This window comes from Cervus elaphus, chromosome 28 (assembly GCF_910594005.1).
Source record: "Cervus elaphus chromosome 28, mCerEla1.1, whole genome shotgun sequence".
In the NCBI taxonomy this organism is placed as follows: domain Eukaryota; kingdom Metazoa; phylum Chordata; class Mammalia; order Artiodactyla; family Cervidae; genus Cervus; species Cervus elaphus.
Window position 1 is genome coordinate 53,962,544 of NC_057842.1, and position 144,179 is coordinate 54,106,722.

Genomic DNA, 144,179 nt, shown 5'->3' on the forward strand with positions numbered 1-144,179 from the left:
ACTTTCCTGTTGATGTGTATTTGAGTTTCCAATTTTGAGCTGTTATGAATAAAGCTGATATTCACATTGGTTGTACATGTCTTGTTTTAGAACACATGCAATGATTTCTCTAGGGGTGGGATTGCTGCATAGTAGGGAGACATATGTTTCACTTTATTAGAAACTCCCTAATAGTTTTCCAAAGTGATTAGACATTTTACTGTCCCACCATTAATGAGCCTTGCAGCAGGTCCAAGGCTTCACCAGTCCTTGGTATGGCCAGTTGTCTAATCTTAAGTCTTTTGGCTGGATAAGTAATGAGGCTTTAATTTGTATCTATCTGATGAGTAATGATGTTGAACACCATAATTTGCTTATTAGCCATTTGAATCTCTTTTGCAAAATGTCTCTTCAAGTGTCATACATATTTTAGAACTGGGATTGTCTTCTTTCTTGTTAACTAATCATGTTCATTTTTGAATTCCCTGTGTTTGGTGACTGGGAATACTGACTGACATGAACAAATATTATTTAAAGATTTGTTGAATAAGGCAATGAGAGTAAATAAACCTGGCTTTATTTGCAAATTTTTCTGTCACTGGCCACAGGAAGTAAGTTGTGGAAGTAATTAGCTTCTATGGTGCATTTAAATTTGTTGGTTTTTGAAAATATCAAGACATAAATTCTAAACACAGCTGGTTATATTTGTGATAGAAGCACTTGTGATTTCATGTTAAATTTTGGTTCATTCTTGCATTTAAAGTACTCATCATCATAGTGTCTGGAAGCCCAGAAAAATTTTGGACTAGAATACAAATTGTAATTTTACTTTCTGTTCTCCTTTCATCATGTTAATAGGGTAGATTAGATATGATATCCAAAAATGCAGGTTTTATTCCACTAGTAACACTTTTATTTTATTTCTGGACTAGAAATATGCTTTCAGATTCCATGAAGATGAATTTTTTAAAATATGGAAAAAATTTAAAGTCCAGACTTAAATTTATTTTATATTTTAATAATTGGTGTAATTATCAAGTAAAGCTTTTTGTAATTATCAAAGTAAAACTCACATGATTTTGAATATTTAGAAAATATGGCAATGTAAAGGGAAAATCCATCTTTTTTATTTAAGTATAATTGATTTACAACATTGTATTAGTTTGAAGTGTACAGCAAAGTTATTTTTTTCTGACTATATTCCACTATAGTTTATTAAAAGATATTGAATATAATTCCCTGTGCTATACAGTACATTTTTGCTGCTTATTTTGTGTATAGTAGTTTGTATTTGTTAATCTCATACTCCTAATTTGTCCATCCCCTCAACTTCCTTTCCAAGAAAAAGTTCATTTTTTTAATGTCTGTGAGTCTGTTTCTATTTTATATGTAGTCATTTGTATTATTTTTTAGATTCTACATGTAAGTGCTATCATAGAGAATTTAAGTTTCTCTGACTTACTTCACTAAGTATAATATTCTTTAGGTCCATCCATGTTTCTGCAAGTGGCAATATTTCATTTTTTTTAAATGGAAAAAGTATATTCCATTGTATCATATACATTCCATCGTATCATGTCTTAAACCAGTAACCTGTCGATGGGCACTTGGATTGTTTCCATGTCTTGGCTCCTGTAAACAGTGCTGCTATGAACATTGGGGTGGATGTATCTTTTCAAATTAGAGTTTTGTTTTTTCTGGATATGTACCCAGGAGTGGGATTGCTGGATCATATGGTAGCTCTATTTTTAGCTTTTTGAGGGAACCTCCATACTGTTTTCCATAGTGGCTGCACCAGTGTACATTCCCACTGACGGTGTAGGAGGGTTCCCTGAGAAAAACAATTTTAATTTGACTAAATACAGATTCCTACTCTGAGCATCTGACCTTCTTTCTCTGTTGTGTGTGTGTGTCTGTGTGTGTGTTTATACTTAAAGTGAAAGTGACATAGCTCAGTTGTGTCCGACTCTTTGCAACCCCATGGACTGTAGCCTACCAGGCTTCTCCGTTCATGGGATTTTCCAGGCAAGAGTACTGAAGTGGGTTGCCGTTTCCTTCTCCAGGGGATCTTCCCGACCCAGGGGTCGAACCCGAGTCTCCCGCATTGCAGGCAGACGCTTTACCCTCTGAGCCACCACTTATCCCTACATATATGTGTAAATATGTGTGATGTATGTAGCTATATGTTTATTTTGTAGTTCCTCTAAACTTTCCCCTATGGGAGATTAGGGGATCGTTTGTATGTATATTTGTATAAATGAGAAATTTAGTTGTTCAATGTTTCTGGTATCTTTTGTATAGCTTTTTGCTCTTGTAGCAAAGCTGAAAGAAAATAGGTATTGATTAAACCTCTCCCACTCTCTGTACCTCTTTGGGGTAGGAAGTACGTCCATCTTGTACACCCTCTAGCCCCTAACATTGTGCCTTTGTATGCATTATTAATAATAGCAGGCACTCATCACAGGTTAGTTTAATAACAGGGAGACCTGCTGGCTCTGTTAGAGGCATCTCCGTCGTAAAGAGAGGTCAGATTCTGTGTCCTCAGTAAGAATAGGTCGTCCTGTGTGATTCCAAGTAGATGTAGGAAATTCACTGTTTGCTCCTACCATTGAGGTTTTATGGACTCAAGGAGCTCAAAGGGATCCTTAAAGTCTTCTCATTCACTTCTTTGCATCCAGGCAGATGACTTGGTGAGCCCTAGGACAGCCATGAATTCTCCTGAAGCTTTTTCCAGATGGAGACTATTGAAATATTTTATCAAATACAGTCTCCAGCAAACATTATTTCTTGAGTAAATTTAATCAGTAATTTAGTTATGTTTAAAATAGCTCAATTTCAGCTTCCACTTTTCTAACCTTAAAACATAATTATAGTCCACATTTAGGTGGTAAGAAGACAATGATAGCAGAAAGCAATATACTGAATTTACATTGAGAGTTATTCTCTAAATTTTGAATATACAAAGTTGTGGCCCTGAAAATTAATGTGACATATAGTTTTAAAATAAAAATCTCACTTATGGAGAAATAAACCCAAAGGAAAGACAGAACTATACTATAGTGATCTCTGATTATATTAATATTTATAAGGGTATCTTTTTCCTTATTTATTTTAACATTAATAAATGCTTTCACTGTATTATACCTTCAAAATTATGTTCAAACATTATTTTCTTTTAAAATAAAGTTTACAAGGATCACTCATGGAAACCTTACATAAATTTACAATGTGTGTCTTTAAAAACCTTCAATAGGTTTAACTAAGACAAATAAAAATGAGCCCCGACCCCAACTTTTCCCTCAGGTAAAAGATGATACTGGGTGTATGGACAGATACCCGCTCCTGTATCATTACCTCGCCAGAGTTTTCTACTAAAGTGGAGAAAGGATCTACAGAAATCCAGGCAAAGGTGCTCTGGGAAATAGGTGTATAACCTTTTCTATTCTACTAATTTTCTGGGTGTTATAATGTTAAAACTGTGGAATATTTTCAGCAGCTACGGTACTCAGTAGCTGACCCCAGGAATGTTGGTCCTATCTAGGTAAATGGATTCTGCTTTCTCTTTCTCTGCTCTCCTGTCTTGCATAAGGACTCACTACCCTAATAGGAAGAATTAAACTTCTGAGTATGATCCGAGTGCATCGATTTTATTTTTGCAATTGATTATGGTTAGTAAATAGACAAATATTTAATCAGTACCCAATGTGGCACTGAAGTCCTATTATAAATCTAGTTCTTCTTATATTTGAAATACCAATTTAACTGAGTCTGAGAAAAACCAAACATTGGGTAAGCTTAATGAATTTAAGTTTCTTGAGCAGTTCCACATCAAAGCACTTAGTGGGGTTAAAATAATGTCATACTATATATATTGCAACTTACTTCATACTAAGTATAGGGCATTAAAATGCAGGTTGTGCTTTTTATAAGAAATGGAATCTTTGTGTGGCTTACTCTTTTAAATTCATCCCTTTAAAATAAATAAAATAGATAAATAGACAAAACAGACACATTCTACTATGAATCCTCAATGTTCCCTTTCCCACTAGACGTCAGGTCTGTTGATCACTGCTCAGGAGACCTTGTTGGCCCCGCGTGTCTTTAAAATTGCCAATTAGCAGTCTTGCCCAGATGCAGCTTGTTACCAGTCACAAAGGAGGGATGTTGTTTAAAACCAGGCAGCTCATTTCTCCCATGATTGGGCTAAAAACATGCAAATAGGGCTACGTGAAACAAAGGATGACTTTGAAGTTGTTGAAATCATTCTGAAACTGAGAACTGCTGCTGAAAATGTTACCCTATGCTTGAGCACCTCTCCGCTGAGGGTTAGCACCCTGGAGACCGGAGGCGATGTTTTGCTTCACTCAGCGCAAACTGCTTTGAGACTCTCTGACATCATTAAGTCAAATTTTAGCCCAGACGTTTTGCTGAGACCTAAACTCTGAATGACACTTACTTGGTTGATTAAGAGGGAACTACGATATCTGGGAACTGCTGGTAATGTGATACAAATGCCGAAGAGTTCAACTTGGGATGAGATATACATATAGGCATCTGGTCCATGTTCTATATCTATATCTATATTATCTATCATCTATTTATATATGTATATATCTCAGCTCTCAATGTTTTATATCCTGCTGTGAAGATTTTAATTCTTCTCCTGACTCAAGTCATCCTGGTTAATAATTCAGGTCCATGGCACTTTTTTTTTTTGAGAAACATGCATATTCTTCTGCGTGCTCTGTCCTGCTTCAGCTTCCCATCCCCCATCTTCTAGCCCAAAGAAGTGTTTGCCTTTCCATTTGTAATCTCTTGTGTTTCATTATTTTAATACAGTGATATTAGGAACCTGTACAAAATGTCATCGCCTAAAGAAAATAATACTGGGCCAAGTTTATAAAAGGTATATGAATCTAGATAAATTCATTTAAAACAAGTATTGTATACTTAATCTTGTTGAGATAAGATCTGCCACACGCCTTTAAGTATGTTAGAAATAATATCAATAATAACAGTGTTAACGTTTATTGCAGTCTTATCTGTGGTAGACATTATATAAAGTACTCTACATGAATAATCTTTTTTAAGATAAATTTAATGGTCCCCATTTTTAAAATGAAGAAATTGAGGCCCAGAGAGTGTAAGCAACCAGCCTAAGGTCACACATGTCAAATGCGACTCAGGTAGGACAAAGATCGAGACTGAATCTGCCTGACTCAAAGCTGACATGCATGGCAGTAAGTATCTGAGCAAGGCATGGAGAGATTGAATGTTCAGAAGTATAGAAGGATAGAAAAAAAAAGTAATTTGAGACTTGGGTGGTTAGGAGAAGTTCTGTGGAAAAGTTGAATGCTCTTAGAAGTGGTAGGTTGGAAATGTGAAGAAAAGGAGCCTGGGAGATCTCTTGAGGGAAAACCCGCACCCGCTGCAAATCTGTGCAGACTGTTCCATGTTGAGTCTTTAAGTCCTCAAGGTCCCCACGTTTGTCAAAGTCGTCAGGCAGCCAACAGAGAGAGCAAAAACTGTGTCCATTCACTATGTCTCCGGTTGGCCCTCTGTATAACAAAGCTTGTGGGTTTGGTCTGCATTATACCGTTGACTCACAGATTTGGGGAAAATGTCAACATTAGCTTCAAGTAGAGACACATCATTTGTCAGAAACTTTGTGGTTTACTTATCTTTTTCAAGAGAATTATCTCACTTTGTTTCTATCAAAATGGGACTTCATTGTATTAGAGTTCAGAAGAGCTTCATAAGAACAGTATCATAATATAAGCGTAGAAATAGTATTTTTTTACACTGTTCTTTTTTCTTCCTTAAAAATATACCATCAGCATATTCTTAAATGATTAAATATTCTTTCACACCATAACTTTAAGTTGTTGCATACAGTTTGCTCATGTGCATATGATAAAGTTGTCTTAAGCAGTTCTTTGCTATTAGGCACTTAGATTGATGATATTTCTCTATTGTCAATGGTGTGAGGAAAGGATCTCCTATATTGTATATATTGTGGTTGGGAATGTAAATTTGACAGTATCTATTAAAATTTAAAATATGCGTGTTTTTTGAGCAAATGACACTACTTAGAAAAATTTATCCATTAGAAATATTCACATATATACCACAGCAGCATTGTTTATATTTGCAGAAATATTGGGAAAAGCTTATATATTCATATATTACAAATTAGATAGGTCATGTTATATTCATACAACAAATACTCTACAATCATGAAAAAGATCCCAATGTGCTGTCATGGAAGGTTTTCAAAATATGTTTTGAGTGAAAGTATCATATTGTAAAATAGTATGAACCCATTTATTAAATATGTGAGTAGAGATTTATATGCACAAAACAAGTTTGGAGTAATATAATGTAGGTCATAAAAAGTGATCTTTTCAAAATTTATTAGGTGTGTACATGCAAACATAAAGAGATGTGGGTTCCATCCCTGGGTCAGGAAGATCCCTGGAGGAGGGCATGGCAGCACACTCCAGTATTCTTGCCTGGAGAATCCCATGGACAGAGGAGCCGGGAGAGCTACAGCCCATGGGGTCATAAAGAGTCAGAAATCATTGTGAAGTGACTTAGCACACATGCACACACACATATATATGCTGAACAAGAAATCAAAGGCAGCTTTGTATTTTATACATTTCTGATTTTCCTTAACTTTAATATTACTTTTATTTTCAAAACTTTTATTTAAAAATTTTTTTTGAAATTTTCTCTGGGAAAAAATAAACAAGTGTCACAGGTGGTAGCTCAGTTCAGTTGCTCAGTTGTGTCCAACTCTTTGCAACCCCATGGACTGCAGCACACCAGGCTTCCCTGTCCATCACCATCTCCCAGAGCTTGCTCAAATTCATGTACATCGAGTCAGTGATGCCATCCAACCATCACATCCTCTGTCATCCCCTTCTCTTCCTGTCATTGTTTCCATTGTTACCCCATGTATTTGCCATGAAGTAATGGTAGAGACCTTGTCTACTTGGCTTCTGACCCCTCAACATGGCTGGCCCAGATTCCAGCTGTGTTTCAGATGCTTGGTGTGTTCCCATTCCCCTGCTGGCTTCTGGCTCACTGGAGCTGCCCTTGCTTTGGGGACTTCTACCCGCCTTCACTACCCTCTCTCCCAAAACCCAGAACCAACCAGGCTGAGCTGTTCCCTCACCTCCTCCTGTCTATCTCACAACCTGCTTTTGCCCTTCCAATCAAGGAATTATTTGTGAGGTTTTTTTTTTTTTTCCCCCACTTCATTTTCTCAGAGGTCAGGCTTCTTCCTTTGTGTGATGGTTGGATAGCCAAATTCTGTGCTGTTCTTCAGTCTGGACAGGTCTGCTCTGCATCTGATAGATACCTCTTGAAATCTCTGCTATTTCAGTGGTTCATTCCCAGTGCTGGAATCCTTGGTCTCTATTTTTACATTTCCTTAATTGTTTTGGTCTGGAGCAGAAAGGGGAGAGGCGTCTGTGTCTGCTCACACTTCCATCTTTTCGTGGAACTCGCAGAGCCACGAGGCGGTAAAGCCAGACCCAGGAGGGTGTAGCAGGCAGAGGGAGCCGCAGAAGCAAAGGCACATTTGGAGGGAACAGGGTGCGTTGAGGAAACTGCAGGTGATTAGGCATAGCTTGAAGATGTTCCAGGAATATAAAATATGTGCCCTTGAACTGTAATTGCACCTCCATCCACTACACAGACACTGATTAATTATGGAGGTGACCTCAAAATCCATCTCCGCAGACTCCCTATGAGCCATCATCTGTGGGTAATAGTTTAAGAGGAGACTCATTTCCCATCTTATCTGTAGAGCCTTCCCTAAGGCCCCAGGTAGAGTCATTTCCTATCTCTGTAGTGGCCGGTCTATAGCAGTCATTGCAGTACTATGCTGATGGTATTTGATGGGTGACCCTCATTCTAATTTCTTTAGTAAGCAGATATATTCACTAGTCTTCTATTCATCTTTGGTGGGCAAATGGCTGTGTAAGGAGATAAGACTGCTTGAGACTCTGGCAAACAGCTTCACTGCAGTTGATAAAATGTTCTCAGAGAAATGTTAATATGTCTCACTGTGATTATGTATTTTTTCTTTTCCCTTATATTTCTTTTGATTTTTGTTTTATGTATCTTTGTTTCTTTGTTGTTATGTGTCTAATGGTTATGATGTCTATCTTCTTTGTGAACTGTACCTTTTTTCATTAAAAATATTCATCTTTTGTTTCATTAAAAAAAAAAGAAAAGAACTTCACTATGTGGCTGAGAAAGAAGTTCAGGGCGAAAACGTTCATTTTGATTTAAGAGGGTGCAGTGGAGCTCCTTTTCTCTGCTGATGTGTAGTTTATTTATCTCTTGAATGTTTCCCACATTTTCCGTTGGATCAGTATTTCTTAAGTTTATTGTTTTGTTTTCAAGTTTTGTACTTATATTACACATTTATTTGCTGACAAGATCAGCTTTAACCAAAGAAAGGGAAATTTAGGACAATTAAAATGAATATTTCAGTGTAATAGTTGGGAACTGAAGATGTTTATTTTATCAAGTTATTTTTATTTCTGAAGCAATTAACATGCACTTCTACATTTGACAGTTCGCTTTTTCTCTTGAATGAATAGACTCTTGGAGGTACTTACAGTCTAAAAAACTACTGGAATTATGGATTGAATTTAACTCTGAATCATTCAACACTATTTCACTTTCTCAGTTCTGTTTTCAGTTAGGAATACTTTTCATGATCATCATTAAAATGTTTACAGTTGAATGTATATTCAATCCTTTATAGTGAATGCCATAAGCAACATTTGAATTAATAAAAAGAAAACAATGTTTTCCTATAATTTTGTTTTAAAATTTATTTTCTAAACCATATGAAAGCAAAATGAAGGCAAAAAATGATCTTCTCACAGTCATATCCTCCAACATCTCCATCTGTTTTCATTTTTATCTGTCATCTTTAAGCCCTTGTCTATGTATAATAGAAAATTTTAAATTGCACTGTAACAGAAAACAATGTTTATTTTTATTATAGTAGGAATTACATTTTACAGATCATGGCCAAGGTGCAAATCTTTGTAAATGTCAGCTGCTTTTCTGATGTCATGTTTTCCAAACCAAGATTTCTTGGATTCTCTCCTTTTCAGATGTGTTCTGTCACTGAATTTACATGTCATGTAGTCTCATCACTTAGGAAACTACTTCATTCATTCCATAAAGCAAAGGGCGAGGGAGCTATCACATTTTGGATATGTTGGCTTTTTGGGTAACCAAGGGTGGTTCAGTCTTTTTTCTGATATTGTAATTCAATATTTCCTGAATTCTTGTTTTTAAAACATGCCATTTATATTTTTATAAACCTAAAGTATTTGATACTGAATGAAAATGAAATTTTGTAGCCTATCAGCACAGAAGATCCATCTTCAATCAGTTCAGTTGTTCAGTCGTGTCTGACTCTTTGCAACCCCATGGACTGCAGCACGCCAAGTTTCCCTGTCCATCACCAACTCCTGGAGCTTGCTCAAACATGTCCATTGAGTTGGTGATGCCATCCAACCATCTCATCCTCTGTTGATTTTAGCTAAGTGGAGAAAAGTAATAGGTTTGTGCCCTGTAGATAACTTGGCTGTGGAAGTGGGTTCTTGAGATGAGTGACCCAGGATGACATGGTAAAGAGGATGCTTTCATGGGTACAAGAAATTGTGGCCATGGAAGGGCCTGAAGCCAAGATGTTTGCTTCTCTAAAGTACAGTGACCTCGAAAGAGGGGCAAGAGTTATTCCCTTATTCATGATGGCCTTGAATAACTTAAGTATCAACATTTACCCAATGTGTGTCTCAGAGCAACTTGTGAATGGCTATTTTTATTTTTAAAACCATGACTTATGTTTTTTTCTATATTCTATAGACTTTACATTTTCTTTGTAAATGTTAAAATCCCATTGATTTTTATAAGTTATAGCCATATCTAAGGGCAAGGATTTATAATCTGCTAGGCATTTATTTGTAAAAGGAATTTTTAAAAATTCCTTTGATCCTCCTGTGAATTAGGCACTGTTATTGTTTTGTCCCCAGTTTTAGGATGACATGACCACTGCACAGAAAGTTTAGGTAAGTCACCCTGCTTAAGAGGAGGAGCCAGGAAGATGAACAGGGTAGTCTGTTTTCAGACCCTACAAACCTACCCTCCAGCTGCAGTAGCAAGGCATAGAGCAAGGGACTGTAAAACTTGAGACTTGTTTTTTTTTTTTTTTTTTAATTTTTTTATTAGTTGGAGGCTAATTACTTCACAACATTTCAGTGGGTTTTGTCATACATTGATATGAATCAGCCATAGATTTACACTTATTCCCCATCCCAATCCCCCCTCCCACCTCCCTCTTCACCCGACTCCTCTGGGTCTTCCCAGTGCACCAGGCCCGAGCACTTGTCTCATGCATCCCACCTGGGCTGGTGATCTGTTTCACCATAGATAGTATACATGCTGTTCTTTTGAAACATCCCACCCTCACATTCTCCCACAGAGTTCAAAAGTCTGTTCTGTATTTCTGTGTCTCTTTTTCTGTTTTGCATATAGGGTTATCATTACCATCTTTCTAAATTCCATATATATGTGTTAGTATGCTGTAATGTTCCTTATCTTTCTGGCTTACTTCACTCTGTATAATGGGCTCCAGTTTCATCCATCTCATTAGGACTGATTCAAATGAATTCTTTTTGACAGCTGAGTAATATTCCATGGTGTATATGTACCACAGCTTCCTTATCCATTCATCTGCTGATGGGCATCTAGGTTGCTTCCATGTCCTGGCTATTATAAACAGTGCTGCAATGAACATTGGGGTGCACGTGTCTCTTTCAGATCTGGTTTCCTCAGTGTGTATGCCCAAAAGTGGGATTGCTGGGTCATATGGCAGTTCTATTTCCAGTTTTTTAAGGAATCTCCACACTGTTTTCCATAGTGGCTGTACTAGTTTGCATTCCCACCAACAGTGTAAGAGGGTTCCCTTTTCTCCACACCCTCTCCAGCATTTATTGCTTGTAGTCTTTTGGATAGCAGCCATCCTGACTGGTGTGTAATGGTACCTCATTGTGGTTTTGATTTGCATTTCTCTAATAATGAGTGATGTTGAGCACCTTTTCATGTGTTTGTTAGCCATGTGTATGTCTTCTTTGGAGAAATGTCTGTTTAGTTCTTTGGCCCATTTTTTGATTGGGTCATTTATTTTTCTGGAATTGAGCTTCAGGAGTTGCTTGTATATTTTTGAGATTAATCCTTTGTCTGTTTCTTCATTTGCTATTATTTTCTCCCAATCTGACGGCTGTCTTTTCACCTTACTTATAGTTTCCTTTGTAGTGCAAAAGCTTTTAAGTTTCATTAGATCCCATTTGTTTAGTTTTGCTTTTATTTCCAATATTCTGGGAGGTGGGTCATAGAGGATCTTGCTGTGATTTATGTCAGAGAGTGTTTTGCCTATGTTCTCCTCTAGGAGTTTTATAGTTTCTGGTCTTACATTTAGATCTTTAATCCATTTTGAGTTTATTTTTGTGTATGGTGTTAGAAAGTGTTCTAGTTTCATTCTTTTACAAGTGATTGACCAGTTTTCCCAGCACCACTTGTTAAAGAGGTTGTCTTTTTTCCATTGTATATCCTTGCCTCCTTTGTCAAAGATAAGGTGTCCATAGGTTCGTGGATTTATCTCTGGGCTTTCTATTCTGTTCCATTGATCTATATTTCTGTCTTTGTGCCAGTACCATACTGTCTTGATGACTGTGGCTTTGTAGTAGAGTCTGAAGTCAGGCAGGTTGATTCCTCCAGTTCCATTCTTCTTTCTCAGGATTACTTTGGCTATTCGAGGTTTTTTGTATTTCCATACAAATTGTGAAATTCTTTGGTCTAGTTCTGTGAAAAATACCGTTGGTAGCTTGATAGGGATTGCATTGAATCTATAGATTGCTTTGGGTAGAATAGCCATTTTGACAATATTGATTCTTCCAATCCATGAACACGGTATGTTTCTCCATCTGTTTGTGTCCTCTTTGATTTCTTTCATCAGTGTTTTATAGTTTTCTATGTATAGGTCTTTCATTTCTTTAGGTAGATATACTCCTAAGTATTTTATTCTTTTTGTTGCAATGGTGAATGGTATTGTTTCCTTAATTTCTCTTTCTGTTTTTTCATTGTTAGTATATAGGAATGCAAGGGATTTCTGTGTGTTAATTTTATATCCTGCAACTTTACTATATTCATTGATTAGTTCTAGTAATTTTCTGGTAGAGTCTTTAGGGTTTTCTATGTAGAGGATCATGTCATCTGCAATTGTTAGGGAAGGCATGGTTGCATGAATAGGAAATGGGTGTTGATAGAAACATCCCACCTGTATTAACTTTGGATATTTCAGAGAAGGAATCTGAGTTTCAAATTATTTGTAGAAAATAGCTATTGTTGTTCAGTCACTAAGTCGTGTCCGACTCTGCAATTTCATGGACTGCAGTACCCCAGGCTCTTGAGTCCTCCACTGTCTCCCAGAGTTTGCTCAGATTCATGTTCATTGAGTAGGTGATGCTGTCTAACCATCTCATCCTCTGCTGTCTCCTTCTTCTTTTGCCTTCAATCTTTCCCAGCATCAGGATTTCTTTTTCAGTGAGTTGGCTCTTTGCATCAGGTGGCCAAAGTATTGGAGTTTCAGCTTCAACATCAGTCCTTCCAATGACTATTCAGGGCTGATTTCCTTCAGGATTGACTGGTTTGATCTCGTTACAGTCCAAGGAACTCTCAACAGTCTTCTCCAATACCACGGTTCAAAAGCATCTGTTCTTCAGTGCTCAGCCTTCTTTACGGTCCAACTCTCACATCCATACACGACTACTGGAAAAACCATAACTTTGACTAGATGGACCTTTGTTGGCAAAGTAATGTCTCTGCTTTTAATATGCTGTCCAGGTTTGTCATAGCTTTTCTTCCAAGGAGAAAGCATCTTTTTAATTTCATGGCTGCAGTCATCATCTGCAGTGATTTTGGAGCCCAAAAAAGTAAAATCTGTCACTTTTTCCATTGTTTCCCCATCTGTATGCCATGAAGTGATGGGACCGGATGCCATGATCTTTGTTTTTTGAATGTTAAGTTTTAAGCCAGCTTTTTCACTGTCCTCTTTCACCTTCATCAAGAGGCTCTTTAGTTCCTCTTCACTTTCTGCTGCAAGGGTGGTGTCATCTGCATATCTGAGGTTATTGATATTTTTCCTGGCAATCTTGATTCCACCTTGTGATTCATCCAGCCCAGCATTTCACATGATGTGCTCTGCATATAAGTTAAATAAGCCGGGTGACAATATACAGCCTTGATGTACTTCTTTCTCGATTTTGAACCAGGTATGCTTCCCAGGTGATTCAGTGGGAAAAGAATCTGCCTGTCCAGCAGGAGACGTTGGTTTGTTCCCTGGGTTGGGAAGATCCCCTGGAGTAGGAAATGACAACCCACTCAATATTCTTGCCTGGGAAATACCACAGACAGAGGAGCCTGGCAGGCTATATAGTCCATGGGGTTGCAAAAAGAGTTGGACACGACTTAGTGGCTACACAACAATAGCTCAAGGAATATAAGCAAAGCCACTCCTATTTTGTAATCTTGCATAGGATGCAGAGGAACTGCATGCGATGTGATGGATGTGATACTTCAGTGAACGGGGAGATGCCTTCCTGAGTTTGGGTGGAAGCCCTTTCAGGCTGCATTTTAATCTCAAAGTTCCAGATGTGCCTCCGTCTCTTCACACAATAGCACCACCCAGACTCCCTTCCTTAGTTTTCTTTTTCAATATAAAGCCTCTTACCCAGTCCTTGCCTCCAGTGATGACCTTGGGATAACCCATGGCATCATTACCATGCTGACCATCAACACTTACGTTCCAGCAGGCCTTTGAGAGCTCAGTCTGAGACGAGCTCAATACGATATCTGAGGTAAACGGAAATCCTAGACTTCTAAGCACATTTCAGATCAGAAGTGATTGCATCTAATTAAAAAAGAGGCTGGGAGCACAGTAGTTGAATGTGGGGTAGAAAAATAATCCTCCTTAAGATTATGCCCAGAGCCCACCAGGCTGCTGCATCCCTCTTCTTTCTCCTTCCTCACTTGGGTACAGCTGGGAGGGAGGAGGCTTGCTTTTAATGGAGACTTGGCTTCCCTTTGATCTACCTATTTAGATTTCTTGAACTAAATCAGAGGTGTCAATGATCCTGTCTACTTAGGATTATTTCGCTTCTTTATCCCTCTTGATAATGGTGAAATCAGTTCAGTTCAGTCGCTCAGTTGTATCTGACCCTTTGCGACCCCATGAACTGCAGCACGCCAGGCTTCCCTGTCCATCACCAACTGTCGGAATCTACCCAAACCCATGTCCATTGTGTTGGTGATGCCATCCAACCATCTCATCCTCTGTCATCCCCTTCTCTTCCTGCTCTCAATCTTTCCCAGCATCAGGGTCTTTTCCAATGAGTCAGCTCTTCGCATCATGTGGCCAAAGTATTGGAGTTTCAGCTTCAACATCAGTCCCTCCAATGAACACCCAGGACTGATCTCCTTTAGGATGGACTGGTTGGATCTCCTTTCAGGCCAAGGGACTCTCAAGAGTCTTCTCCAACACCACAGTTCAAAAGCATCACTTCTTCGACGCTCAACTTTCTTTATAGTCCAACTCTCACATCCATACATGACCACTGGAAAAACCGTAGCCTTGACTAGACAGACCTTTGTGGACAAAGTAAAATAAGTCATCTCTGTTTAAACCACTGTGAAGCTGGCTCAAGAAATCCTGTGTTGTTTGTTAAAAGCTCAGTATGGGTGGAAGAAACAAGCTCAAGCCTATTGCTGCTGCATTTTATGATTGGTTTGTTTATTTAGTTTTATCCTACCAAGTGAAAAATGGAACAAATTATTTAAGATTCCAAATCTGAGCTCTACTTGGTTTAATAAACCAAATGCTCCCACATGGAATTTTCTCTATTTTGGTTGCTGTGGGTCTTTGTTGGTGTGCACAAGCTTTCTCTAAATGCAGTGAGCGAGGGCTACTCCCTGCTTGTGGTGCCCGGGCTTCGCATTGCGGTGCTTTCTCTTGTTGCAGAAAACAGGCTCTGGCACGTGGGCTTTGGTAGTTGTGGCTCACACGCTCTAGAGCGACGGCTCAGTAGTCGTGGTACATGGGGTTAGTTGCTCTGTGACCTGTGGAATCTTCCCGGATCAGGGTTTGAACCCGTGTCCCTTGCACTGGCAGGCAGATTCTTATCCACTGTACCACCCGGGAAGTCCTCCCATGTGGAATTTAAACAAAAACCTTTAAAAATAACCAATGTGGTTCTTTTAGTGAAAACAACAGCAACAAAAAACAGGAAACTCCTCCTTCCTGTAAAAAAAGGGCTGCTCTGTGAATAGAAAAATGAAAAACCCAGGCTATCCCAAGAGAGAAGTCAGCAGACACGCAGACAAAATTGAGAGGAGAAAGACAGATCCGTGGATGCTTGCCGATTCTTGGCTCCTGGCGTGTCCTTGTGTTGGTTTCTGTTACTCTCAGCTAGAACTATTTTCACTAATATTATAAATAACAGGAAAAGCTATAAAATCTTAAAAACAAAATTCATGACATACATTTTGCTGAAAGACGTGTACTGGAAATACTCAATGCTGAGATCTGTTTGCCTTTTAAGGTTGAACAACGAATGTCCTCGTGGGGATGGAATTGCTGCTAGGACAGCATTTCTCAGGCCAGACCTTCACACCCAGAGGGGAAAGACTGTAGCTGAAGGGTAGGAAGAGGTCGTAGAGTTAACACAGGAAAGCACGATTCTGTCGGGGTAAGAGAGAGTGCAGACGTCTGTCCGTCTGTCTTTGCCTTTGGCTCAGGGAGCGGTTCACTGTGTGCAGCGGAATCCCGGGCATTTCAGGAAGGGCTTGTGGGGCAAGATTCTGACAGTGAGATGCCATCTATGTGAAATCTCTTATCCTGACAGCATTTCCTCATCCCAGAAGACGCTCAAAAGAATCCAGAAGTAGAGGATGGAAAGAACTTAGAATAACTTGAAAAGACATAATATGAAATTTAAACGGATGAAATACAAAAAAAATACTTGTCTAGATCTTAAAGTTGCTTCAACTGGTAAACGGAGAAACAGATGAAGTTGTGTGGACTTTAGACACCTTAAAATGTTTTGAGGAAGGAAAAAAAAATGGGTGGATGAAAATAATGTGGAACAAGTATGATTGTGAGGCACGTAATAATACAGGACTTGAGAAAATCAACACAGAGAGGACAGGATGTGAATGTTCAGACATGTTCAGTTTAGACACTTCATAAATTTTGTTTTGTTTTATCTTCGATGCCCTAGAAATATAAATCGAAATATTTCCTCACCATCCAGGAGAGTTTAAAGAGACAGCCCTTCCTGCCCTTAGGGAAAGAGAAAATAGTTTTTAATATTTAGGCTCTGGGTGTAATGGGCTTTCACAGCTCATTGTGAAAGAACAAGTGGAAGTAGAGAGTTCGTGAAAAGAAGCAGAATAGCATGGAGTAGCTGAGGCAAGAGGGGGCTTCCTCAGCCTGGAAGCAGGAAGCAGAAGGGGCTGAGAGCATTCGGAATCTGTAGTTCCAGGATGGCTGCACAGTGAGCCTATGAAGGTGAGATCCTAAGAACCAAAGTGGCCATGTCCTGGAAGATCCCATGTCAGGCTAAGCTAAGCATCCCAAGGCATGCAAGCTAAGCGTTTAAGAGACTTTGTCAGTTTGCTTAATGAGGATGCCTACAGCAGCCATGGCAAAAGGGATATTAGAGGTCATTTTTCTCCAGACTCCCAGAGTGCCTTCTGGCTTCTGACAAAGCTCTGAAATGGGATTAGGGTCCTAATAAAGAATCTGCCTGCAATGCAGGAAACCCAGGTTCAATCCTTGGGTCAGGAAGATCCCCTGGAGAAGGAAATGGCAACCCACTCCAGTAATCTTGCCTGGGGAATTTCATGGACAAAGGAGCCTGGCTGGCTACAGTCCATGGGTTGGACGTGACTTAACAACTAAACCACCACCAATGATCCAAATAGAATTTGCCTCCAGTGAGATAGGCTCTAAGGTAGAACTTGGATTGAATTCATGAAAATGAGGTAACTTTTTCCTTTATGCCTGAGTTTGTAGACTGAGTTTCTTGCTAGCTACATAGTTTTACCCAATATTGGTCTCTGTACAAACACTCACATGCATCTTGTTTTCTGTGAAGGTATACCACCTCTCTATGAAGGCTGAATTGTCTTCCTTTTGGAACTCAGCATTTGCCCCCCACCCCCACCCCGCCCCCTCCTTTTTTTTTTTTTTTTCGTTCTTATGGAATCTAACAGAAATACTGAGAGTGAATAAAATTATCCTAGATTTACAAGACTCCCCAAATATGTGAAAATATTCCCTACCAATCATTTGTTTTTGTGTGTGCTCAGTCACTTCAGTCGTGTTCGACTCTTTGCAGCCCTACAGACTGTAGCCTTCCAGGCTCCTCTGTCCATGGGATTCTCCAGGCAAGAATACTGGAGTGGGTGGCCATGCCCTCCTCTAGAGATCTTCCTGACCCAGGGATTGAACCCAGGTCTCCTGTGTCTCCTGCATTGCAGGTGGATTCCTTACCCACTGAGCTGCCTGGGAAACCCATCATTTGTTTAATCCTGTTTAAAAGGATTAGATGTTAACATGTACGATGAGGGTTTCTTGGATAAGGTCAGGTTCCCTGCATTTGGACACTAATTTGAAATGTCTCTTCTTTTAAGTAGATGGGATGGTGGGAACTCAGATTTACATGATTTGTTTTGCATAAATGGAAGCCTGGAATTTAAAGAAAAAGTTTTTGGTTGAGGTAATTCTTGCTTATAAAGTTATATTCAAGTCCCACTTTCTCTTTCTTGGGTTAATTCTTAGATAAAAGGCCTAGAGTATGGAGTAGAAAAGTCTTAATCCCTGATCTCTGATGATAACTCAGGGGTGTTGACTTGAGAGAAATTTCTATGAAGTAGAAGGCAGGTTTGGAGTTGATTTGGGCAAGTGCTACTACTTGTGAAGTGCTGAACTTCCTTTGTGAAGGAAATGTGAATTCAAGGTGAAGACCAGTACTATCATATGCTATTGTATTTATAAAATGTGTTGGATTAGATGTAAAAGAGGGAAGAAAAGAAAGATGCCAAATTTGTTTGAAAGAGTTCTCTTTTCCTAAAGATAAAAGCATTACATACTCAACTAAGGAAAATATAGAAAATTAAAGATAGAGAAGAAAAAAACCTAGTTTCATCCAGAAATAACTACTATAAACATTTTGGTGTATTTCTATCCAGTATTTCTCTGGATACATTTTTGTATCTACATATATACTGGTATTCCATCAGAAATGTGTAGTATAGCTTATTAAAGGATTTTTTTAATGATGAAAATCATTGTACATAAACCTTAGACATACTTTGATTTTTCCCTCAGGACAGATTAGTAGATATAGAATAATTTAAGGATACAAAAGATATGAAGTTTTCTGTGGCTCTTAATTTATAATATGAAACTATTTTCTAGAAGTTGTACCAATTTATGCAAGGGTGACAATTTCATTATTTCTTGAAGGTCCTGAACAGTATCTTCTGAGACTCTTTACAATTCAAAAATGCTTAAAAGATTACAGTTGTTTGAATTTGCATTTCTTTGACTGTGAACTTGAACATATTTCATGGTTAACTAGTCACATACATTTCCTCATCTATAAATATATTTTTTACTTTTCTATTGAGGGTTTTAGTATTTTTCTTAACACATCTATTGCTATGTATTGAAGACAGTAATCCTTTGCTGTATTTGTGATATATGTTATAAATTACATGGTATATGTGTGCTTCTGGACTAAAACTATACAGCTCTTCATCTATGTTGGAATCTATTTGTGTTTCATGTACATGTCCTTCTCTGAAGTTCTTACCAATTCTTAAGGGGCCAACCTAAGCCTTCTATCCTCAAAACCGTCCAAGATCTCTGAAGTGAAATGAAGCCTCTCCCCTTCCACATTGCCATCGTATTTGGTTTCATTACCCTATACCACCTGTTTCCAGCTGTTTTGGAAGAAAGCTTCCCCATTTGGAAATAGTCTTTTTTTTTTTTTTTTTTAACCCACCTTGATATCCCTTCCAGTGCTCACACAATCCTGCACAAAACAATTGTTTAATATATACTCATTGTGTTAAATGAAGTGACATCAAAAGTATTATAACTTAACTTTCAAAGATAGTAGATTCTTATCATCTTGTAGTTGCATGTGCAGTAGACTTGACAAAATCAGCTATAATCTGGTTGAATTAAAAAAAAAAACTCACCATGAATTTTTCTTTCATAATCCAAGCACAAGGCAGTGGGATTTGTGACTCTATAGTAGTTTGGTTGAAGTTACTCAACCAAGAGTGAGTAAAACTCACTCTTATGAGCTTTTTCTAAACTATAAACTTCCATATAATTAAATTTCACTGGAAAATATAGCATAAAAACCACTAGAAATAACACAATTATAAAAAAAAAAGAAACAGAAGCTAGGCAGGCACACTAGATCACAATTTCTAATGGGATTAGAAATGTGAAAACAACAACCAAAACAAAATGTCCAAGAATGAAATTTGCCGAGTTAAAATTTCAGAGTGATTGTGAGCAGCATAATTTTGTTTTATTGGTACCTGAGGCCTTTAAGGATACAGAACAGAGTGATAAACATAACCAATAAATAGGATAGTACATGGTGCAGTGGTGGACTCTTCACCAGGAATGCAGGTATCAAAGGCTTTGACTTGTTGCTCAGTGGCTAAGTCATGTCTGTCTCTTTGCGACCCCGTGGACTGTAGCCCGCCAGGCCCCTCTGTCCATGGGGTTCTCCAGGCAATAATTCTGGAGTGGGTTGCCATTTCCTTCTCCAGGGGATCTTCTCAGACCAGGGATCGAATCCTCGTCTCCTGGATTGGCAGGTGGATTCTTTACCACTGAGCCATCAGGGAAGCCCTGAAAGGCTTTGACTAATTGATTATAAAACTCAGAGCCTCAATTTTCTTTGAGAAGCAAGAATTGTCTTGCTTTTTAAGGAACATTTCTATGAATATAGATCTAAAGCCTGGGCTAAAAGTGGAGCTGAGGAGTGCCATTACTGCTAAGTCACTTCAGTCGTGTCTGACTCTGTGCGACCCCATCCCTGGGATTCTCCAGGCAACAACACTGGAGTGGGTTGCCATTTCCTTCTCCAATGCATAAAAGTGAAAGTGAAGTCACTCAGTCGTGTCCAACTCTTCGAGACCCCATGGACTGCAGCCTACCAGGCTCCTCTGTCCATGGGATTTTCTCCATCCAGTACTGGATTGGGGTGCCATTGCCTTCTCCGGAGGAGTGCCATTAGGATGCTAATTAATAGCAGGATGACCTGTACCCAGTCATTTGGCTCAGCAAGGATGGAGATCTACCTGGTGTCTGGGTGTGCTCACTCCTCCAGGTTGACATAAACTATCCCTGAGGCTGCCACCACTGTTGATATATGGGAAATTACTTCTGAGTAAGTGCATCCTCTATAACCCAGAAGCCAAAAGAGAAGAAAACTCTTAGAACTGAGCTCAGTGGTCTGTGATAACCCAGAGGGGTGGGACAGAGTCGGGGGTGGGAGGGAAGCTCATGAGGGAGGGGACACATGTAAACCTATGACTGATTCACATTGTACAGCAGAAACCAACGCAACATCGTAAACCAATTATCCTCCAATTAAAAATAAATAAAATAGAAGTAAGCCCTTAATATGAAACCTGCTATTTTCTTAAGCTCTGATGTTATAAGTGTGTATTCTCCGTGTGGAGCTCAAGAGATCTGGAACATTGGTTATCCTGCCAGCAGGATAAGAGTTGTAACCCCGAGTCACAACGGTGGAAGTTGGTGACAAAGACGGGCAGCGCTCTGCCTCTCCAGCCCTCCCTCCTTCCTGTCCTCAATTCCTCTCCCAACGACACACTTTTTTGATGAGGGAATACAGCAGAGAACATAAGGGAAGACATCCCCCATTACTTTTCGAAAGATCCCAAAGTAAAGAGAACTTTTTCTCTGCAAATGTTCTCAAGCCACCAGGCAGGGAAACATCTAACAGAGATGGTGGCAAAGATCTGCTGGATCCATATGAGTGCTCACCTAAAAGAAAATAATGTTATGGCCAAAAGTTACATAGTACATTGGAACAGTTGTAGAAAAAAATTAATTTTAGAATGGGAATACGCTTCGGTGATGACCTATTCAAACTCTTACAGACGAGGTGGTATGACCAGAAAGTTTCATTACTTACCATAGCCGCTCAGGTCACTGGTGGCAGAGTCCAGATTACAATCCAAGCCTCTGTTTCCCCAGTGCTCCTGCTCTCCAGGACCCCAACTCCCCAGCATCCTCCCAGGGTTTCTAAACTCTGGTCCCAATTATTTCTTTTATAGCTTTACATTTTATAATTTTTTACATAATTAAAATATTTTATTACAGCATAAGCTATAACAAAGTTATCTTAAAAGAGAGAACCAAAACTCTCAGAGGGACTAGGAAGAAAAGTAACAAGGCTGGATCTAAGTTTCTTCTATTCTACTCGACAAATTCAACTATGTTAACTCTTTTCTTCCTTGTTCTTCTAATATTCCTTTTGGTCTTTATCTCAAAATAAAATACTGATGTGTTTATTGATTAATTTATGAACTTCGGATTTTGCTTATGGATTTGATTGAAGAGAATTTAGTTTGTTACACCTCCTTCCTGTCTTTCTTCAAAACCCACACAATCCATCACCATGTATTACCACTGGCTCTCTTTCATTTTTTTTTTTTAATCATGACCTGTGTAGAGCATTGTTGTCTTTTTCCTTCATTGTTTTTTAAACTATATTATTTGATATCTACTTATATGTAGATTACATACTTATACAGTTTTCACATCTATATGTGTGATGGTTAAAAACACACTGCTCAGGGCTTTCCTGGTGGCTCAGTGGTAGAGAATCTGCCTGCCAATGCAGGAGACACGGGTTCCATTGCTGGTCCGGGAAGATCCCACGGGTCAGGGAGCAGCTAAGCCCGTTTGCCACAACTATTGAGCCGGTGCTCTAGAGTCCAGGAGCTGCAGCTAATAAAGCCCACACACCCTAGAACCTGTGCTCTGCAACAAGAGAAGCCACTGCAATGAGAAGCCCTTGCACCACAACTAGACAATGGCCCCTGCTTGCCACAGCTAGAGAAAAGCCCACGCAGCAGCAAAGACCCAGTATAGCCAAAAATTAATTAATTAAAATTGTATAAAAGCTATCACTGTGGAAAAAAAAGTATTGTGCAGTTTGCTTTTGAGCACTGAAATATCTATAGTGGCATATTATTTTCTATTTTTACATCACTGTGTTTTTTCTTTTTCTTTTTTTATTGGAGGATAATCACTTTACAATGTTGTTTTCATTTCTTGCATACAACAATGTGAATCAGCCATAAGTATGCATAGGTCCCTTCTCTCTGGAACCTCCTTCCTCCCTCCACCCCATCCCACCCCTCTAGGTTGCCACAGATACTGGCTTGAGCTCCCTGGGTGATACAGCAACTTCCCATTAGCTGTCTATTTTACATATGGTAATGTGTATCTTCCAGTGTTACTCATAATTGAAAAGGACACATGCACCCCCAATGTTCATTGCAGCACTATTTACAGTATTTAGGACATAGAAGCAATCTAGATATCCATTGACAGATGAATGAATAAAGAAGATGTGGTACATATATGCTGTGGAATATTACTCAGCTATAAAAGGAATGCATCGGAGTCAGTTCTAGTGAGTGGATAAACTAAAGTCTGTTATACAATGTGAGGTAAGTCAGAAAGAGAAAAACAAATATCGTATATTAACACATATATATGGAATCTAGAAAAAATAGTACTGATGAACCTATTTTCAGGGCAGGAATAGAGATGCAGACAATAGAGAACAGACCAGTGGACACAGCGGGGGGAGAGGGTGGGAGGAACTGAGAGAGTTTTAGCATATTTTAAGTAGTGTTCTTGGATTTGTTTTCTTCCCTCAGTATTATATCACCAAGAGAAATTAATTGTGTTGCTTTTTTTTTTTTTTTTTTAGTTCATTGTAACATCTTTGTGATATTCTGTTGTGTGAATGCATTGCAGGTGATTCATCCATTCTTCTGCTGTCACTATGGACATTTGTTTTTTCCTTTTCTTCCCCCTCCTGTTGGGAACATAGAGATGAGGAGCATTCTTGTGTTTCCTGGTGTGCATATGCCCAGAGTTTCTCTTAGGGGCACAGTTAGAAGTCACCTAAGTGTATAGTTGCTGGGTCACCCACTCTAACAATGTTCAACTTTTAAAGATACTGCCAAATTGGTCTTCCCCTCACCCATGCATGCTTAGTTGCTCAGTCATACCTGACTCTTTGTACTCCATGGACTGTATCCTGCTAGGCTCCTCTGACCATAGAATTTTCCAGGCAAGAATACTGGAGTGGGTTGCTATTTCCTCCTCCAGGGGGTCTTCCTGACCCAGGGATGGAAACTGCATCTCTTGCGTCTCCTACATTGGCAGGTGGATTCTTTTACCCCTGCAACACCTGGGAAGCCCTTCCATTTCACCAGTGTTATATAAATTTTTATATAAATTTCCAACAGCTCTCCACAACCACTGTGAAGTCATATGCTTATGCAGTTGAATGCTTTTTACATTTTATATATTGATTGGCCATTAATTTTTCTATGGAAAGCCTACTTACATCTTTTCTTGATTTTCTATTAGATTGTCTTTTTCATATTGATTTGTTGGAGTTATTAATTTATTATGAATACTGATCTTATGTTTGTTGTGTGGCATAATCGGCAATAAGAAATATATTCAAAGCTATGGTTTTTCCAGTAGTCATGTATGGATATGAGACCTGGACTGTAAAGAAAGCTGAGCGCCAAAGAATTGATGCTTTTGAACTGTGGTGTTGGAGAAGACTCTTGAGAGTCCCTTGGATTGCAAGGAGTTCCAATCAGTCCATCCTAAAGGAAATCCATCCTGAATATTCATTGGGAGGACTGATGCTGAAGCTGAAACTCCAATACTTTGGCCCCCTGATGCGAAGAACTGATTCATTGGAAAAGACCCTGATGCTGAGAAAGACTGAAGACAGGAGAAGGGGATGACAGAGGATGAGATGGTTGGATGGCATCACCAACTCAATGGACATGAGTTTGAGCAAGTTCCGCAAGTTGGTGATGGACAGGGAAGCCTGGCATGCTGCAGTCCATAGGGCCGCAGAGCGGCCATGACTGAGCCAATTGGACATGACTGAGCCAACTGGACATGACTGAGTGACTGAACTGAACACTGATAATCAGCAAAGGTTCTGTCAGGGGAAAAAATAAAACACATACACACCAATTATTTGAACAGGAAAAATTTAATATCAAGTCTTGTTAAGTAGTAGAAGGTAGTTATCTTCTAAAAGGGGTGAAAGATGAAGCACACAGGTCCAGAAACAGTAGGTTCATAGCCTCTCTCTGCCAAGAGAAATACCTCTTCAAAAGCCTGCTAGTGGTGAAGAGAGTTTTGAGAGGGAGCGGCCAGAGCTAGTCTGTTAGAAACACCCACCAGTTCAGAAAGGTGTGGACAAGCTGAGTGTGGTCTCTGGAAATGGCTCACCATTGCTGGGGGGGTATAGGTAGGTGAGAGCTGGTCTGTAGGAGCCATCAACAATTGCAGATGATGTGGTGGATGGGGAATGGCCGAGGTTATGTCTTAAGGTTTGATTAGATTCAGATTAAACATTGTTGGCAAGACTGCTTCATATTAATAGGTAATATTATATTCTGCTATTCAACCACACAGGAAGCAACTACTTATAATTAGTTCTTGCTGAGCCTTAGAAAGTTCCATGCTAAACCCACAGTTACTCTTTCATATGAGATAAAATGAAATGTTGCACTCTGAGAATATATTGTTCCTTGACAACCTTTCATATAATTTTATAATTAAAAAATTTTTTTTTTTTACCTTCCTGGATAGCTGAGTATGTAAGAATCTGCCTACAATGCAGGAGACACAGGAGATGTAGGTTTGATCCCTGGGTCGGGAAGATCCCCCTGGAGGAGGAAGATGGCTACCCACTCCAGTATTCTTTTCTGAAGAATCCCATGGACAGATAAGCTTGGAGGGCTACAGTCCCTGGGGTCACAAAGAATTGGACGTGACTGACTAAGCACACAAATAATACCTTGGGGATTGCAGAATGGTGATGATGATTCCAATTTTATGGAACTGTTTGCGTTAGTTAGCCTTCATTCTTCTGTAAAGAAGTACTTTCTTTTTATTTTTTTCTTATGATAGCAAGTAACCAAACACCCAAAGATTAATTGATAATGTCAAAAAGCTAGGAAGGGGAAAAATGACGATGGCCAATCTTCAATGCATTTCTTAATGTCTTGGTGACAAGATGACCTTAAGGCCACTTGGTGGGGTATGTTTAGGAGGTGGCTGAGAATACTGCATACACTAGAAGCATTCTAATAATTTCATCTCCTGTGCTTACATATGCCTTCTTCTATAACTCTGGGTTTCAAAGTGGGGGTCTAGTACCAGAAATGTCAGCAACTACCTGCACATTTGTGAGAAATTCAGTTTGCTGGACATCAGCCTGACCTACTGAATCAGAAACTCAGCGGTGAATCCCCCAAATCTATGTTTTTAAAAACCTTTCTGAGATTCTGTTGCTTGCCGAAGTCCAAACCCAGTGCCAAGAGGCACTGAAAGCGCACCGGCTAAGAAGTCCAGCCACCTGAGGTCACCAGGCTGGAAAGACTATACTGAGAGACTACATAGGAACAGAGAAAGATGCTCAAGGACCCCCAGCTGATCCAGCCCCTCGCTGTTTGACATTCACTTCTGATGTCTTTCAATACATCTTTGAATAGATATGTAACTTGTGTTTTTCGTTTACATAAGTAGTATTGTCTTGACTTGTTTCTTACATTTTTCACCTAAAAGTATATTTTCATATATTTCTCACCACTGCATGGTGTCAGGGGAGTTTGTAATTTCCCTGGTTCTGTCTCGCTGCTGCAAAAATTTGAAGCAATGGACAGACCAGTGTTACAGCTCCGTGTTACAGCTCAGTTTTATTTGGCAAGCAAAGGAAAATACATCCTTGAGGCATGAGGGCAGGCCAAACCAAAAGATACGAAGAGAAAGACTCAATTTTGGCTCCTCTTTTTATACATTTTCCTCCTCCCCCGAGCCTGCCCTATGTAAAATGGGCTAGCCAGAAGGGCAGTTTGTTTCACCTGAGGTTCTCACTCCGGTCCTTGGACCTTCCTTTGTTCTATTTTCACGGGCTTTTTCCTTTCTTTGTCTTTTAGCCACCACTATTTTGGACTTCTTTTTCCTATTCTAACTACCTAACAATGGTAATTCTCCATATGTATCTACTACCTTCATATGTATCTACTATCCATTATTTGGATAATGATTGGCATCTAGATTGCTTCAACATCTACTACCACAAATGATGATTGATATCCTCATATGTGCCCTGCCCCACTTCCTGCCCTGCAAAGAACATACTGATGGAGAAAAACTTACATTTCTATTTTTATTATTTTATTTTATTTTTTTACATTTCTATTTTTAATTAGAAATAATTCCATTAGAGGATAAATCTTTTTTTTATTTTTATAAATCTTTTCTGTCTGAAAATTTAAAAGACTGGTTGGGAGACAGTCAATACAAAGAACCTTAATAATTTCATATATGTATGAAATATAAATTGTATATATCACATATATACAAACATAACTCCATGTTCCTGATTTTTATGTTGAAACAAACAAAAAAGTCACACAAGTTGTTAATATCTATGGACTTTTCTACCAAAGTTTGTACTAACTGATGCTTTTTTAAAAAAAATATGTACACATGAAACCAGCTAAAGAACTCATTTCCCTGTGGGAATGTGAATTCCTTAGATGGTTGGCAATAGAATTAGTAAATATATAATCAGTTGTCACTGAAGGAGCCATGGTTAGTGCTTAGTGCTTTAAGAATATTCATGGAGTTAATTGCTATCTTAACAACAGATCATTCTCTAGGACATTTGTATCTGTTATTTTGTAAATTTCTTAACCATTCAGAAACAAATGTTGTAATGTCCTTAGAAACAAAAACATTATATATACAAACAAAAAAAATATATACATTATAGGCCTCTTGAAAGCACTTCTAGTTTATTACTTATTATTTAAACTGTGATATCTTGTACACTGTCTACTACCCATGCTTTAAGGAGAAGAATGAGGAGTGACTGTTGTTAGGGTGAGGTTTCCTCAAATTCCATCATTGCCCCTCTTACCCTCTGGGATGCCCTTCCTGACAGAGTGGTATATTCTTAGACTAAGCCAACTGGGGAAAGAATGAACAGGTTCATTTATTAGGGCTTCCCTGGGGCTCAGTGGTAACGAACCTGACGGCCAGTGCAGGAGACTTGGGTTTGGTTCCTGATCTGGGATCCCACATGCCGAGAAAGATTCCACATGCTGAAGAACAGCTAAGCCCATGTGCCACACCTAGTAAGCCTGTGCTATAGAGCCCAGTAGAGAGAAGGCGATGGCAACCCACTCCAGTACTCTTGCCTGGAAAATCCCATGGACGGAGGAGCCTGGTGGGCTGCAGTCCATGGGGTCGCTAGGAGTCGGACACGACTGAAGCGACTTAGCAGCAGCAGCATAGAGCCCAGTAGCCACAACTACTGAAGCTCGTGGGCTTAAGAGATCGTGCTCCACAATAAAAGAAGCCAGCTTCTTTGGTGCTCAGCTTTCTTTATAGTCCAACTCTCACATCCATACATGACTACTGGAAAAACCATAGCCTTGACTAGATGAACCTTTGTTGGCAAAGTAATGTCTCTGCTTTTTAACATGCTGTCTAGGTTGGTCATAACTTTCCTTCCAAGGAGCAAGCATCTTTTAATTTCATGGCTGCAATCACCATCTGCAGTGATTTTGGAGCCCAGAAAAATAAAGTCAGCCACTGTTTCCACTGTTTCCCCATCTATTTGCCATGAAGTGATGGGACCAGATGCCATGATCTTCGTTTTCTGAATGTTGAGCTTTAAGCCAACTTTTTCACTCTCCTCTTTCACTTTCATCAAGAGGCTCTTTAGCTCTTCTTCACTTTCTGCCATAAGGGTGGTGTCATCTGCATATCTGAGGTTATTGATATTTCTCCTGGCAATCTTGATTCCAGCTTGTGCTTCCTCCAGCCCAGTGTTTCTCATGATGTAATCTGCATATAAGTTTAATAAGCAGGGTGACAGTATACAGCCTTGATGTACTCCTTTTCCTATTTGGAACCAGTCTGTTGTTCCATGTCCAGTTCTAACTGTTGCTTCCTGACCTGCATACAGGTTTCTCAAGAGGCAGGTCGGGTGGTCTGGTATTCCCATCTCTTTGAGAATTTTCCACAGTTTATTGTGATCCACACAGTCAAAGGCTTTGGCATAGTCAGTAAAGCAGAAATAGATGTTTTTCTGGAACTCTCTTGCTTTTTTGATGATCCAGCAGATGTTGGCAATTTGATCTCTGGTTCCTCTGCCTTTTCTAAAACCAGCTTGAACATCTGGAAGTTCGTGGTTCACGTATTGCTGAAGCCTGGTTTGGAGGATTTTGAGCATTACTTTATTAGCATGTGAGACAAGTGCAATTGTGCGGTAGTTTGAGCATTCTTTGGCATTGCCTTTCTTAGGGATTGGAATGAAAACTGACCTTTTCCAGCCCTGTGGCCACTGCTGAGTTTTCCAAATTTTCTGCCATATTGAGTGCAGCCCTTTCACAGCATCATCTTTCAGGATTTGAAATAGCTCAACTGGAATTCCATCACCTCCACTAGCTTTGTTTGTAGTGATGCTTCCTAAGGCCCACTTGACTTCACACTCCAGGAAATCTGGCTCTAGGTGAGTGATCATACCATCATGATTATCTGGGTCCTGAAGATCTCTTTTGTACAGGTCTTCTGCGTATTGTTGCCACCTCTTCTTAATATCTTTTGCTTCTGTGAGGTCCATACCATTTCTGTCCTTTATTGAGCCCATCTTTGCATGAAATGTTCCCTTGGTATCTCTAATTTTCTTGAAGAGATCTCTAGTCTTTCCCACTCTATTGTTTTCCTCTATTTCTTTGCATTGATCGCTGAGGAAGGCTTTCTTATCTCTCCTTGCTATTCTTTGGAATTCTGCATTCAAATGGGTATATCTTTCCTTTTCTCCATTGTTTTTGGCTTCTCTTCTTTTCTCAGCTATTTGTAAGGACTCCTCAGACAGCCAGTTTGCTTTTTTTGCATTTCTTTTCCATGAGGATGGTCTTGATCTCTGTCTCCTGTACAATGTCATGAACCTTGTCCATAGTTCATCAGGCACTCTGTCTATCAGATCTAGTCCCCTAAATCTATTGTCACTTCCACTGTATAATCGTAGGGGATTTGATTTAGGTCATACCTGAATGGTCTAGTGGTTTTTCCCCCTTTCTTCAATTTAATTCTGAACTTGGCAATAAGGAGTTCATGATCTGAGCCACAGTCAGCTCCCAGTCTTGTTTTTACTGACTGTATAGAGCTTCTCCATCTTTGGCTTCAAAGAATATAATCAATCTTATTCGGTGTTGACCATCTGGTGATGTCCATATGTAGAATCTTCTCTTGTGTTGTTGGAAGAGGGTGTTTGCTATGACCAGTGCATTCTCTTGGCAAAACTCTGTTAGCCTTTGCCCTCCTTCATTGTGTAGTCCAAGGCCAAATTTGCTTGTCACTCCAGGTGTTCTTGACTTCCTACTTTACTTTTTCATTCTAGTCCCCTGTATTGAAAAGGACATCTTTTTTGGGTGTTAACCCTAAGTTCAGTCAAGACTAGAGTCAAAGTGGAATTGGCTAAGCCAAAGCAGTATCTGCTATGCACTTGAATTGAGTATATCCAGGCTGCTGGACCTAATTCCTAACCCAGGAAAGGACAAGGGAGAATGTCTAGATCTGATGGGGAGATTGTTTAAAGGAGGCCAAAAGCTTACCCACTGCACACAGGAACATGACCTAAAGAAAATGGTTGGTTTAACACAATCAATCTTCCTTTAAGACACAATAGCATGGTAGGTAGATAACTGTGACATAATGAGGGTTGACCCACCCAAGAAATATTTACAGAGAATGTATTTAAACAGATACAATGAAGGACACACTTTGTCTTTATTCTGAGTTCACAAGCTAGAATAATCTTTTTCAAAATGTGTATTCCAAAAAGTAGATGCTCAATGTAGAAGAGATCTGTGGTCAGGAAGGTTTGAGAAATGTGGGATTGTTTGTCCTGCTTGGACTGCTATAGCAAAAATCCCAGGTATTAGGTGACTTAAACAATAAACATGTATTTCTCATAGTTCTGGAAGCTGGGAAATCCAAGATTAAGGAACCGGCAGATCTGGTATCTGATGACGGCCTGCTTGGGCTTCGCAGGTGGCTCAGCAGTAAAGAATCCGCCTGCAATGCAGGAGATTCAGGAGACATGGGTTCGATCCCTGGGTTGGGAAGAAACCCTGGAGGAGGACGTGGACACCCATTCTAGTATTCTTTCCTGGAGAATCCCATGGACAGAGGAGCCTGGTGGGCTACAGTCCATGGGGTCACAAAGAATTGGAAACGACTGAAGTGACTGAGCATGCATGCATGCACGAGGGCCTGCTTCCTAGTTCACAGCCAGCTGTCTTCTTGCTGTGACTTCACAGGGCAAAAAGAGAGTGAGCGAACACCCCGGGGTCCTTCTGCAAGGCACTCTACCCCATTCAGAAGGGGGCATCACCCTCATGACCTCCCAAAGGCTCCACCTCCTAATACTATCACACTGGGCGTAAGGATTTCAACATGTGAATTTGGGGGGGACACATTTTGTCATTCGCATGGGTTATAAATATTAAACAGGTTGCTTTTGGCAGGAGTTCTTAGAGCATTTAATATGCAGAGGACACTGTGATTCTCCAAAGGGAACAGAGACTGTAGTAGTTCCCAAACTTACTAAGGAACTAATTTGGAACACATTTCAGGAGACACTGACTGCATCTTTCCCATTCCCCTTCTGCAGGTGCACTGGTCTCTGTTCTTTGAGTATTCCAGGATCAGACAGAGGCATGGCCTTGATGCTCCTCCTGCTCGGGGCACTTTTCCTCAGACAGTTACTGTCCTGAACCTCTGCAGCAATTTTATTAATTGTTCTTCCAACCCCTTTGTTTTCTCTTCCCTACTTTCTTTTTCTCCACTGAGTCGGTTGTCACCAGTTGTCATATAAAATTCACTTTTTGTTACAGGTCACACTCTGATCAAGAGGTGGTTCATTGTTGCATAGAATAAGTGAAGATGACACTTCAAAATGAAGATTTTTTTTTAATTTTTGGTCTGCTCATGAGGCACCACGTACTGAGCTTTTTCACCTTTCCAATTTGCTTCAAATGCTGCATGACCACAGAATGGTCGACGCTGAGTTCTTTGGCAGCTTCTTGTGTAGTTGTAAGAGGATCAGCTTCAAGGACGGCTTTCAGTTGGTCGCTGTCAGCTCCCGGTGGCCGGCCACTTCTCATTTTCAAGGCTCTTGTTGCAAAGTTTCTTGAACCACCACTGCGCTGCACATTCGTTACCAGTTCCTGGGCCAAATGCATTGTTGATGCTGCGAGTTGTCTCTGCTGCTTTATGATTCACTTTGAACTCAAATAAGAAAATTGCTCAAATTTGCTTTTTGTCTAACATCATTTCCCTAGTCTAAAATAAATATAAAATAAACAGTAAGTAATAAGTCATTAGCAAAAAAATCATAAAGCAAGAAATGTGCATTAAAATGATGTGTAACATAACCACATTTATTTAAAATGTATTCCAATATTAAATGGCAAAATTCAACAATGAAGAAGCCACAATTACTTTTGCACCAACCTAACAGTAAATTATTACTGAAACATATCCTTAACTAGGGTCCTATGAACCTGAAGAAAGGTAACCTTTCCTTCTTTTTCTCCCCCCATCTTATGCCGAATGCCTATTTACTGAATTTTCATCGAACGTAACTTGATTAAATTGTTCTCAATTATGTTTATGTCCCTGTATGCCACAACAAGGCTACCTGGTTACAAAAACCAACACAAAGAAGAAAGAAGAAATAATACAACTTATTTTAGTTTCATCTTTCTTTAAAAAATAAACTTAGGAAAATCGATCTACTTTTCTGATGTAATTATTAAGAAGTGTTGGGTATTAATTCAAAGTTTTAATTGGACTGGAATAAACTTAAATAAGGTTTAAAATTATTTTTGTATTATGAAAGTTTTCAAATAGACACAGCAATAGAAGCATACAATAACCCACCAGATCTCTTGTTTAACTTCAACATCAGCTTTTATCATACTAGAATTTTAAAAATATGAAAAATGAGTCTTCATTCCTAAAAGGAGTCCTGTTTTAAGTACTATATCAAGTCAGATTCATTAAATTGTAAGGCATATCTTGATTTCCTACCAATTGGCTCAGTGCATAAAGAATCCACTTGCAATGCAGGAGACACAGGAGATGTGGTTTCATCTCTGGGCTGGGAAGATCCCCTGGAGGAGGAAATGGAAACCCACTCCAGCATTCTGGTCTTAAAAATCCCATGAACAGAGGAGCCTGGTGGGCTACAGTCCATGGGGATGCAAAGAGTCAGACATGACTGAGTGGTTATTAGCACTCGGTTAGAGCAAGGAACTCTGCTTGACCTATGGTCCAGGGGTAAGGTTGGGGGTGGGGTGGGATTCCCTATAGCATACAGTGGTGGGAGGGAAAGAAAGAAAACTTTTCCCTTTTATTTCCTATTTGTCCCCCTCTCAGGTTTATCTCACGTAATAAAATAACTACCCTTAATATTAGTTACCACTTATTGTGTTGTCTTCTCTGTCCTAGCCAATTTCTTATTTCCTTTACAGTTATTTTATTCAGTTTTCACCAACTCTACAAGCTAGTTCTTAACACATCCCCATTTTACAAATGAGGCAACTGAAGAACAAAATGGCTAAGTGAGTTTCTGTGGTTGCACAGAATCTAGAGAACGGGGCTGGGATTCAAACCTAGGTCTGCCTAACTGACCAGATACATACAAGTTTCTACCCTGACCCGAGGCTACGCTGTCCTTAGTCCAGACTTGGTGACTTCTGTGAGACTCCTTTGCAAGTCTTCACGTAGAAGATGCTGTCATAGCCCTGCTCAATCTACTTGGCAAGTAATACTTGCATGCAAGCTAGCTACACTTCTGACTGTCAGAACCTGCATCTCCGCCTGTGGGCTCTTTCCCACCTCTGAAGTCAGTTCTTTCCCAGCACAGATAGACTGGAAGTTCCAGAGAATAGCCACTCCCTATTCACACACTAGTGATTGTGTGTGTGTGCTCAGTCATGTCCGACTCTTTGCAACCCCATGGACTGTAGCCTACCAGGCTCCTCTGTCCATGGGATTCTCCAGGCAAGAGTACTGGAGTGGGTTTCCATTTCCTCCTCCAGGGGATCTTCCACATCTACTCATGTCTCCTGCCCTGCAGGCAGATTCTTTACCACCGAGCCAACCGGGAAGCTAAATATCCCAACTCCCTCATCCTTGAGAATGCTGACTCTGAAGTGCTAGCTCTGCCCTGGCTCCAGAGATTCTCAGCAGTATTAAATTCTAGTCGTACACAGTGGAAACACACCCTTTAATGATTTTCTTCCCTTTTGTCTCATTTTCCCATCTCTTAATTTCTTGCAATCAAATTTTTGCCAGGATATGCATTTAAAGGAACTAAGTAAGGCTCTTTATATGCCTCAAGCTCCTTTACTGTAAAAAGTGAAGGTGTTGTATGAGGTGAATTTAAGAATTCTATAATTCTATTTTATGTAACCCAGACATCAGATGGAAACTTCTTGGCTCTTATGAACCAGATAAAATGACATCAACACTATCCACCCCAAATTCAGGGCCATGGAAATCCAAAGCCTTCTCAAGAGTTCTTAGAATTTCTGAAGACTTAAGCTTTTATGCTCACATCTACTTCCCAGGCTTCTGCCTTTTTAGATATTCTAGTCTGTACCATGTAAACCTAGGTAGGGATTTCAACTTTGAATTTTCTTAAAGTAAACCTCTCACATGGCTTGGTGGTAAAGAATTGGCCTGCCAGTGCAGGAGACATAAGAGATGTGGGTTCTATTCCTAGATTGGGAAGATTCCCTGGCGAAGAGAATGGCAACTGACTTCAGTAGTTTTACCTGCGGAATCCCATGGACAGAGGAGCCTGGTGGGCTACAGTCCATGGGGTCTCAGAGTCGACACAACTTAGCCACTAAATAACAACAACAAGACCAACAACAGCCAAAAATAATTGTTCTAAAAGCGCTTGTAACTTAGTCGGGCTTTGCTGAATTTCTGGAGAGATGAAGGAATGATCTGTGTTCTAGAAATGCAAATAGCTACAAGCAGCACAACTTTATCACAGATCTTACCAGGTCCTGAGGACTCCACCGCTGGGGGGCTTTTCTGATCCGTACTCCTTCCAGTTTCAGGCCATCTCCCTTTCCTTCTTCCTCCTCTTTTTGGCTCTTCACTGTCTCTCTCTTTGTTTCTCTCAGGAGCAAGAACATCCCACCATGCAATCCAGCATCTCCCTTCTGGAGTATTCTGGAATGCTTGTCATCTAAGCCTTAAAAACCTTGCTTAAATCAACTGGCCTTATCAATTTAGTCTCCCAAACGATGACATGTTCCCACTTAGGGAGGCTTCTGGTTCAGTGATTCATTCCTTCACATTCCCCAACCCCTTCCCCTAGGAGTTAGAAATAGTTCTTTTCTTTCTCTTCCTCTAGTGGGCACTGCTATTATCGCTTTGACTTACCAAAACACAAATCTTACATTAGCTTTCACTTTTTCTGTTTCATATTTCTAAGCTGAAGTTAGAGTTGATTTATAAAATTATATTAGCTTTAGGTGTATAGCATAGTGATTCAGTACTTTTACAGATTATGCTCCATTAAAAGTTATTACAAGGTAAAAAAAAATAAAATAAAAGTTAGGAGATAATAACTATAATTTCCTGTGCTGTAGAATATATCCTGTTGTTTATCTATTTCATGAATAGTGGTTTACAGCTGCTAATTCCATATTACTAATTTGTCCCTCCCCCTTCCCTCTCTCCATTTGCAACCAATATTTTTTTTTTAATTTATTTATTTTTTTTATTATTATTATTTTTTTTTCCAGTGGGTTTTGTCATACATTGATATGAATCAGCCATGGATTTACATGTATTCCCCATCCCGATCCCCCCTCCCACCTCCCTCTCCACCCGATTCCTCTGGGTCTTCCCAGTGCACCAGGGCGGAGCACTTGTCTCATGCATCCCACCTGGGCTGGTGATCTGTTTCACCATAGATAGTATACATGCTGTTCTTTTGAAATATCCCACCCTCACCTTCTCCCACAAAGTTCAAAAGTCTGTTCTGTATTTCTGTGTCTCTTTTTCTGTTTTGCATATAGGGTTATCGTTATCACCTTTCTAAATTCCATATATATGTGTTAGTATGCTGTAATGTTCTTTATCTTTCTGGCTTACTTCACTCTGTATAATGGGCTCCAGCTTCATCCATCTCATTAGGACTGGTTCAAATGAATTCTTTTTAATGGCTGAGTAATATTCCATGGTGTATATGTACCACAGCTTCCTTATCCATTCATCTGCTGATGGGCATCTAGGTTGCTTCCATGTCCTGGCTATTATAAACAGTGCTGCGATGAACATTGGGGTGCACGTGTCTCTTTCAGATCTGGTTTCCTCAGTGTGTATGCCCAGAAGTGGGATTGCTGGGTCATATGGCAGTTCAATTTCCAGTTTTTTAAGAAATCTCCACACTGTTTTCCATAGCGGCTGTACTAGTTTGCATTCCCACCAACAGTGTAAGAGGGTTCCCTTTTCTCCACACCCTCTCCAGCATTTATTGCTTGTAGACTTTTGGATAGCAGCCATCCTGACTGGCATGTAATGGTACCTCATTGTGGTTTTGATTTGCATTTCTCTAATAATGAGTGATGTTGAGCATCTTTTCATGTGTTTGTTAGCCATCTGTATGTCTTCTTTGGAGAAATGTCTGTTTAGTTCTTTGGCCCATTTTTTGATTGGGTCATTTATTTTTCTGGAATTGAGCTGCAGGAGTTCATTTGCAACCAATATTTTATTTTCTATGTCTATGAGTCTGTTTCTGTTTTACATGTACATTCATTTGTATTTTATATTCCACCTATAAGGGATATCATACAATAATTGTCTTTCTCTGTCTGACATTTCACTAGCAATTATATTTTCTAGGTCCATCCACATCTCTGCAAAAGGCAGAATTTCATTCTTTTTTATGGCTAAGAAATATTTCATGTATATCTATATATATCGCATCTTCTTTATGCACTCCTGTCTGTTGAATGACATTTAGGTTGCTTCCAAATTTTGGCTATTGTAAATAGTCCTGCTATGAATATTAGGGTGCACATATACTTTCTTGCATTTTGCTTTTTTTTAAAAAAAAATTTATTTTGTATTGCTTGTGCATGCGTGCTCAGCCGCTTCAGTCCTGGCCGACTCTTTGAGACTCTATGGACTGTAGCCCGCCAGGCTCCTCTCTCCACGGGATTTTCCAGGCAGGAATACTGGAGTGGGTTGCCATTCCCTCCTCCAAGGGATCTTCCCGACCCAGGGATTGAACCCAGGTTTCCTGTAGCTCCTGCATTGTGCAGGTGAATTTTTTTTACCTCTGAGTCACCTGGGAAGCCTATTCGGTTTTGGCCTTATAGCCAAATGACAAACAGTGTTGTGACAATTTCCGGTGAATGGCGAAGGGATTCGGCCTTACATATCCATGCATCCATCCTCCCCCAAACTCCTGTAGCCTTCTGGGGTAGTGTTTTCTTTTTTTTCAGATATATGTCCAGGAGTGGAATTGATGGATCATATGGTAACTCTATTTTTAATTTTTTGAGGAACCTCCCTGCTATTTTCCATAGTGGCTGCACCTATTTACATCCCCATTGACAGTGTACAAGTGTTCCTTTTTCTCTTCATCCTCTCCGACATTTGTTATTTGTAGACTTTTTGATGATAGCTATTCTGACAGATGTGAAGTGATATCTCGCTGGGGTTTTACATGCATCCCAATATTCATAGCAGGACTATTTACAATAGCCAAGATTTGGAAGCAACCCAAGTGTCATATTTTATCTCATATTGGTTTTGATTTGTATTTCTCTAGTAATTCACAATGTGCCTGTTAGTCATCTATATATCTTCTTTGGAAAAATACATAATTATGTAAAATAAGGAATGAAAATGATTTTATATGGTAATTTTGAGGATAACTGCTTTTTATTAGTGATTTTTATTCTAAAATGGAGGCTTTTGGCTTACTTCCAAGAAAACCAAAATATTCAAACAAGATTCCTTTTAGCTCAAATAAATGTTTATCTTTTTAAAAAGCTAAAATACTGAGATTTTATAACTTCTACATACTCTTTAAAAGTTCTTTGTAAAGCCAATTATAATTGTTTTTAAAAATATCAATTGTATTAAAAACAAGTCATTACAGAACAGATAAAACGGGATTTCCCTAGTGGTCTAGTGGTTGGGACTCCTGAGCCTTTACTGCCGAGGTCCCGGAGGGAGAGAAGACACAAAAGGTGATAAAACTTACGATCACCAGGGTAAGAACCACTTCACTTGTTAAAAAATTCATTCTGAAAACAATAACCCCTGACTGTCAAGGACACCGATATTGAATATTGTTAATTATATTTCTAAGAGGAAAAATTTCAAATTAGCTGCCTATTATACCACAATTTTCTAAAAGGGAATGAGATAAAAGAACACCTAGAAAATACAAACTGTGTCATTAGTAATAGTGTAACACTCACGTGACGTTAGCTTCGTATCAGAGACTGTTTTAGATCAATGTCTTAATCCTCATAACACTTCATTCTTATTTTCAATTTACAGACAGAGAAAGTGAGGGTTGAAGAGGCTAATTAATCTCGTTGTGTCCCTCCATCACGGTGGTACTAGAAGCAGAATTTGTGATGATCAAACTCCAAAGGATTTACTTATCCACTTCACCACCTTTCATTTATAGTGAAGTCTCTGCATAGTCAGGCTAGCAATGTGTGAGCTATGAAGCTTCGTCCTGCTTCTACAGATAAAAGGTAGAATCGCAAAACTCTGGGTTGCTTATGAAATACCTTTGTGAATTTGTCATATCCTCAAAGTAGCTGTACTTTTTATTCATTTAGGATTTAAAAAAAAATTGACCAAGTTTTAAAAACTTAGCTTTACCTAAAGAATATCCAGGAGACTGATGCGCTTGTTACATTTTCTAATTCATAACAAATTAAATACCCTCTCCTAAAATTTAGGAGAGGTTATCCTCTCCTAAAATTGAATCTTGTGTCAATATAAGTCCAGACACCAGTGCTGGAGAAACACTGGACTAAGACCAAGATCAAAACCAGGCTGAATGGCTGCTCTCCATCTCCTCTCCCCGGTCTTGGCCTGCTGCATCTTACCACTGCAATGTTTATTGGGTATATGTGTGTTTGTGTGTTCACGCTTGAGTATCCACCTTCTCTGGGGGGAGGGAACAGTGTGATGGGGTAAGATGGGGAGGGAAAAGGTCAAGAGATTATGTCTTCATTGCAGCTTACAAAAAAGATAGGAATATCCAGCGAGTTGGTCTCTATGGACCTACCTGTAGGCTTCACCATGGGCATGCTAAGGTGGAGGCAGCCAAAGCTAGTCATTGGATAGTTATCAGGGCACAGAGACACTTGTAGGGGGCACCTGCAACACAGAGAGCAAGCTATGTTGGGCGATCGAGTACTCTTCCTGCACAAGTGAAGTGAAGTTACTCAGTCATGGCCGACTCTTTGCGACCCCATGGACTATACAGTCCATGGAATTCTCCAGGCCATAACACTGGAGTGGGTAGCCTTTCCATTCTCCAGGGGGTCTTCCCAACCCAGGGATCGAACCCAGGTCTCCCACATTGTGGGTGGATTCTTTACCATCTGAGCCACAAGGGAAGCCCAAGAATACTGGAGTGGGTAGCCTGTCCCTTCTCCAGGGGATCTTCCCGACCCAGGAATTGAACTGGAGTCTCTTGCATTGCAGGAGGGTTCTTTACCAACCGAGCTATCAGGGAAACCCAAGAGTCCCTCCTCTTGTCCAATCCTACCCGAATGAAGCAAAAGGATTGGCTTTAGAGCTTTGCCTCCACTGTGCACTGACTTAAACCATGTCTTGAATGTGACTAGTAACTACTGGTCAAAAATATGATAATAAAAGACTTCTGAGCCTAAAGCCTTGTTTCTAGACATACTCAAGATGTACCAAGGCCCGCGCTTATATATATTTATCACTGCCCTGTTGGTGAAACCATGAGAAAGTGAAAGTGAAGGTGAAAGTCGCTCAGTCATGTCCGACTCTTTGCAACCCCATGGATTATAAAGTCCATGGAATTCTCCAGGCCAGAACTCTGGAGTGGATAGCCTTTCCTTTCTCCAGGGGGTCTTCCCAACCCAGGGATCGAACCCAGGTCTCCCACATTGCAGGCAGATTCTATACCAGCTGAGCCACAAGGGAAGCCCGAAACCATGAGAAGGATTTTAATAAAAGATCAACTCAACATCCAATACATCAAAACACAAAGTTTTTTTTTAAAATAATAACTTTGTTAGGGGACTTTCCAAATATATATATACACAATAATGGAAAGTAAAACATAATAAAACTCCATGTATCGGTCCCCCAGCTTCAAAACTTAACAATCATTTTCATCTATTCCTCCTTCTATTTTTTACAAGATTATAGAATTCTTCAGTATGTACCTCTGATGACATTTCTGTTTTATATGTAATTGTGATGTCATCATAACATCTAACATAATTAACAATAATTCTTTTTAGTATCTAATACTTAACTTATAACCCAATTGTCCTGACTGTCGCAAGGGTTCTTTTCATAGGTGGTTTGGTCAAAATAGAAGGCAAAGTCTGTTTTCTTTTTCTTTTTTCTTTTTGTCCATACCTTGAAACATGTGGGATCTTAGCTCCCTGACTGGGGATCAAACCCTTGCTCCCTGCAGTGGAAGCACTGAGTACTAACCCCTGGATTGCCAGGGAGGTCCCATTTTGATGATGATTCTTTTATAATTGGTCCCCTGCTTTTTCATGACATTGATTTGGTAGAGAAGCAAGGTCATTTTTCTTACTGGCTGTTCAACATTCTAGATTTGACTGATTGTTTCCCTGAGGAAGTTTTTAAACTTAATCCTCTGTGGTATTTCCTATTAGGTCTAGAGGCTTGATTAGATGCAGAGTCAGGCAAAAAGACCTTATAGCGGTTCTGGGTACTGATTTTGTCTTATCATGTCTGGGTGTTGGATTTTTGGTTTTAATTTTTTTCTTGTTCTTTTTTACTTGGTCGCTTCCTCTCTTTGGCAAGATTCAAAATGATGCTTTATTTATTATCTTTGTCCAACAACAAAAAAAGTTGAGATTTACATAGACAAAATGACTAGGTGGAATACCAGTGGTTCTGAGTCTCTTGGATAGTCTGTATTTGAAGGAAGCTTTTCCTGCTTCATACACAAAGGGATTGACTGTACAAGGGAAAATGTGTAAGATATGAACACTTAGGGATTACTGAATGTAAAATTACAAAAAGCCCATCACTAATTACTATATTTAGAAGCTAAATTATTAAAAGTCAGGATGAAAATAGCTGAAATGTAATGAGTCATTTGCTAATTATTTAGCTTATGGATTTCCAATGCCATTTGCTTCCAGCTCTTTACCTCTTCCTTAGGGAATTTTTGGTGGCATTTCACTGCCTTTTAACACCTCCAGAAACTACTGTATGCTGATAACTAACCATAAATTGTACATGTGGAGAGACACATAAGAGATTATGACTCAGGATCCGTGCTGTGTCATTGACTGAGATAAACAATGAGTGGATTGCACCAGAGTTGATTTTCAGAGCAGAAAGTAGTTCAAATTCTGATGACTATGTAGCATGTTATCTATTGCTTGGTAAAGAAATAGAAAGATAAATCATAAGGTCGATGTGCTCACTGAAGTGATACAGTGTACCACCATGCTGAGGTACTAGATGTGTTCAACCATGGGTCTAGCCCGTCGGCTTGCAGCCACGACTGTACCTGGGCAGCTTTTAAACTCACTGATGTTTGGACTCTACCCCAGAACTGAGTCTGGGTCTCTGAGGGTGGTTTTCAGGTGTTGGTATTGTGTAGAAACTCTTCAAGTGATTCTAATATGCAGCCAGGGCTGAAAAGCTTCAGTCTAGCCAGCATATAAGAGGTACTATTTGTAGGTCTTACTCTGTAAAAAGACTGTGCTGGAGGGACTTCCCTGGGGGCCCAGTGGTTAAGACTCTGTGCTCCCACTGCAGGGGGCCTGGGTCTGATCCCTGATTTGGGAACTAGATCCCACATGCCACAACTGAGAGCCTGCATGTCGCACCTAAAAAAATCCTGCATGCCGCAACAAATATCTGGAGTGCTGCAACTAAGGCCTGGCACAGCCAAAAAAAAAAAAAAAGTTGTGCTGAAAATCTCTTGCACATAAGGAAAACGACGCTTGGAGAGATGGTCTTCATTCACTCTTTTGCTCTGAAGTGTTTCACACCATTCTGTCTGGATTCAGAACTATGGCTTTTGAAACCTTTTTTGAAAGTGACCCCAAGTAAGACATGAAATTTACATCATAACTTAGAACACAGAAGATAATGAAACTAGTTTATCAAATAATCTTATTCAGTATGATGCACTCTGATATTTTTCATTTTGTTTAATTTAAAAAATACTGGTCAAGCAACTATTGAAGCCCACGTACCTGGAGACTATGCTCCATAACAAGAGAAGCCACTGCAATAAGAAGCCCGGACACCCCAACTAGAGAGTAGATCCCTGCTCACTGCAGCTCGAGAAAGCCCACATGCAGCAAGGAAGAGCCAGTGCAGCCAAATAAATAAATAATTCTTTAAAAAAATATACTGGTTGAAGTCTACTAAAATAACTTCATGACCTGCAGTTTGAAATACTCTCCTAAACCATGACAGTGCAGATTTCCTTACTGTCCAAATATCCTTTCAGTCCAAACACATGGCAAGACCTTTTACCCGTCCATGCCTTCATTTTTTTCTTTTCTGGCTGTGCCGGGTCTTAATTTAGACATGCCGGCTCCAGTTCCCTGAGCAAGGGTCAAAGCCAGACCCCTTGCTTTAGGAGTGCAGAGTCTTAGCCACTGGACCACCAGGGAAGTTCGTTTCTGCATTTTTTAAAGACCGTCATGTTGGTTCCTGGCTGGAAAGCATTTCCGAGACTACTTCAGCTCATTGTGTCTCTTATTTCAATGCCTATAGTTAACATAGACTCATCATGCCTTTCTGTACACTACTGTGATATACTGTGATGCTCTGAAAATTTGTCCTATATCTTGGGTGGTCATGTCTCCTTGACTAAATCTAACCTCTTGAGGGCAGTGATCATGTAATATGCTTTTACTTCTTTACTTTGTGAAATGTCTAGCACAGAGCAGGGCAGATCACAAACTCTAAAAACAGCCCTATGACCCTAGACAACTCAATCTCTGCTTTTAAATCTTCCTCCTTAAAATAAAGGGGGATGTTTTAGGTTAATCCTGAAGGTTCCTCCAGGTTTTTAAATCTATTTGTCTGGAATATCTATGAACTAATTCCATAAACACAGAAATGAAGGAAGAATACATTAAAACATTTTCATCAGCAACCAAAGAGAAGTTCTTGTGTGGGAAGAAGGCTGAAATTATTTGGCATTTTTGATAGGCAAAATATAAACTCCTCCATGCTATCTCTGAAAAGATAATGAGGAACTTATTGGAGTTTGGAAATGGAGTTGGGCCCTGTGTCACTTGGATACTGAAATGTGATTATTCATAGGCTTCATTTCTTTTTCAAGTTGAATGTATATTCATGGACTCTTATCTTATTATAATTGATTATATAATAACAAGACTTAGCAATGAATGTGGGGTTGAGGGCATGTGGAGACAGAAGTAGCATGATTTAGGAAAAAAAAATTATTGAATACAATTACAGTTTAAATATTGTTGTTGTTTTTTTTTTTTTTTGCAAGTGGTTTGTTAACATTACTGAGGCCCTTCCGAGTGGCTTCTGAGGCCAAAGGATGTGACTGGTTGGGTCAATTACTTGTATTCTTCTGAACCAGAAGCTATAGGGAGAGGGGCAGAGAGGTAGGTGCTATGTATGTGTGTGTGCATTGGGGAATGGGACAGGTGGGGAATAGGTTGTCTATAGACTCTACTGTTTAATTTTCATCTTTGTTAACAACAGTAAGTGTCCTTTGGGGAACCTACTCTTTCCTGCTCAGCCCATGTGGTTTGGATGTGTATTAGAGGGAAGGCACCAAATCTCCCTCTCTTGACCTTTCTCAGACCTAGGCAGATGACGAAACCTGGCAATGCATATTCCAGTCCATGGTTTTAATGGTTAGTTCAGAGATGGGCAGAGGATCTAAGCGAGCCCAGGGAGACTCATTCCTTGGCTTGCTTCCTTGTTAATGAGACCAATTGCTAAGGAGGTGGGAGGAGGAGAAAAGCCTGGGGCTGTAGGTTTAGGCCCTGATTAGAGAAGATAAAACCAGTGCAATGAAAGCACAACCATGATATGAAGAGAAATGAAGTCCCAACACTCTTTGAACTCCTGGAGAAAAAAGAAAAGGGATTCTAAAACCCATTTTTTTTTTTTTTTTGCCAGTTCTACTCTTGGGATTTCAACCTCCTTCAATGTAGGCTTTCAAAAATCAGTTTGATTTGGGTACCTATTACATCTAACTATCCTGACAAAACAAGACTTGATCATGAAATCAGTATAACTTCACTCTTGCTCACTACTAACCTCCTCTCTCATCTTATCCTTTGGTCTGACAGCACCCTGTCTCCTGCTTTTATGAAGACCAAAACTCGTTTCCTCTCCATCTGCCAAGAAAGTTTCCTCCAACCTTTTGTATATTACAAGTTCACATGTGCTTGTTTCACAACTGCTGGTGGCAGGAGGGGAAGAAATGAGGTCCAGTCTCAGGCAACTGATTCCAGTGCCTTGGTGTGAATTAGAAAATACCTCTCCCCCAGAGTCTCCCCTTGCCCCTATTCTTTGCAGACCAGTCTGGATCTTAATCTTGAATTGCCTGCCCGCGGCCACCTCAGCCAGAGGACACTGCAGGGTACAAACGACACAAACCCTGGGCTCAGGCCTCACAGTTTGAAGAAGCAGCAAGAGTTGGCGCCAAGAGGTGGAAGACAAGCGCTCTGCTGCCCACACCCACTGTTTCTGGGGTCGCTGCCTGGGGCATTGAGAGCTGCTGATGCTGTGGCTCTGGGCATCCCCACGCTGCGCACGTTCCATTTTGCTCTTAGCAGTGATCACAAATGTGGGTGAGACCTGGGAAAACAGTATCACTTGTCACTTGAAAGCAGCATCGCCAGAATCATTTCGATCTTAAGGTGATGTCTTTTCTGAGGGGCCTGCCAAGAATTCAGTTGGGTGATCTTTACAGCCAGTCTTTGCTGTAAAGCGAAAAAGCCAGTGGTTCAAGAAGTCCAGTGGGAGGCCACCTGGCTACTGACTATTGGACGAAACAGCGCACATCGGAAAGCAGGGCATTTAGCAAGTCTCTCATGCCTCACAGTAGTGGCACCTTCAGGGGTCAGTCTAGGGGCCCCTGAAATCTTTAGTAATTTCAGCCTCCTGCGCTCCCAGGGCTGGGGTGAGACTCTCATCGCTCTGTTGGCGACAGAGGAAGAAAAAGCAGGCAACACAGGACGAAACGCAATTCCAATGGGCAGTCGCCAGCGGCGCGCATGGGCTTTGGGGGCGTAGGTGGGCGCGGCGCCGCGGAGGGGGCGGGAAGGCAGGACCCCCAAAAAGGATGGGAGCGGTTCGGAGAAGGGGTGAAGTTCCAACACAGCCGTGGGGCGCCAGCCAACGGCGGGGGCAATCGGCCGGTGCCGGGTCCCAGCACTTGCCCTATTTCTGCCCAGGCGGAGCGGCTAGCGGACCCGGCGGAGAGCGGCGGCGGCCCTCGGCGCCTCGGCGGGTCCTCCCGCCTTCCCCTGCCCCCTCCCCCGGCCGCCGGCCTAAAACGCGGCGGGCGCCTTTAAGAGGGAGCTCGGCTACCCCGGGGGCGGGAGCCCCTCGGCGGAGCGCTAGGCGGCGGCGCTCTCCGCGATGCTCCTCACTTTCTGCTCCCGCTGCCGCCGCGGCTGCCGCCACCCTCGCCGCCTCCTCCTCCTCCGCCTCGAAGCGTCGTTTTCTGCAGCCGGGGACAGAAGTGCTATGTCAGGAAAGTTCCGGGAGGGACTGGCTGGGGCCATGCTCCCCGGGCTCTCCTGCAGGCGCCCGCGCGCAGCCCTTCGTACGAGGTGAGGCGCGGGGTCCCCGGCCCCCCGGGGGCAGGTAGCCGTCCGCGGGCAGCGCTTCGATTCGCCGCGGTGGGAAGGGCTGTGGGGTCGGGCGGAGTGTGAGGCGGGGGACGAGGTCGGTGAGACCGAAGTTGTGCCGGAGGAGCTTGGGTTTTCGGGAAGGATTTTACAGCTGGACTCGAGGGGTTTCGGCAGCCGGCGCCACTCGGTGGGGCCCGGCCCGGACTCGGTGGCCCCGGGCCCCGCCTCGCCTCCCCTCCCAACGCCCCCTGCCCCGGCCCCTGCCCGCCTGAGCCGTGAGGCCTTCGAGGAAAGCGCTCGGCTGCAGGTCGGCACCCGGTGCCGGGTTTGTCTCTGCCCGGCTCTCCCCTCGAGATGCTGCGAAGTGCTGGGAGTGAGAGGAAGGGGATGGAATCCTCCTGAACTTTTACACTGCGGGCTCCTCACTCCTTAGGGATGCAGTCCACCTGGTTTGCCTGAGTCGGAGGACTCCTTCCAGCTCCAGCAGTTCGGAGAGATCGCCTATTACATGTGGGTGAGCTCTCGGCGCTGTGGTCCGTCTCTCAGCCTTGATCGGGCTTCAGCATTGCATAGATTTTAGTCCTCATTTCTCCGCCCCTTTTGGGAAAAAAATTTTTTTTTTTTTAAATCCTGGAGGATTAGGGTGCCGAAATAAACAAGCAAACAAAACGACAAAACCCAACAATGCATTTTTATGAAATTTACCCCCAAGGCTGACTGAAATGTTCCAAGTGATCTTTTTAGTCCTCATGAAATATTTAGTCTTGATCTTAACACTTAGGAAAGGCAGGTATCCCTGTAGTAGGAAGCAGTATTTTTTCTTTTTGTTTTTCGGTGGTGAGATGAGGTTTTAAGCATGTTTTGTTAAAGAAGGATTTTCTGTTTATTGGTGAATTTGGTTTTCATTATATCTTTTTAAGATAAATTAATATATTAATATAATTATATATTATAATTAAATATAATTAAGAAGACTCCAACTAATTTTAGGAGTAGTATTTCTAAGAATCTTAAGTAAAACCTCATATTTCTTGCATAATCCTTCTTGCTTCAGGCAATTTTACTCTTCGGTAAGGTATGTAATAGATGTAATTATGTGATGAAACCTAATATATAAGTTCATTTACTGCCCAAATGGCTAAGTTTTCTTTTTCCATGTATCCTGTGGGTAAAGGAAGCCCATTTTCTCACATTGCCAGTTCTCTTCCACACCTGTCTATCCCTGTTTCTGTCTTCACTCACGTTCTGTAAATCCCATGTCACATGCAGATCACCGGTGCTGATGGCAAGTCCTTATGCTTTGTGAAGTGTCAAATAGCCAGATTTTAGTGATGTAATTGATTATATCCAGATTATTTTGAAAAATAATAGGATGTGGAAGCTTTAAAGAAAAGTGTCATGAAGTATTTTAAATTCTCAGGTAAATGCTTTACATGTAACTTGTGTGTGGAAAAATGTGCTATGGAAATAGACAGGGGGTATGGTAGGAGACAACTTACTTGTAGTGGGGAAGTTTTGAAAGAAAATCATTCTAGAATAAACTTTAATATGATAGTTTTTTGTTTGGGATATAGATTTTCATTTCTGAGCACAGTTTTGTCACTCTGCTGTCAAATATGTTAAAACCTTAAAAAAAGAACTCTTCTTCTCAAGCATTTTCTGAAAATTTGTAGCAAACTGAGCATTCTTGGAAAAAAATTTGCTTAGAAAAAGTCACATACTTAAAACCCACACTGCAGTTACTATTTTGCCTTAAGTTTTCTGGACTCCAGGCAAGAAAATACTGCATTCAGAAAGAATTGGGGATTCTAAGGTGGATGTGACTTATTTCCTAGAACTGTGTGAATTAATATTAGTACCTTGAGATTTGGTATAAGATTTATTTGATTGAGATGATGATTTTGTGAATAATTCTTTTTGAAACTAAACATATATTCACATATGTATCACATATACATATCACAAAATTCATATCTTTCTGTAGATGTGGGTATTCATATATTTCTGTATCTCTGTATATCTATAAGAGGGTAAACTGTTCAGGGACTCAGTAATACTCCTGCACTAAGAATAGCAGATCTAAAAGATCAGAAACTGAACATGTTTCTTGCTAGGGCTTGTCACTGACTTTAGCAATTTCATCAGTATCAGATAAGTTAAAAGATACTGTGTTTTCCAGCACGTTCTCACACCAGGCTTGAGCCAGGGAGCCATATTCCAGTGGTCTTAATTCCATATTTTTAAAATGGACTGAGTTATCATACAATTGGTTGATTGAATCAGGCTTTTCTTAAGCTTCAGTAATTTATCTTCAGTAGAGGAATCCTGGCAAAATTTAGCTTGTCAATATAGCGTTTTCTTCTTCTAATTACTTTCAAGCATTCCCTGTTGGTCTGGGACTTGGAGAGTAGACCTCAATGGCATGGGAGATAAACCTTGGGTCAGTTTTGGTGCTCTCGTTTGTGAAATGATATCTTGAGTATTTGATATGAGAGAGATACCCATTTTTACCTGGGAAAATAATACATTTGATACAGAGCTCCTATCTCAGTAAGCAAAACCTTGGAATATTTCTTATCATGTTCCACAGTTGAAGCTGCTACATCTCAGCATATGTATGAAAATTAGAAATGAAATTATTTTTTAGACATTTTTTTCATTTGCTGGGCATTTACCAGGAATAAGTTTATATTTGCTGCAAATGTCCTTTACTTTGTTGCTTGTGGCATTTTCTTCTTTTTCCTTATTTTTTTTTGCTACTGTGATGTGTATCAGAGAAGGCAATGGCAACCCACTCCAGTACTCTTGCCTGGGAAATCCCATGGACGGAGGAGCCTGGTAGGCTACAGTCTCTGGGGTCGTGAAGAGTTAGACACGACTGAGTGACTTCACTTTCACTTTTCACTTTCATGCACTGGAGGAGGAAATGGCAACCCACTCCAGTGTTCTTGCCTGGAGAATTCCAGGGACAGGAGCCTGGTGGGTGCCGTCTATGGGGTCGCACAGAGTCGGACATGACCGCCGTGACTCAGCAGCAGCGATGTGTATATTTAAGAATGAGCTCTTAGTGTTTACTTGAAATGGACAGTGCTGTGTTTCACAGAGTTTATTTTGTGTCTTTTCAGCTTAAAAAATAACACTTGAAATGTTTGACTACACCTGTGAGATCACAGACTTTCAGAATGATGGGATCTTGTTCCATTACAGTTTCAGTTTCCTGGGAATTCTCTGTTTAAGGTCAGACGCGGCCCTGATTTGAACTGGATGATCCACAAAATAGGTACTTTTGCAACCACAAAATGTGGAGAACATTCCAAATAATTTGCAGTGTGGGTAGCCCAACATGCTTTAGTGTTTAGTTGGCTTTAGGCAGTGTGCCATGCTTGTGAAAAATGGTTTTTGAAGCTGACAGCAAGCTGTTTCACTCTTTGAGTTTGACACTTAGGATAAAGTGCCTTTTAGCCTCTGTGCCAGTAAATATGGACAGGATTGGTATTATTAATAAAAGTACTTTTGTCCCCATTTCTGTATAGTAGATTCAGAAAACTCAAGCATGAAATAGCTTAATATACTAGGAAGCTCATTCATGTTCATTCAGAATGTAATGAAGGTTTGAGAAGGTTGGATTTTAACAGAGCTTTCAAGTCCTGGGCAAAAGAGTGTATATTTGCAGTTAGGAGGATCATCTAGTGGTCACTCTATTGAAATTAATAATGACACTATTATTAACAGTATTTCCTTTGAGTGATAAACCTCCCAGGCCCAACTTTGATTAAAAACATCCCCACTGTGCCAGTCACCTAGCATATATATTAATTGATTCTTAATCATTTGAAACCCTCATATGTCATTGTAGTCATAAGCTTTAGGTACCTTTGGTTTTTGACTGAAGCCTCTTGATTAACTTCTTTTCTATCAATTGATGGAGCCCAGTCTATATCATTAAAGCTGCTTTTTTTTTTTCCTTTTGGGCTGTGCTGGATCTTCTATTAGTAGTTGCAGTAGGTAGGTTTCGTTGCCGTGGGGCAAGTGGGATCTTAATTCCCAGACCAGGGATTGAATCTGCGTCCCCTTTATTAGAAGAGGGATTCTTAATCACTGGACCACCAGGGAAGCCCCTTCATTAAAGCATTTTAAAATACGTTACACAATTTTTTTTTTTAAACATGAAAATGTTTAAGGATTTGCTTTGGGGAGGGAGTGCAGAAGTGACATGATTGGATTCTGTATTTAGCTCTTACTTTCCAAAGGAAGGCGTTTTCACCTCTTCCTTTTTTTTTTTTAAGCAAAAACAAATGCATAGGTAATTTTAGAGAAAGAACATTTGCAGGCATTTAAAGATGCTTGAAGTTTCAATCAAAATAAGGGTTTCAGCTCAGAGTTACCTAAGAATAAGTTAACGTGTGTACCAGGTGTTCATTACGGTTTCTGGCTGAGAGTGTCTGCTGCTGATCTAAGATGAGATCCTGGGAAGCTATAGATTCAAAGAGAGTTGAAATGAAAAGGGGCTAATTCCAGGCATAGCATCTATTGCCTTCCAGAGCAAAAAATATTTGCCTGAGTGTGTACTTCTAATAAAATCAACTTGCCATCCTTTTAGCTTATTTTTTCCATTTCCTCCAGGCTATAAATGAAATATGGTGTCTTCATTTTTGATTAACCTTCCATTTCTAAAGTTTCACACTGTTCAGCACTAGCTTTTAAGACTCTGAGCTTGTTCCCAGCACTTTCCAAATGTTTTCCCTTCTTTTTTATTGAGTTCTTTAATGATACATTATGAGTTTTGAATTGAAGTTTCCTCCATCTTCCTTAATAGGCCTTGGTTGAATTTACTTCTACTTAAAAGTGCAGTGATGTTAGTCACTTCTCATTTTTTGTGTCTGTATTTCATGTATAGTTGCTCTTGTAAGGTTTCAAAACTTTATTCTTTATTCATATGCATGAAAAATTTAGAAAATCCAGGCAGGCCAAAAAAGGAAAAGAAGCATTACATTATATATATTAACATTATATATATTATATTAACATTACATATATATTTTATGTGCATAAAGAAAAACTTTCATTTTCTTAAAATGATACTTTACTTACTATTTTGTTTCTTTTAAACTTTCATACAAAGATGAATCACATCCCATATCATAGAATCATCTTCTGTAACATGTTTTTTGAATACTAAATAGTATTTTGTTCTGTGGCTGTATCATATTTCATTGGAGATATGCTATAATATCAGGCAGTTTTTCCTTTTTTTAAATTGCTGATATATAGCAGTAAATGTCTTAAAGCTTAGTTTTTGTATATATTTATGGTTATTCCCTTTGAGTAAAACCCTAGAAGTAGAATTTTGGGATAGGGATAAAGGGCACTGATGTTTTTCATTGACCTCAAGGCATTTTATTAGTCCCGATATAAAATCTGTAGAGTTCATCATAGCTTTCCTTGATTACCTTCTACGGTCTTTTTGTTTAGTATAATATGAAAGACTCAAGTCAGATTGCATTTGAACTCAGACCTGACTGACTAGGGCTTTATCCAAAGTAAATAATGCTAGGTATAATATTTACAGAAACTCAGCTATAAGGTTCAGCCTCAACACCAAACCATCCAATAGTGCCCAGTTATAGCTATAAATGCTATTTCCACCTAAACAGGAATAGCAGTTGATAGCGTGCCCTGAGAGTTCTCTCTTATTCTTAAAAAAAGTTTTAAAAACATATTTGTTTGACCATGCTAGGTCTTAGCTGTGGCATGCAGGATCTTCACTCTTCATTGTACCACATGGGATTTAGTTCTCTGACCAGGAATCGAACTCAGGTCCCCTATGTTGGGGGCACAGATTTTTAGCCACTGCACCACCAAAGACGTACCTCTCTTCACTTTCAGTGTCCTTACTATGTTACCATCTGAACTCCTGGCCGTGTACACTGATATATCCATAGTTGCTGTATGGTAGAGTAATTAAATATTGTTTCCTATGTAGCCATCCCTAAGATTTAATGATTCTATTTTCTGCCCTTTGCTGCCAACAGCTCGACTCTTAATGTCCTCTGTGTGTTTATAGCTCTATATCTGTATTTTATTTATTTATCTCTTTCTTGCTCCCTGTCAGTAATACAGAACTTCATCATAGCCAGAAATTACCTTTTGAAATCAGATAAGTGTCCCTCTGCCTACCACAAAAACATAGTCACTCCTGGGAACAATCTAAAGGATATAAAATGGGCAAAAGCTAAGAAAAGGACTTGTGTGAAAAACTCATGGATTGATAGTTTAATGTAGAGAGAAATTCTCTTCTTCATTTTTATGACTGAAGTTATCTTTAGCTGTCAGACATGACCCTAATGATGGCAGAATGGCGTTTGTATTTTCATGTACATTTTTTATTTTTAGAATTTAGTTCTGGCTGTAAAAAGGAAACAGAAAATACACACACACACACACACACACACTCCCAAACATGTTTTCTGGGTCAGCTGTTCTTTTTTCAGACAGTGTCTCCTCTCCTGTGTGGAGACCGTGTCCCCTCTCCTGTGTGGAGACCGTGTCCTTCCCTCCTCTTTCTAAGTCCCGCCGAGCGTCTCTGTCCCCTTTTTAGTGCTAGTTGTTTGGTTGTGTCCAACTCTTTGCGGCTGCACGGACTGTAGCCCGCCAGGCTCCTCTGTCTATGGGATTCTCCAGGCAAGAATACTGGAGTGGGTTGCTATTTCCTTCTCCAGGGGATCTTCCTAACCCAGGTCTCCAGCATTGCAGGCAGTTTCTTTACCTCCTGGGTGCTTACCTGTTTTAGCATTTCAGAATAAATTTTTTGTTTAGATGAGTTATTGTTATGTATTGTTATTATACTCAACTTTTCCCTTTAACTCTTTGTGGTATAGATATGTGGATGCATCTTTGGTTGTAATGAACAGTTATTAATAAAAAATAAAAGAGTTTGAGAACCTCAGCATTTATATTTCTTAGTACTCAGTTGCTGTGGGTTAGCTATAAAAACTTAGATACAGTGGCAAAGTGAAGTCAAATACAAAAACAACTGAAAAAAAAAAACCACTGAAGTAATAAACATGATTACCCTTGGGTAATTATTTCATTCATCAGATCATAAAACTAAGCTTTTAGTATTTTCTGTGTTCCTTTTATGATATAACTTTTCTTTTGCATTCCAAGTTTTAAAATCTTTTCATCCTACTAATTTCTCTTGTCTTGCATAAGGACTCAGCAGAATAGAAATGATCTCTGAGGCTTGTATAACAGAATCTCATTCTGGTGAGGTCTTTGCTCTTATCTGGATTCTAGGTTGGAATACAATTTTAGGAAAAGATCCTTCAGGTAATTTTTTTTTAAAGTGGATAGACAGGGAAGACTCACGTGAAAAGCCTCATTGCATAACATAAAGCATCCATTTGCTTTGTGGCCCTTGTAGAAAGGAAATTTTCTGTTTGTCTAATACAAAACTTGAGACTTGGAGTGATCACTGCATTGAATGCTGTCCCTTCCAGTGTCTATGTTAAATTCTTATTCTGTTCAGTTCCAACATAATCAGTATTCTGCATATAAGAGGAACTTTCATGTTTGTTTCATTAGCCATCAGATAAACTCTATATTTGCACCATTCTAGGGCAGTGGTTCTTGCCATTATGAAATCTGTATTGAGTTCACCTGCATGGCGCAGCTGTAAAGAATCCGCCTGCCAATACAGGAGAAGTAAGAGACATGGGTTCGATCCCTGGGTTGGGAAGATCCCCTGGAGTAGGAAATGGCAACCCACTCCAGTATTCTTGCCTGAAAAACTCCATGGACAGAGGAGCCTGGTGGGCTACAGTCTATGGGGTTGCAGAGTCGAACATAACTGAGCACACATGTGCATGTGTGTACTCATATACACATAGGCACACTCATACACCACTTTCAAATATCACTCTCATAGGCCACATCTGGTAGAAGAAATCCAACGAGAACCAGGCATGAGTGAAGTATAATAAAACCGGAAGAACTCCACATAAGTATAGACAGTGATGCTTACACAGCAGTATTTAGTGGTTTTTTTTCTCACTTTTTTGTTTAAGAGGAAATCTAGGAATTGTAATTCTCATGATTACGTGTACAGTTGACTTTGGGTAAGTGAATTCCCTATGGTTCCTTGGTCTTAACTCCCATGTGTCAGTTGAATCAACACTTTGTGAACTTGCAAAGCTTTACTGATGCTTTGGTGTTCGAGTGGTGGGCCAGAGGACTTAGAATTGGGGCGCTACCAGTGGGGAACCCAGCAACAGATAGCATCACCACCGAACCCCAAATTCATTCTCCCTTGTGATTTTGTGATGCACGATGAGGAATTGTTCTTTCATGTTTAGAATACTGGTATTTTATCAACTTTATTATTTTATTTCTAAAGGTTCAAAGTGAGCATTCCAGATTTTCTTTAAAAATGTTCTTTGCTAAGGCATGATTTTTCTGGTAGGGAGGGAGCATAGTAGGTGTTGGGAGGGGATTTGCAGTACTTTGAATTTAGAATGACAATTATGTAACCATTTTTACTTAGATCAATGCTTCCCTGTTGTTGGACACACAGCAAACTTGATTGAAAATTAAAATTTAGAAATAATGGAAATAAAGTTGTGTTAAAGGAGATAACTATTTTATTCATGAACTCCTTCCTTTATTCATGAAAGAATTTAGTGGAGAATCCTTTGGCTATCGAGGTTTCAAGAAACATTTTCTGGAATTTAAAATTATTTGTGAACAATTTGGTTTTAGAAGACTTTTTGAGGACCACATGCATTTAGTAAAATTTTATTCTTGTAGTGAAATCTTCCTGCTTTTAGTCTTCATTTATTTTCTTTTACTTCTTACCCTGTTACCTACTTTATCCCACCCTTCAAAATAAATAAAGCAGAATAAAAAATAAACTATAACTTCAAAATCAAAATATATAGGCATATCTCAGAAGTATTGCAGACTTGGTTCTAGACCACTGCAATTAAGTGAATATTATTAATATAGTAAATCGAGTCATGGGATTTTTGGTTAGCCAGTGCATATAAAAGTTATGTTTATGCTACACTGTCGTCTGTTAAGTGTACAATAGCATGATGTCTAAAAAACAATGTGCTTAACTTAATTAAAAAATACTCTATTGCTAAAAGATGTTAACCATCATCTGAGCCTTCAGTGAGTCAGAGTAGTAGCACCAAAGGTCACTGATCACAGATCACCATAATGAATATACATGATAATATATATAATTATATAAGTAAAAAAACAGAAATATTGCAAAAATTACCAAAACGTGGCAGACATGAAGTGAGCAGATACTGTTGGAAAAATGGCAGCAGTAGATAGACTTCCTTCGATTTGTAAAAGATGCAATATCTGCAAAGCACAATAAAGCAAAGTAAAGCAAGGTAGGCATAGGAGACCCGGGTTCGATCCCTGGGTTGGAAAGATCCCCTGGAGGAGGGCATGGCAACCCACTCCAGTGTTCTTGCCTGGAGAATCCCATGGACAGAGGAGCCTGGCGGGCTACAGTCCATGGGGTCTCAAAGAGTCAGAAAGGTCTGAAGCGACTTAGCACACACACACAGGCCTGTACTAGTCTTTAGCCAAGTACTTTTGCATTTGTGCTAGTATGTAATATCATACTATCAAAGGACATAACATTAGAGAATGTTGGAAGAAAATATGGACAAATAAATGAGAAGTAATATTTTCTGTTTTCTACTCTTGGGGCACCCTCATCTTACAGCACAGGCAACAAGGTATAATCCTGTGGTTACTTTGTTTTTGTTTGTTTGTTTGTTTTGTTTTTGTCTGTTTGGTATGAGTCAGTGTTCTCCAGAGAAATAGAACCGATATGAGGTATATTTGATTTATTACAAGGAGTTGGTTCACGTGATTATGGAGACTGAGAAGTCCCATGGTTGGCCACCTACAGGCTGGAGATACAAGAAGGCTGATGGTGTAGTTCTGAGCGCCTGAGGGATGCTGGTGTAACTACCAGTTGAAGGGAGATGCTTGAAGTCCCAGCTCCAACAAGCAGAGTTCGAATCCCCGCTTCTCGACCTTTTTAATTTATTCAGGCCTTCAATGGACTGAGTGATATCTACTCACTGTGGGGAGGGCAGTGTATTTTCCTCAATCTAATAATCCAAATTCCAGTTTAATCTGGAGCAGCACCACAGACGCACCCAGAAATAATGTTTAATCCAGGTGCCCTGTGTCCTAGTGAGGTTAACATATAAAGCTAACAATCACACTGAGTCTTCCCACTAGACTTGGGAGTCATGTGAGATGAGATATACCTGTTGTTTTTCATTGTATGCTGTGCTTCATCAGAAACTGGTGGACAGCAGATGCTTAATAATGATTTGTTCAAGGACGGGAATGAATGTAAAGAGTATATGTTAAGTTGAAAAGTATATGTCAAAGATTTGTAACATGAATAGCATGCTGAAAGGCTGAGTATCAGGTGGATGTTAAGATGTGCAAGTGAGATAATTTTAGTTGGTATATGATGATTCTGTCGACTTTTCCTTTGTCTTTATTTGGTGGCCACTTCAAATATTAAAACTAAAGTCTTCATAGATTTTGAGCTCCAAGAATTTGAAGTATGACCTTTAGATTTTTCAGAGTCTTCCCAAGTTAAACAAATTACTTTGATCATGTCAGTGAATCAAGGTCAAAAGAGAATTGCCATTATCTCTGAGGATGAGTCAGCTTTGCTCTTCAGTGATCCTATTTTGAAATGGCATGCCAAGAGCAAAATGATCTTTTGCTCTGTGTTGTTTCTCTTGCACTGTTTTCCAGCTTCCCACTTAGGAAAATGTTTAGTAACTCCATATTTTCCCTCACATTGATTATTGGAATTTGCTAGGTATTAATTATGTTCATAGGGCCAAGGGACCAAGGATTTTAGCATCTTTTTAAAGTTATACATAAAAGTAAGATTGATACTTTTGAACTGTGGTGTTGGAGAAGGCTGTTGAGAGTCCCTTGGACTGCAAGGATATCAAACCAACCCATCCTAAAGGAAATCAGTCCTGACTATTCATTGGAAGGACTGATGCTAAAGCTGAAGCCCCAGTACTTTGGCCACCTGATGCAAAGAACTGACTCACTGGAAAAGATGGTGATGCTGGGAAAGATTGAAGACAGGAGAAGAAGGGGACAACAGAGGATGAGATGGTTGGATGGCATCACCAACTCGATGGACATGAGTTTGAGCAAGCTCTGGGAGTTGGTGATGGACAGGGAAGCCTGGAGTGCTGCAGTTCCATGGGGTTGCAAAGAGTCACACATGACTGAGTGACTGAACTGAACTGAACTGATAAAAGTAAGATATAGATTAATGTTTGATTATTAGATATACAAGTATATACTCAAGAGGTTATTGGAAGTATCTGGTGATATTAAGGTGTTCCAGGTCCACATTCTGTGACATTTCTATTATACCATCAGAGGAGTTGGTCTAATTGATGCCAAAGTGGGTGGGATACTAAGGTGGTGGGGATAGGGAATCTTAAAACTCTGTCTTATACCAAGAGATGATGCTTGGAGGAGACCGTAGCGTAAGTGTAAAGAGGAGACCATAGTGTAAGTGTATATGTCCCCTATTTGTTTTTGATAGCATGTCCATGAATCTCCAACAAGTAGCACACTGCCTGGCACATGGTCGATGCCCCAAACATTTTTGTTGAATTGACTTGGCTGCATCTCAGGGGTAGTCATAGTCAGCAACAAAAAGTGGTGTTCTGAAAAACAAGAAAGCCATACTGTAGTTGCATTTGGAGGTGGAGGAGTAAACTGGGCATGGTGGTAGTGGACTGTTTCTGGGTGTAGGAAGGAATATACAGACTTCCACCAGATTTGAAGCAATGACAGGAAAACTGTATCTCTTTTGTTCTGAAAAGAGACTTTGAGGTCACTTCTCTGAAATAAATGAGGCAGAAGCTGGAGTGAAGATGGTCAGAGGAAGAGAACCAAAGGTATTGTGTCAAAATCACAGTGTAGAATCTTGAGGTGAAAAACACGTTTAAGTTCAGTTTGCGTGGCAGACGGTTGACTTTCCTGGTGGCTCAGGTGGTAAGAAATCTGCCTGAAATGCAGGAGACCTGGGTTCGATCACTGGGTAGGGAAGATCCCCTGGAGAAGGGGATGGTAACCCACTCCAGTATTCTTTCCTGGGAAATTCCATGGACAGAGGAGCTTGGTGGGCTACAGTCCAATGGGGTCAGAAAGAGTCAGACACTACTGAGCGACTAACACTTTAACGTACGGAAAATAGTCATTTCCGAGGGTGAGGGAGAGAATGCTCCGTGTCACTGAAGTGCTGGTGTTGGGGAGAACGTGGTTTTCCTTTCTGAGTAGGACTCCTAGCTTGTGAGAACTGGGAGCCGACTCTGTGCTGCCACTTTACATGTGCTGTTTCATTTAACAAGGCCCCACTGCAGCCTTAGCAACTAAGGTACCCCTTGGTCATCTTTCTGAGGAGGACCTGAGAAAATGAGAGTAAGTAACCTGCCCAGTGACACATGGCAAATGAACAGTAACCAGACACCGTGAGCCCTGCTGAGCTGGGCACAGTGGGCGTCTGGAGGAAGGACTTGAAAGTACTCAATAAAAACTTATTTTTACCCTGAGTTTTGATTCCCTCCAAAGGACATGCCAGAATCACATGTTGTTCAGGGAAGTGGAGAAGAGAGTAGCCGCATTTTTAGAAGAAATATTTATGATGGTGGAAACACTTAGTTTTAATTAGATAACATAAGGCCTTGGAAACTTTTGTTGTGCCATGTGACTATTAAAGAAAAATTAAATGTCTAATCATCATATAGATAGCTGTGTAGGGTCAGATGGGTTATAGAAACAGTTTTCAAAAGTGGAGTGGCAAGCTGAGCTGTACCCAGAAATTCAGGTAACTGTGAAGCTGGATGAAAAAAATAAAGCTTTTGTGGAACAGCCTGAAAGCAAACAATAATTAGCAGCTTTTTAAAATTTCATTGATTCCCAAGAGATGTTTGTGGGAACCAGAAAAGTGATCTAGAGAGTAATGTGAAAAGATAGGCACTGTTTTTTTAAATTAGTAGGTAATATTGGAAGAAATGTGGGGTGCTTTTAAAAGTAGTGATGATAGATTACCGTATTTAAATTTTGCACATTGAAGGATAACAAAATTCTGTTCTTCTCATGTTTCTTATGCCCTTTACTGATCAGAGTACATTTCTTGCATAATAACAGCACACTTGAGCAAAGGATGAGGGACATTCTAAAAACTGTTACTTTTTATTGATGTATAGATTTATACTGTTGGTGTATTGATTTACAATGTTGTGTTAATTTCTGCTGTACAGAAGAGTGGTTCAGTTATACATATATATACATTCTTTTCATGTGTTTTCCATTATAGTTTATCACGGGATATTGACTATAATTCCTTGTGCTATACAGTAGAACCTTGTTGTTTATCCATCCTACGTATAATAGTTTGCATCTGCTAACCTCAAACTCTCCATCCATCCCTACGCTGCCGCCCCCCTCCTTCTTGGCAACCACAAGTATCTACTCTATGTGTGTGTCTGTTTCTATTTCATAAATAAGTTCATTTGAATAATATTTTAGATTCTACGTAAAGTGATATCCTATGGTATTTGTCTTTTTCTGATTCGCTTCACTTAGATGATCATCTCTAGGTCCTTTCATGTTGCTGCAAATTGCATTATTTCATTCTTTTTTATGGCCTAGTAGTATTCCATTGTATATATGTATCACATCTTCTATATCCATTCCTCTGTTGATGGACATTTAGATTGTTTTCATGCCTTGACTACTTTGAATAGTACTATTATGAACATATGGGTGCATGTGTGTTTTTGAGTTAGACTTTAGTCCAGATATTTGCCCAGCAGTGGGATTGCTGGATCATATGGCAGTTCTATTTTGAGCTTTTTGAGGAGCCTCTGTACTGTTTATTTTAGTGGCTATACCAACTTACATTCCCACCAACAATGTAGGAACATTCCTGAAGGATAAGGAACATTTGAATAACTCTTCTTGTCACCATTTTCCAAATTTTTAAACACTGTCTTCTGTTCTACCGATGAACAGTAGGCATGCTGAGACAGGCAGGCGAATGCTTATTTTGCTTCCTTACTGTCAACACATAAGAGTAGAGTTTTTTTAAAGGAATGTCTCACCATTAAACAGAAATGATAATGTTTGTATTTCATGTATTTATAATACATGAAAATATTCTTCAAGGAAAAATCTTGAATGTAAGAAAACTACTCATTTTACGAGATTTAGAAAATAAAGAACAGTAAGAAAAAGTGTAAATCACTGGTATCACCGATGCTCTTGTTGGTCAGAAACAGCTGTTCATATTTTGATATTTCCTTCTAATTCCTTTTAAGAACTTAAAAAATATGTCAAGAGCATACAGTATATATGGCTTCATAGTCTGTTTTCTTTACTCAATCTGCTCACATAATATTTTCTTGTATCTTTATTAAACAGTGTTCAAATACAGCTTTAATGGCTACATAGCATTCTGTTATATAAATCGCATAATTAACTCAATCTGTTTCCTTAATGTGAACCTTTAGATTAGTTTCATTTTACTCTGTACATGAATTTTTAACAGCCTTATTATATATATTTAACATATCATAAAATTCAGCCATTTCAAGTATATAGTTGTTTACTGGTGTTTGATAATTTTACCAAGTGGTGCAACTGTTATCCTAATCAGCTTTAGAACATTTTCTCCCCCACCCAGTGAGATTCCTCATGTCCATTTATAGTTAATTCTTCATCCTACCCCTATTTCAAGGTGACCACTGATCTACTTTCTGTCTCTCTGATTGTCTTTTCTAAGCATTTCATCTAAGTGGAATTATGCAATACGTGGTTTCTTGTGACTGATTTCTTTTGTTTACCAAATTTTTAAGGTTCATCCATGACATAGCATGTATCAATACATTATTACTTCTTATAGCTGGACGTATTTCATTGTAGGGATATACAGGCACACCTCGTTTTATTGTATTTCACTCTATCAAGCTTCACACATTGTGTTTTTTACTGTTTTTTTTTTTTAATAAATTGAAGGTGTGTGGCAATGCTGTGTTATCAGATGATGGTTAGCACTTTTTGGCCATAAAGTATCTTTTAGTTAATATATATACATTGTGTTTTAGGCATAATGCTCTTGCACAGTTAATAGACTACCCTATAGTGTAAACATAACTTTTATATGCACTAGGAAACCAGAAAATTTGTGTGACTCTCTTTCCTGTGATACTTGCTAAAATTTATTGTGGTAGTCTGGAACCAAACCCACAGTATCTCTGGGGTATGCCTCTAATGCATTCTATGTAGCCGTTCACCAGTTGATAGACATCTAGGTTGTTCCTAGCTTTGTGCTATAAAGAATAATAATGCGGTGACCATCAATGTGCAGATCTTTGTGTAGACACACATTTTTGTTTCTCTTGGGTCAATACTTAAAAGTGGAATTGCTGAGTTCTGTAGGAGTGTTATTTTTTTAACTATTTGAGAAACTGCCAAACTGTTTTCCAAAGTGGTTCCATAGTTTTACATTCCTACTAGGAATATATAAGGGTTCTTATTTATCCAAATCCTCACTAACATTTGTTGTTGTCTGTCTTATTTATTACAGCCATTCTAGTGGGTGTGAAATATCTTATTGTGGTTTTTAATATGTATTTTCCTAATGGGCAATGGTGTTGAACATTTTTTCATGTGCTTATTAGGTATTTGTATATCTTCTTTGTTGTAATATTCTATTCATATTTTTGTCCAATTATCAATTTAGTTTAAGTGCTATTAAGTTGTTAAGTGTTCTTTGCAAATTCTAGGTACAGGTCTTTTATTTGATATGTTTTTTGCAAATACTTTGAGTGTGTTGCTTGGTATTTAAAATCCTTAATTATGTCATCTGAAATGCAAAAAATTGAATTTTTATGAAGTCCACGTTGTTAATTTATTCTTTTGGTGTCACGTATATGAATTCTTTGCCTAACCCAAGGTCTGGAAGATTTTATATATATTTCATTACTTAAACTTTTAAAGGGCATTTAAAAATACTTCTAAAGAATGGATCCTGAGAAGTACAAGTTTTAGAAACTTTTAGCAGTTAGCCTTTTGTGTTTGCAGTTTCCGCATCTATAGATTCAATGATCTGTGGATTGAAAAGAACTAAAAAAAATTTCAGAAAGTTCCAAAGAGCAAAACTTGAATTTGTATGCACTTGCAACTACTTATAAAGCATTTATATTGTGTTAGGTATCATTATAAGTATAATAAGATATAAGTAATTGAGAGGTGATTTAAAATATATGGGAGGATGTGCATATCTTAATTGCAAATACTGTGCCATTTTATATAGAGGAGTTGAGCATTTGCAGATTTTGGTATCCATGGAGGGTCCTGGAACCAATTCCACACAGATCCTGAGAGATGACTATATGTATTTTTAAAATTTTTGTTTATTTATTTATTTATTTTTGCCTGTGCTGGGTCTTCATTGCAACATGTGGGCTTTCTCTAGTTGTAGTGAGTGGGGGCTACTCTCTACTTGTGGTGCGGGGGCTTTGCATTGCAGTGTGGATGACTGTACATTTTTAATAAAGTTTTTTTTGAAGTATTACATACAACAGGAAGATAGACAAGTCATAAGGGCAAAGCTCAGTGAAATTTGAAAAAATAAATCCATGTATGTAACTCCCACAAGAATCAAGAGAAAATGTTGCTGGCTTCTCAGGAACCTCTCAGAACTTCCTATAAACCGCTTCCCAGTTATTACTTGTACTCTTCCTCAAAGTTAATCAATGGTTCAGTTCAGTTCAGTCGCTCAGTCATGTCCGACTCTTTGCCCTCAATCTTTCCCAGCATCAGGGTCTTTTCCAATGAGGCAGCTGTTCGCATCAGGTGGCCAAAGTATTGGAGTTTCAGCTTCAGCATCAGTTCTTCCAATGAACACCCAGGACTGATCTCCTTTAGGATGGACTGGTTGGATCGCCTTGCGATCCAAGGGACTCTCAAGAGTCTTCTCCAACACCACAGTTCAAAAGCATCACTTCTTCGGCGCTCAGCTTTCTTCACAGTCCAACTCTCACATCCATACACAACTACTGGAGAAACCATAGCCTTGACTAGATGGACCTTTGTTGGCAAAGTAATGTCTCTGCTTTTTAATATGCTGTCTAGGTTGGTCATAACTTTCCTTCCAAGGAGGAAGCGTCTTTTAATTTCATGGCTGCAGTCACCATCTGCAGTGATTTTGGAGCCCAAAAAAATAAAGTCAGCCGCTGTTTCCACTGTTTCCCCATCTATCTGCCATGAAGTGATGGGACCAGATGCCATGATCTTGGTTTTCTGAATGTTGAGCTTTAAGCCGACTATTTCACTCTCCTCTTTCACTTTCATCAAGAGGCTCTTCAGTTCTTCTTCAATGGTTAGTAACACCATAAATTAATTTTGCCTGTTTTGAATTTTATTTAAATGGAATAATATTGTGTATACATTTTTGTGTCTTTTGCTTAATATTTTATTGATGCGATTCATTGATATGGTTTGTTGCAGTAGTCTGCTCATTTTCATGGCTGTATAGTATTTCATTTATGAATACATCACATTTATTTATCAGTTCTACTATTGATGTTCTGTTTTTGGATATTTTTAATAATGCTGCTAGCAAAGTACTTGTACTTGATTTTTGGTGCACACATGTGAGCTTTTCTGTTTAGTGTATACTCAAGGGTGGGGTTGCTAGGTTATGGAAGCAGGCCTAACTACAAACTTACCATAAATGGCAAGCTGTTTTCTGTAGCCAGTTACATTCTATCCCAGCATCAGTGTATGAAAGTTTTGTTTGTACCACATCCTGACCAAAACTTGCTGATTTTCTGTCTTTTTAATTTTAGCCATTCTGTTAGATTTGTGTCTTGCTGTGGTTTTCATTTGCATTTTTCTGATGAGTAATGAGGAAGAGCACAGTTACTTTGTGTGTGTGTGTGTGTGTGTGTGAGTGTGTGAGTGTGTGGCTATTTGGATATCTTCCTTTGTGAAGTTTCTGTTCCAATTCTTTTGCTCATCTTTCAACTGGGTTTATTTATTTTTTTGATATATTTGTCCATATGAGTCCTTTGTCAGTTATATGACTGCAAGTGTTTTCTGTTTTTTGGCTTACCTTTACTTTCTTTGGGTCACCTTTTCAGTCTTTCTTTTATAGCTAGTGCTTTTGGCGTCTTGTTTGTGTTTTAAAAATAAACTTGATATGGAGACTTCCTTAAGATTAAGAAACTTACACTTGAGCTGATTAGAAGCTGGTGTTTGGTGTTATGCGCACTCCCCAGTTTCCTGTCCATGCCTCTTCCAGGGGTGAAGTCCTTCAGAAGTCTTTTCTCCCGCCCTCCCTGGCCCTGAGCACAACCTCCAGCCCCTTGAGACCGATACAGACTCTGTTCTAAGTTGCTCAGCCTCCCAGCTCTCTTACTCAACTTTAAGCTTCTCAGCTCTTTTTAAGCTTTTCAGCTGCCAGTTTTCAGGCTCAGCTTCTTGCTGCCTTGAGAAAACCTCTGAGCTGGCATTTTAGAATTGGCCCATGCCTCCAGGGAAAAAGGACCTTTGAGTGCTGAGGTATCTCACTTTTCCATACTTGCTTCTCTATAAGATCTAGGCCTCTCAAGCTATCCCTCCTTTGGTAGCTCTTAGATGACTTCAGAGAGGTCTAAAAATAATTATTCAGGCTCTTTTGGTTGTTTTTGATTGGTGCATTAGTCTGCCACAGCTTGTTTTTCTTTGCCAGGACAGGAAGTCTCTAGGAGTTTTTTTTTAAATTGAAGTATAGTTGATTTACAATGTTGTGCCAACCTAGAAATGTTTTCTTAAGGCTGTTGATAAGCTTGTTGAATTATGGTAAGGCTACATTTCCATTGATGGAGTATTACTTTGTCAGAATTATTTTCATTTTTTTTAAACCTCTGAAAATTTGCTAAGCAAAAAAAAAACTTGTAATTTTTATTTAAATTTTTCTTTTTATTTTTATTCTAATGAGACTGAACATTGTTTCAAAAAAATGGTCTTTTGCATCTTCCATTTATGATTTACCTATTAATCGCCATGGTTTTTCATTGATTTTTAGGAACTATGTAATGATGCTTATATTAATAAATAAGAATTTGTGAATTTGAAGATAAAGAATTGTTACCTTAGTGAATTTAAAAATAATTGGCATTTCCCTTGGTCTTTATAATGTTCCCAGACTTCTGAAGGCAGGGGTTGTGTTTCCTCTTCTGTGTTCTTTCCTGGTATCTGGTAAGTGGAATAGTCCAGGTTATCATGAAGCAGATTGCATTAAAAAATAATGCAGAGATAGGATTAAGAAGCTCTTGAAGATTGTTGCCTATGTTCACTGTGAAAATTTTCTTTGGTTATTGATTTATGTTATTTCATTTAGGAGCATGGCCTCAAGTCTTATTCCATTTTTGAGTCATTATCTTCTCTCTCGTATTGCTTCACATCGCTAATGTAGGATCAAACTCTCCTTTGTGCTCTCCGTCCCGCATTTATTAGGGACAAATGTCTGCTTCATAAATCTCCGTAAATGTAAAAGAGGAATTATGTCTCACCTTCCTCACATGAAACTGAATTAATGTCATTCCTAGAAGTAGCATATAAATGCTGAATGGCAACCTTGCCAGTTGCATTTTAAAGGGGTTTAAGCATAAGACAGTTTTAGACTGACTTCAGAGTTCTAAAGCGTGCATATAAAAGTTTTAAAAATCTAAAGCATTTTTCATTCACACTGCAACCCAGTGTTTGGATTTTAAGAAATCATCCAGACAGTTTAATTTTTACTCACATTATGAGAATAGTGTCTGAGGATGAGGGATAGTGGAATTTTCCTTATCCTATTAGGCATACTTTGTCTCTCTTATGATGGAAATATAATTTGACTCCCAGAAATGTTCTTGTTTTAGTCACTGCCCTACCTTCTTTTTTTGGTCATTTCATCAAGTCTGCGTAAACTATAATATTTGCTCTCATGCTGCTGCCTCTGGCCCTTGGGGAATGGTATTCTGAAGAAAAATTTGAGTCTGTGGGGAAGACTGGTGTAAAAATAAAATCCTCAAGGTATCAGACCTAGGATGTGGGCCAGATCTAGGGACAGCATTTTTAACACTGCAGATTGCTGTATTAAAGAGAACAAACGAACCTCTTTCTTCTCCAGGTGATGAGGGGGCCAGCGAAGCATTTTGAAAAGAGTAGGGACTTTGGATCCAGACTGCCCTGGATTCCGATTCTAGCTGTCCCACCAGCTAGAGACAAGTCACACTCTGAGCCTCGGTTTTCTTGTCTTCATTTGTCAGGAATAGTAACAATATATGTGAAAGTCTGGTACATGGTGGGTGTTTAAGAAATGGGACATATGGTTACATTTTTAAATTTTCTCTGTTATTCTGATATAAGACTTTTTCCCCTCCCTTCATGATAATGATTCATGGACTAGAGCCAGGTTACCTGGGTGCTAATCCTAGCTCTGCAGATTTTTCACCGTGTGACCTTGGGAAAGCTACCTACTTTGTAGTTCAGCCTCCTCGTCTGTGCACAGGGATGGTTTTGATGCCCACCTCCTAAATTTGTTACAGATACTAATATTTGTAAAGTACCAGAATAGTGTCTGGCTAATATGTAAGCACTAGGTAAGAATTTTAAATACTAGGTATATAAAAATAAACACTCAAAACTGACATGAATTGGTTATTAGTATTAATAGAAGCAATAGGATAGGGTTAGGTCTGGGGCACCATTGTTGTGTGATAAGTGGTCGCCCGCAGGTAAGAGAAGGAGACTCACAGGAGTTTGGTGAGATAGAAGTTGGCAATACTGAAGCTGTCCCAAGTTCAGATGGCTGCTCTTCATCAGTAGGAACATCAGAATGGTGGAGATGTTTGCTTTTAGCTCATTTTAATGAAAATCTGCAGAGAAATATCACAAGAATGGTTTCTGCTGTGTTCTCCACTGTTAGGAAAGAGACCTAAAGGAATGGGAACATGACTCAGGCAGAAAATACTTCCATGCAACACTCAGCTGACATTGGCACTCCACAATGCCAGATAGCATCTCCTTTTGTTGGTAAATACATGTATATTTGTATGTATATAAATAGCATGTTTCATGTATAAAGTTGGTGGTTGAACAAATCTCAGGATTATTTTCTGAGTACCATTGAATGTCATACTCATAAAATATTTTTTTTCATTTGCTTTGAATTAACATAATACCAGCATTGTCTTTTTTGTTGAATTTTTATAATAATTTTCCTTTATATCCTACATTTCAGGTAGTGTGAGTCATCACCTAAGGCTTTGTTTTAATACGAGTTGAGTTATCTGGTGGACTCATATAGAAGTTTATATGTCGCCATCCTTCACCGTTCACCCTTACGTTAAAAAAAAAAAACAAAAAACAAAACCCGTAGGTACTGCTCAGAGAGACATCAAAGAATTTAAAAGACATGTTAAAGGTGAAACAAACTTGTAGGGGAGACCCAAGAATGTGTCCATATCTCTAAAATGAGATATGGAATGCTTTTTCTGGCAGAGTGATCTTTCTCTCCATCTCAGACATTAGAGTTTTTGTTGTTGTTTGTTTAAAGAGGAAGAATGAAAGCAGATGGGTTCCGTAAATTTCTTAGCGTCAACACTGAGGCTACTTTAATGACTGGGAGTTTTTGGAAAGTTCACCGCTTCTTGTTTTCTGCAGATTTCCATTGCCCTTAGTACATGTTTTAAGTTAAGATTCACAGAATTGTCTATTTGCAGTAAATGGAAGAGGAAAAATGAAAGCTAAGCTGTGATCCGCATGTGCACTGTTTTTCTTTTACCTGCACACCCACCCTGTAGATAGAACAGCTTAGCGTTCTACCCCCAGTCGAAAACCAGAGACTTCTTTTCTCAAGAAATCAAAGTGCCTGCCTGGGAGAGAATGGACTTGATTAAGGGAGTGCATATGCCCCAGTTTAGCCCTTATCTTCTTTCTTCATCCCTGCTCACCCTGAAATAAAGCCTGTCTTTTGTTAAGTCTAACGTTTCCCTAATTTCCTTACACAGACTTCCCTGCCTGCTGCCTTATACATAGAAGAGACTCTCAAAAAAGCAGAGGCAACCCACACCAGCTCTAGAGGAAAAAGCTACTCTCTCTTTTATTCAAAAATATCTACCAGATATATGACAAGAAACAAAAGAGTGATAAAACAAACAGAAAATTGTCCTTGGAAGAGACAGACTAATTAAGGAACAGAAGAGAATATATGAAAACTTTAGGGAAATTTCAAGAAAATGACATCTGGAAAAATAACAGGATGCATTAAAATAGCAACATCAAAGAGTAAGGAAGAACTCTTGAAAACTAGGCGTTGTTTGCTGAAATTAAAATAATTAAATGGAAATCTTGAAAGTGAATATGAGAAATTTCCTATAACAGTGCAAAAAGAGAGGCCCAAAACTTAAAGGCAAAGAGACAGGCTCAGTCATGTTGGTCTAGTATCTGAATACTTGAAATTCCAGAAGACACAGCCGAGTAAATGAAGAGTTGAAAATATCAAATGAATAATAGAAGCCTCTCTTGTGCTCTGGGAAATAATCCAAATCTTTGGACTGACAAGTTCTGAGGACCCAGCAAAATGGATGAAGACAATATTCTTGTGAAATTTAAGAACACTAAGCATAAAGAAAAGATCCTAGAGAGGTCTTTTTAGAGAGACATCTAGAGAGAAAAGGGAGATTGTCAAGTCACCATTAATCTTTGAACACTTCTGTGCTTTCTGGTCCAGTAATGTACTTCAGCCTCCGCCCATACTGTTCCTACCCTAGACCTGGAGTCAACCATTTTTCTAAGAAGCTGTGGTTTCTTTTACTGGTGAATGTGTTTAGGAACCAAGATACTCTGGGCATTCATTGTATCTGTAGTGTTGTAGCCTCTAGAGTTTTTCAGTAGATAGAGCTGGGTGGGGAGGTGATAAATGTATATATGCTTTATCCCATGATACAAACAAAATAGTTTTACCAAATACCAATATCACTACTAATAGTAAATAAGCTAAGTAAAGTTCAGAGTTATTTTTGCAAATTTTCTTTGTCCTTAGGATATAAGGTGTTCTAAGGGCTTACAGTCGAGTGCTGTGTTCAGAGATAAATTCTTTCTTCAGTGCAACTATCAATTTGGTAATAGGTTTAAGTTAATTTATTTTTTATTAATTAAGTCTTGAGGGCTTACATTTTTGTCCCATTAATATTACTTTTTGAATATGTAAAATATTTAAGTGGTTCAGTTGTCCAAACTATATTAAAAAATATACTCAGAGAAGCATCACTAATATCTCTGTCTTTTTCATCTGAATACTCCCCAGCTCCCTGTTTTTGGTCTATATTATTTTCAAAAATAAATGAATAAATGCATATATTTATGTTTGTCCTTCTTTATTTCACAGAGCAACACATTATATGTACTCTTATATTTTGCTTTATTTAGTTTATAATGTATTTGGAAATCACTGTTAGTTGTTCGAAATCTTCAGTCTAAACAAGTTCATAGTATTCCATTCTGTGGGTGAGTAAATTTATTTACTCAGTCTCTTAGGTGAGCAGTTGGGTTGTTTGCAGTATTTTGCTCTTATAATCACTACTGCAGTGAGTAATTTTTGCATACATTGCTTTGTGTTTCTTCAGGGTAAATTCTTGGAATTGAGCTTGCTAGGGCAAAAGGTAAATGTATATATAGTTTTGTTTGCTAATTTCCCCTTCAAATAGGCTGTATCATTTTGCACTCCCATCAATAATATGTGGAATTGACTGCAGATTTACCAATGTTGGATATTTAAAATTTTTTGCCAGCCTCATATGTAGGTGATAGTATCTCTGAGGGCTTGCTATTTGCCTTTTCCTTTAGTGAGAGTGAAGGTGAGCCTCTCAGATGTTTGAGGGCTGTTTGTGTCCTTTCTTGTGAACTGTCAGTGCCTTTTCCTTTTTTTTGACTTAATGTAGGTACTCCTTTTATAAACTTTCTTATTAATGTGTAACATATTTATAGAACAACATACACAAATATTAAGTGTCTTGTTGTAGTTCAGTCACTCAGCTGTGTCTGACTCTTTGCAACCCCATGGACCGCAGCACGTCAGGCATCCCTGTCCTTCACTATTTCCCAGAGTTTGCTCAAACTCATGTCCATTGAGTCAGTGATGCTGTCCAACCATCTCGTCCTCTGTTGTCCCCTGATCTTTCCCAGCATCAGGGTCTTTTACAATGAGTCCATTCTTCACATCAGGTGGCCAAACTATTGGAATGTCAGCTTCAGCATCAGTCCTTCCAGTGAATATTCAGGATTGATTTCCTTTAGGATTGACTGGTTTGATCTCTTTTCTATCCAAGGGACTTTCAAAAGTCTTCTCCAGCACCACAGTTCGAAGGCATCAGTTATTTGGCACTCAGGCTTTTTTATTGTCCAGCTCTCATATCCATACATGACTACTGGAAAAACCATAGCTTTGACTGTACGGACCTTTGTTGGCATAGTAATGTCTCTGCTTTTTAATATGCTGTCTAGGTTGGTCATAGCTTATCTTCCAAGGAGCAAGCATCTTTTAATTTCATGGCTGAAGTCACCATCTGCAGTGGTTTTGGAGCCCAAGAAAATGAAGTCTGTTACTATTTCCATTGTTTCCATCTAATTGCCATGAAGTGATGGAACCTGATGCCATGAGCATTATTTTTTGAATGTTGAGTTTTAAGCCGGTTTTTTACACTTCTTTCATCTTCATCAAAAGCCTCTTTAGCCCCTCTTCACTTTCTGCCAATGGAGTGGTATCATCTGAATATATGAGATTGTTGATATTTCTCCCAGCAGTCTTGATTACAGCTTGTGCTTCATCCAGCCCAGCATCTCGCATGATGTACTCTGCATAGAAGTTAAATAAGCAGGGTCACAATGTACAGCCTCGAGGTACTCCTTTCCCAATTTTGAACCAGTCCATTGTTCCACGTCCAGTTTTAACTGTTGCTTCTTGACCTGCATATAGATTTCTCAAGAGGCAGGTCAGGTGGTCTGGTATTCCCATCTCTTTAAATAAGAGTTTTCCACAGTTTGCTGTAATCCACACAGTCAAAGGCTTTAGCATAGTCAGTGAAGCAAAAGTAGATGTTTTCCTGGAATTCTCTTGCTTTTTTGATGATCCGATGGATGTTGGCAATTTGAACTCTGATTCTGGATTTGAATGATATAATTATCTTCTCTCTGTTTATAGCTTATGGGTTTTCACTCTCAGTGATGATTTTTGATGACCAGAGGTTGTTAATTTTTAATGAAATATTATTTAACCATATTTTCCCTGAGGGTAATATCTTTTGGTCTAATACATGTTTGCTTACCTAAAGTCCTGATATTATTCTCCAACGTTGTCTTCTAGACCTTCCGTATTTAGGGCTAAGATTGCATCTGAAGTTGATTTGTGCATGTGCTGTGAGTTAGGGGTCAAGGCTTATTTCTTCTTTATGGATATCTGATTGATTCAGCACCATTTATTGAAGCACTCTTCCTTCCCCCACTGAATTGCAGTGACATGTTTGTCGTAAATCAGGTGACTATGTATGGGTCTGTTTCTGGACTGTAGTCTCTTCAGTTACTCTTTTTAGTGGCAGACACATTGGAAAGCTTCAGGGGCGGTTACACTTTTGCAATAAAAGTGACGTTGACCAATAGTAAATAATTGAATCAAAGCCACATTCATCTTTGAGCCAAACGCTTGTGTCTTTATACTGGTTCTCCCATGTGTTTTAGGAATGTAGAGCTCATTTCCAAAGAGCGCCTGAGACATTTCAAAAACTTCTTATATGAGGAGAATCAGTAAATAAATGAACAGATCTTCATTGAGCATTGGCTCTGCTGTGTGCCTGTTGCTTTGCTGGGGCCTGGGGAAACAGGGTTGAATGGTACAGTTCCCGTTTTTTTTTGTTTGTTTGTTTGTTTTGTTTTACTTTGCTTCTAACTCTTCCTCTATGGTAAAAACATGACCAAAAGGTTGTATTTTATAAATAATGGACATGTTCATTTCTGCGTATGCTCCTGATTGTTTTCCTTCTGTCTTCTCTTTGCACCAGAAATAACATTAGAAATACATATTGGAATTTCTGCTTCCATCAGTAATCAATAACCTCATTCTTTCTGAGTCCTCCTGGACATAGCACAACAAACAAGCAGATAAAGGAGTTCTTGGAAGAGTGGGAAGAAGGCAGGCTGCCTGGGGCCCCTGGGACTTGAGGAACAATAAAGCACTGGAATTCCTTGGATGTCCTTATTGTCTCTGATAGAACAGGGTGCTGCAACCTGGGAACAGACAGGAAAAAAAAAAAAAGCCTGCTTTCCTTAGCCTAAGGATGAGGAAAAGAATGGTTGTACAGCAGAAACCCTTTCGGTCAAAAACCTTCTTGCTTCTATTTTTGTAGCCAAGTTTATTCTAAATCTGTATGGAAATGCCCAGAAATAGTTAAAGCAGTCTTGAAAAAGAAGTGGGGAGGAATCACTCTACTTGATACTTTACAGCTACATTATCAAGACAGTGTGATAGTTGTGGAAGAATAAACATAGAATAATGGAACAGAATAGAACCCAAAAATACACCTACAAAAGTTGTTCAGTCGCTTAAGTTGTGTCTGACTCTTTGTGACGCCATGGTCTGCAGCATTCCAGGCTTTCCTGCCCTTCACTATCTCCCTGAGTTTGCTCAAACTCATGTCCGTTAAGTTGATGATGCCATCCAATCATCTCATCCTCTGCCCCCCACCCACCCTCCTGCCCTCAATCTTTCCCAGCATTGGGGTCTTTTCCAGTGAGTTAGTTCTTCGCATCAGGTGGTCAGAGTATTGGAGCTTCAGCTTTAGCATCTGTCCTTCCAGTGAATTCAGTATTGATTTCCTTAAGGATTGACTGGTTTGATCTCTTTGCTGTCCAAGGGACTCTCAAGAGTCTTCTCCAGCACCACAGTTTGAAATATCCACAAATGTGCTCAGTTGATTTTTGACAAAGGAGCAAAAGCAATTCAGTGGAAAAAAGATAGGTTTTTCAACAGATAGTGCTGGATCCATTGGACATAGAGGTAAAAAAATGAACCTCACCATAAACCTCATACCTTATATAAAAATGAACTAAAGTGGGCCATGGACTTGGATCCAAAGTATAAAACTATAAACCTTTTAGGGAAAACAGGAAATTTTTCATGTCTAGGGCTAGGGGAAAATTTCCTAAACTTGACACCAAAAGCATCATGCATAAAAAGGAAAACTGATAAATTGGACCACATCAAAATTAGAAATTTCTGCTTTGCACAAGACTGTTAAGAGGATGACAAGACAAACTAGAAGAAACTAGCTGCAAACTAAATAACCCACAAGACAGTATGTAGGGACATAAAGAACTCTCAAAACTGTAATAAAAACAATTCAATTAGAAAATGGGCAAAAGATTTAAAGAGACATTTCACTGAAGATGGTATACAGATGGTAAATAAGGCCATGACAAGATGTCAGCATTATTAATAATTAGGGAAATGCAAACTGAAACTACAGTGAGATATTACTACATATCTACTAGAACGGCTAAAGTGAAAACCAGTGACAACACTAAAATACTGATGAGAATGCTGAGAAACTGGATCACATATACATTTCTGGTGGGAATATAAAAAGGGTCAGCCACTTTGGACAACTGTGTGGCAGCTTCTTATAAATTAAACATGCAACTACCATGTGTGCGTGCATTTGTGCTAAGTCGCTTCAGTTGTGTTCAACTCTTTGCAACTCTATGCAACCCACCAGGCTCCTCTGTCCATGGGATTCTCCATGCAAGAATCATGGAGTGGACTGCCATGCTCTCCTTCAGGGGATCTTCCCAACCCAGGGGTTAAACATGTGTCTTCTTAGGTCTATAGCACTGGCAGGCAGGTTCCTTACTACTATCACCACCTGAGAATCCCTGCAACTACCATATGACTTGGTACTTGTACTCTTAGGCATTTATGCTAGAGAAATGAAAACTTGTATTCACACAAAACTTGTATTACAGATATTCATAGAAGTTTTTATTTTGTGTACAAAATCTGAAAACAACCTACCTATCCTTTAGCAGCTGAGTGGTTAAGCAGACTTAGAGATTGGTGGGATACCGCTTAGCCAAAAAGAGAAGCAAACTATTGATATATGAACTGAGTTGGCTGAGTCTCCAGAGAATTATGCTGAGTAAAATAGGCTAGTCCCCAAAGATGACATAACTGTACCATCCTATTCATGTAACATCCTTGAAGTTATGTCATTATAGAGACAGAGAAGAGATTAGTGGTTGCCAGGGGCAGGGACAGCAGTGGGAGAGTGGGAAGGAGCAGGTATGACCATAATAATGCAACAGGAGGGATCCCTGTGATGGAACTGTGCTGTATCTTGACTGTGTCATTTTCAATATCTTATTTATGATATTGTAAGAAACTCAGAGCAACTGGGTAAATGGGATTGCTGTGTTCTTTCTTAACTGCATATGAATCTCCAGTAATCTCAAAATAAAGCTGAATTAAAAAGATAAGTGTGAGACTTCCTTGGTGGTCCAGTAGCTAAGACTCCATGCTTCCAATTCAGGGGGCATGGGTTTGCTCCCTGGTCAGGAAAATTCCACATTCTGTGTGGCTATAAAAATTTAAAAATAGATAAATGTTGCTTGGTTTAGTGTCAGACTTAAATTCAAATACATTCTTTTTAAAAAATTTTATTTTTTTATTGAAAGATAATTGTGTTACAGAATTTTGTTGTTTTCTGTTAATCCTCAACATGAATCGACCATATTTATAAATATATCCCCTCCCTTTTGAACCTCCCTCCCGTCTCCCTCCCCATCCCACTCCTCTAGGTTGATACAGAACCCCTGTTTGAGTTTCCTGAGCCAGACAGCAAATTCCCATTGGCTATCTATTTTACACATGGTAATGGAAGTTTCCATGTTCCTCTTTCCATACATCTCACCCTCTGCTCCCCTCTCTGCATGTCCATATGTGTATTCTCTATGTCTGTTTTTCCATTGTTGCCCTGTAAATAAATTCTTCAGTACCATTTTTCTAGATTCCGTATATATGTGTTAGAATATGGTATTTATCTTTCTCTTTCTGACTCACTTCACTCTGTATAATAGGTTCTAGGTTCATCCTCCTCATCAGAACTGACTGAATGTGTTCCATTTTATGGCTGGATTCCTTTTATTTCTTTTTCTTCTCTGATTGCTGTAGCTAGGACTTCAGAATTATGTTGAATAATAGTGGTGAAAGTGGACACCCTTGTCTTGTTCCTGATCGTAGGGGGAATGTTTTTCATTTCATCTCATTTTTCATTTCATTCATCTCATTTTTCACCGTTGAGAATAATGTTTACTGTAGGCTTATCATATATGGCCTTTACTATGTTGAGGTAGGTTCCTTCTGTGCCCATTTTTTGAAGAGTTTTAATCATAAATGGGTGCTGAATTTTGTCAAAGGCTTTTTCTGCATCTATTGAGATTATCATGGCTTTTATCTTTCAGTTTGTTAATATGGTGTATCACATTGATTGATTTGCATATATTGAAGAATCCTTGCATTCCTGGAATAAACCCAACTTGATCATGGGGTATGAGCTTTTTGATGTGTTGCTGAATTCTGTTTGCTAAAATTTTGTTGAGGATTTTTGCATCTATGTTCATCAGTGATATTGGCCTGTAGTTTTCTTTTTTTGTGTGTTGTCTTTGTCTAGTTTTGGTATCAGGGTGATGGTGGCCTCATAAAGTGAGTTTGGAAGTGTTCCTTCCTCTGCAATTTTTTGAAAGAGTTTTAGAAGGATAGGCATTAGCTCTTGTCTAAATGTTTGATAGAGTTCTCCTGTGAAGCCATCTGGTCCTGGGCTTTTGATTTTGGGGAGATTTTTGATCACAGCTTCAATTTCAGTGCTTGTAATTGGGTTGTTCATAATTTCTATTCCTGGTTCAGTCTTGGAAGATTGAACTTTTCTAAGAATGTGTCTATTTCTTCCAGGTTATCCATTTTATTGCCATATAGTTGCTCATAATAGTCTCTTATAAGGTCTTTGTATTTCTGCATTGTTTGTTGTAACCTCTCCTTTTTCATTTCTAATTTCATTGATTTGATTCTTCTCTCTTTTTTTCTTGATGAGTCTGGCTAAAGGTTTGTCAATTGTGTTTATCTTCTCAAAGAACCAGCTTTTAGTTTTATTAATCTTTACTACTGTTTCTTTCATTTCTTTTTCACTTATTTCTGCTTGGATCTTCGTGCTTTCTTTCCTTCTACTAAATTTGGTGGTTTTTTGGTTCTTCTTTTTCCAGTTGTTTTAGGTATAAAGTTAGTCTGTCTATTCAGTGTTTTTCTTGTTTCTTGAGGTAGGATTCAGCTGCTATACACTTCCCTCTTAGGACTGCTTTTGCTGCATCCCATAGGTGTTGATTTGTCATGTTTTCATTGTCATTTGTTTCTAGAAATTTTTTGATTTCCCTTTTGATTTCTTCAGTAACCTGTTGGTTATTCAGAAACATGTTGTTTAATCTCCATGTGTTTGTGTTTCTTACAGTTTTTTTTCTTATAATTGATATCTAGTCTCATAGCATGGTGGTTGGAGAAGATGCTTGAAGGTACAATTTCAGCTTCCTTAAATTTACTGAGGTTTGATTTGTGACCCAAGATGTAGTCTATCTTGGAGAATGTTACATGTGCACTTGAGAAGAAGATGTATTCTTCTGCATTTGGATGGAATGTCCTGAAGATATCAATGATATCCATCTCATCTAATGTATCATTTAAGACTTGTGTTTCTTTATTAATTTTCAGTTTTGATGATTTGTCCATTGGTGTGAGTGGGGTGTTAAAGTCTCCTACTATTGTGTTACTGTCATTATCTCCTTTTATGTTGTTAGTTTGTCTTATGTATTGAGGTGCTTCTATGTTGGGCACATAGATATTTATGACTGTTATGTCTTCCTCTTGGGTTGATCCCTTGATCATTATGTAGTGTCCTTCCTTATCTCTTGTAATCTTTATTTTAAGGTCTATTTTGTCTGATATGAGGATTGCTGCTCCAGCTTTCTTTTGCTTCCCATTTGCATGGAATATATTTTTCCATCCTCTCACTGTCAGTCTACATGTGTCTTGAGGTCTGAAGCGGGTTTCTTGTAGACAGCATGTATATGGGTCTTGTTTTTGTATTCATTCAGCCAATCTGTGCCTTTTGGTTGGCACATTTAGTCCATTTACATTTAAAGTAATTGATATATATGTTCCTTACTTAAAAAAAAGTAAAAATATATCTAGGAATTGCTCTGGAGCTGTTGCGCTCAGTGTGGGTTCAGCTCAGTTTCAGATAGCTCCTCGTTCCAGCTTACACTTCTCGATATCTACAGGCCCCTTCCGGTGTAGTCGGTGTTTTCTAGAGGGATTTTAATCTGTTGCACCAGTCCCTTCTGAAGCGGTTCCCTTTGTTTATTTGGCTTCCGTTTGCCGGTCTCTTCAGAGCCTCATTTCCGCCCTGACACAGGCGGGCGGAGGTGGACTCTTATTCAGGTAGCTAGTTCCGTCGCTCTGCGGGGCAGGGAGGGGCTGGCGCTGTGGGGACGGACTTGCACCGCGGGGACGGGCTGGCGCTGCCGGGAGGGGCCGACGCCGCTTTCTCCGTCTGCGCTGCTCAGGCTCCCGGCTGTTCTATATGGAGCGCGCCCCGCGCTGCGCGAGGTTCCAGCCCTCGGGTGTTCCACAAAAGCGCGGAAGGAAAAGCTGCGCCTGCTCTCTGTGCCTTCCCCGTCAGAGCGGTCCAGGCAGCCAGGGGCTTGGTGGGCGCACTCTCCCCAGGTGTGGCGCACTCACTCCCTTCCGCGGACCCAGTCTCAGTTTCCGCTGGCGCCAGTCGGGTGCGTGCGCCTTCCGCCCTCCGCGTCCCCAGCCCCAGTCCCCGCCCGCGCCGGTCGGGTGCCTGCGCCCTGTGTCCCTCCGCGACCTTCCCCTCCCCCCTGCCTCCTGCCTCCAGCGGGGCTGGGCTGGTCCGCGGCCTGCGAGCTCTTCTCTGGACTTTCTCGGTCCCTTTGTTCTGCGAACGGCCGGCAGTGTGCTCGGGCCGGTTAATTTTCTCTCTCTCTTTTGGTCTCCCACAGTTCAAGTTGGCAACTCACAGAAGCTCCCTCCGATTGTCCTCGGGGCACTCAGGCCCGGACCCTACCCCAAGCAATGCCGCATAAGACTCCCTTCCCGGGACGGATCTCCGTCCTTAGCTCTTTTGTCTCACTTTTTATCTTTTATATTTTGTCCTACCTCCTTTCGAAGACAATGGGCTGCTTTTCTGGGCGCCTGATGACCTCAGCTAGCGACCAGAAGTTGTTTTGTGAAGTTTGCTCTGCATTCGGTTATTCTTTTGATGAATTTGTAGGAGAGAAAGTGGTCTCCCCGTCCTACTCCTCCGCCATCTTGGCTCCTCCCCTCGATATATATGTTCCTATTGCCATTTTCTTTGGGGTTTGGGGTTGATTTTGTAGATATTTTTCCTTCTGTTGTATTTCTTGACTATTTAAGTCCCTTTAACATTTGTTGTAAAGCTGGTTTGGTGGTACTGAATTCTCTTAACTTTTGCTTGCCTGAAAAACTTTGTATTTCAGGCAAGCAAAAGTTATTTGTATTTGTTCATCAGTTTTGAGATGAGATCCTTGCCGGGTACAGTAATCTTGCTTGTAGATTTTCCCCTTTCAGTACTTTAAATGTATCCCGCCATTCCCTTCTGGCCTGCAGAGTTTCTGCTGAAAGATCAGCTGTTAGGCATACAGGGTTTCCCTTGTATGTTACTTGTTGCTTCTCCCTTGCTGCTTTTAATAGTCTTTCTTTGTGTTTAGTCTTTGTTAGTTAGAGTAGTATGTGTCTTGGCATGTTTCTCCTTGGGTTTATCTTGTATGGGACTCTTCCTGCCTGTTGGACTTGATTATTTCCTTTGCCATGTTGGGGAAATTTTCACCTATAATCTCTTCAAACATTTTCTCATACCCTTTCTTTTTCTCTTCTTTTTCTGTGACCCCTATAATTCAAATGGTGCATTTGACATGGCCCCAGAAGTCTCTTAGACTGTCCTCAGCTCTTTTCATTCTTTTTGCTTTATTCTGCTCTTAGAAGCTATTTCCACCATTTTATCTTCCAGCTTACTGATTCGTTCTTCTTCTTCAGATATTCTGCTACTGATTCCTTCTAGAGCATTTTTAATTTCAGTAATTGGTTTGTCTCTGTATGTTTATTCTTTAATTCTTCTCGGTCTTTGTTAATTGATTCTTGCAGTTTCTCCGTTTTGTTTTCAAGGTTTTTGATCATCTTTACTATCATTATTCTGAATTCTTTTTCAGGTAGTTTGCCTATTTCTGCTTCATTTATTTGGATTTCTGTGTTTCTAGTTTGGTCCTTTGTTTGTGCAGTATTTCTCTGCCTTTTCACTATTATTATTATTTTTTAAGTTATTGTGTTGAGGCCTCCTCCTTTCCCAGGCTTCAAGGAAAGTTGAATTCTTTCCTTGAAGAAGGTTGAGTTCTTTCTTCCTTTTGGTTTCTGCCCTCCTAAGATTGGTCCAGTGGTTTGTGTGAGTTTTGTATAGGGTGAGATTTCTGCTGAGTTTTTGTTTGTTTGTTTTTCCTCTGATGGGCAAGGCTGAGTGAGGCAATCCTGCCTGCTAATGATTGGGTTTGTATTTTTGTTTTGTTTGTTGTTTAGATGAGGCATCCTGCACATGGTGTTACTGGTCGTTGGGTGATGCAGGGTCTTATATTCAAGTGGTTTCCTTTGTGTGAGTTCTCACTACTTGACACTCCCTAGGGTTAGTTCTCTGGTAGTTTAGGGTCTTGGAGTCAGTGCTCCTACTCCACACTCTCAGGTCTTGATCTCTGGTCAGGAACAAAGATTCCACAAGTGGATGTTATGGCATTAAGTGAAATTAAAATAAATATCCAAAAACAAGAAACCAAAAACAAATAACAGTTACAAAATCAGGCAAATAATAATTAAAATAATGGAATATACACATATACATATACACCCATGAACAAAGTGAAAGTAGTCCGACAAAAATACAGTACAGTAGATTGATCTGGTGAACAAAGGAAATCAAAAATTATATTTACCACCTAAGAGCAAAACTAACTAGAGCAATAACTGGATAACAAAACTAAAGCAAGGTGCCAAGTGGGGAATAAAGCAATGAAAACAAAACTAACAAATCTGTTGAGAGAAAAGGAAAGAAAGAAAAGAAAGAAAGAGTATATATGCAAAGTTAAATAGAGGTAGATGAAGAAGATTTATAAAATTAAAGATTAACTGTAAGAGGAAAAGAACAGTAGGAAAGGCAAACAAAGGAATAAATGTAGAATAAGTATAATAGGTTTAAAAAAATTAAAGTTATAAAAAAGAGAGAAGAAAAAAACTGAAGAAGAAAGACAAAAGATAAAAAAAAGGAAAATTCTACAGAACTGCAAAAGCCCAATGTAGAGGCAGAGATAGAACTTGTGACTGAATATACACATATGCATTTATACCGATAATCAAAATCAAAACAGTCCAACAAAAATAAAGTACAGTAGTTGACCCCGGTGAAGAAAGGAAACCAAAAATTATATCTACCAGAGCAAAACTAATTAAAGCACAAACTGGAAAACAAAGCTAAAGCAAGGTACCAAGTGGGGAATAAAGCAATGAAAATAAAACAAATATGTTGAAAGGAAAGGAGAGAAAGAAAAGACGGAAAGAATAGATATGCAAAGTTAAATAGAGGTAGATGAAGACTTATAAATGTTAAAGATTAACTACAAGGGGAAAAGAACAGTAGGAAAAGCAAACAAAGGAATAAATGTAGAAAAATAATAATGGGTTTAAAAAATGAAAATTAAGAAAAGAGAAAAGAAAAAAAAAGAGGAAAACTCCACAGAACTGCAAAAGTCCAACGTAGAGACAGAGGTTTATAATGACAATAAAAAATGTGACTGAGAAAAAAAAAAGCTCAAAAGCTTAGTTGGATTTCTTAGTGCCAATAAAATTGACAACTACAACAGAGGGAGAAAAAAAGGAAACAAACAGAACATCCAAAAGAATCTACAGAGCAAGTAAAAAAATAAGAACAATAAATGTTTTTCTGGAGTCACTGCCGTCAGAGTCCTTCCCTCTCTGGGAGTCACAGTCCACCTCACCTCCCCAGGACGCCCTCCGACACTGTGCAGATCTCTGGACCTGCTGTGGGGGCAGCTCAGAGTCTAATCTCCTTCTCCTCTGTGTTACTGCCTGCGACATCCACAGCTATCAGAGCTAGTGCATTTTCCTTTGTGGGAGCTCTCAGGGACCTTTTATAAATTCCATCAACACAGAGTCTGCTTAGTTGATTGCGTGGATTTAATATACAGCTTGTGCAGCTGGTGGGAGGGTTTTGGGTCTTCTTAGCCACACTGCCTCTGGGTTTCACTTGTGGTTTTATATCCACCTCTGCATGTGGTTTCATCCACTGGGGTTTGCTCCTAGGCTGCCCTGGAGGACTTGGGTCTCCCCCGTGAGGGCCAGGTGTGGAGGGGGTGCAGCTGCTTGGGTCGCAGGGATTCTGGCAGCGCCAGGTGCTCAGGGGGGTTGGCGGCTAGGGCAGCAGGAAATATAGTCTCTAGAAGGGGATGGCAACCACGATTGGCCAATACGCTCCAGTGTTCTTATCTGGAGAACCCGCTCTCTGACAGAGAAGCCTGGCAGGCCACAGTCTACAGGGTCACAAAGAGTCAGACACGACCGAAGCGACCCTGCGTGCATAGACGCAAGACATTCTCTGCCCATGGCAGCCCTGCCCCCGTGAGAGCTGAGCTGAAGGCGGCCCGGCTGCTTGGCTTTGGGGACCCCGGGGGCGCCAAGCGTGCAGGGACACGGGCCGCCTCCGCCGCAGGAGCTATGGCCCGTTCGGGGTCTTTTTTGGAGCCTCTTGTAGCTGGCGATCAGAAGGCCTCTTTGGCCAGTCTTTCTCTGTAGCTCCGCCCGTTCAGGCACTTAGAGTGCTCCCTGGCTGGGGTCCTTCTCTGTTGTTTGACAGATCAGGCACATAGAGGGGACCCCCGGCTGGGGTCCTTCTCTGTAGTTTGGTGTGTCAGGCACTTAAAGGGGCCCCCTGGGTGGGGTCCTACTCTGTAGTTCTGTGCGTTGGGAGTTTGATGGGCCAGCCTCTCTATTGTTCAGCTGCCAATCCTGGCCTGTGGGGAGAGAGAGGCTATGGTGATGGCTCCATCCCTATGCGTGACTCAGCAGTATCACCTTGCTTCCATGGCTTCCCGGCTTTCCTCCACAGGCATTTCTCACCACAGTCTCCTCCCTCACATCCCCTCAATCCGTCTCTCCACAGTCAACAGCAGCCCTCGCCCTGGGGTTGCTCCACAATCCCTAAACTCTAGCTCCCAGCTGCTGCATCTTTCAGGGGACCTGCGTCCCTGTCCAGGGTATGTATGGCTGCGGCAAGGACTGTCTGATTCCCATTTCATTTAGGCTGCCCCGGATCAGACTTTTCACTGTCAGCCTTAAACCTTTCTCCTCTGACTCAGTTGCCGTGATGTGGGGATTGGACCCCTGCTTCAGTTCTTCAACCTGCTGAGCACAGGTCCAGTCCTACTAACACTCCTGTTTTTCCCTCTCGTTCCTTCATCCTACCGAGTTTGTGTGGTTCTGTATATTCTTTTCCATGGTCAGGTCCTCCTGTCCGCTCTCAGCTGCTGTTCTGCATGCACTGCTGTGTCTGAAGCTGTGTTCCTGATGTATCCATGGAGAGAGATGGACTCCACGTCCACCTACTCCTCTGCCATCTTGTTTCTCAGGATTCTAATACATTCTAATCACATTGGTGTAATTGATGTGATTCCGAATGCTGGAGAGGGTTTTTTTTTAATTGGAGCAAATATTCCATAATTGATTTAAAGATTAATATGTTCACTGTAAATTTTTGATTGGAAATAATCAGTTCGTACAAAAACATGAACTAGAGGTTGTTTGCATATTTGCTCAGTATTTACCTCACCTAGAAACTAGTGAAGCCGTGACCAAATCAGTGAGAAAGTATTCTTTCCTCTCATTGTTTCTTTTACGTTTCTCCAGTTTCTGAATATTTGGTTTATATCCTCAGGCACTTTGGGAATATAGTATGGACCGTAGTACAGAATTTAACTTTTCTGGACTTTGGAAAACATGTCAAAGCAGCTAGCATTTTAGGAATTGGCACATGTGAGCGTGCCGAGGTGCTGCCGTTGTGTCTGACTCTAGCCTGGCCCATAGCCTGCCAGGCTCCTCTGTCCATGGGGTTCTCGAGGCAAGAACACCAAAGTGGGTTGCCATGCCCTCCTGCAGGGGATCTTCCTGACCCAAAGACTGAACCCACCTCTCTTACATCTCCTATATTGGCAGTTGTGTGTGTTCTTTGCCAGTAGCGCCACCTGAGAATTCCTAGGAACTGGTAACTATTGTTATATGTTTCCACAAGTCCTGGCCAGTGCCGAGTTGAGCTGATTTAACGTCATTGGAAAGGACTTCCCAGGTGGTGGTAGTGGTAAATAACTTGCCTGCTAATGCAGAAGACATAAGATATGTGGATTAGATCCCTGGGTCAGGAAGATCCTTTGGAGGAGGGAATGGCAACCCACTTCAGTGTTCTTGCCTGGAGAACCCCATGGACAGAGGAGCCTGGCAAGCTACAGTCCATAAGTTTGCAAGGAGTCAGACATGACTGAAGCGACTTAGCACTAGCACCAAACTCACTTGAAACCTCAGCAACCCCTGGAGAAAGCCCTGTTCCCGGAGCACAGACAGGGACAGTTTCACATCTTCATGGCTCCATCCCTACTCCGAGACTATGAGTAATGGGTGTGCTTCCTGAGTCGCTGGTAAGGTGAAGGCCAGGCGCAATCTCTGCACTTTTCCTTAGGTTAGAGCAGCGTTAAATGCGTAGGTAAAGCTACAAAGGTTTGGCAACTAAAAAAACCCGGCCAGTGACCCCCCGCGCCAGGACTCTGTTTAATGCAGAATCACCTCCAGGATCTTTTTAAAATGCCCATTCTGATTCGGTGGCTCTGGAAATACCCTGCATTTCTAACACGCTCCCAGAGGATGTCGATGCTGCTGGCCCACAGGTCAGCCCCCCTTGGAACAGAAGATTCCTTGATGATGTTGCAGATTTGCTACTATTTCATTTGACACGAAAAACATGTCAAAGCAGCTAGCATTTTGACATTCCAAAGGCAGTGTCACAATGGTTTGTAGTAAAGGCTTATACGTTAATTATATCAAAGAGTATGCATGAAATGATGGGAGATAAAAGACACAGAAGGAGGAGAAAAGAGGAGCGTATAGCCAGGGCTATGGAGAAGTCCTTCCGGGAGCACCAGGAGCAGCCTGCACTGCAGGAAGTAGAAGCTTTGGTGAGCGTGGAGGCTGAAGCCCCTTAAAGCAAGCGTGCATGTGTGCTAAGTCACTTCAGTCGTGTCTGACTTTTTTCGACCCTGTGGACCATAGCCCGCCAGGCTCCTCTGTCCATGGGATTCTCCAGGCAAGAATACTGAAGTGAGTTGCCATGCCCTCCTCCAGGGAATCTTCCCGACCCACGGATTGAACGTGCCCGTATCTCTTATGTCTCCTGCATTGTCAGGCAGATTCCTTACCACTAGCACCAGATGACAAGCCCCTTAAAGCTAGTTCAGTTCAGTTCAGTCAGCTAGAGGAGCTGTCAAATTGGATGTGGGCAACAAAGGAATGGATAAAGAAGATGTGGTGTATATATAGACACAATGGAATGTTACTCAGCCAGCCATGCAAAGAATGAAATAATGCCATTTGTAGCAACACGGAAGGACCTAGAGATTATCATAGTAAGTGAAGTCAGAGAAAGAGAAATATCATATATCACTTGTATGTGAAATCTAAAATCTAACACAAATGAACTTATCTCCAGAACAGACTCACAGGCATGGAAGACAAACATATGGTTACCAAAGGGGGAAGGGGATGGGAGGAAGGGATAAATGAGGAGTTTGAGATTAATAGATACATGATACTATATATAAAGTAAACAGTCAGGACCTACTGTATAGCATGGGGAATAGTATTCAATGTCTTGTAATAACCTATCAGTCAGTTCAGTTGCTCAGTCGTGTCCGACTCTTTGCGACCCCATGAATTGCAGCCTGCCAGGCCTCCCTGCCCATCACCAACTCCCAGAGTTTACCCAAACTCATGTCCATTGAGTCGGTGATGCTGTCCAGCCATCTCATCCTCTGTCATCCCCTTCTCCTCCTGCCCCCAGTCCCTCCCAGCATCAGGGTCTTTTCCAATGAGTCAACTCTTTGCATGAAGTGGCCAAAGTATTGGAGTTTCAGTTTCAACATCAGTCCTTCCAATGAACACCCAGGACTGATCTCCTTTAGGATGGACTGGTTGGATCTCCTTTCAGGCCAAGGGACTCTCAAGAGTCTTCTTCAACACCACAGTTCAAAAGCATCAATTCTTCAGCGCTCAGCTTTCTTCACAGTCCAACTCTCACATCCATACATGACCACTGGAAAAACCATAGCCTTGACTAGATGGACCTTTGTTGGCAAAGTAAAGTCTCTGCTTTTTAATATGCTATCTAGGTTGGTCATAACTTTCCTTCCAAGGAATAAGCGTCTTTTAATTTCATGGCTGCAGTCACCATTTGCAGAGAGTTTGGAGCCCAAAAAATAAAGTCTGACACTGTTTCCACTGTCTCCCCATCTATTTTCCATGAAGTGATGGGACCAGATGCCATGATCTTAGTTTTCTGAATGTTGAGCTTTAAGCCAACTTTTTCACTCTCCTCTTTCACTTTCATCAAGAGGCTTTTTAGTTCCCCTTCACTTTCTGCCATAAGGGTGGTGTCATCTGCATATCTGAGGTTATTGATATTTCTCCCAGCAATCTTGATTCCAGCTTGTGCTTCCTCCAGCCCAGAGTTTCTCATGATGTACTCTGCATATAAGTTAAATAAGCAGGGTGACAATATACAGCCTTGATGTACTCCTTTTCCTATTGGAACCAGTCTGTTGTTCCATGTCCAGTTCTAACTGTTGCTTCCTGACCTACATATAGGTTTCTCAAGAGGCAGGTCAGCTGGTCTGGTATTCCCATCTCTTTCAGAATTTTCCATAGTTTATTGTGATCCACACAGTCAAAGGTTTTGGCATAGTAATAAAGCAGAAATAGATGTTCTTCTGGAACTCTCTTGCTTTTTCGACGATCCAGCGGATGTTGGCAATTTGATCTCTGGTTCCTCTGCCTTTTCTAAAACCAGCTTGAACATCTGGAAGTTCACAGTTCATGTATTGCTGAAGCCTGGCTTGGAGAATTTTGAGCATTACTATGTATTTCTTTTCCATTGAAAAGAAATACATCTGTATCTATATGTATATATCTAACTGAATCACCAGATCCCTGTTGTACACCTGAAACTACCCAACACTATAAATCAAGTATGCTTAGTCACTCAGTTGTGTCCAACTCTTCATGACCTCATGGACTGTAGCCGCCAGGCTCCTCTGTCCATGGGGATTCTCCAGGCCAGAATACTGGAATGGTTTGCCATGCCCTCCTCCAGGGGATCTTCCCAACCTGGGGATTGAAGCCAGGTCTCCTGCATTGCAGGCGGATTCTTTACCATCTGAGCTACCAGGGCCTGAGAATACTAGGGTGCTTAGCCTATCCCTTCTCCAGGGGAACTTCCTGATCCAGGAATCGAACCAGGGTCTCCTGCACTGCAGGCAGATTCTTTACCCCCTGAGCTACCCGGGAAGCCCACAAATCAACTATACTTCTATTTTTTAAAAAAGCAGATGTGGGAATAACTCTGCTGGGATGGTGGTGGAGAGTAGGGAAGAACTGCTGTTCTCTGCTTTGGCTGAACACACAGGAGTTGGGAACCTCTGAAACGTGCACCCCTGTGTGGGTGTCACAGACAGTTGGCTCGGTCACCCCAGAGACAACCACGTGCCCTACCATGGAAAGCCACCACTCAGAACCTGTCCTTCTGCAGTCTTGGTAACTCTCAAGATGTACAGTATCAGACCAGCCATGAAGCTGAGCCCTGGGTTCTGCACATCTGTATTTTTTAATGACATCCCCAGCATAAGTGGAGAGGCTAGAGAAGCGCTTGAGTAGTACTTGTCAAAATACGTCTGTCATCAAGAGGGTAAATCTCCTCCACTCACCTCAGAGGCGGCTGGGCTGCTGAGCTACAGTGAATAATTCTTATAGACTGAGGTTTTACTGTATTAGAATTTCAATGAGGCTGGCTTTATGCTGCTTTTTCAAATACATTGAAAATAGTCTTTAGGATTCAAGTTAATTTTATTTTCTCATAAAAATAATAAGAGCACATTGAAAAGTAGAAAAGGAAAAGCCCGCTATCTACCACCATTAACATATTAATTTCAGCATTTGGATGATTATTTCCTTTGAGTCTGTGTGTGTGTGTGTGTGCAAAATAGTTTTTTTTTTTTTTTTTTTGTAAAATAGTTTTAAGTACATAAAATGCAATATTCCACCCTGTGCTTTATGACTTTACATTGTAAACATTTCTGAATGTTTTTACAGTCTTAATTAATACTTAAAATGTCTGAATCATGTCTTACTGAGTTAACTAGACCTCTAAATATTGGTCATTTGGGTTGAAAGAGTCTTAAAGAGCTGTCAGCATTTGGATGTATGTGGGGGAATGAGAACTGGAAGCAGATGAGTAGGGAAAGTCACCACTTCTTTTTGGTAGCTTTTTCCCCCCTCTAGGTTTAAAAAATATCTCTAAATCCTAAGCATGAGACAGTTCTGTTACTTTATTACAGGGATTCACAGAGATAGGCTATTTGAGTTGGTGGGAAGTTATACTTAACATAATGTATTTAATCCAAGGGAATCCAAGATATCTTCTAAAAATCAGCCTTCCTTCACTATCTGGCCTTAGTGAAAGACTAGTAGAAAGTTGCCAGCAGATGCCTCGCTCCTGGGGAGAGACCGTCACTGCAGTGACCGTCTAGAGTGCTGCCTTGGGGTGTACAGAGAGTGCAGTTGGGGCACAGAGATGAGGTGCTTAGTCCAATTTGCAGCCTTTTAAAGGGTTCCTGGAAGGAATGAGATCTTAGAATAAGTGTATGTGTGTGTAAGAGTGACCTGACCTAGCAATGTTGAAGGCCCTCTGGATAGAGGGACCAGCAGGTGTCATGGGCCTGTCCATCTCCAGACCTGTCACTGCAGGAGATGGCGTGCTTGACAGGCACATGGCTGCCTCCAGGGCCCGGGGACCCTGTCCCTACAAGATGATAGGAGAAGTCAGAAAAATAACAACAACAACAACACATGTAGATAGATTATAATCTAGAAGAGCCCAGAGGAGAGAAACTTATCCCGACTACACATGCATCCTTCAGAAATTTTGATCCATGTTTTGGAGGTGATCATATCACCCTCAGCCCCTGAATTATTATGAGTTTGTTGGATCCCTCAGGTTGTTGAGCAGAAGGAAAAGATGGATCATCCTTGCTATATAGTTGATGGTGATCCATTAAGTGTTTAAATGATTGGGATTGTGATTTAAAAGTAAGTTCACTTGGCTACAGTTTGGTGGGTGGATTTAAAAGGAAAGGGCAAGACTGAGAAGACCTCATTTTGGAGGCTTCTCATACCTGGATGTGGTCATAGAGGTGCAGAGAAGGGGAAAGTTAACTACTTAGGAGGTAAAATGGGAAAGCTGGAGTGGCTGGTTTGGTGTGGTGCTAGAGGGGTGAGAAGGAATTATTTGACTCCCAGGTTTTTTGTTGTTCTTCAGTCACTCAGTTGTGTCCAACTACTTGTGACTCCATGGATGCAGCACGCCAGGCCTCCCTGTTCATCACCAACTCCTGGAGCTTGCTCAAACTCATGTCCATCGAATCGATGATGCCGTCCAACCTCTATTGCCTACTTCTCCTCCTGCCCTCAGTCTTTCCCAGCATCAAGATCTTTTCCAGTGAGTCGGCTCTTTGCATCAGATCGCCAAAGTATTGGAGCTTCAGCTTCAGCATCAGTCCTTCCAATGAATATTCAGGGTTGATTTCCTTTAGGATTGACTGGTTTGATCTCCTTGCAGTCCATGGGACTCTCAAGAGTCCAAGTCTTCTCCAGCACCACAGTTCCAAAGCATTGATCCATTACATTATCAACATACGAGTTTTTGGCGAACACAAATGTTCAGACTATAGCAAGTCTCTGGCTCTTTACTTAGAGAACAGATGAGGGTCAAATGCTTCTAAATACCTGATTTCAACTAGTCACTGTGCATTACTATGCTAATCTCTGTAGTTTGCTTCCCAAGTTGACAAGATTCACCAAATATTTTAATGAAGAAACATAAAGGCAATACTTTAGAATAAACTTTAGGAAAGGGTTTCACAAAGGGAATAAAACAAGGAGACATTGGGTTATGAATGTGATGACAGATTTTTAAAAGTTAATGACTCAGTAGCTTTTTATTGGGAAAGATTGAGGGCAGGAGGAGAAGGGGGTGACAGAAGATGAGATGGTTGGATGGCATTACTGATTCCATGGACGTACGTTTGAGCAAACTCCAGGAGATAGTGAATGACAAGAAAGCCTGGCATGCTGTAGTCCGTGGAATCACAAAGAGTCAGACATGACAGCGTCTGAACAACAACGGCAAGCTTTTTATTGAGTGTATACTATAATATGCTAGGCTCTTAACTGGGTTTCAGGATACAATCCTGAGTGAAAAATATGTTGCATCTCTGCCTTCTTAGAGTTTGCTCTCCAGCTGGGGCAAGGACAGGGCAGACCTCGTCACAGATATGTATCCAGAGGTGTGATGGATGACTGTAAAGTGACTGCCGATGAAATCACAAAGCAATACATGTTGGGATGAGACAGCCGGAGTGTTGGCTGGCCACGTCTTGGTCAGAGAAGATTCCCATAGTAATGGCAGAGAAAGAGTTCACAAAGCAAATGGGCTGTGAGGATGGGTGAATAGATAGCAGGAGGCTGTTAGTCGTTTAGCAAATTGTTTACTGAACTTGGACTATGTGGCGGGGACAGCCTTAGGTGTTGGGAATCATTTGTGAATAACCCAGGCAAAAATTCCTGCCTCATGAGACTTATTGGCAGTTTGGACTAGGATGCTGGCAGAGGGATTAGAGAGAAGTGGCCTGATAGGAACAACGTTTAGAAGTTAAAATTGATAGTTCTTGGGGGAAGGAATGAACTATAGCTGAGGGAGGAAGCTGTCAAGGTGATTCTTAGGCTTCTGGCTTGGATAAGCAGATGGGTGGCAGTCCAGTCACTGAATATGGGGACTCTGGTGAGGGGTCACTTGGAGTGGGAGAGACCATCCCCCTAGTTACTGTTAATTAACATTAACATTAATTTGAACATTCAAGGTTTGAGGTGCCTTTGAGACATCCAAGTGCAGGTGTTAAATGAGCAGTTGTGTACATGAGTCTGGAACTCAGAAGTAAGGTTTAGGCCATTGAAACATATTTGTCAGGTATCTGCATTCAGGCAGTAATTGAAGGGGTGGGTAGGGAGGAGATTGCACATGGTATGAGAAGAAAAGAACCAAACTTAAATCTCTTTTTTTTTAATGTGTTTCTTAAAATCAGACTATATTATATTGCTTTTTATTAGCATGTGGATTTTAATGTGAATGCCCATGTATTTCCTTAGGTATAAAAAACAAAATAAAACTTAGTTTCACCTTTTGCTGTATGCAAGTAGTTTATAGGTGAAAAAAGGAGATACTCAAATTTTAACACAGCAGTAATAATTCTAGGCAGAGCTATATGAGAATAAGATTCCAGGTTCATTACCTAATAAGATTTGCTATTTCCTTGAATTTATAATCTAACACCTCTGTGAGAAACATCAATGGTAGGTAAATAATGTGTCAGAATTATTCAACGAGGCTGACAAAATTAAATTGGCTGACATTTTCCCCAATAATATTCAAGGCAGGTAAAGATTTCTCAGCAGAACAATGACCTAATGAATGTGAGCCAAAGAAGGAGAATTAGAAATAGGAGACAAAAAGGAGATGAATAAAACTCATCACCCATGGGGCTCATCATTTCTGTTGCTTTTTGTATTCCTGGAAAAGTTCTAGAAGGTTAATCTTCTATTAGCCACTTAAAAAACACATTTTCCTAGTTTTTAATTATAATTAATTTACTTTTCTATTAAATGTTGACCTTTCTTGCCACTTGAGTTTCAGTTTTGTCATCAGTAGTCACTTAGAATATTTTCCTCTGAAACAAAGCCCTTGCTGACATTTAGGTTAATTTCTCCTTGGCGATTGTGGGAAAAAGTAACACGAATGCAAATAAATCCTCATGCTTAATAATCTAATTTTAAAAATGTCCATGGAAGAACCAAATGTTCCTTTAAACATTCATGAGAAAAATTCTTCTTTTTTTTTTGTGGTAGGTATTCTGGTTGGAATTAGAAATATATTAGGAATGGAACAGTGTTATAAATAGAACATTGCTATGGTTCATACTTAAAATGTGCACACAGCATTTTTCCCCTTTAGCTTTATTGCATATAGGTTTTAAGTTAGAGATACCTTGATAACAAGTGACATTTTGATGCAGTGGTGATTGCCTCTGTATAAAGATGACTTCAAATAAGCCTTCCCCTACCCCATCCACTCTACATGATTGTTAATATTTCCTTCTGGGACTTTCCTAGTGGCACAGTGAATAGGAATTTGCCTTCCACTGCAGGGGACAAGGGTTTGATCCCTGGTTTGGGAGGATCACACATACCACAGGGCAAAATGAGCCAGCAGCCCTCATCTACTGAGCCTACATCCCGCAGCACCTGGAACGTGTGCTGCGTGACCCGTGAGGCCCGCATGCTGCAGCCCGGAGTAGCCGCTTGCTGCGGCTGGAGAACGCCCGCGAACAGCAGTGAAGACCCAGTGCAGCCAAAAAATTAATAAATTAAAAAATATCTTATTTTCTTTTCATCAGTTGGTTCAAAGCTTCCTTTTACTCTTATCTACAGATACAACAACAACAACAACAAAAATAGCAATTTAGCCCCAAAAAGTAGACATTGCTATAGTGATATAAATTTTTTTGCAGACTATTTTTAAAAATTTTCAAATAGGATGCTTGATGAAGATGATCGCTTATGTAAAAATGAAATGAAGTTGAAATTTGGGCTACTTCTGAGGTGAAATGACTGGTTCTTTGTTTCTGTCTCCACGTACCCTTTTAGAGAATTCAAAAGTAGACTCAGTACATTTGCATCCATTCCAGTGTATTCTTTTTCTACTGGTACCCTTTTCTAACTGGAATCTGTAGAAAAGTGCAAAGGGCCTACTACAGGCAAAGGAGATGGATTTATGTGTGATGCACGGTCTCTTTCCTGTTTTAATTTATTTTTCTTTCCTGGATGAGAGGAAAGATAGGGTGGAAGGAGGAAGCCTTTGTTCCTTCATCGCTGAGTTGAAGGAAGTTCACTTGAAAGAAGTTCCCTTCATCCCTTCAGAGCTGAGTGCAGTGAGTATCAGTAGGACCGTGGGGAGACCTTTCCTCCTCCAGCATCATCTGTGGCCCAGAGTGGGAAAGAGATGCGCAGTAACCCAGGACACAAGCGCTTCTTTCTCCTAGACATTTTCCTTTCTTTTAGATTTTCACTTTGCTCAAAACAAAAGCAGGTTAAAGTCTGCGTGAGGCCAGTATTCAAATTCTTACCTGTTTTTATTCTGATGTGTAAGTTATGAATTTGGTAGGACACTGATTATCCTATTCGTCTTATGCTGATCTTTACTTGGGCCAAATATGTATTTACTTCACTCCTTCTTAAAGGACAGAAGAATTCTAGAGCAGCAGGAGTTGTTTTGTTTGCTTAGCCTTTCTCTGCAGCCTGGGCTCAGGGGACTCAAGGTCACCCTTTAGAGTGTATGCAGTTAGCTAGGATCTGGGGAGGTGGGAGGTGTCTTCTGGGAGCCCCGAGAAGCCTGAACCCAGGACCTTCACTGGGCCCAGTTTGTCAAAAAGATCCAAAAAGATCCAGAAGCTAGTAGGCTTGCTTCTCTTCTCCATGGTTAAAGGGTACTCTAAATGGTTATTGCATTGTTAGTATCACTAGAGTACACAGCTTTGTGTTCGGGCTGATAGGTTATAAAAAAGATAGGCTGCAACTTGTGTCTTGTTTTATGTAGGAAACACTGAGGGAAGGTTCCACTGAATAATAAACATCAGTATTGATTTAACGTGAAAAAAACTTTTAAAAAGCCAGAAGGAAGGAAGGAAAATATATTTTGCACATTTATTTTCACACCAGAGAGAAAATCCTTTTTGTCAGTTTGTGTGAATTCTTCTATTTGTATAAACATATAGATGTGTGTAACGTGCATACACATATTTGCATACATACACAACAATAGGACTGTGTGTCATTCTGCAAGCTGAGTTTTTTTATTCAGTGTATGATGAATATTCTCTAGTGTCACTATTAAGGATTAGCTGTTGTTTGTGGTAGTTGAATGGTATTCTTTCTCTAGCATGTGTATACTCTAATTCATTTAACTATTATTTTTATTGATGATCATTTAGAAGGGGTCTGGTTTTTCAACTCTTGATGCTGTAATAAATATTCTTATCTGCATGTTTCTGCCTTTATTTCTGTAATGTAGAATTCCCAATGGTGTTTAAATTGTTTATTATTTTTAACCTTTTAAAAATGATTTATTTATTTATGGCTGTGTTGGCTCTTTGTTGCTGCGTGTGGGCTTTCTCTAGTTGTGCCGAGCAGGGAGAACGCTCTAGTTGTGGTGCGTTGGCTTCTCACTGCGGTAGCTTCCCTTATTGCAGAGCACGGGGTCGAGGCCCTGGGCGTCAGTAGTCACGGCCCATGGGCTTAGTCGCCCTGTGGCATGTGGACGCTTCCCAGACCAGGAAGAACCCACGTTGAACCCATGTCCCTTACATTGGCAGGTGGGTTCTTCACCCCTGAACCCTCAGGGAGGTTCTAAATGGTTTGCTTTTGATATTGAAAAATACTTCCTGTTTACCCTCCAAAAAGTTGAACCAGTTTATACTCCCACAAAGGTGTACAATAAAGATATGAATTGCATAAAATAGTTGAAGTGCTGTAGAAAGATCATGGTTATATGCTATATTTTGATGGCACTTTATATTTTATAATCCTCTTCCGATCTGATTTCTCACAACCACCATGTGGTATGGTTTTGTATCTGCATTTCTGTGGATCGTGTTGACTCTGTAGCTAGCTTTGGGTCGTGTGGGTGTTTTAATAGAACTCTTCCATCTATTCTTCTAGGAACTCCATTTCTCTGTGTCTTCTTCAGTTTCTTTATCAAAGAAATCTTGTTCAAATCTTTCACCTCCTTGGTGCTTTTATAAATGCCTCAATATACTTGATGCTATTGTAAATGAGATTGCTTTCTTAATTTCTCGTGCAGGTAGTTTGTTTTTAGTATATAGATACATGACTGATGTTGTATATTGATTTTGTATCCCAAAACTTGCCTGGGTTTATTTGTTAGTTCTAATAAACTAAGTCTTTAGAATTTTGTCTAAGATCATGTCATCTGCAAACAGCGGTGATTTTACTTCTTTCTTTCCCATTTGGATACCTTTTTTTTTTTTTTTCTTGCCTGTTTGCTGTGGCTTGGACTATGTTGAATTGGTAAGAGTGGGCATCCTTGTCTTGTTCCTGATCTTAGAAGGAAGGCTTTTACTTCTGAGTTTGATATTAGCTATGGGTTTGTCATATATGCCCTTTATTAAATTGAGGTACATTGCTTATATACTTAATTTATTGTGAGTTTTTATCTTGAAAAATACCTTGAATTTTGTCAAATGCTTTTTCTGTATCTATTGAAATAGTCAAATGAGTTTTAGCTTTCATTCTTTTAATGTTTGCCTATGTTGAATCATCCTTGCATCCCAGGAATCAATCTCACTTGATCATAGTGTGTGATCCTTTTAATGCGGTCTTGAATTCTGTTTGCTAGTATTTTGTTGAAGATTTTTGCATCTGTGTTTATCAGGGATGTGTGTTAGTCGCTCAGTCATGTCTTGACTCTTTACCACCCTACAGTGGACTGTAGCCCACTAGGCCTCTCTGCCCATGGAATTCTCCATTCAAGGATACTCGAGTGGGGAGCCACTCCCTTCTACAGGGATCTTCCCGACCCAGGGATTGAACCTGCTTCTCCGGCGTTGGCAGGTAGATTCTTTACCATTTGAACAACCAGGGAAGTCTCTTATCAGGGATATTGGTTTATAAATTTTATTTTCTTGTAGTATCTGTGTCTGGTTTTGGTATCAGGGTAATGCCAACCTTATAAAATGAGTTTGAAAGTATCCTTTCCTCTTCAGTATTTTGGAAGAGTTTGAGAGGGACTGATACTAATTCTTTAAATGTTTAATAGAATTCACCAGTGAAGCTCTCTGGTCCTGGGCTTTTATTTGTTGGGAGATTTAAAATTACTGATTCAATCTCCCTGCTCATTGTTGGTCTGTTCAGATTTTCTATTACTTTATGATTTAATCTTGGTAAGTTGTGTATTTCTAGGAATTTGTCCATTTCTTCGGAATTATTTAGTTTTTTGGCATTTAGTTCCTCATACTTAAAATGAGGATTTTACTAGTAATAATCTCAGAGTTGCTGTGAAATTTTTTAAAAGCTGATTTATACTAAAACTGCTTCAGACATTCTTTGACACTCTACTTTCTAGAAAAACTCAGGAGAAAAGAAGTTATTCTCTTTAAGAATATACATTCCTACTTTGAATACTGATTAAATATCTTGATATGCTTCTAACTACTTAAAAACAAAATCTAGGAGGGAGGGGACATGGGTGTACCTATGGCTGATTTTTGTTGATGTTTGACAGAAAACAGCAAAATTCTGTAAAATAATTATCATTATCCTTCAATTAAAAAATAAATTAAACAAAACAAAATACAAATGTTGTATTTTTGAATTTCCACTGTTTTATTCCAAATGTGTAACTAAAAAGGTAGAGATTTTTAACTTTCTGATTATTTTTCTGCTTACATGTGGAATATTCTGTGAAAGAAAGGATGTATAGATGTTAAACGTACTGATCTTATGATCAACAATTTAATTTGATAAAAATTATCCAGGATATGAGTGTATTCCAATGAGAACCAAGTGTTCCATGATGGAAGTGGTCCATGTAATCAGCTTGCCACCAGATGGCTGGTGGGTACCCCACAGAATGATGCCACATTTACCAAGTCAAGTTTTGGCCTTAATGTTGTCACATTGAGTACTAAGTGATATAGCCAGATTCATTTTGGTGAGCGGAAATCCATGTTGTGGAGCCCACGTACAACTTCCAACTGCACTCCATGGCCACTTTGTTCTTAGTCCCTTTTGAGAAGAACAACAGTAGGGAAAAAGGTTGGCTGACCTCTGAAGAATGCATCATCTTGTCTACCTGGTTATTTAGCTCCTTATATGTAAAGCTGCTATTTGATATGGCCAACCAAACCATTAGCTACAGTCCATAAATGAGTGCAAATCAGTCCCTCGGGCATGTCTCCTTCAAGATGAACAGCCTGGTACAAAACACAGTGGCCCTCTGTGGGTACAATAGCTGTGTACTAGATGCCAGTGAATTCGCTGATTTACTCCAGCAAAGAAGTCACATCTGGTACAGTATCTCCACTCTCCAAGATCCGTCTGCTTCTCTTTAAAGGCCAAGTAGGCAAGCTGAATGTGAATGTGTTAGGAATCATCACCTTCATCCTTTCAGTCCTTAAGGCCATTTGCTCACCTTTGGCACTTCTGTGTTTTTACCAAGTATAGAGTAGTTACTGCTTACTGCTCCGTCAGCATGTAATGGAAAGCATGGCATTCTATGGGATGGAGAGGCAGTCAAGGTCCCTGTGGACTAGATTATGAGTGTGTGCTGTGAGCTGATAGAGCCCTGAGGTAGGGTAGTAGGGTGTCAGCTGGAGCCACACTGCTCAGGTATTCTTTGCTAGCATGTATAAAGAAACAAACGAATACATTGTTGCCCATCAACAGTGATGTACCAGATGCCAGTGAATGCGCTGATTTACTCCAGCAGAGAAGTCACATTTGGTACAGTATCTGTACTCTCCAAGATCCCTCAGCTTTTCTTAAAGGCCAAATAGGCAAGCTGAATGTGAATGTGTTAGGAATGAAGGTGATGACCTTCATCCTTTCAGTCCTTGATAGTGACCCTAATCTCTACAGGCTCTTGGTTGCAGCATGTGGGATCTAGTTCTCTGACCAGGGATTGAACCCAGTCCCTCAGCATTGGGAGGGGGGAGTCTCAGCCACTGGACCACCAGGGAAGTCCCCTGGTTTCCTCTTATTCAAGAGGTTCTAGATCTCTGTATTAGTTCAAGTTTGGGAATTGATTGAGGGGTGGCATTTTTCTATTTTATAGTTTTGCTCCTTATACAGAAAAAGTAGGACTTGGTAGGTTTGTAACTATTTCTCTCTTAGAAATACCATGATCAAGCACCAATGATCTCTGCAAGTTAGACTCTTCCAATTTCAGCTTTTGCTTGCTGCCCATTTTGGTAAGCATGCTACCTCATCTTTTGTTGAGTACTGTCACTGACCCCCTGCCACTCTGGGATACTATGATCCCCATTCAGTTTAGGAACCCATTTCTTGGGTGGCATCACTGCCTGCTGTCATTCCTGGTCTGCAGAGAATTAGCTGCTATAGAGATCTTCAAGTATGCTGGTGATCCTTTCAACCAGTGTATCTCAGCATTGGTGAAGGCAGTGCCCTCTGGATCCTACCAGGCGATACAGTTATAGGCAGGTGAGCAGAGACATTACTTTGTCAACAAAGGTCCATCTGGTCAAGGCTATGGTTTTTCCAGTGGTCATGTATGGATGTGAGAGTTGGACTATAAAGAAAGCTGAGCGCCAAAGAATTGATGCTTTTGAACTGTGGTGTTGGAGAAGACTCTTGGGAGTCCCTTGGACTGCAAGGAGATCTAACCAGTCCATCCTAAAGGAGATCAGTCCTGGGTGTTCATTGGAAGGACTGATGTTGAGGCTTAAACTCCCAATACTTTGGCCACCTGATATGAAGAGCTGACTCATTTGAAGAGACCCTGATGCTGGGAAAGATTGAGGGCAAGAGGAGAAGGGGATGACAGAGGATGAGATGGTTGGATGACATCACCAACTCAATGGACATGGGTTTGGGTGGACTCTGGGAGTTGGTGATGGACAGGGAGGCCTGGCATGCTGCTCTTCATGGGGTCGCAAAGAGTCGGACACAACTGACCATCTGAACTGAACTGAACTAAGCAGGTCTCACATGATAAATCCAGGCCAGCATTCCTATCTGCTGAAGTCTTTGCATAGCTCCCTATTTACCAAGGAGGTAGTGTCATCTCGTTTTCATATAGTGTAGGTTACCTGCAGAACCAGGCGTCCATCAGCCAAGTGAACAAACTGTTGGAGCCATTTTCAGCCATTTGAGGTAGCACAGAAAATCCAGGATCCCTGTTTAGTGTGCCCATATTAAAATTTTTGATCTATTCTAACATTATATTCCTTCCAGCCTGATTTAATACCCTCTGCATCTATTTCCATACATAGTCCTGGTTTCTGTCTATATAAATTGGAATTATCTTGCATATCTTTTGATATTGATTCTATTTCTTTCTTGTTCACAGTTCACACTACACACTGGATTCTGCTGGGACTTGATTCTGGTCGTAGGTCTAGAAGCAAGAGAGGTAGCTGGGGCAGGGTCCTAAGGAAGGCCAAAGTCCCTGGCAAGATGCCATTGTAGGTAAGGCTCTTACTGATTTTTCAGGCGAGGAGATACCAACCTCATTAAGCAAGGAGGAAAAGCTGTTACTATTGGCAGATAAAACTGCTGCACACAGTCCTCAGCCTCATAAAAATCCCCTTGGACAGCAAGGAGATCAAACCAGTCAATCCTAAAGGGAATCAGTCCTGAATATTCATTGAAAGGACTGATGCTGAAACTGAAGCTCCAATACTTTTGCTCCCTGATGTGAAGAACTACTCACTGGAAAAGACCCTGATGCTGGGAAAGATTGAAGGCAGGGGCAGAATGGGATGACAGAGGATGAGATGAGATGGATGGCATCACCGACTTGATGGGCATGAGTTTGAGCAAGCTTTGGGAGTTGGGTGATGGACAGGGAAGTCTGGCATGCTTCAATCAATGGGATCGCAAAGAGTTGGACATGACTGAGCAACTGAACTGAACTGATTCTCATCCCAGCTTTCAGGCTCCACTCCTTCCCAGCCATAATCCTAACTTTAACTGAAGAGACTATATAAATTTGGGAATTCAATTTGCATTGCAATATTGCCACCCATAGGATTAGACTTTTAGTTTTAGAAATTCCACCTCCAGGATAGTAGGAGATAAGTGTTCTTCACTGTGGTTAAAGAGGCTTTCTGGCTCTTCCTCAGTCCTTGAGATTGGAATTTAATGTTCTTAACTGAATTTTTTCTTTCCTCTGGAAATTAAAATTCCAGGCCCCACCCTGAACTACAGACTTAGAAACTTGGGGGTTGGGGGCCCCATTTTAATAGGCTCTTCAGGTGATTCTTATGCATGCTCAACTTTGAGAACCGCTAATGTGGAACAGCACCTTCAAAATTCTCAGAGAAAATTATTTTCAACTGAGAATTCTAAACCAAGACAGTTAATGTGGATAAAAATAAAGACTTACACATACAAGGACTCAAAATTTATGTCCCTTGTGTTCTTTATTCAAAAGAAATTGGTTCATGGAAAACAAGGAAGTCAACAAAGGAAGCAACGATGTGGAAGAGAAAGGACCTAAGAAATATGGAAGCCAAGAGCCCAAGACAAAAAGGAGGATTCCAAGATGGTAGTAAAGAGATGTTTCCTGCTGGCTTCTGTGTAACAGACCCAGTGTCACTCCAGGGAGGCACATGAAGCCGAATGAATGACTAGAAGATAAAATATGTAGCTGATATAGCTGACCTTCCAAAATATGATACTTCTAGATGTAAAATCTGTCTGGCAGAGCAGGTAAAAAAAAAAAGGTATTTAAAAAAATAAAACTAGAAATATATAAATTATTAATTCTAGAAAATACAAAATTTATACAGGAAAGAAAAATATTTTTTTGGCTAATCATAAAATATACTATTTGTGCAAATATATTAATAGATGCACTAACTCCTGTTGTTCTTCAGAATTTTCAAATAAATATTTTGGTAGTATAAAGAGATAAGAAAGTTGGGAGGTGCTATGGCAGCTAAACCGTTGCTATCCAAATAGGAAATTAGGAGTTCATATATAATACTGATAAAAGTATCAATTTCTTCATGTTATTTAGATACATAAGTACTTTTGAAAAAAAACCTTTAAAATAATTAAAAATGGCTACCTCTAAAACCAGAAGTGGAATGTGAAAGGTAGTATAGGATTTGACTGTCATTTTAAAACTCATTTGATGATTTTTTAAATGAAATTATGTGCATATAACATATAAATAAATAAAAGAGAAAAGAAGAAATTCTCTGGTTTGATAAAGCATAATGCAAATAAGGGCTTCCCTGGTGGTCCGCAGTAAAGAATCCTCCTGAAGTTCAGGAGACATGGGTTCCATCCCTGGGTTGGGAAGATTCCCTAGAGGAGGGCGTGGCAACCCACTCCAGTATTCTTGCCTGGAGAATCCCATGGACAGAGGAGCCTGGCGGGCTGCAGTCAGGGTCACAAAGAGTCAGACACGACTGAAGTGACTGAGCATGCATGCAGTGCCAATTAATTTACCATGTATGTATTGAGCTGTGTGCAAAGCATAGCAGTCATAGGGGACAGTGAGATTTTTGAAGTCAATCTGCCTTCTAGGAGAGTATGCTCTTTTCAATGAAACAAATATCTAAAGCACTGAAATAGTAGTTTAAGACTAAAGGATGAAGACTGCGAGAATTCTGTGGCCTCCACTGCCCATTCCAGCCCCTGAAGCCCCATTAATTGTGACATCTTGGCATTCCCCAAACATGAAACACTTACTGTATCACTAATTTGATTGCCCCTGTGCTGTTTCTGTAGATACTTGAGACAAGAGAAAGAATCATAAATTCAATAATTTCTGCCATATCTGAGGTTTACATGTGGGGTGTGTGTATTTATGTGTATGTGTATGACTATATACTTAAACATATACCTTCACATTTAATTTTAATTTTTTCTTGGAATATGTAATAAAGAGTACCCAACAAATGGCAAATAAGGACTAGTTTAGATGAAACATTAGGACTGCTAAGCAAGTATTACCAACCTAAGCTAATTTTCTACTGTTCTTAGGTTGCTACTGTTCCATTTCCTCTGGAAATGCAAATTTTAACTATAAAACTTTGATTTAGTGTTCTGTGAAATTCAAAGAAACTGCAGGTCACAATGTACTTGATAAGAATTTCTAAGAGGAAAGAATCTTTTGACATAGTTACAATGAGTATTCAGAAGTCCTACTTTTTCAGCCAGGAGTACAATGAAGGAAGAGCATATAGATACTAGGGCAAAAGCATTATTAAGTTCATGTATGTTATGTTCTCTGATTTTAGAAATTTCAGATCTTCCTCAATGTTTACCTATAACATTGCTTTTATGTAAGCCTTTCATAGACTCTTTATATATTTGGGAAATTCAACTTTTATGTTTAATGGGCACTGAAAAGCTGATTGGAAGCTCTGTGTGCATGGGTTGGGCTTGATAGTAGGTGGGCTTTAGTATACAAGGTAACTGGGCACCAAGCTGGCATTTTTCTTGGGGCACCATGAAAGGTTAATATCTACAGGTTTTTTTTTTCTTTTGGGGCTTTTTAATTACTGGCAAAGATGAGTGCTTCAGTCCTGCATGATAGTATATGCCTGGCTGTGGGCCGTCTGGGAACAGGGTGGAGAAAGGCACTAGGTTCTCATGCTGAATGTGCAGACACCCACCCAGTCCTGCTATGTTCAGCCCTGCACCGAACATAAAAGTTTTGTGCTTATCAGGTTCAGTCGTGCCAGTGACTTGGGCTGCTGGCATGGGGATATGTTCTTTCATTTGGTTGCTGGAGAAGATGAGCCCCAAACCCAGAGTCGGGTTCCAACAGCTCTGTATATAGATTTTTCAGTCAATTTCCTAGTTTTCTGCCCCACCCAAACTTAAAGTACTTCCTGGTATCTCCTAATCCACAGCTTCTCTGAGGATCTACAGGGTTTTTCAGCTGCTTCTAAGTGTATTTCTTAGGAAGTATTGAGGATAAAAAGTTCTTTGTTCTGCTCTGTTCAGTTACCACACCACCATCTGCCTTTGCTTTAAAACATTTACAAAAACTCATCTATTGATGCACCTTTCATTCATACTTGTCCTTTTGGGTTGTAAATTTTGTTTAAAAAATATCCCTATACTGTCATTTCAGTGTAATTTTGAGAAGCAGGATCTATGGTTCATTTGTCTGGTTTAAGCAGAAATTCAGGAATCATCTGTTCATCAGTGCTTCTCCAGTGCTTCACTCATTTGTATTGTTCAGTCACTCAGTCGTGTCCTCCTCTTTGCGATGCCACGGACTGCAGCTCGCCAGGCTTCCCTGTCTTTTCACCATCTCCTGGAGCTTGCTCAAACTCATGTCTGTTGAGTCAGTGAGGCCATCCAACCATCTCTTCCACTCTTGTCCCCTTCTCCTCCTGCCTTCATTCTTTCCCAGCATCAGGGTCTTTTCTGATCAGGACATTTGCATTTATTCCTTTAGGCTTGACTGGTTTGATCTCCTTGCTGTCCAAGGGACACTCAAGAGTCTTCTCCAACACCACAATTCCAAAGCATCAATTCTTCGGTGTTCAGCCTCCTTTTTGATCCAACTGTCACATCCATACATGACTACTGGAAAAAATCATAGCTTTGACTAGACAGACCTTGGTTGGCAAAGTAATGTCTCTGCTTTTTAATACACTGTCTAGGTTTGTCATAGCTTTTCTTCCAAGGAGCAAGTGTCTTTTAATTTTGTGGCTGTAGTCACTGTTTGCAGTGATTTTGGAGCCCAAGAAAATAAAGTCTGTCACTATTTCCATTGTTTCCCCATCTATTTCCCATGAAGTGATGGGACTGGATGCCTTGATCTTTGTTTTTTGAATGCTGAATTTTAAGCCAGATTTTTCACTCTCTTTTACCTTCATCAAGAGGCTCTTTAGTTCCTCTTCGCTTTCTGCCATAAGGGTGGTGTTATCTGCATATCTGAGGTTATTGATATTTCTCCTGGCAGTCTTGATTCCAGCTTGTGCTTCATCCAGCCCAGCATTTTGCATGATGTACTCTGCATATAAGTTAAATAAGCTAGGGTGACAACACAGAGCCTTGATGTACTCCTTTCCCAATTTGGAACCAGTACATTGTTCCATGTCCGGTTCTGACTGTTGCTTCTTGACCTGCTTACAGGTGTCTCAAGGAGGCAGGCAGGCTCATAGTAGGCTCTGAAATAAATATTTGATGGATGAATGATTGAGGGAAGTGAGTTAGAAGTTTTTACAACAGCAGTAAAATATTGTGACTGTATATGCACATAGAACAACCTAAAAGGCATCTTTTACAATATGTTTTTGTTTTGGCTCTGTTCCATTTTGGTTTTGTTCTCAGCATGGTCAAGAAAATAAGAGTTTTAGAGAGCTAAGTGCGTGCTCCTTCAGGATGGATATGTTTGCTTTCTTAGTCAAGCAGTTACAGCTGTTACTTTAGGCTTAAAGATACACATTTGCCTAAGATACACATTTATGCTGTTTCTCTAGAGATAGAATCATATTGAGACTGATGTATGCAGTAAGCACAGTCTTTATGCTTATTTGTATGTATATTTGTGAAATTATAAAGAGACTTGTGCTGATTATATAGTTATAAAGAGATTTTCCCCACAGTCCTCTGTGGTTAATAAAGTTTGAGAGTCATTGGCTTAGTGGGGCATCTTATCCAGGTATGTTTTCCTTAGAAAATATACCCTTTTTTGTAGAGACAAAGAAGTTAAGCTATAACAGTGAAGTGAAGTGTTAGTCACTTAGTTGTGTCGGACTCTCTGTGACTCCATGGGCTGTGCCCTGCCGGGCTCCTCTGTCCCTGGGATTCTCCAGGCAAGAATATTGGAGTGGGTTGCCGTCCCCTTGTCTAGAGGGTCTTCCCAGTCCAGGAATTGAACCCAGGTCTCTTGCACAGTAGGCGGGTTCTTTACCATCTGAGCTACCAGTGAAGCCCATAACATTGAAAGTATGTAGTAAAGTTAATATTTTGAACAAATAGGTGAGTACTCTCCTTATTCATATGGTTAGCCCTCGACAGCAAATTGGGGACTATGGAGAGATAGGAATATGTTAGAGAGCCCAGGATTTGGTTAAAGTGCTGGATCTTGGGTCTCAGAAATGCAATGCTTCTACCCTCTATACTACAAGAAATAAATAAATGGACTTCTGGCACTTACTCCTAAAAACATTCAGTAATTGTAAGTTCAAATAATGAGAAAATTATGGCATCATCTTAAACAATTAATGTGGCGCTTCCCAGGTGGTTTTAGTGGAAAAGAACCTGCCTGCCAATTCAGGAGACACAAGAGACACAGGTCTGACCCTGGGTTGGGAAGATCCTCTGGGGAAGGGCATGGCAACCCACTCCAGTATTCTTGCCTGGAGAATCCCATGGCCAGAGAAGCCTGTGAGGCCACAGTCCATTGAATTGCAAAGAGTCAGATACGGCTAAAGTGACTTAGCACACACACATGCATGCAAACTACTGTGTAATTCCCCCATCCTCCATCTTTGGATTTATTAAAGGAATCTACATAGACATCCAGTGAGAGTTTCTTTCTAATTAGAGAGGTTAAAGTTACCTCTCCAGTAAGGAAGGAAAAACCTACATCACAAAAGTAGGTTAGGAAGATAATGGATTAAGAAAGTTGTTTATAGAAAACTCAAGTGTTACAGGAATTGTTAAGAAGTTGGGGGTAAGGGGAAGAGAAAGGTGATAAGAAGCTTTTTGGAGCAAGAAAGTGAAATGTCTTTGTAAGTTTTCTAGAGTGCATTCTTCACACCTGAATATTTTCCCAGTCATCTTCTTTAGAATCCTTTGTTTCTTGGTTGACATGTTTGTCAAGTTCCTGGCATTACAGTAAGGTTGATCTTAGGAAGAAGAAATTGAGAAGATAGAAGTATTTGTATCAGAAAATAAAGGATGGAAATGGGTGGGCATGGGAAAGAAGAGACAATATGAGGATCAAAGAGAGCTTTGGAAAAAGAAAGGAAGTCTTCAAAATATGACCAAGATGTTTTACAGATAATTTTTCTTCTTTTCTTGAATAACTTCTTCAGTAGAGTAGTAGGATTCTGGGGAAAAACACAAATGAAATAGGGAGCCAGAAAACTGCTTCAGACCCTCAATGAAAATAAGGGTAGTGTCTACTTGTGAAGCTGTGAAAGCAAAAGTGTTTGATTATCAGGTATTAAATAGGAAACTGATTTTAGGGTTCTTTGCCAACTAGCTTTGGGCTAGTGTAAGAATGGAATATGAAATATGGAAGGATGAAATATGAAGAATGGAATATGATAGCTGTGTACCAAAGAGCTATCAAGAAAAGTATTAATACTCTCAGGACAAACAGGTAATAAAATCTGTATTAATAGTAACTGTGAAAAGGCTATGCTGCTCCTGGAAATTTGAAAGAAAAATTAACTGTAAGGTGATACTTTTGGCCTTTGAGGCAGTAATACATTTTTATTCTTTTCACTTTCACTTTATATATGGAGTCACAAAGTTTCCATTATAGTTGACTAAAAACAGAACAATATTTTAGTGATGACTAGTCTGGAAACTTAAATATTTTTAAAGAGTTAAAAAAAGTAAAACGGGTCCTTCAGGATGAAGAGTAAGGAGTCAAATGATATGTACAAAACTCGCTCCCATTTATTTTTGTGTGTTTTGGACTTGTTTTCAGGCAAAAGGACTCCTATGGAAGATGGACATCTTTCTCCCGTTTCCAGAATGTGTTTCCAGGCTCATCAGTGAAACCTGATCCTGCTGCTCTGTGTTAAAATGCTTGAAGAACACTCACAGCTCTGACAACGCCAGCTTCCATCCTGTTGAAACCATGGTCGTCTCTGCGGTGTTGACAGCGTCCCATGCTGGGGCATCCAACACAACGTTTGTAGTCTATGAAAACACCTACGTGAATATCACGGTCCCTCCACCATTCCAGCACCCTGGCGATGTTCCACTGCTGAGATACAGTGTTGAAACCCTGGCTCCCACTGGGATGAGTTCCTTAACAATGAATAGTACTGCTGTGTCCCCAACACCAGCAGCTTCCAAGAGCCTCAACTTGCCTCTCCAGATCATCCTTTCTGCTCTGATGATATTTATTCTGTGTGTGTCTTTTCTTGGTAACTTGGTTGTTTGCCTCATGGTTTACCAAAAAGCTGCCATGCGCTCTGCCATTAACATCCTCCTGGCCAGCCTGGCCTTTGCAGACATGTTGCTTGCAGTGCTGAACATGCCTTTTGCCTTGGTCACTATTCTTACCACCAGATGGATCTTCGGGAAATTCTTCTGTAGGGTATCTGCTATGTTTTTCTGGTTGTTTGTGATAGAGGGAGTAGCCATCCTGCTCATCATTAGCATTGATAGGTTTCTTATTATAGTCCAGAGGCAGGATAAGCTAAATCCATACAGGGCTAAGGTTCTCATTGCAGTTTCTTGGGCAGCTTCTTTTTGTGTAGCTTTTCCCTTGGCAGTAGGGAACCCTGACCTGCAGATACCTTCCCGAGCCCCCCAGTGCGTGTTCGGGTACACAACCGATCCGGGTTACCAGGCTTATGTGATTTTGATTTCTCTCATTTCTTTCTTCCTGCCCTTCCTGGTGATCCTGTATTCGTTTATGGGCATCCTCAATACTCTTCGGCATAATGCCTTGAGGATCCACAGCTACCCTGAAGGTATATGCCTCAGCCAGGCCAGCAAACTGGGTCTCATGAGTCTGCAGAGACCCTTCCAGATGAGCATTGACATGGGCTTTAAAACGCGTGCCTTCACCACCATCTTGATTCTCTTCGCTGTCTTCATCGTCTGCTGGGCCCCATTCACCACTTACAGCCTTGTGGCAACGTTCAGCAAGCGCTTTTACTACCAGCACAGCTTTTTTGAGGTCAGCACCTGGCTGCTCTGGCTCTGCTACCTCAAGTCTGCGTTGAACCCCCTGATTTACTACTGGAGGATTAAGAAATTCCACGACGCCTGCTTGGACATGATGCCTAAGTCCTTCAAGTTTCTGCCGCGGCTCCCTGGTCACACACGGCGGCGGATACGCCCCAGTGCCGTCTATGTGTGTGGGGAACATCGGACGGTGGTGTGATATTGGAACTGCCTGACGTTTTGGGTGATGGCTGTTCTTTATCTGACTTTGAATTTTCTTTCTCATGGCTTCTCCACTTAAACTTTGTTGTTTTATTCTTAGGGTATGTATATATGTGTATGTGTGCAATGTGAAGAAAGAATGGTGATTAGTTATAAGTCTGTTACCAGGGATACACAATAGGGAAGTGATCCCAAGTGTTACCTCCAGGGTTCAAGAGAAATCTTTGATTTAGGGTGGGAGATGGTTTTCTATAACTTCAGTTGATGTTGTTTTTGTAGTAGGAATCAGGATTGTGCTTTATTGAGCCTGAAGTTACATTGAATTTTAGGTATATTGTATGCTGCTAAGATATGCTTAGTTGAGTTTATCAATTTTTTTCTTTTTTTTTCCTGGAAGACACTGCTGCTTTTTGCCATCACGTTGGAGCCAAAAACCACATACATCTCAGTAGATAGTTTTATTTAAGAAAAATAACCCAAGGGGGTAAGTGACATTTTAAAGGTCATTAATATTTACTTTGGTGCACTTTAAGAAACAATGTACAGACTAATTCAGTCATGTTTTTCAGAATTGCTTTTATACATGACATGTTGTGCTTTAGGAAACGTTACATTATTTCTAGGAAGATAGTTTTTTTTTAAAAAAATGTTTTATCTGCATGTACAGTTTTAAAGGAGAGAACATAAAAATGTAGAACTTTTGCTAAGCACAATAGTGAATCTTTAGAGAAGTAGGGCAGAGTTGAGAAGATGGAGCGCCCTCGAAAATGTAAATGAAATGCAGAGAGGCTGTGGCTGGTGGAGGCGGTGGTGGTCCCTTTTACTCACAAATTCTCTGAGTTCAGTGGGAGAAGGGTCACCATTTATTAGACATCTACCAGGTGTCAGGCACTGCGCAACATTTTTATCCTCACAGCGTGCCGTGAGGGAGGCTATTATTTCTTCCATTTGCAGACAAAGAAGGCAAGTCTCAAAGAGACTTAAAACCCTGCCCAAGGTTAGTGGTGGAGCCGGGGTCAGAAAATCCATCTGCGTCCCGAGACTGCTGTTCTGCCGTACCACACAGACACCTCCTTCAGGTTTGCAAGTTCCATGACCAAGAGGGACCCATGTGTATATTTTTTTTGACTGAAACCTTCTTTTTTAAAAAAATAGCTTCTTTTTTTTTTTTTTTTAATTACCAAAAGGAATTACATGACAGAAAGTCTGGAAAATAGAAAGGAAAAAAATAAAATCATTCATAACCTCCTTTATAAAGTGGAACTTAAAAATCTTAGATAAGGGTATAAGGAAATAAGGCAAATTTTTGATTTGCAAAACAAGTGACAATTATCGAGAAGTTAAATACAGCTGTCTTTAGGTCTTTGCCCTGTAGGTTTGGATGTTTCCAGTTGTCCAGCTATATTTCTCAGTGTTCTGGACAGAATGCCGTGTGGTTGCCCCGGTGCTTGCCCAGAGCAGAGCTGGCTGTTGAAGAATGTGAATGCTTAGAGGTGAACAGAAACCCTGGTCTGAGCCTTGAGCAAGTTTTCATTGGGGCAGGTCTAGGGTTTCAGATTCTTCTCTTGCTGATAATCTGCCTCTCTCCACTGCCCCACGTGCATCTGGGGCCTTCGGTGCCCTTCTCTCTCCAATTCCGGGAACTAGACGGCCCCCAGAGATGGGGCTTCAGACTAAGGCTGTCAGTGCTGAAAGTGTAGCCTGTTGGCTGCATGATGGACTTTTATAAATAGTCAAGTTAACCATGAACCCCTTTTGGATCGACAGCATGTTTTTAGAATTGTCGTGCCTTGTCACCAGTGGGAAGCGAGCCTCTGTTTCTTTAGCTGTACAGCCAGAGAGTTGGACTAGATGAATCTTCAAGATCTTTTCCAACTATAATGCGACAGTAGGGATTTTTTGAAGAGCCCAGCTGACATCAGCATCACTCTTTGGTCTCCAGTATTATTTTTTTTTTTACATTTTACTTCTTTAGATGTCTCTTAAAATTGGATGTCTGAAGAGCACGTGGCACCATGGCAGGGGTTAGGAGTTTGGGAGGTGGATGTCATCATGAAAGACTTGAGAAACACTGTTCTTGAGATAGTAGGCTTGTTATTGGGACTCGTTTTCCAGTTAACTTCTCCTTGGGGACTCAAGCAGGTTATTCAACATGTTTTGAGATCATCTTCTGATGAGACTCACCTACCTCTTTGGTTCCTTATTTATATTATTCACAGGTAAAATTGCTTTTATCCATTGGGGATCTTACAGAGCATAAACACTGTAGTAGATATTAGTAGCACATTAAAGTGTATCATGCTTTCCATTTTCAATATAAGCTAGATTTCAGGCAGATATTAATAAGTCTGTCTGAAATTAGACTTTATCTGAGGAAAGTCAGCATGATCTGTACTCATCTTACATGTCGGCAGTAGATCTTGAGACACCTTTCATGGTTGGAGTTGAGCCAGATTTGTTTCCGTGGTCCTGCTTTTAGGAGCAATCCTTCGGTAAATTCCGGGCTGCTGGTAGGCAGTGCAGCGTTGGGAGGAGCTCTGGAGTGCCTGCTAAGAGGCTCACTGTTTGTGAAAGATGACCAAGAGGGGCCTTTGTGAGTTCAGCACCCACATCGAACAGCAGTTCTCTTTACACTGGATTGTCTTGATCGATCAGATGACAGTTTACAAACCATTTTGAACATTTTTATCATGTATACATTTTGAAAGCTTAAAAAAAAAAGTACTATAGTGTACCTTTGAACAATTTAGGTGTAGTATCATATGTTGCCTCTTCTATATTTTCTTGATGGAAAAAAATGCCACTATGAGTTATCATCACTGGCTGACATCATCAGAAATGTTTTTCTTTTTCCTTCAGGCTAATAAGTAAGAAGCAGGAAAGAGATAATGAAGTGTTTGTGGTCAAAAGAGAGAGTCAAAAGAAACCCTTAATAATCTGAAATAGTGATATTCAAACTTTCAAATATTCATTTGCATTTAAGTCTTCCCAGGGGACTTGTTAACAATAAATACAGGTCACGAGGGCCCCTAGAGGGGCATTGGGCCCACCAAGACCCACTTCTGTCTTGTTGAGTATTTGGTCTGATTCTGGTTCAGATGGTCTTTGGGGCATACTTCGAGAAACACACCTGTGGGAAATATATCCACTTAAAAATTGTCTGTTTTTCCCAAAAAATGATTTGTGTTGCAAATCTTTATCTCCCAGTGCTTGGGTAATCCACACTGAGAAGAAAGCCTGTGTATCATCGTGCCTAATTTGCTGCCACTTGTGTGAGTGCTGGATCACTCCAGAGTCAGCTTTATCATCTTTCAACTGGCACAGTTCTGATAAAACATATAGTTTCAAAGTAGAGCGAAAAGGTGACTTCACAATTGAAAGTGATGCCTTTTAAGGAGTCTGATTCCTCTCGTATTTTCTTTTCTAGTTGAGAGGTATCTTTATTGTATGTAACCTCCTGAAGAGTAAGGGGAATGCAAAGATTTATCCAATTCCTATTGCTCTGCTTACACCAGTTGTGTTCAATGGAAGCATGAAAAAATAAAACAACCATTTAAATCTATGTATTTCAGTTGCTGACAAGGATACTTAATATTTGCTTTTGTTTACACGAAAATATTTATGTATATATCACAGGAAAAATGTTCACTTGCTTGACATTTTATTCTTCCATGATTTTTAATGTTTAAAGGACTGTTTAATTCAGATTTTCACAACCATAGTCTTCACTGAAAACTCAATTTTTATAATAATAAATGAAAACGTCAAAGCACACGTTTGTTATTACAAGTAAATGGTAATACAGTTCTTAGATATTAATTGGTACTAGTCCTTTGTAATTAAAATTAATTTATTTTACAATGGTACCTAACCTATATGAAAAAATCACTCTGAATTTTGGGTTGTAATATTCAAAATGTACAATTATTTGTGCATATTCTTATTATAGCCAGGAAAAAGGCTACCAATAAGAAAATGAATAAATGTTTAACATTTCTAAAAGTGGAGTTTTTTTTAAAGGACTACTTCATTTATCTTAGGAAAAAAATTGGCATGAATAATACTTTCTGTTCAATTAAAATCTGAGTTTAGTTTCAATCCTACTTCCTTTGGGTTTTTATTTTCAAATTAGCTCTCAAAGCCTGTATGTGTATAACTGTATTCTGGTTTTTGGAGTTCTCAGAGCAATTAAGGATGAAATGAAACTTGGCAAAAGCCCATTAGTATTAAGAGACAGTTTTAAGACATTCTGTCTAGGAGAGTTATAAAAATTTTCCTGCTAAGTCATTTGAAATTGGATTGTCACTGGCAAATCAGTGACAATGTTTGCTTCTGTTTTGATGGAATGATTTCATACTGTACTTCTCTAAAATCTAAAACCTTTCTAAAACCTACTTTTAAATCTTTAGAAAATATCATTCATTTTTATATGAGTTTCAATTTTTGCCAACTAGACACAAGGGTTTTATTTTCAATTTCACTTATATACAAAAGCTAAATATATTTATTTTAAAGTTACAATAGAAGTTTGATTTAGAAAGGAAGGTTGTCATTGAATCTACATCTAGTAGTTCCTTTTGAAATGGAAAGGTAAGATATAGTAAAATGGAGGAAAATGTTGAATTAAAAGCATGTTCTCATCTACTGTGAAAATAATTAGCTCCACTCAATTCATAATACAGAGAACTGTTAGGAGAAGTGTCTACCCTCTATGTCAAGGTGCAGTCAGTTAGATTTAATGCAAAAAGAAAAAAAAAATATTTCACAGGTGTATCAGTCAGGATTTAACCCAGGGAAGCAGAACTAGTAAAATATATTTATTATGAGATCTATTGCAAGAGTTAGCTTACGTGGTTGTGGGGCTGGCTGCACAAATTTGAAGGCCAGAGGGCGGGCTGTCCTGTAGGACAGGCTGGAAATCACAGGCACAAACTGAGGTTGCTGTCAGTTTCTGCTGAGGCAGAATTTCTTCCTTCTCAGAAAAGCCTCCCTTTGCTTTCAGCCTTTCAACCGCTTCAGTCAGACCTATCCAGATTGTCTAGGAAAATCTCTCAGTTAATGTGGACTGGTTGTAGATTTTAACCACATCTACAAAACATCTTCACAGCACCACTTAGAGTAGTGTTTGATGGAAAAACTAGGGACTGTAGCCTGGCCAGAGTTCAGTTCAGTTCAGTCATTCAGGCATGTCTGACTGTTTATGACGCCATGGACTGCAGCACTCCAGGCGTCCCAGTCCATCACCAACTCCCAGAGATTACTCAGACTCATGTCCATTGAGTCGGTGATGCCATCCAATCATCTCATCCTCTGTCCTTCCCTTCTCCTCCCACCTTCAATCTTTCCAGCATCAGGGTCTTTTCAAATGAGTCAGTTCTTCACATCAGGTGGCCAAAGTATTGGAGCTTCAGTGTCAGTCCTTCCAATGAATATTCAGGACTGATTTCCTTTAGGATGGACTGGTTGGGTCTCCTTGCTGTCCAAGGGACTCTCAAGAGTCTTTTCCAACACCACACTTCAAAAGTATCAATTCTTCCTTGCTCAGCTTTCTTTATAGTCCCAACTCTCACATCCATACATGACCACTGGAAAAACCATAGCTTTGACTAGACGGACCTTTGTTGGCAAAGTAATGTCTTTGCTTTTTAATTTGCTGTCTAGTAGGTCACAACTTTTCTTCCAAGTAGTAAGTGTCTTTTAATTTCATGGCTGCAGTCACCATCTTCAGTGACTTTGGGAATTAAAGTCAGTCACTGTTTCCACTGTTTCCCCATCTATTTGCCATGAAGTGATGGGACCAGATGCCATGATCTTAGTTTTCTGAATGTAGAGTTTTAAGCCACCTTTTTTACTCTCCTCTTTCACTTTCATCAAGAGGCTCTTTAGTTCTTCACTTTCTGCTATAAGGGTGGTGTCATCTGCATATCTGAGGTTATTGATATTTCTCCTGGCAGTCTTGATTCCAGCTTGTGCTTCATCCAGCCCAGCGTTTCTCATGATGTACTCTTCATATGAGTTAAATAAGCAGGGTGACAATATACAGCCTTGACGTACTCCTTTCCCAATTTGGAACCAGGCTGCTGTTCCATGTCCAGTTCTAACTGCTGCTTCCTGACCTGCATACAGGTTTCTCAGGTGGTCTGATATTCCCATCTCTTTCAGAATTTTCCAGTTTGTTGTGATCCACACAGTCAAAGGCTTTGACATAGTCAATAAAGCAGAAATCGATGTTTTTCTGGAACTCTCTTGCTTTTTCAATGATCAGCAGATGTTGGCAATTTGATCTCTGTTCCTCTGCCTTTTCTAAATCCAGCTTGAACATCTGGAAGTTCACGGTTCACATACTGTTGAAGCCTGGCTTGGAGAATTTTGAGCATTAATATGCTAGCATGTGAGATGAGTGCAATTGTGTGGTAGTTTGAGCACTCTTTGGCATTGCCTTTCTTTGGGATTGGAATGGAAACTGACCTTTTCCAGTCCTGTGGCCACTGCTGAGTTTTCCAAATTTGCTCCCATATTGAGTGCAGCACTTTCACAGCATCATCTTTTAGGATTTGAAATAGCTCAACTGGAATTCCATCACCTCCAGTAGCTTTGTTCATAGTGATGCTTCCTAAGGCCCACTTAACTTCGCATTCCAGGATGTCTGGCTCTAGGTGAGTGATCACACCATCGTGATTATCTGGGTCGTGAAGATCTTTTTTGTATAGTTCTTCTGTGCATTGTTGCTTCCTCTTCTTAATACCTTCTGCTTCTGTTAAGTCCATACCACTTCTGTCCTTTATTCTTCCCATCTTTGCATGAAAATTTCCCTTGGTATCTCTAATTTTCTTGAAAAGATCTCTAGTCTTTCCCATTCTATTGTTTTCCCCTATTTCTTTGCATTGATCACTGAGGAAGGCTTTCTTATCTCTCCTTGCTGTTCTTTGGAACTCTGTATACAAATGAGTATATCTTTCCTTTTCTCCTTTGCTTTTTGCTTCTCTTTTTTTTTCACAGCTATTTGTAAGGCCTCCTCAACCATTTTGCCTTTTTGCATTTCTTTTTCTTGGTGACGATCTTGATCTCTGCCTCCTGTACAATTTCATGGACCTCAAAAGCATCAAAAGACCATTGCAGTGATGACATCCAAATTTAAAATGTCAAAGCTATGGTTTTTCCAGTAGTCATGTATGGATGTGAGAGCTGGACCAGAAAGAAAGCTGAGCACTGAGGAATTGATGCTTTTTAATTTTGGTGCTGGAGAAGACTTGAGAGTCCCTTGGAGTGCAAGGAGATCAAATCAGTCAATCCTAAAGGAAATCAACCCTGAATATTCATTGGAAGGACTGATGCTGAAGCTGAAGCTCCAATACTTTGATCACCTGATGCAAAGAACCAACTTGTTGGAAAAGACCCTGATGCTGGGCAAGCTTGAAGGCAAGAGGAGAAGGGTGCAGCAGACATGAGATGGGTAGATGGCATCACTGACTCAATGGACATCAGTTTGGGCAAACTCTGGGAGGTAGAGAAGGACAGGGGAGCCTGGCATGTGGGCCACAGTCCATGGGGTTGCAAAGAGTCAGTCTTAGTGACTGGACAACAACAACAAATAATGCTATAGTGTTAGTATAAAAACATAAATCTGTCACATAAATCTTAGTGTTGAGATTAATATCATGACCAAGATAAGTATGTTGAAGAGGATGGGAAACATTCTGACTGCATTATATTCAAATTCACATTATCACAGGACATAGTGTTTGTGAAATTCACAGCACTGTGAAACTTCTCAAAAGGGAGTAATAATAATTGATCAGATGATTTCATAAATTAACTTTCTTCTTATATAAACTTTAATTATTTGTAATACTTGGCAAGGATGATGCCTTTCTTCTAAGAAATTTGAAAGCATAAATAGTTAATATTAACTCACAACATAAAAACATGCTAACAATAATAATGACGACGAGTGCCATGTCTTAAATGGGCTTCCCTGGTGGCTCAGTGATAAAAGAATCCACCTGCCAATACAGGAAATGCAAGAGACACGCGTTTGATCCCTGGGTTGGGAAGATCCCCTGGAGTAAACAATGGCAACCCACTCCAGTATTCTTGCCTGGAGAATCCAGTGCACAGAGGAGCCTGGCGGGCTTCAGTCCAAGGGGTCCCAAAGAGTTGGACGTGACTGAGCGACTAAGCACGCATGCCATGTTTTGGCCACTTAACGTAGTCAAAATACACTTTGTTTCAAGCCATAGTATTTTCTCCTTTTTCCAATTATGTTCCCAAGAGATTAAGTAACTTCTTCAGGTGGATTCAAATCTAGGCCTAATGCCGAAGTTCACAGTTTTTTAGAATACCTTGCTTCTATTATTCCCCAATAATAGAACTGAGTTTCTAGTGAGACTCGTATACTTACGAAGCATCATTCTAGGTGATTATTCCTCTCCATGCATTAGATAAAATAATCATGGCAGAAAAACCTGTACACAAAGTTGTAGGTATTAGCACAAAACCTAGATTGGTTTATTCTTTAAGTCATTAAGTAAATTTGGCTAAATCAAAATCAAGTTGGCAAGCTATCTGATAGGGCCCCTGGAGCCCTGGGTACACCATCTCTAATATCATAGGACCTTCAGGAACTTGCTGACTGTGGCAGAAATTTTGGGAACACTTAGCTACCCAGACAGTTTCCTAGACTGCACAGATGTCACGACCCCTTTTGGAAAGAGTTTCACGCTGGTGCACATTTGGGGTTCAAGCATGTATTGGTTTGTCTGAAGTTCCACAGGATTTATAGTAGCCCGGACTTTGGAAGAGAAGGTGGAGGTGATAAGGTCAAGAACCCTGGGGTCCTGCTGCCAGCTTTGACACTCCTGTTGTATTGCCAACCAGGACATAAAATGGCTGTGTTTTAACATCCTCTTAACTTATAATTGGTATAGTAAATAGAATTTATTAGTTGACAGCAGCATTTGTATAAAAAAAAAATAAAGCCCTCTTTTTATATAGTTTTGCAAATGATGAAAAAGATTTAATTGTGTAATTTATCTTATTGACCATCTGTTCAGGTATGCTCACATTGAAATTTTTTAATAGTAAATACACTAGACTACAAGATCCGTGGTTGGTCAAATCTTGGCTGCAAGAGCCGCGGGGCTGGAGCACCGACCGTTAAGTTCTACCCGAATTTCCCACTTTTTGAAGGGTGAAGATACCTAACCCGTTGTTTGGGGATCAGCTGTATCTACTAATAAGCAGATGAAGAAACAGGTTTAAATGATTAAACGACTTTCCCAACGTCTCGCAGCAGTTAGGAGGTAGAACGGGAATTCAAGCCCAGCTCATCAGCTCCCAACTTTAGAGCTCAGAAGCAGTTAGTGGGCTTTTAGCACCAGAGAGAGAAGGGCCGGAAAATGAGCTTGTGAGATTTGGAAAAAATACAGTAACCAAGTAAACAGAGGTCAAATAAATAATCCTGGAATGTCTCTTAATTGAATATGTGCGTTTTCATAATAGACTGTTTATATTTGTAAGAAAGCAAGTTTTTTTAGTTCATCATCCAAGATTTACTGCTAAAAAGGCTGAGCTTGAGGACAAAAGGCGCACAGGCCAGGAGCGGCTGGTTCCCAGCCTGGGTCGAGCATTTTGTTCTCAGTTTGGACACAAACCTCGAACCTGCCCTGGAGGTACATCCCCAAACTTGTCTGGTAAGTATCGCTATTGCTTTTGCTTTCCTGGACCTAGGCCGGCAGGGTTTTTTCTTCATGGGTGCCGAGGACTCCTTGGGAAACTGTTAGTCCCCAGGGAATTTCACTGTGCTCTCACCCCACCTTCCAGGATTCATCTAATGAGCAAAGCAACTGCAAATGGCTCAGAAGACACTTGCCTCTGACAGGAAGAAAGATGGAATTTTCTTGTATAGCTTCCCCAAAGCTATACAAATGCTGTGATGAACTTGGATTGCAAGGCATCACGATATTTTATGTTCACCTTTGTGAAGGCTGCAATTGTCAAGCAACAGGTTCTGTTAGATCTCTCTCCAGGGCAAAAGGCTTCTCATGAAAACATTTACAGTAAAGCAAGCTGTACACTGAAGGGAAATAGAGAAATAGAGGAATGGAATCTGACAGAGATGTGTTGACAACCAAAAAGAAAAAAAATCAGTTTGGTCTTGATTTCTAGCCCTCCCTTCCTCCCCGGAGTCTCCCTGTCTTTCCTACTAGGCCCTACGCCCCTCCGGGGGCAGGCCACTGGGCTTGTTTGTTGTGTCCCCGGCACCTAGCGCCATGGCTGCCAGAGAGGGGTGGTTCCTAGAAGTCGGGAAATGGACCTTTGGTAAAAGAATCTTGATGGTTAAAATCAGAGTGGACTCAGCCAAGCCAAGTAGCAGGTGCTAAGGTCGGCACACAGAGCCTCAGTCTCCAAGTCCAGTGAGCTGCCCACTATAAACCTGCTGCCTTGACTTAGGGGAGAAAGTAATTAGAGGGTTTTAAGGCTAGTTTGAGAGACAATTGTGTGGAATGGATAGGGCTGCTAAATTCCTATTTGCTAAACCTGGCAACCCACAGAGTAGTGCACATGTGTATATAGTTTTTTTGACCCTGTAATGTGCAAGTCATGGTGCGGAGGAGGTCCCCTGCTCCTCTTGGGAGGCTCATCTGTGGCTACATCTTGCGGTCTTGACTAAATATGCTGGGGTTCAGACTTCAAAGGGTAGAGGAGGGCGTGACTCACTGTGCAGCTGAGAAGCAGATGCAGACGGACCGATAACAGAAGTACAAGGTCTCTTTCATGACTGTTCTTGTGTGATCTCAGTTTGTTGGTAAATGAATGATGATGGTGATATGGACAATATGTATTTAATAACCACCTCCATTGGGGAGACTTTGGTTGGAAGAAGTTTCCTCTTGCTAGAATTAGACATCCATATGTCGAATGCCGTTGGAACATTTGCAAAAGAAATTCGGAGTTTAAATCACTTTCACCATAGTTTTGGCAGGACCGGGAACACATTTTTTTTTTTTTTTTTCAGCTCTTCTTCCTGATGGGGGCTATAAATAGCTTTGGAGAAGTATATAATTATCTCAAAGTAGAAGCGAAAGATAAAAAGCGGCTTGAGATTTTAAAGGAACACTTAATAGTTATTATTATGTAACATTTATTAAGCAAGCTCACTGTGCTCATTATCTTTGCCAGGAAGGAACTTGGAATAAAAAGTCAATCCAAGACATGACATGTATAAATAGACCAAAAGGTACATTAACATATGCCAGAACAAAGGGTTGATTCAATAAAAAAGAAATGTTAGGCGAACAAAAAAGGCAGCCAGATCAGTACAGTGTTGTGTGGAAATGCAGAAAACTTATATTTAGTAACATAGCTTTAAAATACTGACAGTTTAAAACAAGATGTATAGCTACATAGAAACAGGTAACAATATAGTATATGCATGGGTAGTGCTCAGTTACCTCAGCCTTTTATGTATAAAAAGAGTTTACTTACTATGTTTGATGAATAAATACTAAAAGGTCTAAGTACAAAATAAAGATTCATTTTTGATTGGAGCAGGATAGGCATTATAAAGAATGATTTCAGTCACTGGCTCCTGGGTAAGACTGTGATTGCTGTTTAAAGCCTATAGAAAGTTCACAACCAAGTAATCATATTAATGACATCCATCATTTATTTGATGCCTGTTAAATGGTGCAATACTATATTCATATATAATATCTAATTCTTTTTAAAAAGTATTTCCTTGCTTAGCGAACTAGCAACTAGCTGCCCCAGGTCTTAGTGGCAACATGTGGAATCTAATTCCCTGACCAGGAGTCAAACCTGGGCTCCCTGCATTGAGAGTGTGGTGTCTTAGCCATTGAAACACTAGGGAAGCCTCTAATTCTTATGATAATTCTAGGAAGTAGACATTATCAATCTGTTTTACAAACCATTCAAGGTTTTAAGTTAATAGGTAAATGAATTTAAGAGGCCACAAGGTATATAAAGTGCAGATACAGAAATTCAACACTTTGTCAGCACCATAACTCAGGCTTTTCTTTTCTTTTTTTTCACATTGTGGTGCTCTCTATCCAGCTTCTTACCTATGCATTCTTATTTCCTTCACCTTATTTCTCCTTCACTTATGAAGGATTTTCCTTTAGAACCTGATTGTCCCAGTCAACCTAATTTGGACTTCATGATTCCTCCTGTTGCCTCTGGTCCTGCCCTCAGCTTTTTCTCAACTCTTCTATGATTTCCTGGCTTTGGTGGTCTGCCTACATTCATCACGGCTTCATTTTGGTAGATACTCGGTTCAGCATCACTAAGGCTGAGAGCTGCTCTTTGCTGATAATTTGCATACATGCCACCCCACAAGATGCATATCCTTATTATGGCCTGAAGTCGTGTGTTTCTTGCAGACAAGCACAAAAGGCCACAGATCCTTATGAAGCTTTATTGGCCTGTATGTCCTCAGAGCACTTCCTCACACGGGGCAGAAATCCAGACAGGTCAAGCAGGCACACAGCTCTTAGAGGCTGGGGCCAGCAGAAGTCTTTTGAGATCTAAATAGTCCAAACAATAAACAAAGAATGATTCTTTGCATTGGGGTTCTTCCTGGGAAGAGGTTCAGACACGGTAATCACTAGAGAGGCAGGTGAGATTTGGATAGTGGAGAGGGACTCAGGCTGGTGAAGCTCCTGTTCAGACCTTCAGCCCACATCGGCCACCTCTTTCCTCAGGAATGTTAGGTTGGCCAACCCACACCTGCCACCTCCTCCCTCAGGAATGTTAGGTTGGCCGAGATCATGGAATGCCTAGAGGTGTGTGGCTTTTGTCATGAGGTCCTGAGGTCTCGGAAGCAGGGTTTCCTGAGCGTTTGCCCTCTTCTGCAGCCTGGGGCCTCACCTGGGTACTTTTGGCTTAATCCCAGATTGGGGGCTGACACACACTAGTGTTTATGCCAGTGAGAGTTTAACACGAGAGTGAAAACAGCAGTCTTTCTCTCCCCCCAGTAACATACTCAGCAAACAATTGCCAGATTATGAAGAAAGTGGAAATCTAAGGCACAGATATGGTGAGGAAGTAGAATATGAAAATACCATCAGTGTGTGACAGGTACAGGACAAAGCTAAATTAAAGAATTTGGGAAATGACTGGCCCTTGAGACATGGGGTTTGCAGAAATGAGACCAGTGAGTAGAGTCTTCAGGAAGCTAATGGATAAAGAGCTGGCTATTAAAGATAGTGACAGACGTTGTCTGAATTTGCACAGAAAATGGACCTTTGCTGCCCTCTTATCTCTGCCCAAATCCTACACCATGGGCTCTGTCTTCATCCCCAGAATCCAACTCACCCACAGGCCTCCTGGCTCAATCCCCATTACTTACTTTGTTGTGAATGGCTTCCTTCCTTGATGCTGACTTTTGGGAATGCTTTCCTAGCAGTTAGGTTTGTTTCATTCTTATGCTGCAGTTGAAATTCTTTGTCTATGGTTCCTCAGGCTACCCTGGGCCATTGTCTCTCCGATTCAACCATGACTGTGAGTGTTAATATCCCAGCACCACAAATGTGACATGAACATCAGTACATAGATTCATTAAAGTAGTGCTAGGTTTATTGACAACAAAGTCCTCAGAGCAGTAGTTTAACACAACAATAATTTATTTCTTTTTCATATAACGATTCAATTTACACATCCCTGGTTTGGCTCCAAATAATCATTCAGGAAGCCAAGATGATAGGAACTCTACTATCTTCAGTCTGATGAATTATAATGTGCCAATATCAGTAGACTGGATAAAGTTACCATGCCTGGACACCTGGGAGACGTTTAAGAGCCAAGCTTGGAGGTGGCATTCATTGCTTCTCCCCCATATTCCATTGGATAAAATTTTGGCCACATTAGATATACTTTCTTGCAATGGAGACTGAGAAATGTGGTCTAGTCGTGTACTCCTGATGAAGAAGACATAAGTTTTGGTGAAAACACAGTGTTTTCTGTCTCAGTACAGTGAACAATGACCTCTTCATTTCTGATCAGAGTATCCTAAAAAGAACCCACTGAAGAGCACTGGACTTCCCTCCCAGTTTGGTAGTGGCGCTGGATAGTTGCCCCACATGCAGGTCCAGCTTCCTTAAGATTTCCCCTGACATAGTCTGGCCTCTTGATTTCCTTATGCTATTGATGAACTCTATATGTAAGGCTGTGAAATTTATGGGTGAGCCAGAATGAGTGACTATCTTGATATCGTGGCTGAGAAGAGAGACAAATGGATGAACAGTCCCACACTCATAACCAACCAGACTCCTCCTGAAGCACCATGCAGGATTTCTGGAAGAGTTTTGGGCCATGTCAGATTATCCTACCTGGCAGCAAGTGCCTCCATCACCTCTCACTTCTATAAGGGCATCAGACAATGTGTTGCTGAAAATAGGAAGGGGTTCTGGTTGTTGGTACATGTTTTATTTAAGAGCAGGGGGGACCTGAATGTTTCAGGAAGGCTTTCTGGAAACTTACATGATATTTTCATGATTTATTGTTGTTGTTTAGTTGCTAAGGGATGTCCAACTCTTTGCAACCCCATGGACTGCAGCATGCCAGGCTTCCGTGTACTTCACCCGGAGTTTGCTCAAACTCATGTCCATTGCGTCAGTGATGCCATCCAACCATCTCATCCTCTATTGTCTCCCTTCTCCTCCTGCTCTCAATATTTCCCAGCATCAGAGTCTTTTCCAGTGAGTCAACTCTTTGCATCAGGTGGCCAAAGTATTGAAACTTCAACTTCAGCATCAGTCCCTCCAATGAATATTCAGAGTTGATTTCCTTTAGGATTGACTGGTTTGATCTCTTTGCTATCCAAGGGACTCTCAAAAGTCTCCTCCAGCACCGCAGTTTGAAAGCATGAACCCCATGAACAGTGTGTAAAGGCATGATTGATTAGTGTAGGATACAAAATCAGTTGTCTATGCATGGAAAGTTGGCAAGCCAGCCATACATTCTTGTTGGCTGAAGACTGGAGATAGACTGTGTGAGTGAAGGAAGCGTGTCATCGCTGTGTGAAGGTGCAATCAGTGGGGATGTTTACAGTTGCATCCTGGAGAAACCAGCTAATTCTGTGAATATTCCCCTCCTTCTATTCAAAGGGCCCTTTACTCAATGATGGGAAATGTACATTCTGCTCTAGTAAGTGCAACTGCTGGTTTTTCTCTTCTCTCTTCCTCTAACTTGTGCTTTTCTCTCCTCTTCCATTTTCTATATTTATTTTAATAATATGTGTTCCATATTGGACTCCAGATGCTCATAGGATTGCAGTGGACTGGGCACAAACCCATAGAATGGTAGTTATAGAAAATCCTGTTTTCCGGATCCTGGGTGCATAGGCCTTGCTGCTAAACTGCCCCAATTTTGTGCAAGTCTGAGTAAATACACCTGACTTCCACTGAGGGATGGACACTGGGGAAGGGCTTCTGACCCGTGAACATCTGGGTAGAAGATCACATAGAACCCGTGGTGCTGGAGGTCAACCATGTGACCTATAAGTGCAACATGTAAAAGTGGATCATAAACATCTTCATGTGTCTATGACCTTAGGATTTGTGAAAATTTATGAATGAGATTCTCCTACCTTCCACCCATAGTTCTTAATTTTTCTATTTATGAATTCACTGTAATTTTAGGATCTGCTGCTTGGTCATAAATTCTTACTGTAACTTCTTGACTATGATTCATATTCTGCCCCTGGAATCAAGGTTGCAAGTTTCCTTGGAAAAATATTTTACCTGACCCAAGATTTCCCCAAGATTCCTGTCAACCATCTAAGCCTTAATCTGCAGCTCTCTTGCTGGGACTTCCTGGGCCTCAGGAGCTGAAGATAGGCCTAAGTGACCATTTGAACAGATAGGACAAATCCTCAATGAAAGTCAGTGCCTTAAGTTGCCTGTACCTCAGATTATTTTCCCCTAAGTTGCTATACTCCAAATATTTAAGTGTATGTGGAATAAGCCCATTTAATTGATTAAAAGTACAGAACCCCAACCAAGACCTACTGGGACAATTTGGTCCATATTTTGTCTTTATAGGATATATTCTCTTGTTCATTGTTTGCCATGGCTATATCTTATATATTGGGCATATCCTAAGATATCTTAGATATTGGACAGAATGAGCTATATATTAATATCATCATGGAGCATTCTACTTTGAACTAGTTAAGTATCAGGGGCCTAGGAATTGATTGAGAGTTAAGCAAAGCAACTACTTTAACAATTTAGAAGGCTTCCCACCCACTACCACTCTTTCATTCTCTGGATTCCATGGACTGACACCCAAAGTCGGACATCCTATCAAGACATCTCAGTAGCTGGCATTGCCTTAGTCTCAGATTTTAGTTTATGCACTTGAGTCTCAGATTAATGGCTTTCATTTTGGTCTCTACCTAGGAATAACATTAAATAACAACTGTGCTTTGAACCACCAGTAATTTGCCTCTTGATCCTAGGCTCCATCCCAGCTGCTTCTTTCCGTTTAAGTTAGTTGTTCCCTCTGTCGGTCAGTCACTTCTGGAGTGCATGACAGCAGATAGTTGCGTGGGAACACATCCCAAGTTTGTCTCTGGGATGACTCCTCCCTGCCTTTTCTGGCAAGAACTGACAGCAGAGCATTCCATCTTTTCCAGACCTTGGTTTCATTTCATTGGATTTTAGCCAACTCAGATCACAGGCCACAGGCAGAAATTGTTTCCATCAACATATTCCTAATTTTCATTCCTTTGTGCTTTGAAATGGGCCAATTTCAGCTGAGCCTAAGTGAGGTTTTTCACTGCAGGACCTTACAGGAGGCCAGAATAAGCGGCACTCTTAACTCTTTCCTTATCAAGTTTTTTTATTGGAAAACTTCAACAGGCACATGGTCTCCATTCCAAGAAATAAGATTAAATATTTTACTCTACTCCTTACCAAGGATTATCAGCTTTCTTGCCTAAGACGGAAAGTCTGTTTTCTATCTTACGTTTGCCTATTCCATCTTTGTGTTTTTTTCAGATTTATTTATTTATTTTTGGCTGCACTGGGTCTTGTTGCCGCACGCGGGCTTTCTATAGTGGTGGTGAGTAGGGGCTACTCTTCGTTGTGTTGACCGGCTTCTCATTTTGGCGGCCTCTCGTTGCAGAGCACAGCTAGGGTGTGTGGGCTCAGTCGTTGTGGCTTGAGGGCTTAGTTGCTCCGAGGCATGTGGGATCCTCCCAGACCAGGGATCGAACCAGTGCCCCTTGCATTGGCAGGCAGATTCTTAACCACTAGACCACCAAGGAAGCCCCTATTCTATCCTTATTTTCCTCATTTCTTATGCTTCCAGTTTCTTTCTTTTTTAATTTTTTTAAAAATTGTGTGAGGACTCTTTCCATTTTAAGTGACAGAATACCACATCGTCTGGTTTGGGTCTAGGGAACACGCTGTACTCCGGAGCCTAAAAGTGCATGGGCTAAAAGTAGGGGAAGTGGGTGGTTCCCCAAGAAAGAAATTGGGGTACAGTGATTAAAATGATAGCCTATGAATATTGAGTGATTAAAAATCAACACATTTCCATTACATTTGGTTTCTCAGCTGAGCTGCTGAATGCTGCTGGAGATTATCACACAACCCTAAAGACTGGTGACATTTCAAGTTCATGTTCTTCAATTTTATTTGGACTTCAGTCCCACTCAGCTAACTCTTCACAAAGCCAGTGAAGCTTAAATAATCTTCAGGGCTTCTCATTTGCCTGAGCCCTTTTCAAAGTTCTCAGTGAGACCTTAGGGGTGTATTCACATGATCACATGTATTTGTACAATGTGCAAAAGTAAGATATTTTAATGGTAATATTTCTGTGTTCTTTCTCTCTCACTCTAGGACTCCTGACTCCACTTTGACTTACCTCTATCACATTGCTTTGTATTTTGGAAGGAAGTAGGCATTTTGGGATCCAAATTGAATTGGGGACACACTTTAATTTAGATTTAGTGAGATATACAGTTAAGTTAAGCTAAGTTAAGTTAAGGCTATACAATTAAGTTACTGCTAGCAAGCCTAGGGTAGGGATGGCTTCCAGGAATACTCCCACTCCTCACTGTGCTGACTCACACTCGACTGTGACGTGAAAGTGCTGTGAAGATGCTTGTTTTGGTGCCTAACACAGGCATTACGAAGATGGTGGGGGAGAAACAATATTTTCAGTATTTGGAGCCAGAAGCTAATCTGTAGAAAGCTCTTCCAATCTTCACAAATGTAAAATTACAAGTAGAGAATTCAGCTTTCACTGAAACCTAGCAAAAAGAGGTTTTCTGTTGGGAACATATTAAATAATACAATTGAAAATTCAGCTCACATGTAAGTTTCTTTGGGGATGGGAATAATGTGAAGGAGAATTTATCAGAATTCCTGTTTGCAAAGCAGAAACCTTTAGCAATATTACAAATGCCAAGTGTCTGTGTTGAAATCTCATGTTTTATACATTCCAAACATTAATTTTAAAAAATAAAATTTGAGCAATGACCTCAGAATGATTGAATCATTCTCTTGCTATCCATTTGAAATGTATATCCCCAATTCAATTTGGGACCCCTCTCATTTTATTTATTTTATTTTGTTAGGTGAAAAGTGGAATATTTATTTCAAAATGCATTACTCTAATCATTGCTACATCTACGTGCTCAGTCAGTAAGCTGTGTTTGACTCTTTGCAGCCCTGTGGTCTGTAGCCCATGAGGTTCCTCTGTTGATGGGATTTCCCAGGCAAGAATACTGGAGTGAGTTGCCATTTCCTCTTCCAGGGCATCTTCCCGACCCAGAGATCGCACCTATGTCTTCTGTACTCTGACATTGCCAGTGGATTCTATGCCACTGAGCCACTTGGAAAGCTCCACTTTTTTAGTGAACCAAATCCTATATAATTTGCCTTTTCTATTTATTGTGCTCTACATTGCCCATTTCCCCCTCTTGGCATTTGTCTTTGCCTTGCAATTTGTAAGAGTTTTTCTAATGTACAGAAGATGTAGCCTTTGCATCAGTTTATTGTGGCTCTGGCTATTTGCTTTTGGTTGTTTTAACCACTTGCTGACATTCCTGTCTTCCTGTGTTCTGTCTTCTCCCCTTTTTTCAGGTCATGAGCATTTCTTAGTGTAGTCTTCTGTAGACTTCTCCAACCCTTTTTGTCAATGATAAATCCTTTGCAGTCTGTTCCCAAAGTGTAACTCTCTATATTTACTTTTCCTAATGCTGTTTGCTTCATAATTCCTTGTTTATTGTTTGCCTTCTGCAACAGTGTAAACTTCGTTAGGGTAAGGATTGTGTAACTGTTGTTTACTTTTGTGTGGCCAGAGTCGTCACTTCTCTGTTCTCTCTGCTAATGGAATCCTATCCTGGTGTCTACCCTGTCCCCTCCCCAACTCAGCCCATGCTCCTCAGTAGACTATGTGCACACCCCACCCTAATAGTAGCCCTGATTGACCTAATATCTATCTCCTTTGCCAATAAATTTTTCAAGATTGGGAATGTGTTGCTTTTGAACCAGTGAGGCACCAGGAGAGATTTGATGGGAGTATTTATTTTGTCTTCTGGGAAACTTCCAGAACACAACCCTGTCTTCTTCTGGACATGTGATATATGGAAATCTGATTCTTCTGTATGACTGAAGATGAAGTCAGTGCATGAGGAAGGGAAAGCCAAGAGAATCTCAGTGAAATGGAGCTGGTGTTCCTAGATTATGTTACTCCTGAACCCACATGACTGCTGGACTTCTGGTTATGCGTGCCAGTACATGTCTTAAGTCATGGGTTTTCTACTGCTTGTAGCCAAATGCACTATACCTAAGCTATATGACCATTCTTAATACTCAACAAAGACTTACTGGATCAAACAGAAAATTCTCACCCATATATGATACATGTGTTTACCTTGGTATATAGTTTTTTTATTTCCTTACATTTTTGTTTTGTTTAATTATAAGATAATAAGTATTCATTTTTAATAGTCAAAGCAATGTAGACACATAGAAAAAAACCTTTACTTTCTTCTTTCTAATTACACCTTTCTGCAGTAACCAATGTTGACCATTAGTTACATGTACTTATATATTTTATTCTATGATTATAGAAACTTCTAATGTCTATTTAGTTTTGTTTACTTATTTATTCATTTTATAAAATATGGGGTCATACAATATACATTATTGTAGAATATCTTTTTTAATTAATAGATCATGGCTGTTTTTACAGGTCTGTCTACATAGATATAACTCATTCTTAATAATTGTATACCACAGCTCTATCTCTTTGCAACTTTGCTCTGCTCAAATGTTTCTCATAGAGTTTTATTCAAATTATTTTCTTTAAGTCTGGGCCTTTCACTGTTTCCTGTTTTATTGTTCTGCTTTAATTTTGCCTCTGAATTTGGAGCATTAGAAGAAAACAGTAGGGGTCACTTAGGGAAAGGTAAGTAAACTTCACAGCATTAAGACAATTAGTTTACCATTTGGAATTTTGTTTATTTATTTATTAAAAGACAGGCTGTCCTTTCTTCTGCTTATAATTGGAAAATTGCTTTTCTCTGTGCCTTTTGTGAGAAACTACACCTGAGAAACAGCCTCAGGGCGACTTCAGCTACCACTATGAAATAATGGTTTCATAAGGGATCTAGAAATTAGATAAAAGCCAGAAAGATCCAATATTTTAAGCCTGACCCAGAAAATAAGGACTATGTTCTTCTTTTGAGTTGAATATTTAACTCTTAGGTATATTACTTTATTTATCATCACTGGGGGACACACCTTTTATTTTTTAATATTAATTCTTGCCAATTAGGGATAGTTTAATGCCTTGTTTGTAGATATGCTCTAGTAAATGAGTTTATGATGTCAGTTATATGGCACTTCTCTCCACCTCCCTTGGAAGGTGGAAAAAGAAATGGAAGAAGAGGAAACGGTGGTTTTAAATGGAGGGGATACTAAAATGACCTGACATGGTTCTGCTCAAGGTGACATGCAATTAGGATTTTCCCTGGTTTCCCCAAGGAACAGTTCATTCTTGACAACAGCTAAACCTAATTTCAGAGAGGGAAAAAAAAGAGTCGAAAGAGAGGAGAAGGATGATATGAACTAAATTGGACAATATAATAAGGGCAAGATACAGGGAGTCACAATATGTCCAAGCAGTTTTTATCAGCTTAACACCAAGGAGAGCCAAAGTGAGCACCCTGTGGCAAATTAACCTATAAGCCAAAGAGATAAACGTAGCTGTGGTGTCCATGTAAGTTCAAAGCACAGATGAAAATTAGCTCCTCTGGGTATAGTCATTTTAGACTCCAGGAACATGGGTAATTCTCTGAGGTTAGAAATATTGCAAAAGTCGAAAGAATGATTTTTCCTGAGATAACCGGACTCAGCTTGTCTAAGTATTAAATGAGCCAAGGCTTAGGGGGAATCAATCCTGATCTATTCATCAAGTCACCGAAAACAGAAACAAATGAGCCAATGGATGAACAAAGCAAGACCAAAAATCCTTTTACTTTTATTCTTAGGATAGAAATGTCAACATATTTGGATTTTCTTAGTTTTGATTTTTTTTATCACAATGAGCTGAGTTTTTATTTTATGAAATACCCTTTTTTCTGGATGGAATATGCTGATAGACTTCTGTAGGTGGAGTGATAAAGAGAGACGCTTGAGAACAGAGGGAATTTCTCTCTCAATTGTACTACTAGCCTAGAATCTGTAATCCACTGAAGGTTAATAAAAACAAGTTACTAAGTAAATACTCTGGAGTTCATTTGGATCCTTTTTTTTGACATAATCAGAATTTTCTATTCTGTAGCCAGTAGTATTTTAAAATGATGTTCCAGGTAATTTTAGTTTGCTCTTTGCATGATTTTATTATAGCATATAGGGGCCTATTTCTAGGAAAATTGCATTTTGAGCACCAATTTCTACTTTAAAGGCTCCATGTTTACTGGCTTCAAAGCAGTTAACAGCAGAAAATTTATCTTTAATAGCTTAAACTTGATTTGATCAGATAGCAATTAGCATGCCAGACTGCATAATCTGCAACTAGAGAATTCTGGCGTGCTCTGACCTTTCTCTTACCAGAGATACAAATTGCCACAAGTTTCTGGTTAAGTTTTATAGGTCAGCACAAGGTGAGAAGAATTTAGTGAAATTTTGGTGCAGATGGAGTAATTTTTTTTTTGGCTTTACTGTGAGTCATGTAGGACCTTAGTTCCCTGACCAGTAATTGAACCCATGCCCTCTATGGTGGAAGCATGGAGTTTCATACACTGGACCACCAGGGAAGTCCCTGGAGTAGTCTTTCTTTACTTGCTTATTTAATTTGCATCACAATTTAGATTCAATAGAGTTCCAATCATGATGTTTCGGCAAGGCTTAAAAGAATGGAAATTGAGATTAAAATATGTAGCTTGAATATTTTTATACCTTGAATATATTTATGCCTGGTCTCCTTTAAAATTCATTTAGGTGACAATATGATCCACACAATTCAATAAGATAAAATAATTTAAGGGAGTATAAGGGCAAGAAGGCTGAGGATGTAAGACAGAATTGCGAGTAAAGTGAGTATACAAAGTGCATGTGTGTGGCACAAACTCTAATCTGAGCCAATTTGAATTACAGCCAATTCAAAGAGGGAAATATGATCATCTAGGAGAATCTCAGAGTCCACAAGATAAGCAAAACTCAGTCTCAGTAGGAATAAAACTATTCCTGACATTGAGATCAGAAATCACTTCCAGTTTTCTTTCAAAGAGAAGACATCGGAGATCATTTTGAATAGTATCTGTAATATCACCTTAACAGAAAGCATAGTTTCCTAGAAATTTCTAAAATGTTCTCACTATTGGTCGAAAGCATCATTTAAGATCAAATTTCAGTCACAACAATTGTTCAGGAGGGAGAACCATAAAGCTGGACATGTACCTTCCTTTCTTAGTCTGGATATACTGGAGCTAGTGCTTACTGAGGGGAATTGATAATGTACTGACCCTTTAGGAAGTCCTCCATAAACAGCGCTCCTTTCCAAAGATCTTCTGAACGCTGTGAATTTGAAGTAATGTTCCCTAAGCTGAACCACGGCAATTTGTGTTTCATTAAATGCATTGCTAGGAGCCTTGGCTGGGTGTAGTGACAGCATCAGGTGAAACTGCCCCATCTCTTGGATACTAGCCTCAGTTTATCATTATCTCTAAAACAAATGAGACTCAGCTTAAGATTCCCAGTAAATGGAGTGATAACAACAGTACTTGCTTGCAGTTCTATTTTATTTTTTAGTTATAAAAAATAGTTATAATAAAATAGTTACAATAGTTATAATAAAATAGTTATAATAGTTATAATAAAATAGTTCTATTTTATTTTTGAGGCTCGTTGCGTTTCTGTCTCCTCCTCTGGATTGTGTAAGTTCCTTGAGAACAAGAACTGAAGAGTTTGCAGATGAAGCACTCCAGTTCTGAGCAGACTGTGGGGACTTGATCCTTGCTGAATGAGTTAGTGTTTCCTGGGAAAATTTAATTATCTTTTTGAAATCTCACATTCTCATCAGTAAGATGATGATAATAATGTCAACTTTATAGAGTTGTTGTGAAGATACAAATGTAGTTAATGTATAGTGTTAGATATTATTGCTTGCCTTAGTTTTTATCTTTGTGGCATGAGAGCATTGTGGTATAATGGGTGTTATACCATCTTCAAAGTCAAGTCTATGGTTGGGTTTGTGTGTTCTTGAACAACTTACTTAATATTCCTATTACTCCAGTGTCCTCATCGCTAAAGTGGGAGTAATTGTGCTACCATCTAGAGTTGTATGGAGTTTGAAAAAGACAATGTAATCACATGTTATACATAGGTGTAACTTTCCTAATGTGTAAAGAATTCCTAAAACTGTAAATACCAGCAACCCCATAAAAGATCATTAAAAGGCAGGAGCAGTTATAGAAAAAGAATAGGAATGTCCCTAAGCATATGAAAAAATGTTCAACCCCCCTCATAATATGAGAAATAAAAATGAAATACATAAGATACCATTTCTCACATATGAGGTTGGTCGAAATCTAAAAGCTTGAGAACACACTGTCACTTGCTGGCTGCAGATGTAGCAAAATGCTACAACAACTGCGGAAGAATATCTAGCAATAGCGACCAAAATTATAGATGCATTTTACTCTTGGTCCCAGAAATCTCACTTCTGGGTATCTCTTCTATAGTTATATCTATGTGCGAACTCAGTTGCTTCAGTTGTGTCTGACTCTTTATGACCTGTAGCCTGCCAGGCTCCTCTGTCCATGGGGTTCTTTAGGCAAGAATGCTGCAGTGGGTTGCCATGCCCTTCTCTAGGGAATCTTCCCAACAAAGGGATTGAACCCGAGTCTCCTGCATTGCAGGTGAGTTCCTAACTGACTAAGCCACCAGGGAAGCCCATAGTTATATGCTGTTTTTGTTCAGCCACCCAGTCATGTCCAACTCTTTGCAACCCCATGGACTGTAGCACGCCAGGCCTCCCTGTCCCTCACCATCTCCTGAAGCTTACTCAAGCTCATGTCTTTTGCACTGGTGATGCCATCCAGTTATCTCATCTTCTGTCGTCCCCTTCTCCTCCTGCCTTCAATCTTTCCCAGAAACAGGCTCTTTTCCAATGAGTCAGCTGTTTGCATCAAGTGACCAAAATACTGGAGTTTCAGCTTCAGCATCAGTCCTTCCAGTGAATATTCAGGGTTGATTTCCCTCAAGATTGACTGGTTTGATCTCCTTGTTGTCCAAGGGACTCTCAGGAGTTACACATTATATGTACACAATATATATAGTTATATGTACACAATATATATAGTTATATGTACACAAACACAAACTGTCACATGTATAAGCCTAGTCATTGTGGCTTAGCTTCCAATATCTTGGTTTTCCAAGAGCAAAAGAGGGGAAACATTATGAGTGCCCAGTAATGGGGACCTGGTTTACCACACAGTGGTGTTCTGTGCAGTTGCATAAAGAATGAGGGCCTCCAGACTGTGAACACAGTGCGGGAAGGAAAGGGTGGGGTGTATGGGGAAAGTAGCATTGGAACATGTACATTATCATATATAAAATGGATAGCCAGTGGGAATTTGCTGTATGACACAGCAAGCTCAAACCCGGTGCTCTGTGACAACCTGGAGGCATAGGATGGGGTGGGAGATGGGAGGGAGTTTCAAGAGAGAGGGGACATATGTATACCTCTGGCTGATTCATGCTGATGTATGGCAGAAGCCAGCACAATATTGTAAAGCAAGTATCCTCTAATTAAAAATAAAAAAAAATAAAGATTTTACAAGGATTATAAAAATAGTTTAAAAAAAGAATCTCTCTTCTCTCTTTCTTTAGTTGTTGTGTCCGATTCTTGCTACCCCATGGACTGTAGTCTGCCAGGCTCCTCTGTCCATGGGATTCTCCAGGCAAGAATACTGGAGTGGGTTGCCATTTCCTTCTCCAGGGGATCTTCCTGACCCAGGAATTGAACCTGGATCTCCTGCATTGCAGGCAGATTCTTTACTGACTAGACTATGGCATCCATATTGTGCTAATGTGAAATCTCCAGAATACATTACTGTCAACTGAAAAAGCCAGGAGCAGTGTTGTGTACATTCCAAGCTACCTTTTATCTAACAAAGATGAGAAAAGAGGAATGTATGTTTGTGTTTATTTATATTTGAACGAAGATGTTTTAGAATGATTAAGAAACTAATTAGTTTTGATTAGATTTAATTAAGTTAATTTTAATTATACTACTTGTAATGGATGAGTGGACAAGGTGAGCAGGAATGGGGATGGAATTAAGATTTCTTGATACATTAGAAACATTTTAGTACTTTATTTTTTAGTGAAGTTTCAGATTCACAGCAAAATGGAGTGGAAAATACAGTGGTTTCCCGTATACCAACTGTCCCCCCACACACGCATAGTCTCACTCATTGTCAACATTCACCTACAGAATGGTATAATTGATAAATCTACACTGACACATTATTATCACTGATAGTCCATAGCTTACATTATGGTTTTCTCTTTATATTGTACATTCTGTGGGTTTGGACAAGTTTATGATGACTTAACATTCACCATTTTAGGACAGAGTAGTTTTACTGCCCTAAAAATCCCCTGTGCTCTACTTATTCATTCCTTTATTCTGTCTAACTCCTGGCAAACACTGATATTTTTAGCTATCTCCATAATTTCTTTTCCAAAAATGTCTTGTGGTTGGAATCATACAGTAAGCAGCCCCTTCAGATTGACTTCTTCCACTTAGTAATCTGTGTTTAAGGCACCTCCATGTTATTTTCATGGCCTGATAGCCCTGACCACGGATGGAACCCAGGCCCCGTGCGTTAGGAGCGTGGAGTCTTAGCCACTTGACCACCAGGAGTCGCTCAACAAATATTTTTTGAGAGCCCATTATGTGCCAGTTATGTTCTTGCCATATGTAACACACCAGTGAATACAATTTACAAATATTCCCTTCCCCCATTACAGCTTGTATTCTCTTGAGGGAGAAACAGAAGATAAATAAGTAAATTATATAGTATCTTAGACAATAAGTCCATGCAAATAATAGAGCAGAGGAGAGTGAGGTGAGAGTTAAGTTCCTATTTTTAATAGATAAGGCCTAATAGGCCTTCTCATGGTGATGATATCTGAATAGTGACCTAGAAGAAGAGATGAAACTTGGCATGCTGCTATCTGGGCAAGAGTGTTCCAGGCAGAAGAAAATACAAAAGCCCCAGGACTAGAATATGCTTGGCATGGCATGAGATTCCACAGTTTCATGAGAGGTGTGAGCAGAGAAGAGCATGGGAGAGCAAGTGGTCTGGGGGTAAAAGTTCACATCTGTAGAGCCTCACAAGCCACTGTGAGGAGCTTTGATATTCACTGTACGTAACTTGAGAAGTTAGAGGATATCGAGCAGAGAGGTGATGTGATCTGACATACATTTTAAAAGAATCACCCTAGCTGCTGCGTTGATAACCGAATGGTATGGGGAGAAATATGGAATCAGGGAGGCTAGTTACAAGGTTATTGAAAAAATGTAGGTAGATGATGGTTGTGGCTTGGACTAGAGGGTACCAGAGGAGGGGGTGAGAGATGATTGTATTAGCATATACTTTGAAGACGGGCTCGACGGGACTTCCTGATCTGTTGAATATGGGATATAAAAGAATGTGAGGCATAAAAATCACTCCAAGGTTTTGGGCCAGGTGATTGGAAAAATAGAGCATCAGTATTAAGATGGGGAAGAATGTGTGTAGGCAAATTTGGGGATGGAAATCAGGACTTTGATTTGGAGTGTGTTAAGCATGAGAGTCTATCAGATTAGTGTCCAAAATATTAAAGCTAAATAATACTATATAAGTAAAAACTATTATTATTGACAGACGTTTCCCCACTATAATTGCAGGTTTTCAAGTACATCCTTATAGTTCTGTCCATTTTTATTGTTTTACTTGAAGTAAGTTAGGTTTATAAAAGTTTAGAACTGATATGTCATCCTGGTGAATTTGTCTTTTATCATGTACTGACTCTTCACTCTTAATGATGATTTTCTCTTTAAACTCAGTTTCAAATTATTGTGAAATAAATCTACCACCTTTTTTGGTTATTTATCTGGTATATGTTTTTTACTACTTTAATTTCAATCTTTATTATTATAGTTTAGGTATATTCCTTATAAACTGCACACAGCCAGATTTTAAAGTTTCAAAATCCAATTTGAAGAATCTGCCATTTAAATGGAGTTTTATTCCATTTTTATTTATAAAATTACTAATATATTTAGTTTTGTTTATGTCACTTTTTAAATTTAATAACAAATAGTACTTTCTATTTGCTATGCATTTTTTTGCATTTTTCCTTTTGCAAAATTGAACTAAGTTCCTTACTATTTATTTTCTCTCTACTGGTTTGTGGCTAATACATTTAATTTCTATTTTTTAATTGGGAACTTCACATTTTACACAGTTCATGAACATTTAAATTTTAACATTTAACTAGAATAGTGTCTAATTTTCTCAGTAAGTAGGAATCATCTGCTGATACTGAGGTAGGAAGAAGAGCATTGGAGTTGCGAGTAGAATAGAGTAAAACTGAAGCCAGTGTGGAGAGAGGGAGTTAAATAGTGCATCATAGTTGGAACGGCAGGTAGTGTTAGGAGCCTGTCTGGGTTGATGGATGTGAGTTTATTATTTTAAAATTTTATTTAAAATTTTACTTATTTATTTATTTTTGGCTGTCTTGGGTCTTCATTGCTGCTTGGGCTTTTCTCTAGTTGTGGTGAGTGGGGGCTACTCACTAGTTGCAGTGTGTGGGCTTCTCATTGCTCTGGCTTTTCTTGTTGCAGAGCACAGGCTGAATAACCTGTGGATCTTCCTGGATCCGGGCTTGAACCTGCGTCTCCTGCATTAGCAGGCAGATTCTTTACCACTGAGCCACTAAGGAAGCCCTGGGTGTGAGTTTAAAGTGAAATCATTCTACCTTATTTTATGATTTTCATCAGCCAATATAAAGAATATAACAGTTACAGTCTCAAACAAATAGGTTTGAGATATTTTCCTAACAGCAGCAACAATAGTATAAGAGGATAAGAAAATTTGAGTATTTTAAGACTCAAGTTGAAGTTAGGGACCATTTAATGAATATAAATAAGAAAGGAAAGGAAGCATAGACTGAAAGCAAGAAGATTGGTTCATGAAGCAGAGATCTCAGTGAGGCTGAGGGAGGAATATTTTAGCCAGTCAGCTGGAAGGGGAGAAGTTGGTGGGATATTTGAATAATTGATTTTAGATGTATTGAAATTAGAGAGAAAGTTTCTAGAAGATAGCTGGACTGAAACCGCAGAGGCAAGGGTTTAAATGGACCCTGAAGTCTTTCAGAATGATGCTAAAGCTCAGGGCAGAGAGGAGGGCTATAGGCCAGGTGCCACTGTCTTTGGAAGGGGCATAACGAGGCGGTCTGCAGGGGACAGTGACAGAGAAGTGAGGAGAGGAAATGACCCTCACCTGGCCGGCAGTGTTTGTTTAGTTTCATTTCTTAAAAAGTGGAGGATTTATCTCCTGGAAGACAATGAAGAACAAGAAGGGCCTCAATCCATTCAGTCCGGGTTTTGCTTAGACATAAAATCTGATTATTTTGAAAGTTGGGATTTTATTTGAATGTGATGGAATGCCTTTGGAGTGTCTTCAGCAGAAGAATGACATGATCCATTTCATATTTTAAAAGAATGACTTGGCTTCCTTGTGAAGTATCAATTACAGTGGTTGAATGTGGAAGTAGGAGGATGCTCTATCAGTGGAGGTGGACAAGAGGGTGGGTTGTACTTGGGTGGCAGCTGCGGCCAGGTGGGAAGAAGTCAAATTCTGGAAAATTTCATTGTTTTGCTTTCTTTAGTGACCGTATCAATTACTCACAGGACACCTACCAATATGGACCCAGTGGGAGGGCAACTTCTAGCCCAGAGTCCAAATATAAAAGTTGATTCCAAAGAGGTAGACACTGGCAAGGCCTCCTTCTGTTTGTCCAACTTCTGTCCAGCATCCCAGTGCTTAGGTTGCGACTCGTGAAGTTCTGGGTAAGTGCCGAGTGTGCTATAGTCAGCACACAAGGATCAGTCATCCCAACTAACATGGTCTGAGAAATATGTAGCACTGCAGAACGTGAGAATACTGTGTTCTCCCTGGAAAATTTTCACTTAAACTCATCCAACCCAAAGGTGCCCCTGGGCGGGTGAACAAGGGGGCCCTTGGCCTTGGGCTCAGCTGTCACCTCCTACTCACTTCCATGCAGCTTCTCCTCAGGACCGGAGTCTGCTGAAGTCACCTTGTCTTCCCTCCTCTCAGCTTGAGCTTTCTGCTTTCCCTCTGGTGACCTTTCTCTTTTTGCTGGATCGCCTTGAGCGAGGCTTCCCTTATGGCTCAACAGTAAAGAAGCCGCCTGTCAATACAGGAGATGCAGGAGATGTGGGTTCGATCCCTGGGTCTGAAAGATTCCCCGGAGAAGGGAATGGCTACCCACTCCAGTATTCTTGCCTGGAGAATCCCGAGCACAGAGGTGCCTGGTGGGCTACGGTCCACTGGGTTGCAAAGAAGTTGGACGCGACTTAGCGACTAAACAGCAACAACTGAAGAGTATTCTACATCTTAGGCTAGCTCTCTGCAAGCGTTTAAACATAAACTTGGGCCATTTTCTCATATGTGATTTGTCCCCCCCCCACCCCAAATAAAATCTAATATGAGGTAGTTATAGCTGCCTCAAGACAGTAAAGAATTGGAGTTGGTAGGTTCAGGGAGGGAACCAGTGGTTGGTATGGAAACCCTGGTGGGAAGAAGGCTTCTGGAACTACTTGTTAAGGCACAGTGGGATGCAGCCAATGATGATAGTAGCTAATGAGTCATTTTCACCGACCAGGAGCATCGTAGTCTTCTCGTGAGCCCCCAGGGGCCCCAGGGTTTACTTGACATCCTCCTTACCGAGGTTCAAAGGGCCTGGGAGCTGGTTACAGTGGGAACACAGTATTGCTGCCAACGAAACACAGCTTCTCATTGCTCACTGTCTTTGCTCTCAAGCACTCAAAATCTGTCACTAACAGGTATTGTGATATCCTAGGTGGAAATTTGCGGAGAAATTCAGGGGGAAGTAGGTTTTGCCAAAATGAGATGTGGTTGTGCTGAGAGTCCCATGTTACTGAGAAGTGATGATGACCTTCAGGCTTGGAGTTGGTCTCAGGATTTGTGTATAGGCCCCTTCAGGAAAAAGGACTGTCCAGAAAACTTTTGAATGTGGAAGAGCTGACAAGACTTGATGGTTTAGATGTAGTATTTGTGAGAGAGCAAGAAGCCAAGAGAATACTTAGATTTTGGATCTCTTTCAGCTTTATCTTTTACAATGTTTTACTTTTCTTCTCTTCTGTGAAATTTCTCTATACTTTGTGAGATATTTATTTGTGAGTTAATTAAGGTGTGAGGTCTGGAAGAAACAGGAACTCCTATCCTTTTCCACTGGGATGTTTCTAGGAATTTGCTAATCCTCTATTTTCCTGTTTAGAAAACTCACTTTGTAAGCCTTTTAAGATTAGCATATAACTTATAAAGTAAAGGAAAAAACCTTAGAGATTGATAGCTTTTCACCTACTACTGACTTCTCATTGCAGTGCAAATGCCAAATGTGCCTTTCATCTTTCCCAGTAAAGTGAAATTGTATTTTGGGAACTCTGGTACAAGTTAAAGAGATTGAGGTTAGTATGATCTGGGCATCCTAACTGAAAAGAAATTGAGATCTTGTGATTTTTCTATTGCATGAACTTAGGAAACAATGAGATACAGAAAAAAACCTAGGAAATTTGTCAAATGGTATGAAGTCTGGAACTTGATGAAATGTAAAAATGTACGTGGCTAGGATTGTTCTGTTTGGAGAAGGAACTGGCAACCCACTGGAGTATTCTTGCCTGGAGAATTCCATGGACAGAGTAGCTGGTGGGCTACAGTCGTGGGTTCATAGAAAGTTGGACACAACTGAGTGACTAACACACACACAGCATCGTTCTCTCTGCTCTGTTGAAGTTTAAAACTTTTCAAAATGCTTCATATGGACATTTTCTCCTGTTTCTCTATGTGATCATACCTCAAATCCAGGCTTTTTAGGACAGAATTTTTGGAAAGCTTGGGTAAACAAGGGGAATTTTCAGAAAAGACTGGGCTAGGGATTTGGCTAGAGCTGAAAAACCTATAGCCCCCAAAACTACTGACTGTGTGAAATCCTAACTTAAATTCTTCTCATGAGGGTCTGCTGAAAATCTCCCTGAAGTCATTTGAATAAGAGTGAAGAGTTATGACTTTGGAGCATATTGAATATCCATCTGTTTAAAACTTCCAAGTAAAAGTCATTGTACGTGAGGATGCTTATAATAGAGCAGTGTAATTTTTGTAGTCTATTAACACTGAAATAATTGAATGAATATCTGTAACAGCACTTAATCTAAATCAGAGGGTGATGTCCTATGTGAATAAGCTTTTCCAAGAAACCTGGGAATTAACTTAAGTATATGTACCCCTGTGCAGTTATAGAGCAGCTGCTTAAGCATACAACATGTTAAACGTGAAAAGAAGGATTTTTTTTTTTAGGACTCATGAGAAGAATTATGGTCTTACATCCAAACACATTGTACTATTTTGTAGCACTTTAAAATGTCATCTAAAAATGATTTTGTTAGCTCACTGACTGGTAACTATCATTTGAAGTGTCTTTGTTTTTTTACTGACCTCTAAAAATGCTCTCAATCAAAGCAGATTTTATTATATTTAAGTCATTGACAAGTAACTTTCTTGGTTAAATTTAAAAAGTATGACATAAAAATGACAGTATTATATTCACCTGGCAATAATCCAGGTGAAGCGCAAAAGTAGCTGTTTAAGTCATGGGCAGGATTAAATGAAACAACATGAAAAAAATCCTTGGATGGTTGAAAATAGTTGTTAACACTATTGTGTTGAAGCTCTCTTGATCCCTCTTGCTCAATTAAATGTCTTCTAAAATATTTGATTCATCTTCAGAAGAGAATACGAGATGTTTAAAAATGTTTCCTTTCAAAATTGGTTTCCATATTCCCAAATAAATTGAGCATAATGACTACTGTGATTATATTATAAATATAATCACTGTAATTTTATTCTTATTCATGTATTTATTCTTTGAGAAAGAATTGCACTAGAGTTAAAGAATTGTGGTGGTTAATATTAATATATGAGAAATTAGCTGGTGGTTATTTAATCAAATTTTTTGCTGTGTAAAAGACAATTCCTCCCACTCAATCATCTTGTTTTTCCCAAGGTTAGCTGATCTTTATAACTGAGAGGTTGAATATTCAGAGTGTGGATTAAGGATCTTTGTATAGCTTGTCCCCTTTTCTCCCTTGACTGGTGACATCATAGTGATGGTCGAGGCTTGCCCACATATGCCAACCTAGAAATCAAGCCTGTGCCACGCTATGTTATGCTCAACACTCCCACTTAATAGATTAAATAACTGTAACTGATGTTTTCTTAAAACATTTAATGAACATTTATACTGTGTAACATTTTTGTGTCAGACATTTCGATCTAATTTATTTCATTAAATGTTTACATTTGTGACTTAATAGGGGTATTCCAACTTGTGAGTTAGTACCGAGTGACTTCTGGACTAGTTTAATTTACAGATAGCTTTTCCATTTACCCAGGTATTTTTCAAAAAAATTATGTTCTTTGAACACTAGTCCACAGAAGAGGAAAACAAAAGACCCCATCTGCTAGCTCCTCATGTTCGAGACTTTTCTGACCTGGACTTTCTTTTCCTGGATGGAGGTGGGCAGGACATCGATAGCTCCTGTAAAGCACCACTTGCTTTCTTGGACCTCTATTTTCAGTTAATTAGTTTACTTTGGGACAATTATAAAATGAGTTTCAAAGCTTTCCCTTCTTGCAGAGGCCTCCACTGATCAGTTGTCCTTCCGAGCATTTGTACAAGAAGTGAGCAGTATATGAGGATGTTTGACAAGTGAGTGATTACTCTTCATTGATTTACTTCTTCCTCTGCGTGCAATTGGAGGGATGAGGGTTCAGTGATGCTTGGCTCCATTATGTCAGTCTAACTTAGAAGTTTAGCCGTGCATACATGCCCAGTTGTTCAGTCATGTCGGACTCTGTCACCCCATGGACTTCAGCCCACCAGGCTCCTGTGTCCATGGAATTTTCCAGGCAAGAAATAGTAAAACTCAAAACATTTGCAGGCCATTTTGAATAGTTTAAAAATAATTGCTGATTCATGATAATTTTGAGCCAGAATGTATTCTGCATCCTGAATCTTATAAGGCTAGCATGGATTTCTTTTTCAAAGGGAAGAAAAAATAAAAAGTTTCTGTGAAAGAAAAGCCTTATTACACAGGCTAATATCAGTTTGACCCTTTGATCCCAACTAACATAAGATCCAGCTTCCCAGGTAGCGCAGTGGTAAAGAATCTGCCTGCCAATGCAGGAGACACAAGAGACACGGGTCCCATCACTGGGTCGGGAAGATCCCCTGGAGAAGGAAATGGCAACCCAGTCCAATATTCTTGCCTGGAAAAATCCCATGACAGAGGAGATCTACATTCCACGGGGTCGCAAAGAGTCAGACACCACTGAGTGACTGAGCATAGCACACGCAGCAAGGTAAGATAATAAAAAACGTGAAAGATATCAAGGATCAAAACAAAACATGAACTGGCTCATCAGTTTATCCCACTCACTCATCCAGTTCCTGGTGCCTCCTCCTGGTAAAGATGTTGATCAGCAGCTATTGCCTAGTGGTGGGGATAGGAGTGTGTGGCTGGGATATAATATGATGTTATGGCTAACCTCCATTTACAACTGCCTCAAAGTAAACTAATTAACTGCAAATGGGGTTCAAGAAAGCAAATGGTGCTCAGCACCAGAATATATTCTCCACATGGGCAAGGACTTCACTTTGTTTACTGCTGTGTTCCCAGTGCCCCGTCCCTCAATTATATTCACTGAATGATGTAATGACTCTAAAGTTATGTAACTTGCATTCAGATGGACCATGTATTAGTTATGGCAAACTATTTTGAATTTCTATGAAACTCGATGTGCCTGTCCTTTTTATTTTTTTAGATTTTAATTTTATTGGCAAACTGTTGATTTACAATGTTGTGTTAGTTTCAGGTGTATAGCAAAGTAATTCAGTTATACATTTACATATATCTGCTCTTTTTTAGATTATTTTCTCATATAGGTCATCACAGGATATTAAGTAGAGTTCTCTTAAGTAGAGTGGTATACAGTATGTCCTTGTTGGTAATCTATCTTACATATAGTTTCTTATATATGGTAGTGTGTGTGTGTTCATCCCAAGCTCCTGATTTATCCCTCCCTCCCCTGTTTCCCCTTAGGGTAACCATAAGTTTATTTTCAATATCTGTAAGACTGTTTCTGTTTTGTAAATAAGCTCATTTGTATCATTTTAAAAAAATAAGATTTCAAATATGAGTGATATCATCTGATATTTGTCTCTGCCTGTCTGACTTATTTCACTTGGTAGGATAATCTCTAGGTCTATCCTTGTTGCTACAAATTTCATTATTTTGTTATTTTTTATGATTGAGTAATATTCCATTCTAGATATACATACCACATCTTCTTTATCCATTCATCTGTCAATGGACATTTAGTTTGCTTCTGTGTCTTGGCTTCTGTGAATAGTGCTGCAATGAACACTGGCGTGCATGTCTTTTTGGATTGTGGCTTTCTCCAGATATATGCTCCATCTCTATCTTTTAAAATGAGGATAATCATGCCTCCCTTATAAGGTTGTGGTGAAGATGAAATGCTATGAGATAAAGTGCCTGGGGCAGTACCTGGGATTCAGTGGGTGATGGACTGGCAGAGAGGCCTGCAGAGAAAGGGATGGCTGAAAAACGAGCAGCTTAAACCTCAGATGTTCCTGTTTTCCTAAGGTGTAAGAAAAGGACTGTGCACACTTTTGTTCCTTTGCTAACAGCAGGTTTCATTTCTCTGGGAAGTTTTATGCAGTGTTTCTTCTAAAGGACTTCATATATGGAACTTATAATGAATTCTAGAAATAAGTGTTTATAAAGGTAGAGGGGGATCAGTATTAGATTTAATTTGAAAGATTCTTTCCCTGGAAGCAGGGCTTCCAATTTTAGGTTCTGCCTGAGGTTCTTTAACTATTCACAAAGTTCTATAAATTTTCACACCTGTCACTTTGACACTGTGAAGAGGCAACGCCCAGTCTAAACGTACATTGTTTTTGGCCTTGGGCTGAGTGTGGCAGTTGGCATGATTGCCTTGATTGTGTGGTGTGTATCAGATGGCAAGTTAACATGCCTTTGATTAAAAATGGGGAAAAAAGTAACTTATAGTTCAGTTTGGGGAGGGACAGGGATGATGGTTTAATAGAAAAAAATAGAAGAACGAGAAAGTGGAAGTGTCCTAGGTCTGGCTTTGCTAGGTTGCCCCCAAATCCATTCCAGTGATCTAAAATTTACCTCTTGTGAGTCTCAAAGTCAACTGGTGAAAATCACCTGTGAGGAGATTAACTATAACACTATCTCATTTCACCTTAAAAAAAAAAAATCCATCACCCATATTGACTGCTTCATTTGTTAGAGAATATCACCTAAAACACTCCTATCTTTTAGTCAAAGTTTAAAAATGTTTACTCTCCCTGACTCAACAATATTATTTCTGAGTTAAAGTCTGTTATATTTCCTTCAGAGTCTTTCTTCGATCTCTGTATTCTGAAGCCAATACTAAATTGAGTGCCACCTATTCAGGAATACACTTTCTACACTTTGTAAAGAGAAGGTAACCCCTCCACCTCCCCCTGCCCCCTGCAATGATAGTGGCAACTCTCCTATCACAGCTGGTGGTCTTATCTTCCCCACGGATCTTTGCGGTATTTCACAAAGCCCAGGGGAAACCCAGAACCCTCACCACTTTGTGCGGTCTCCACTTTCTGCTGTGGAGTTCTTTAACCCTTGCTTTCCCGAACAGATTTGCCTCTTGTTTCCATGTTTGTATCCAGTTTCTAGACATTTTTTTTTTTTTGGTGTCAGGAGTTGGATACATAGACATATTTTTAAACTGGAGCTCCGAGTTGGTGCTGTCTCCCTAGCCGGCACCCTTTGGGGCCCAGTGAAGACCAGTATGCCCTCTATGATGTGCAACATCTCACCCAAACCTGGACTTTCTTTGTGTTTTGAATTCCTTGGGTTTTGGAGAAGTATCCTTGCTTCGAGGGCAGCACTAGCACCACTTCCTGCCATCCCCTTCCTTTGGCGTATGGCTGGGGAAGAGGATAACGAAGAAGCAGGTGCTGGGTCATCAGTGACCTAAGAGCTGGTGCACCAAACATCTGCAGGGCTGCGTTAGGCTTGCATTGGCCATAGAAGCAAGTGGCACATCTATCAGACCTGCAGCTGTGCTTAC

General features: G+C 39.9%; 1 protein-coding gene across 3 annotated transcripts; it reads left to right on the forward strand.

Annotated features, from left to right (window-relative positions):
* Nucleotides 1–45,123: 45,123 nt before the first annotated feature.
* GPR63 (G protein-coupled receptor 63) lies at nucleotides 45,124–111,256 on the forward strand. Of its 3 annotated transcripts, none has more exons than XM_043890037.1 (2): nucleotides 45,124–45,591; nucleotides 105,744–111,256. In XM_043890037.1, the coding sequence occupies exon 2, from the start codon at nucleotides 105,897–105,899 to the stop codon at nucleotides 107,154–107,156; it is 1,260 nt and encodes a 419-aa protein (XP_043745972.1). In that variant the 5' UTR covers nucleotides 45,124–45,591; nucleotides 105,744–105,896; the 3' UTR covers nucleotides 107,157–111,256. The 3 variants fall into 3 exon arrangements, with proteins under 3 accessions (XP_043745972.1, XP_043745974.1, XP_043745973.1); XM_043890039.1 differs by lacking the exon at nucleotides 45,124–45,591 and adding an exon at nucleotides 48,510–48,892; XM_043890038.1 differs by lacking the exon at nucleotides 45,124–45,591 and adding an exon at nucleotides 98,090–98,569.
* The last annotated feature ends 32,923 nt before the right edge of the window (nucleotides 111,257–144,179 follow it).

What these genes read in the sequence shown, in the direction of transcription:
- GPR63 (XM_043890037.1), top strand. Translation starts at nt 105,897, where the DNA reads ATGGTCGTCTCTGCGGTGTTGACAGCGTCCCATGCTGGGGCATCCAAC.